Source organism: Platichthys flesus, chromosome 7 (genome assembly GCF_949316205.1).
Source record: "Platichthys flesus chromosome 7, fPlaFle2.1, whole genome shotgun sequence".
NCBI lineage: Eukaryota > Metazoa > Chordata > Actinopteri > Pleuronectiformes > Pleuronectidae > Platichthys > Platichthys flesus.
In genome coordinates this window covers 16,616,548-16,760,726 of record NC_084951.1, presented here as the reverse complement: position 1 = coordinate 16,760,726, position 144,179 = coordinate 16,616,548, and the positions used below count along the sequence as shown (strand labels likewise).

General features: G+C 41.9%; 3 protein-coding genes across 3 annotated transcripts; 2 read left to right on the top strand and 1 right to left on the bottom strand.

The window, feature by feature from the left end:
* Positions 1-5,939: 5,939 nt before the first annotated feature.
* On the top strand, positions 5,940-16,588 carry LOC133957256 (protein Wnt-2b-A). The gene is made up of 5 exons (XM_062392745.1): positions 5,940-6,553; positions 8,970-9,190; positions 12,694-12,971; positions 13,744-14,008; positions 15,254-16,588. The coding sequence occupies exons 1-5, from the start codon at positions 6,369-6,371 to the stop codon at positions 15,481-15,483; spliced, it is 1,179 nt and encodes a 392-aa protein (XP_062248729.1). The 5' UTR covers positions 5,940-6,368; the 3' UTR covers positions 15,484-16,588.
* Positions 16,589-34,298: 17,710 nt separating this feature from the next.
* LOC133956663 (rho-related GTP-binding protein RhoA-D) lies at positions 34,299-53,494 on the bottom strand. The gene is made up of 5 exons (XM_062391904.1): positions 53,355-53,494; positions 40,477-40,632; positions 37,509-37,629; positions 36,153-36,283; positions 34,299-36,053 (listed from the first exon to the last, which is right to left on the bottom strand). The coding sequence occupies exons 2-5, from the start codon at positions 40,630-40,632 to the stop codon at positions 35,880-35,882; spliced, it is 582 nt and encodes a 193-aa protein (XP_062247888.1). The 5' UTR covers positions 53,355-53,494; the 3' UTR covers positions 34,299-35,879.
* Positions 53,495-66,068: 12,574 nt separating this feature from the next.
* Positions 66,069-139,610, top strand: LOC133956274 (chemokine-like protein TAFA-3). Its single transcript, XM_062391188.1, has 5 exons — positions 66,069-66,594; positions 99,086-99,186; positions 128,897-129,046; positions 133,974-134,098; positions 137,828-139,610. The coding sequence occupies exons 2-5, from the start codon at positions 99,087-99,089 to the stop codon at positions 137,837-137,839; spliced, it is 387 nt and encodes a 128-aa protein (XP_062247172.1). The 5' UTR covers positions 66,069-66,594; position 99,086; the 3' UTR covers positions 137,840-139,610.
* Positions 139,611-144,179: the final 4,569 nt, after the last annotated feature.

Below are 144,179 nucleotides of genomic sequence, written 5' to 3'. Positions count from 1 at the left end.
CTATTAATGACTATTAAGGACAACTATTAAGGCTGACATGTTGTCTTCTGAACATACACATAGATGAGTTTAGAAAAGGAGAACACAAAGCATAAGAGAAGCGATCTCGAGAGAAGGGAGAGTGTTAATTGAAAGCGAATGTGTCTGTGCTGGCGGCTGGTCAGAGATGGGCCGGGGTCCCAGTTGGCTTCCACTTCAAAGGCCCGACCCGCCTGTCTCGAGCGCACCTGCAGCCGGTTAAACCCTGCTCTCATCACTCAGAGAGTGGAGGGACCTCTCCTACAACTTCGAGCCCTCACCACACAGCCTGTTGCCAAAGGGCCATAATGGCCCACACTCAAGAATTCAGCCTAAAACACCAGGTATCCTATACAGCTTTTACTGCAGAACTCAATGTCAGCCGCACGGTGTGAACACTCACAAAACATCCACAGCAGGGTCTCTGCAGCCTCAGCCGCAGGGTCTCTGCCACCTCCCATCACAGGTCACTCAGGACTCATAACCATCACAATATGGTATAAATTGAGGTTTTCATGGACCTATAGTTATAGGGATACATTTTAAATATATATATATATATATATAGATAAACAAATTTCACAGAGTCAATAAGAAGAGTCAATCTCAAATTATGTTTACTAATCTAGATGTATTCATATTATGTCTAATTCTAATTCTGTTTTGGCATAGAATAAACATTTGGCCAACATTCAATGTTCACTAATTGTGTTTCTTCTCTCTAAATAACATCATTTTCTGATTCTCATCCATGCAACACCAACAGGGAGGCTTCTGATTAATCACGTATTAATTTTGTGGTATGACAACAACCCAAATGAAGACCTTCTGTAACAAGAAGATCAAGGAGTCCTGGGGCAGATGGTCCGAGCCTCATGGAGCCCTGATCCCAACATCATCAAGTCAGTCTGGAGGAGACATTAGGGTTCTCCGATTTCTCCAAGATGCTTGGAACAACAAACCTGCCAAATACTGTGCACAAGTGTACTGAGGTGAGGTGGAGCTGGTTTAAAGGCAAAGGATGGTCACAGGTCACAGAAAATATTTATCTGAAGTTAACAGATAAAAAACAACTATGTGTGGCATTGCTTTTTTAAAGCATTGTTGCTTTGTGTGTGTAAAACATTTGCACACTATTGTCGACGTGGATTTTTCGCATCGTCAGAGGTTTAGTTCACTTTACCAAGAATGTGGTCAGTATCCCCTGACTGCACTTTATCTGAGTGTGATTTGGAGGATTGGATTCTCTCTGTATCTTGGGGCAATCACATTTTGTATATATTTTCACCTGTCTTGTTGTATTATTCATAACTGAGATGGATTTTACTGTCACGTCTGACCAAACAGAATCTGACATAATAGGCTGTTCTTAATTTTTCCCTGGATCTGTCGCAACTATCTCGGGGACCTCTGCGGGACTCCATTGGCCTGCACCAGTGCACCATAAAGAAGAGACATGTGAAAGTGTGGGGGGTCTAGACGACTAAACAAACACCAAAGTGGCTTAAGTCCTAATCCGGACCATGCACAGTCCTTTGTATATGTGCTACATACAGTAATCATTTAGAAACATGATGCACATGCAGACAAAACCAGTCTCAGCACATGGGACTGGCGCACAAATATCTCATTGGTACAACAGACAACAAGATTCCTTTGTTTTTACTTTCTGGACAAAATCTATATTTATTGTATAATATTGAAACTTTTAGTTAAGAGTTTAGTCCAAACCAAATGTGATGATAACAAGGACACAGCCTGACAAAAATAAATCCCAGTTTTTGCTTTCAGTTGGAAATACACTCACATGGGTGCCACACTAATAAACACATTCGTGTGCACACACAATTCTCACTTCCTGTGTTAATCTTAAAATAGATGGTTGAGTTTGTGTGGATCAGCTTTTTTGATCCCACTTTGGGAACGTGGGATGTAAAATAAATAATTAAAATTATTTATTTTACACTCAGCTACTGTATAAATGGAAAACACAAAGCTCCTGTTGAATTATGATCTGAGTCTTGCGTGGAAAAAGAGAGAAGAAGGATTCACTGTTTCCACTGATTCACTATGCTACCTCAGCTAGCCACCATGTGACCAGCTGCCCACGACCTGCAGCGAACGCCACGCAGACAGTTCCCTACTCAAACAGGAAACCACTCAGCGAGAACTCAGTTCCATTCTCAGAGGGAGCAAAAAAGATTAGCAGCATCCATAAATTACATTTTTATTTGGATTATTTATAAAAACATATTTTCACTCTGAAAACTGTAAATATAATCATTGAAATTAGGAGTGAAAGCAAGCATCTTAAAGTTGATCCTAAGCTACCCAGTCTCATATATAGATGACACGTCTGCTTGATCATATCTGTGACCGACCGTCTGTTATGTCTGTACTGCCTGTGGGGCACGGCATGTGTCTGAAATACATTGTCATGGAGACCATGATGTCCCTGTCACTCTTTGATGTCACCTAAATTGAACTCTTAGTCTGAGTGTGAGTCTACAAGTGTGTACATGTGCGTTTGTGTGTGTACTTGGTCCGAATGGGTCAACGTCCTCCTGCACTTTTACTAACCCCTATGAGTAATCACCACAACATCAATGTTTCAGCAGTTATGGATATGGGGGATTATTTTCCTGTCCGTGCAGACACAAACTTTCTATCGATGTGCGCTTGCCCTTCGTTGCTCCTTTGGGATCAGGGGACATCGGTGACATCGTCTCTGAAAACCAGCCAAATGTTTTCTGGAGTTCCTGTGCCGCTGTGTTTGTTCAAGGCAGCCCCTCTCTGTCAGCAGATCTAAATTTACAAAACAATAAATTACCACATATCTGGTTCTCTGGTTCTCACACCTGCACACACACAACGCGGCTGAAGGACTTGGTGTATTTTTAGGGTATGTGATGTTCTCTGACCTTTCATTAGCTGTGTTGATAATGCAACAGGATTTTCAGATACTTATTATTTAAACAGCCAGGCAGACCAGCTCTTTTTATCCTCACTACTACACAAATTATTACAGCATTAAATCCATTTCTAACTAGAGTGGCACAACAATTCTAAATAATAAAAGAAAAAAGGATGTGGCCTGTTCAACCAAATTATTTCTTTGTCATAGTTGAAAAACACTAAATCTTCTCTGTATCTGGACCAACATTTAATGTGATCCATCTCTCCACCAAGTTTGGCAATAACCAAGAATTTATTGTTGTAACAATAAGAACAAAACTTCCCGAACCCTGACACATTTTTCCTGAACTTGACTGAGTTTCTTTTGCGGTTAGGCCTGACCAATCCGTTACCGTAAGGTTGACACTTCATGAAACTGATTTATCACTCGCTCAAATGGGATTTTCAACAGTTTTTGAGGGAAGAGACAAAAAATGATGTCCTGCTAATATAGGGATGTCAGATCAGAAGACGCTTCCTTCTGCCCTATTTCCCATCTGCTTCAAGTAAGCAGATGGGAAATTGGGCCATTTTAGGTTGTTCTTTAAACTATTGATCATGATCAAATTTGTTGTAGTTTTGTTCCCACAATATGTTTGTTGTCATTTTCTTATTATGTAGGAGGTAGAGACATATTGTCCATATACACTTTATGGCATAAAAGGTTTGGTTGTTTAAGTTTGGACGACTTGGATGGCGGATGTTGAAACACAACAATCTTTCTCCCTGCCAACACCTGTCCTGTATCCTTGCACCCTTTCATGGACCTGCCCAGTGTCGCATTTGCCAGTTTGTGTCTCATAAATATGGGAACTTGGCCAGTCATGCAGGCAACAGGCTTTCCTCCCTACTCCAGCCTGCCAGAGGATGGGAATACACGCTGAGCTCATCCCTGGACGGTGACAGCTCACAACATAAGTCCCACTGGGGGCACATTACTGGGCCATTAGTCCAGCTCTTCCACCTTGAGCACGTGCCTCTGGATTGGCCTTCATTCAGCCAATCCCTTTTGTAACTTCAAGTTTCCTGTCAGAAATAATCCTGAGTGATTATAATGTATCAGCACAGAAATCAATTGGATTAGTCCAAAAAAATCTGCCTCTGTAAATCTCACCTTCATCCCTCCTTCACCCCGATGCAACCTCTAAACATAGCTTTGTCAGTATTTTTCCTCTGAGGAGATGGTTGCCAGATTGGACCCGGCACATCAGGGCAAGCTTTTTCTCTGTTTCTCACAAGAAGGCACTTGACTCTGTTATTGTTTATGAAGAGAAAGCCGGGGTCAAGTTCACAGGCTGGGAGACAGAAAGAGAGAGAGAGTCTGCTCCAGCTCCAGCCCTGCGAGAGAGAGCATAACTCAGCCGTGTTTGTGCTTCCCTAATTCCTTTTGATTTAGCAGCAAATTGTGAGCTGAGCTGCAGTGCACAAATATTCACCAGAGCTTAGCTTCTTTGCCTCACCTCGCGGCCTCTCACAAACCTGTACCCACTCTACTCTGTGTGTGTGTGTGTGTGTGTGTGTGTGTGTGTGTGTGTGTGTGTGTGTGTGTGTGTGTGTGTGTGTGTGTGTGTGTGTGTGTGTGTGTGCGCGCTTGTGTCTCACTCTGACAGCAGTCTGCCTGTCGAGCTCTAAGCAGAAATACAAATGTCTCTAAAAGGAGCTTAGCTTCAACAGCCGCTTTGGCATAAACACTAGAACTGTTTTCTCAAGCTTTCGATGAAATAACAGTTTGCGACAGCTATAGCTAATTCTAATAGTTTCAATTCCGACAGGGATTTTCCAGATTTGTTTACTTGTTTGTTAGTATTACTGGGTCAGCTGAATCAACTCTGGTATTTAAATCCAATATCACAAACTCCCCGAAGAGAAGGAGATTCTCAAAAGTAGTTTTGAACCTGTCAGGAGCCACTCAAGGACAAACAGAAACATCAGAGAATTGATAACAAATGTCAGCACACTGCCCAGCCTGCAGACAACCTGAAGACACGCAGACAAATGCGTGGGAGCAAAGGTAAGGATGGTCGCTCTCCAGGGACACTGTGTTAGTGTGTGTGTTAGTGTCTGCATGTGTGTGTGTTTGTGTGTGTGTGTGTGTGAGTGTGTGTGTATGAGTGTGCTTTATTCCAGCGCTGTCTCAGCACTCTGTCTCTTACACATGTGGTTCATATTTAAGCCATAGTGCTGTTCCACAGGACGATTTGGCTCTGTTCTCCCAGTCCCACATTCCCTGCTCTTTTCCTTTGACTTCCACTTCTGCTAAGCTTTGGGTGGTGTAATACTTTTAATACATGCTACATTTGCAGACATTACACATTTAAATCAATATTTGTTATTGATAATAACTTAAATTATGTAAAAGCTTTAAGCCTACTTAATTTGTCTTTTTATTGAAAAGAGTCCCTGTCACTTCGCAGGTTTGTATTAGGCTTTTAAAAAGGTGCCTGTGCGGGTGTGAGGAAGATGATGCATCAAATATCAAATCAATCATATCCAGTACATATGAAAGGGATTAAAATCCATTTTAATTGACAAAAACGATAGTTTTAGATAAAATACTGTTACACACAATATTTCTGTATGCTTATGAGGACATATTAAGAAGTGAAATGTTCTTAAGGTATGACTAAAAAAACAATTTTTGGTCTGATTTAATTATCCCCATTTTCCTGGGTTGTGAAAACTAAGGCGCAGTCATTCATGGGAATAATTTCTGTCTGTGTGGTTTAAGATGAACTCCTCATTTTACGCACGTCTCTCCATCCCATCCCTTTTTAATATCTCCTTCCAAACTCTGTAACCTCCGCATCTGCCCAATGGGCGAGAGGAGCTGACAGCGAGCCCTCCCTCATCTCTCCCCTCTCTCCCACCCTGTCTCTCTCGCTCTCAGCTCGGACTCTGTCCACTGATAAAGGAGAGGTCTGGTGCGAGCAGCATCCGACCCAGCGCGCAGTCATACAGACGACAGAACCGCAGTTCAGTCTCGCAGTTCAGCCTCGCAGCATCTGTACCGACCCCTGGCTCCAGCTTCCAGTCAGACCATTTCTCTTTTTTTCTGCCTCTGAACTGAGCACCAACCAAGGATACGTGTTCGGGGAGCTGAGTGGAGCTGGAGGAGTGAAAGCAACCGACACTTGTTGCTCGCCCCGTCAGGTAAACCTCCTGTCGGCAGCCTGAAGCGCGCAGTCTGGTGCGCACATGGCACAGAAAACGCGTCCCTCGCTCTCCTGACAGCCGCGCAACATGGAGACACACACTGGATAACGAGGCTTTTACTACACCGAACGCGCGATTCACCTGACTTCACATCAAACCTGATCTAAGTTGGGTCGTTTTGCTTCCGATTTCAGAATTTTTGGGAATTTTTTTTTTTTTTTTTTTTTTTTGAAGGACAAACCATGTTGGGTTTAAACAGGATTCTGAGCCTCCGGGCGACGCGGATTCGAAGCTATGGTTCGCCGGGCGTCAGACTCTCCTCCCGGGCTTCTTCCCGGTGCCAAACCCCCAGTGCCAGCTCCAGGATTTACTGTGCGTGCGTGTTGCTGCTGCTGCTGGTTACACCTCGGGTGGACTCTTCGTGGTGGTGAGTGTGCATCCCTCACACCTACAGGCCTGCCAGCCAGCAAGATTTAAAGAAGCTCAATCTGCAGCCTGTATTTTCTTCTGGAAGAAACGATTAAGAAAACACTCGTGAAGAAAGGGTGCGATAATTATAATAATAACTAGATTTACATTATGAGTCGAGTTGTAAAAGGAAAGTTAGAAAAATGCCACACAGTTTGAACATCCATCACTGATCTTAATCATTTGAAACGGAGCTGGGACTGCTGCCTGGCTCTAGAAACTTCAAGGATTCCATCTGCCAACGAATTTAAATTATGACGACTATTTTCAAATAACTCTTTTCCAAACACTAAAGCAAAAACCCGCTCCAATTAATTTTCCAGTAGCAGACGCACAAGGCCATTATGAGGGTTGAGGGTTTGTATAAGTTAATTTATTGTGGCAGACACAGTGGGAAGCCGACATTGCTTTTCTCATCAACTTCAGTTGCTTCAACTTTATTATGATTCTACTGCTTATGTTCGTTTTCTCTGGTAAACAACGCGTCTAAATTTAATTATTTATTTAAAGAGTTTCACAGGCTGATGATTTGTCATGACTGAGTCATTTTTCTATTTTTTGTCATTTTTATAGGGTAATGACTCCATTACTCTTACGTTTTTTGTTTCTGTCATCATTTAATTTAATTTTAATTGAGTAGTTCCTGGGAATAAAATGAAAACAACCCTAATTATAAGTTTGTGAAAACGCCTCTTTAGGATTGGTTTCCTCAAACGCATTATGCTGCGTGTCAGTTTGTTGGCCTGCCACATTCAGCAATAATAATACAGCGATAAATGTAATTTATGTCGGCGCTGTTGGCTGAACGCGTGTTCAGCTCAGCTGGAGCCTGCATTAGACAAGGCAGAGCAGTCATTAATTCACCAGGTACCACACGCACTCACACGGACGCACGCACGCACACACACACACAAACGCACACGAATGACTTCACCAAAATACTCCCAAACCAGCCATCTAGAGCATAGGTGAGGTGTGAAAAAAATATCTCATTGCCTGCGTAAAAACATACGTGGAAATGTCCATGTGTGTGCGTGTGTTTATAGGAGAGGTTTCTGTGTGTGGGCGGGTATGGGGGGTAAAGGAATGCCTAATAGTTTAGATTAAAAGCAGTTATGGGCCGTGTACTGGGAAGAGTGTGCGTAAAGGCGCTGGGTTCTGGCATTATTGGCTTTGGGGGGAGTTTGAAGTGTTTGAACTGTTTATCACATTTCTGTGCATGAACAGTAAGTGATGAAGTGGACGGACCAGGAGCTTTGACACCACCAGTTATTGAGAGGTGTACCAGCCATTTGTGAAAAGAAAAAAAAAGCCTACATAAATTAATATTAATCTTTTTTTTAATGCATACACATTTTATAGTTGTAGTAATGACAACCCACCGCCTTCATTATTTGTCTCCTACATGTCTTTTTCCTATGATGCACTGGTCGCAGGCCTTTACAGCAAGTTATTTTAGACCTGTGGATAATGATTTACTATCCAATAAAATCCACAAGTCCTCCTGACTTTCAGAAAGACACACGGAGAGAAAATGAAGTGTGAATTGCTGCCCTGCCTTCCCTTTGATGGGCACTCTGTTCGTATTCCTCCTCTCTAATCCCACTCTGGGGAGCAGAGAGCCTCCGGTCTCACTCCTCTTGCCCGGCCTCGTAAAACACGACCACACAGCTACACGCTCCCCTGACCTCCCCTCGCTGACCCGCCGAAGCCCGGCAGCCACTGAGCTGCAAAAAAAGTCTCGTGCCCGCACACAAATGTCACGACCAGGTTCAGAGTTTATTTTGGGTAAACTCAATGCAGCCTTTATCTTGATGGGATACTGTAAAAGTTTTATCAGGACACAGAGAAGGCTTGGGAGAAGCTTGCCTCAGCGGGGCTGTGAGTAAGATGAGAGTGATGAGGCAGAGGACAGAGAGGAGTAGAGGGAGTAAATGGGGTCTGAGTTTGACAGGGTTATTGGAGACCCATGACTTCTTGCTCTGATTTGTGACAACATGATTTCAACTCTCCTGTTGGGAAACGTCTCCACACACATACACATACAGGTCTTGTGGGGAGAGGTTAAGTGCTTATTTATTTGGAGAGCGGAGTAAATGGTTTCCACTCCCCTCCTACTCGCAAACCTTAAACTGTTAAGTGTAGTGAACTCTGACTCATAAAGGACTGTTAGTGCGGCTCTCCTTCATGCCACTCACCTTCCTTCAAGTGTGCATCCACATGTGTATTTATCCACCAAATGAGAGCACCTTTACTCCTACATTGCAATATCAATCACCGCACGGTATTACAGTCCAATTCAGGTAGAGCCCCTTGTGAGTATTGATTCACTTGAAAAACCGCCTTCAATTCTCTTGTGTTCTTTGCATCCTCAGGTACATCGGGGCACTCGGGGCCCGTGTGATCTGCGACAACATCCCGGGTTTGGTGAACAAGCAGCGGCAACTTTGCCAGCGCCACCCGGACATCATGCAGGCCATCGGCGAGGGCACCAAGGAGTGGATCAGAGAATGCCAGCACCAATTCAGACACCATCGCTGGAACTGCAGCACACTGGACCGCGACCACACCGTGTTTGGACGTGTCCTGCTACGGAGTAAGTCCATGAGTGTTTCTGCACTTGGGTATATGGAGACCGATCCCCATCTGCTGCATCTTCACTGCTCATTCTCACCCCGGATCTCCGCTCTGTCCTTCTCCCCTTTACTCTGTGATCGACCTTCCTCATACTCACATACGCTGGTGCTCCGTGTTTATAGTCACTAATGGACTGTTGTAATGCCTTATGCCTCGTCAATAAACACACAGGCTTCGAGACCTGGGCTTGTCATCGTTTTGTTTTTCCACTGCTGCCAGACCTCTCCGCTTTCTAACAGATGCATGTTAACATACACATGTTCCCCGTCTTCTAAACTAGTGCAGGCATAATTCCTCCTTATGAGCGGTGTTACGGTTGCATATCTGAATCTTGAACATTTAATAAATAACACAGGGTCGAGGGCTCTTGAGTATTAACGCTTCATAGCCAAGCTGCATTGGTGTCGAAAAGTCAACTGGGGATTTAGAATGAAAGATATGAAAAGGTACCTGTGTGGCATGCCATGTAACGCTTAAAGACATCTTTAGGATTGTGGTCTCGGATTATTCTTTTTCAGCTTTTATTGCATTTGAGCAAGGTCTGATCAGAAATGCTTTATTTAAAGTCCAATGTAGCAGAATGCTGATTGCTCAAAATAAGTCGTTGTCTGTACAAATGGAGAAAGATTCTGACAGCACTGACACTCCTTGGCTTGTTATTGTCCCTCGTCCAGCCATCCGAAGCATGTGTGGGGGCAAATGATGCATGGAAAAAAGTAGCAGATATGGAGATACGGGCTGTGTGTGTGTGTGGTGGTGGTGGAGAGGAATAAACAGTAATGTAGATGTAAATATTTAGAGAGATATTCTCACTGTCAGACAAACAGCGCCGGTTTGAATGATGACCCCGCAGTGCCCTCCTCCATCCTCCCCCACATGCACCCCTCAGCACCCACTGCCCCCATTCTCATTTCTCCTCACCCCGCGGATGAAACGGGACATTCCAGCGACTAGAGAACAACCAGGTTGGATCAGCTCCTCTGGTGCAGATAGGTTTGAGGAGTGAGCGCGTGCACTTTCAGATACATACGCACAAGTGCCCCACGTCACAATCCAGAAAGCTTGGCTATGTTATTTTGAAGTGCTGGTACTTGAGTATTTAGATGCCATGAAACATTCTCCTTCTACTCCACGTTTCATACAGTAAAACTGCTTCACTTATCTTGGTATGAATTCATTTACAGAACAGTTTTTGTTGCAACAATACCAGAGCATGAAATACTTACAGTATACAGACGTTCACCGAAAACAAATATCTGTCAGAGCATGTTTAGAAATAGAGACGGTTCAATAGATCTTAGAAACAAATGTAACCTACACCTTTTGTTAACAAGCAACTGCGAGCTAAGCTGATGTTCACACCGGCTGTCTGGGGAAAGCAGCCATGCAACTAGCAGCAAATATTAAGGCAGAGGTGCAGGTGTTAAAACAAACACAGGTCCTGTCTGACATCGAAATAAAAATTAGTCTTTACAGAGGACGCTGAGGCAGCTGCTGAAAACTGGTTTTACAGTTTATTTCCCGTGGTTCATGGTACAAGAAACCCAGCTATATTGTGTCCCATTGGCAAAATGATTGTGAATTGTCGTTATGACAATAGTACCAACAACTGATCGTCAGGCTCACCCACGTATGCCTGAATCCTCAGTGGATTGTTGTAAAGTCTCCAAAAAGGGTTGTTCAACAGCAGAGGAGGAACCTGTTAATCCTCTTCAAAGTACAGCCCTAACAAGGAGTTTTTAACTGTTTATGAGAGTGTTTTATTTTGATCTTGCTGCCTCTTTATAATCTCTTTATAACAGCAAATGAGAAAATCTGAAAGAAATTTGTCTTCAAGCTGGAGAAGCCAGAGTTTTTCAGAGCAAGGAGAGGAATCAGAAATGGGGAAGCGAGCTACGCTCAAGCTAGGCTAAAGACTAGGATAACCAACAGGATGGATGAGATCAGAATAAGAATTACGATACATTACCTCATCACTATACGTCCTGCAAACGGCTTGGTGTTATGGTGTGGTTGGATATTCCAAGCAAATTTTAGCCCCTATACATTGAATGTTTCATTTGCCCACAAAGGGGGAAACTATGGATTTCTCATACCTTTTATTATACCAATTTATATAATGATTATATTTGATCAGTTCTAAAACTGTTAGATCATCTTGACTGACAAATTAACTCATATATGATGTACCTTTCTTTTTACATGAATAGTTGGAGCATTTTGATCTTTGAAACCCCCCTTGTCGCGCGTTGGTGCATACGCCCAGAAATCGCTCTCTCAGTCTCCATTTGGAGCTGAGAAAGCCAGTGGTCTGAGAAGAGTTTGTAAAGTGATGCAGTCCCTGTTTCATGTTATATCATTACAGTAAAAACAATCAAAAGAGAGCTGCGGTGTCTCTGTGTTTTTTTGCTGCGTGCCCTGTCCTGTTTTCACTCATTCCAAAACAAATGCACATGCTGTTTTGACCGAGGTTTTTACAATTTACATTTCATTAGAAGTCATTATTAAGTAAGTCATTATTTATTCAAGATTCGATTAATGCGTTTCTTATGTCATTGAATTGGCTTGACTTGGAATGGCTGCATGTTCACCTGTAACATGTGGATCCATCATCTGGGGACCATGAATTTCCCCCAGCAAATTTCGCTGAAATGAAACCATTACTCTTTGTAATGGTCACTGATCGAAAGCTTTGATTCCAGATGGTCTGTCATGGATCCAGGAGGAGACCAGAAACATTGGGGGCCGTTAAATCTTCACCAAAGTCCCTGGCCGATTGTTGTTTAACTTTCTTGATCTGGAATGAAGTGCTTGACTGACAAACCACTTGCCAGACTTGGGCCATACGAGCATTGTGTTGACAATTAAGCCTTTTTGGACTTAGATTACAGAGGCACCAAGTGAAAACCACTTACGTCTGTTTGGTTGACGTAACCCTAATGCTCCTTGCTGCCACAATGCTTTTTGGGGCTCTTCACTACCCCAACAAAAGCAACTGTGACCAAACACTATGTCTAATTCTCTCTGTGTCTTGGCCACACAATAGATGAGTCATAATCTCAAGAACTTCAGAGGCCAGGGAAGAACAGATGAGCAGTGCAATGGTAGATAATGCTGTCATGACATCACCCTGGTGCTGATTAATGGGGTATCACTGTGTCTGTCTTTAAACAATTTATGTGAGCAGAGGAGAGCCCCGCAGCTTGAATTATTTCCATGATAATATTTAAACAGAGCTGTCCTATGAGCCTACTCCACATCCGCCCTGATACATCCCCGTCAGCTGCACCCTCACTGGCTCACCCCCAGGCCCGGTCATGGCATTACACTGTGTGTATCTGTGTATGCATGTTAACGTGTGAACAGCAAAGCGCTAAGACTTGAACTCTCAAAGGATCATAATGCCATGATATATTAAAACTCAGTTTCTTTTTTCCCCTCCTTTCTCTGTGTCTTTCTCAGGCAGCCGTGAGGCAGCCTTTGTCTACGCTATCTCCTCAGCAGGTGTGGTGTATGCGCTCACTCGCGCCTGCAGCCAGGGGGAACTGAAGACGTGTAACTGTGACCCGCACAAGCGAGGACGGGCTAGTGACGAGCGGGGAGAGTTTGACTGGGGCGGCTGTAGCGACAATATTAACTATGGGATCAAGTTTGCCAAAGCCTTCATAGATGCCAAAGAGAGGACGGTCCGAGACGCACGGGCACTCATGAACCTGCACAACAATCGCTGTGGCAGAATAGTAAGTGTACTGTTTCGGCAGCATCGATTCACCGTATGTCATATGCACATGTTTTGTTATGTTTTGTTGTTTTGTTATGTTTTGTTATGTTTTGTTATATCTGCATCTTTGGCAAAATGTACAGCTTAGCCGGTATTTAAGCTATGGTTGATATTCTGGAAAAGCAAGGGCAGGCTACGCTTTGGAGAAATGCCACAGATACATCCCGCCATAAGATTAAAATAAGGTCCAGAAACAAATTGCTAACCCTACCTGTAAAAAACATTCCTATTACCTAGATTCCACAAAATCTCTTCATGCAAATGGAGGATGAAAAGTTAGGTGACATTTTAACTTGTTGGAGGAAATCTTTTTTCCTAATAATGAAAACTAACCTTGCAGCTTTATTCACATTTTCACATATTCACACCCTCCTGGGATCCCGTCTCAGTGCGGGCAAAGTGTAAATGGGGAGTGAGCTTTCTGCTGCCACCTGAATGGAATAAAGAGGAATGGAATTTTATTTGGGGTGAACATTTTTGTTTCCAGAAATTGTGTCCCGATCATTCTGGATAATTAACTAGGGGCTAATTCATTGGAGGAAAGTGCGTAGAAAAGTGTGTAGATGTAGAGTAAAAGCAGAACGTCAAAAGTGGTTATCTAAAAACCTGGACAAATAAAACCATAACAAAAACTATCAGCAAGAATGGATACTACACAGGATGTGAAACATAAATCCATGTGATTTCTACGACAACATAAAGAAAATCCCAACTTCTCTCTATGTGTGAAGGCAGTGAAGCGATTCATGAAGCTGGAGTGCAAATGCCATGGAGTGAGTGGCTCCTGCACGCTGCGGACATGTTGGATGGCCATGTCAGACTTCAGGAAGACCGGCGACTACCTGAGGAGGAAATACAACGGGGCCATCGAGGTGACGATGAATCAGGACGGGACGGGCTTTGCTGTGGCAAACAAAGCCTTCCGGAAGGCCACCAAAAATGACCTGGTCTACTTTGAGAACTCACCGGATTATTGCCTGCAAGACAAAGCCGCAGGTAAGAGAGCAGTGACCGAAGAAGTAGAAGAAGAAGGTAGACCGGACAGGCAGTTTCTCATGGATGTTGATGGATTGCCCCGACTGTGTTATGTGTATGTTCATGCATGACCAGTGTGTGTGTGTGTGTGTGTGTGTGTGTGTGTGTGTGTGTGTGTGTGTGTAATGGTTGACACAGTAGGCCTCCCGTGTGATGTCTGTGGAAGCTAATATCCTTGTACCCTGAGGATATGGTCGTTCTGTGACCACCTGACCTCTGTCGGTTTCCATCAACACAACCACACAAATATGTACACACACATACAAAACCCGAGAGGTCAGAGAATGTCTTATTCAACTTTTACAAGATGCACCTAATCAGTAAAGACCGTCCCGATTGGCTGGTTGATGGATAAAAAGATGGATAAAAAGACTGTCGGACAAATGTTGGGTAACTTGACACCAACACCTCGATCATTTAGCTCTGTCCACTCGTCCCTATTTCCCTTTGTCCCCCTCACCCTTCATCCCTTCGTCCCATCGTCCATCCTCCCCCCTCTTTCTCACCTTCCCTGAGGAATCCACAGCCTAGGGACAGAAGCAGCTCATTTCAAAAAAGAAAAATCACTTCTTTCTGTCTGTCACAGCCTCTCTCGCTCTCTGTCTGTCTGAACTAAGCATAGCTGGAGGGCAGTGTGGGCCTCAGAGTGTGAGAGCCTGTCTGTCTGTCACGCTCCACTGTCCATTTAACCCTCACAGACACACATACACAATCACTCACACTCACACACACAGAGACACACACACACACACACACACACACACACACACACACACACACACACACAGAGGCTTCAAAGGGAGCAGTGGCTTGGGAAAGGCAGTGTAACTATAGGCCACTCTACCAACACGGCATAGTTGTGTGTGTGGGTCTGTTGTTCTACGGGCAGCTTGTTGTGATAGGTAGCCGTTCAAACGGGGAGCTTCTCATACCAAACACCAGCACTAATCTCTGTGGGGATGACATTCACATAAGACACAGACAACATGCCACTGCATTAGGTAATAGCCAGACTGCACAACAGAACGATGCACTAACACATCTGAGTTCCCTATTCAGGAGTAAAACCCAACTAGGAACCATTGACATTTGCAATAACATAAATTACCAAAAGTCCAACTATGTAAGCTAAAGTTTCTGACACTAGATCCCAAGCTTCCGTATACTTCAAGCTATCCTAACCAAAGTCTTTTGTGTTCTGTGCAGGTTCCCTGGGCACAGCTGGGCGAGTCTGCAACAAGACGTCACGCGGCACCGACGGCTGCGAGGTCATGTGCTGTGGACGGGGCTACGACACCACACGGGTCCAGCAGATCACCAAGTGCGAGTGCAAGTTCAAATGGTGCTGCGCTGTGGAGTGTAAGGACTGCGAGGAAGCCGTGGACATACACACGTGCAAGGCCCCCAAACGAGCCGAATGGTTGGACCAGACCTGAGGACACGCCCCCTAAGCCCCCCCATAATGCAGCACCATCCCTTTCCCCTTTGCAGGACATCCTGTGGAACATGGCATTCTGGGAAAGTTTGTCCGAAAGTGCTCCGCGTCTCCGCCCTCCCCTCTACCCACCTCGGTTCATCATTGCATGGCTTTTCTACTTGTCTCTGTGAAAGCACTAGAATTCAGTTCCCCATCAATATGAATTAATACCCATAATCCCTGTTTGTGAATGGCCTTGTGACTGACCCGCTGGGATCCGACGATGAACAGTGAAACCAGCAAACACTTTGGGGTTCAGGTGGATTGGGCTTCTATCAAAGATTCGGTCCAGGTGGCCTTTTTTCTAGTGTGGGGTTCTGAGCTAAAAATGGTTTGCTGCTTTAACAACGCTTTAAAAGACACATTTTTACATTAACTGAGCCTTCAAACATATCCAGTATTAATACAACAACATCATATACTCGCATAATTTTCTTAATTTTTTCTAGGGAAATACACTTTTATCCACCCAAACAAATTCTTTGTTGGACTTTGGGAAGTAGCTTGACAAGTGCACTTTGAGCAGCGGACATCTTGAGAGTAAGTTTGGCTCTGCGTTGTCAAACAGAAGTCCAGACAAGAGGACTGCTAGAGGACGAGGAGGAGATGGACACCAGATGAATAAACGGACGGATGCATTATTGGAACTTTGAATGCAACTGTAAAAAAGCAAAGGAAAAAAAACAACAAAAAACTAAAACAAAAAGAAAGTTGTTTAAAAGTGATTTATTTAAATTGTAAAGTGTTGTTTCATTTCACATCTGCGGATGGGACTGCACTACATTGGCTGACACGAGGAAAGAGAAGAGCACTCCCATTATTGTGATTATACAGCGTACTTTAGTTTTCAGTGTGTAAGACGACAAACTGCCGATGAGAAGACGAAGAAGGTGAAGAAAAAGGCCAAGAAGTAGAAGAAGAAAGCCTGGATGGTCATTCAGTAACACATAACCACCACATCAGACAGATTTAACTTCTCTGCTCTCCAGCTTGCTTGTATAACATTGTGTATATTGCCTTATCTAAACAGATGTTCATATGAAATATATGGTGCATTAGTATGACACTGGAATCTTTGTTTTTTGTTCAGATGGACAAAATGAAGAGTTTGAAGGGGAGAAAGAGACAAGATAGTTCCGACGGGGCAGAACTAATCGGTGCGAGCGAGTTCTGTTGGGCTGCTGTCATAACCTGCCATGTTATTCTCATGACACAAACGCACACGCCATCACATCTCCTCACCAGCATGAGCCGAGAGACACTGGGGCGGTAATAACACAAATCAAAACAAAGGCTGATTCAGTGTGGATCAGGGTGGGGTGTGTTATATCAGTCAAAGGGGAGGGAAGTGTTTGATTAAAGGCCCAACCTAAACCCCCAACCCTCGCTGGCCTCCTCCCACCCCTCGCTATGTGGAATTCCAGGTGGGTCCCGGGCTAATGACTAGATGGCTGTAATTGCCCTGGGCTGTTGATAGCTGGTGATTGGACATGGTCGTGCCACAGAGGACCTAGTGTGGGCTCCTGCTGGGACCACATTTAATCAAAGGCTTCTTGGCCGGCTTATCAAAGGGAATACTTTCCAGCAATCTTCTCTGCCTCAGCCCCCTCCGCTTCCCAGACTCCTGGTCCGGTTCAGTCTCTGTTATATTAGAGCCTAGAGGCTCCTGATAACACAAATTCAAAAGGGACAGTGCATCACAGAATAAAATCGAGAACGGCACTCAGTAGAGCGCATATCTTCTCCGCCAAGGCCCAACAGTCTCCTTCAATTCAATCCGGCTGCACCAAATTTCACCCACTCACAGATCTCAGTTCCCTTAATGTGGCTGATTTGTCATCAACATCTTGGAATCTTTTCATGAGAAATCAACCAAAATGTTGAAAAACACAATATTAAAGAGTATGAAATAACATTCCTAGATCTGCCCCCCTGCTACGGTGGGTTTTTCCCAGACACATATCGCATCCTTCCACCAAGTATTGTGGAAATCTCAGTTAACATATCTGCAAGACCACAAAATTATAAAGCTCTCTTTCATCGCCATTTACCATCTTTGAACACAGGTTCTAACACCGCTGTTGATATGTACTGACCGTTTGATCATCTCTCGCCCAGGCCTGCAGATACCTTCCTGCAGGAGGCTACTGATTCAATGGAAATAGACAAATTCAGACTTCTCTGACCTTTACTCAATCAGTACCCCCTAATATTTGTGATACTGCTTTAAAAGCAAAGTTTTTAATGGATTCATATTTGGCCATTCATGATTCATATATCAGTCCAACAACCTCATCTGCCACAAAACGAGTCCTCAACATCCTGGGATGGGTCTTTTAATAGCCATGAGGGGCCTGTATCGTCAGATAAGATAAGCTTTATTGTCCCTGAGGGTAATATTATCAAGTCATTCCAGTCATTGAGACTATTCTAGTGCCAGTGTCTTGTGGTTAGGGTTAGTCTATCTGTGTCCTGGATGCCAGGCTGAGAGCATTCCTGCAGAGTATGACAGGCAAACCACTCGTCTTCAGGCAGCACTGAGGGTGAGGAAGAGGAGAGGGAGACAGCACCGACTGTCATGAATCAGGGCCTTGTTTCCATGGCTCTATTGGTTATGATAATGTTGTATTTGTTGAATGCATTATTTTAATCCGGGAATATGGTGGCATTTAAAAAAAAGGTTAAGAAAATATAGCGGTTTTAAAGATTTATTTTAATGAATGGGGGAAGACATACGGCATATGGCCAGGTCGGAACAAAATCTGCAGCCACGGCAGGAGTCAATCCTCCGTTTGCGGAGTATACAATCAGAAATACTTTATTGATCCTAGAAGGTAATTGGTGTAGTATTTGAACAAAAGGAAAAACATCTTAGAGATAGCAGACCTCGTAGTATTACCATTCGAACTCTGTTATAATGCATCAGTCCACATTTTAGGCTCATTCAACCTGATGTACTTGCAGTAGTTGTGCTCAGTTTTCCAAAATGAAAGAAATGAAAATGGTGGGCGTTATTGAATCAACGGAAACAAAGGAAATTAAATTGTAAATGAAAGTAATAAACAATAAACCAGAATTATTCATTAATTGCACAAGGCCACAGAATCGGACCTGGACCAAATTACAGACACAAGTCAGTCCAAAATGTGGTCCTTAAATTGTTGCTTTTGAAAAGTAAAGGTTACCCAAACTGACTCACACATTGCTGCAGTATCTTTAGACTATGATTCACACAGGACACAAGGCCCAAGTGGATTTTTCTAACATTAGTTGTTCTCAACTGTGTCACCCCCTTTTTTTTTTACACTTAATCTATATCCCCCTCCCCCCCACCTCCCCCCCTTGTGTATCTTACTGAGAGTTATGTCGATTTATCAGCTTTATATCCAGGCTGTAATGCATGTCTATCTGAGCTCTGGTTACCGAATGACAATATCCCCAAGAATAGGATGAACTCCCCTCCACTTGCTCACACATGCAGGCAAGTACGCATACATGAATAAGTCCCAGAGGTCGATGGAGGTCGCAGAGGCTGATGGACAGAGCAGAGCCAACCACCTCGACTTAGGGAGACCCTTGGTCTTAAATCCAGCTGAGAGAGAAGGAGACAGTGAGACAGTGAGAAGAAGGACAGCTGGTCTAACGGATGGATGACGGGGAGACATGTATAGTGTTACTGAGAGACCTGGTGGGCATGTTTATCAGCAGATCTTAATCTGAGCAGAAAGAACCACGTTCCCCACAATTCATCATCATTAGCCGCCCCACCTGCCACATCTCCAAGACTGCCTCCCCCCCGCTGCTCAGATACAAGGTCTGGAGACCCCACCAACAAATGTCGGCAACATTCACCTTGGGGTGGTCTGGGTGTCAGCCATGCGATTTGTTTCGCACACATATTCACATGTACGTACCTGCAGGCTCGGATAGGACCCCCTCAGTACCCCCCAGGCTCACCCATCACCTGTCTGGTCAGACACTCAGCATGTTAGCGAGCCCGTCTACTCTGTCACTCAGTGTTCGTAACCAGAGAGTGCATGCAAACATACACGTTTTGTGTGTGTATGTGTGTGGTGGGATGAGTTAAGACCTCAGGGCCAGGAGGACCCAGGTCATTTTTGGGCAGGGGAGTCTGGCGAGGTTAGGGGTCATGAAGGTTTAGTCGTATCAAAAAGAGATTCTTCAGCACTATGAATGACCACCATCGATCTCTCTCCTGTTGACACCTCCTAAACATTTATATCATACTCATACAGCAAAGTTGCTCTCTGGCTCGCCAGCAAAGAGGTAAACTCAGAAAGAGCACCTGCTCTGTTACATTTAAACCTGGACTATAGTTGCTGACAGTGACCATTCATCTATTTGATCTCGCTCTCTGTCTGATAAGACAGCCACTGGGTATTAAGTGGCACCGTTTTGCCTGGGAATAGGTTTGGACTGGGAGGATGTGAGTGCGAGGGGCAGAATCTATTGGGTAGCTCAGAGGGAAATTTATTTGACCAGCCAGGACCCGAGAGGTATGCAGACAAAGACAAAGACGGAGAGAGAAGAGAAAGTACGGGTATGAATTGTAGCGTCTGTACTGAGGGGGAAAATAAAATTATTGGCCGACACCTACTGCAAAAAATGTTGACCCCTCACCTCTCCCAACCCATCTACCCACAACATTTTCTGTTAGCTAGAATGGCACTCAGCAGAGTGCATACCTCCGCGAAGGCCTCTTAAATTCAATCAAGCTGCACCTAATAGAAATCAGTTCCAATATCCAGGAATTATTCCCTCCCAAGGTTAAGGAAAGTTTCTGGATCCGCCGTTGTGGATCTCGCTTACAAACAAACATACATACAAACTGACCAACAAGCAAACAGACAGGGGTGAAAACAATAACCTCCAGATGTAATAAACTTCGTAGAATCTGTATAGTATCACTGCAACATCTGCACTTATCGAAATTGGATCGTCTAATTAAATCTGTGACAAAACGAATACAACTAGAAATTCCATTGGTGGAACAGCACTCACTCACCATTACAGACCCTCCCATGCAGGTTGACATCAATTAATTTTCCACAAGTACAAACCATGTGTCATGCGACACAGCTCAAATTTGTCAAGTATAATTTATCTGTGATATATTACTCAAAGAAGACAAGCTCAGTGATTGTCCGACGGAATATTCTTCAGACTGGACTCACAAGCATTCAGCATGAGGGTCAAAGGACAGAGTGCAGGGGCTTAGGCCCGAGTCTGAAATTTGGGGTCGGCGAATTCTTCCCCGTACAAGGTGTGGGCTGCAATGTGACGAGGTTTATACGTGCGTGTGACAGCGTGAGTGTGTTTATCTCCCTCCCTGTGTGGGAATTTATGGACACACCTCGCAAGGCACAAACAACAGTGACCTGGAAAAATAGTCCAAATTCCACCAACATACCAGGGAATCGCGGGGTTCGGGGCTGACAATACACACTGACACAGACAACGGGGGGGAAAAGAGGTGTGGGAAACTGGAGAGATACAGGGTCAGGGTCAGACTGTGTAGGCCTCACAGACATAGATACCAGTGAGTGATACCAGCTGACACACACTGATGCTAACACTAACAGTGATACCGCGGCTACCTGAGTGACATTGATAGATAGCGCTGAGCCATCCCAACCAAAACCGGGCTCATCCCAAATCAGGGTTGCACTGTCTAATTCCTCAAATTTCTGCCACTGTGATCAAAATGATTCGTATGTCAGTGACGTAGACGTAAAGAGTCTAAACATAAGGTGGTGAAATGGGTGAAGGGTGAACCCATCTAGCGCCTACCTGTACTCAGACGGGTTCACAACTGTGTGTTTATTGTTGCATTGAGAGGAGTAGATGTGTTTACCACAGCACTGGAGCCAACGTCCCACTCCCAGTCTCCCAGCCTCCTCACCTTTAGAAACACAAACCACGAAAGATACACATAAATTCACTTGTACAACCAATCCTAAACTCAGGCCACACAAACAAACACTCCATGCGGAATGCTGGAGACTCTTCTGTTTGTGTGTTGAGGTGCAGATTTCTCCCATGTTCACTTCTACTCTCATCTTCTGCGATCTAAATGCGTGTCCCCGTTATATCCGGATACATAATTATAGCAAAAGTGATAATAACACTTCATCTGTGTCTTTTTCACAGTCATTCTGCTGCATCACTGGGCTGGGCTTCACCTTCCACCAGCGCTGAGACACTTGATGGAGACCGAGGACACAGTACAGTAGCCTCAGTCGCTCAGTAAACAGTGGTAAACAGAGCGAGCGCCCGGGATGAAATGGAGGAATACCGCTCACAAAACATTTACACAGAGCTGCCACGGGAACAATATCATTTCAGTTTTACAATAAAGTGCTGGTGTAACAAAAACAACAGAAGGAAACTCATCGGTGTCTCTCCACCCGGTCAGCAAGACTTGTTTATGCTTCAGTCTCCCACCCTGGGTAAGGAGATAATTCAATCAAGTATAATAGAGCTTTCACACAGGCTTTATCCAGCGTTAATACAAACCCTAGAGGGACCAAATCTTGAGACTGACCTCATATGTCAAGTATTTTTATTCTATTTGAAGACAATAAATGAGATGTTTGACAGAGACTGTAAATATCGGCACTTTGTTATCATAGATTTGTTCTTTCATCACGATGTCTGAGACAAATTTCCACCAGGTACTTAACGTGACACACAAATTATTGTATTTATCGTTTTTTCTATATAAGTAGTAGTAATTTATGATTACTTATATTTTTATTTGAAATTCGACTCAATGCATCATAACAGGCAGTAAAGACCCTATGAAAGGATCAAAATGATGGAACACATAATTGAGTAAATAATGCAACTATCTTACAAACCAACGGCGGAGAAGAGAAACGCCTTGGGCATTGGTGTCTCAATGCCTGCAGGAATCGTGGTATTTTAATAATCCCCTCTGTCCGCCATAAAGGCTAAAACGCACCACACCTTGTTTTGGCAATATCATGCTGTGTCCACATCCTCCTACTGACAGTGTTTTGATTCACCGCAGACTGGAAAACTGCTCCTCTCGTGCAGAGTGTGGGAGCAGGCAGCAGCTTCACTGCACTAGGTGTTACAGCATAGATCACACATGGAACGCATGAATAGACATGAAAGGATACACACACACACGTGTGCACCGTACGTGCAAACGTACAGGTCCACCATGAACATGCAAACACATACAGGGTGAAAAACATCTATCGCTCTTACATTTTGAATGGTCTCACCAAAATGTATTTACTGAATGACCTGCAATCACATACAAACAGAAAGCTAGCTCATCAAGTCAAAATGTCATTCTCTTCATGATAGACAATTTACAGGAGGGGACGGAACGATGGACAGGATATAAGACGCATTGATAATGTTTTTCATCCATCACTTGAAAACAAATTGACCTCCGCAAGGTTATGATTTCATCCCTGTCTATTGGTTGGTTTGTTTTTCAGCAGGATTATGTAAAATCTACGGAGCAGATTTCTACGAAACTAGATTGAAGGACGGGACATGGGCCAAAAAATAATCCAATACATTTTGTGATGGATCCAAACTAATGGACGGATCCAGGATCATTTTTTCACTATCTTTAACATTACAAAATAGAGACTTCTTTGACATTTTCACTTCACTGCATAGATACATGACTGACATTTATTATTGTGTAATTTGGTGCAAATACAAAATCAAATCTAAACCTATTGGCCCGTTGTGCCTTGGAGAAGGTATACACTCTACTGTCATTCTAGTTTATTTATTTGATTGTTGTGTGTCTGTCAGCTGGTTTTACTCAACAACCACTACCTTGACTCCATAAAGTTTTGTGGGGGGGTTTCACGTGACCCAAAGAAGAACCCATTAAATGTTTGAGCAGATCCAGATAAATGGATGGATTACGGATTTTTTTACTGTTTTTTTCACATGGCGAAATAGGGCGTTAGCCTTGGCCCTTCTAGTGCCCTTCTAGTTGTACATTTGTGTATGAGTGTGTTAGGATTTTATTCTCTAGTCACAGGACTATAACGACGCTCACATCTTCACTATTGGCTTGGAGCTCTGGCTCTGTCAAGTGTTTGAACGGGGATAGTTTAGCGAAGGGTAAACAACAGTCCAATGTGTTTATCAGACACTAAAGCATGCACCAACTGCTGTTTATCTCACAGGGACCCAAGCCGCATACAACAACAACAACAGCACAAGCAACATGTAGTCTGATGGCACGCTGATAGGGGAGGTGATGGGGGGGGGGGGGGGGGGGGGGGGGAGGAATCTGAGAATATGGCCACCCGGCACGTAAATATCCCACCCCTGAAAAGTACTCTCTAACCCTGGAGTTTAGACTGAGGAAGGGAGGAGTGAGGGGGAGAGAGAGAGAGAGAGAAAGCTGTTTATGCTTGAAAGGCCTCCGACTCGTGGTAAACAAATCAATAAACATGACTCCACTTCACAACAATACACTGGTCCTGACAGAAAAAAACTGCTAAACACGCCCGGAAAGTCGCAGAAACAATTAAGTCTCATAACTATACATCTAAGGATCCTTTACATACAAAACACACAAAAATATCATCACTAGGACTGTCCGTCACAGTTTTATATGGCAAAGGTTGGTTTTGTTGCTCTTTCTGCCTTAAAAAACTGATTAGATCAATGAAGAGAAAGTTTTGTGGATGAATGTCAAAAAACATTATAAAATATGCATAAGAAATCAGTCCCATGGTGATTTACATGTGGATGGAAGCAACGCAAAAAATATAAATGCCAGCAGCTATACGTGTTGGGTCCTAGCCCGGACAAAAATAAATTTGATTCACCAATTTGCCCATTTGTCCTCACACAGAAACAGCAAGAGTCATCAGTAGACTTGGTCTGACGCACTCTGTGCACTGCAGTGTCTCTTAGCATTAAGTATTTAGGTTTGCTCATCTTCACTGTCAACACTGTTTGTGTGTCTCAGCCAAATGCTTACGTGTATCGTAATATTCTCTGGAATAGAATATTTAGTCTTACTTTTACATTACTCTTTCTTCACCACCCCAGAATTGGAAAAAAAGGAAGAAAATAAAGTTAGAAAGGTTTGACATTTTGGGAAACAAACTGATTTGCTTGCTTCCTGAGCATTAGATGATAAAATCAAGTCCACTCTTATGGAGTAATGCCTGTTAACTTAGCTTAGCATGAAGACTGGGCCTGTATTAATGTGACAAAATCTGCCTACAAGAATTTCTCTAGGTCACTAATCAATATATCATTATATTGATCATATGTTACATATTCCTTGGCTGGCCGCTCTTTGCATAGCCTCACTATGGTAAGTTGACTGTATTTATATAAAGCATTTCCAGTCTTTCACATCACGGAGCTTCTATATGTTTTTCTATCGCCTAGAATTCATACGCTTTGTGATGCAAAATGGAAAGCCGCCGACGCTCATGGATCATGGAAGACCCACACTTCCTCCTGAGTCACATCCGCCCATGTTGTCACAATGACAATAAGATTCCCTTGAAGCCGCTGTATTATTGTTCTGCTTTCGTATTTTGTAAAGATTGAACAAATGAGATTAAATAGAATGTGATGAGTTATTTAATCTTGTTTGTTTAATCTGTTGTACCACTTTTAGTGTGTGTGCTTGTGTGTGTGTGTGTGTGTGTATGTGTGTGTGTGTGTGTGTGTGAGATGGAGCTGGACACAGTTATATCATTACAATTATTTAATTCCTTTGGGCCCATGGAAAAGGACCTCACACATTGTTTAATTGACCTCCTATTAATGTTCTATGGTTGTCATAGTCAGTCAGTGTAGAATTATAATGTGTGCATGTTTGGGTCCGATCTATTACACATTAATAAATGTGTGACTGGCCATGGAGCAAGGAACAATCACAAAGTGAGGGGAAAGAATGGCTTTAAATCAGAAGAGGCAATTTTGTGTCAAGTGTGGTGCGACACCTCCTGCTTAGTCTGAGCAATATGAACATTAGCCAAAGCCAAATTTCACAATTCAACAGATTGTCCAGCAGCAGTTATTTAGCACTATTAAGAAGAAGATGGAAAATAGAAATTGTCCCGGAATTGTCAGTGTTTAGGCATTTTTTCAGTTTTTTTTTTTTTTTTGTCAAACTGCTTTAATTCTAACACCAACTATTCATCCATGTTCCTACAGCCCCCTCATGTTGGTGGTGAGGGTGTGGTCTTGTGCAGTGGCCCTGTCGTGTGCTTCCTTTGAAAATGAATATAATAAAAATCAGCATTACACCATTTCTAATCCAAATTGTGTGCGTGATTGCGTGTGTTTTCTAACCAAACAAACATACATGCTATCTTTTTATAACAAATCTTACTATGTTCAACGTTCCGAGTCACCTCCACAGTCTTTCCATGTACACTATGGCAACAACAGTGGTGCATCCTGGGATAGATGGCCCTCAATGAGAAAGAACATGGGCAGAAGGTCTAATACAATGAGCAATTTATTCTGTTTATTTTGGTCCCTATATTTCATTTCCATATAAAATTTGTTGCAAAACACTAAAGCAAAACACAAAAAGTGCAGGCTGGAGCAATAGCTTATTATACTAACTCTATATACACATAATATAAATTTGACCTTTGTTTTCTTAGACTAAGTCAATTCCCCTAAGTTCATATCTATTTAGAATGTGCACGGTCTGTCAAGTTTGGGTGCAAAATCGATATATTCAGGATATACCCATTATTTTATTGATGGTGCGCCTTTTCTGTGAGTGGCAGGATCTAAGTCAGTGGCATCGGTGTTTCTGTGGACATCATCACCCTCAGCTGTCCAGTCCCCACACACACCGGGTCATTACCTTGAGCATCATGCAGCACTCTGGCAGCTGTAAGGAGGATTTGGTGGTTGAGGGGGTCTGAGTGTGGGACTGAGCCCAGAGCAGAGAGGCCTCTCTGGTGTGAGGAGGGCAGGATGAGTGTGGCGCTCGGCCCTGTCTGGATCCCGGGGAGAGCGAAGCCGTGAGAAGCGAGGGCGGGAGATAAGTCCACTTCAGTAAACTCAGTGGGACACTTCAGTGCAGGCTCAGCTCTCATCCCTGCACTGACGGTCATGACAGAGAGGGACACGGCGACAGAGACGTTCAATGTGAAGAAGTTGGATCAGGGCTCTTCATTGGATTAAAGCCACATCCAGCTGACAAATGATTCACTTACAACTTTGTACTGTCACGTTTGCCCTGGGTGTCACCAAGTACTGGTGGCATAATGAAGAAACTGCTGTGGGGGCTAGTTCAATAATGGCAGTTAGTTTGTGTGTGTGTGTGTGTGTGTGTGTGGTGTGTTGTGTGTATGTGTGTGTGTTTGTGTGTGTGTGTGGCTACAGGCTACAAGTGCAGTGACAGAGACAGATTGGGTGTCTGAGAGGGACAGATAGCCTTAAAGCCAACCTCCACTCACTCATTGAGTGAGATAAAGAGCAACATTTGCACACAGACACACTCACGCACACACACTCCTCCACTGGCATCCGACCAATCGCGCTGAGAAATAGCTCAACCCTTAACACGGACAAATAGGTGCGGATAAGGATTGCGTTGGGTCCCGCACAAAACTGCAGATTCATCACAAATTTCAAACAAACAGATTAGAGGACGACTTGCGGTATTCAAATGGACTTATAGGATTTGTCCGTGTATACACTCGGCCGCGCTGTGTGAGACCCAGGAGGGTACATGAATGTGAGAGTGTGCGAGGGTGCCAGAGCAGTGACAGGCCATTCTTCTACAAACAGGTTTTCAACAAGCTCTTATCTCTCTTCTGCTCTCTCCTCATCCTTTCTCTTGTTTCTTCCTTCTCCTTTTCCTTTGATTACATTTCCATCACAAATAATCACCTGCTTTTTTGTACGCAGAACACGAGCAGTAGAACTGTCACAGCTAAGGTGAGCTCCTGTGGCAAAGCAGAGTTAGGTGTGTGTGTGTGTGTGTGTGTGTGTGTGTGGAGGGGTGGTCCTGTGTTTCCGGGTGACCTCGGTGGCCCAGGCTGCCCGTCTATTAGAGCAGGGGCTATTAGACCATCAGAAAGTGGGAGCATCCCCTCTCACCATGGTGATAAGATCAAGGCATTCCGACGGCCAGAGCAGTCATTACCCTGCTCTCCAGCCCATAATGTCCCTCCATTAAAACACCCTGTTGCCATGGAAATGCAGCTGTAGCCGTTTAAGTCATTTCTTGGCCCTGCTGTCTCTCTGGGTCACTGATGCAAGCACACACACACACACACACACACACACACACACACACACACACACACACACACACACACACACACACACACACACACACACACACACACACACACACACACACACACACACACACACACACACACACACACACACACACACACACACACACACACACACACACACACACACACACACACACAGAATGCATTGACATGTTGTCGGATAAATAGTTACACATGCACAGATATGTCAGGGGGGACTCTATCTCTCACACAGACACACACATACAGAAACAATCAAGCGCTGCTGTCTAACGATTCTGGCTCATGCGGGGTCATGGCCACCAGGACAGTGAGATGGTCACTGAGTCACTGTCAGCGTAGCAAGCCCAGATGGCAGAGTAAGACGACTGAGTCATCGAGCAGTCCGACGGAAATCAGCCTCAAACATAAACACGGACAGGCAGACAGGAGGCTGAAATAAACACATCAACAGACACATGCAGAGCACGAACACTGATGAGGGTAAACAAACACCTCTGGTTGTTTTGAAGATTTTGTGTCAAACAAACCCGACCCCCCTCCGTCCCTCTAATCCTTAATTTGGCCACTTCCAGACTTTCTTCCGAAATCATCAGTAGACACCTCCTACGCTCAGACACACATTCAAACACATACACACACACATAAACGCACACATACACATACACCCACTAAAAGTTACCCAATGCACTTGTGCTGCTTCCGAGAAAATATTGGATGAATCATACAACCCAACTAAAGTTAATGTAGTCTCTGCCTATTGCTCTTAGTAAATAAACCATTTGCATGCACCCATTAGCAGATTTCTGCAGACTTAATTTGATTATATTTCATGCACTGAAAATAAATAAAACTACAATTCTTGGTTTTAGATTTATTGTATAATGATTTAATTTCTGTTTTTAAAAGGTCTCTCAAATTTTCAGAGGGCTAATAATGATGCCTACAGTTTGCCCAAACCACCAAAAATTATATTTATATTAATGTAGCTCTCACATGTCATATTTTTTACTCAAATCTCTGTCAATCAACCCAATCAATTAATCAACTGATCACTTTGGATCTTATACAGTATAAATATATATCCAACTAAATCATCATCACCATCATTCTTCTCTCATCAGTTCTGCTCTCTGCTTGGTGTTTAATTTCAAATCGTAAAACACATCTAACAGACTTGTACAATAATTATATCAGCAACTAATCTCTTTATGAACAGGGAAAACTTGAAAAATGTCATAATTATATCCCACTAAAAATAACGATTTCTCAATAATGATGTTCCAGTCCTTGTGAGCAAACAGATAATTGAACAAACCACTGTATGAGGAATGAAAACACCAAATCCAATCCATTAAAAGTTCTGTGATGGAGCACATCTGAGGACAGAATAGACAAGTTCGGACTTCTATACTGCAGAGTTTACAAAAGGGGACATACTAACATTTGTTACAAATATAGAAACGATACCTCAGACAGCCACCAGTGTCTGAAAACGGATTGAGCAAAAGTAAGTCTGTGTTTCCCCCTAGTGGCAAGAGTTCAAATTCAAACCAGGAATGGCAAAGAGTGGTTCAAGTTAAGGCCCACAATGAATACCCTCATGAAACCACATTTAAATTCACTAGATCCGGATTTCTATTTAGATCTGCACTGAATTGCAGCCACTCTTAGAAATCAGTCCCCACATCGTAATCAGGGGTTGTTTACTTAAACAAAACTCCTTGAGAACCAGAGAATAGATGATTCAAGTGTTTTAGTAGGATGAGAAAGTAAACTGGAAATTAAAACTGAACGGCTGGAAGAAAACAACTATAAGAGCAAAGAAAGTGTGGGTTGTTAATATGTTTGATATTATGTATTTGTGCACTTTAATTGAGTATAAGGGGGAAATGTTTCATGTTGATTTGAGACTGTTTGAGCATTAAGTAAATCAATGATGATCTACTGACACCACAAACCAGCCAACAGACAGACAGGGGTGAGAGCATTACAGTTTAAAGAAGTACGATAGTGACCTCGTAGTTGGAAAAAGTTAAAGGCCTCATTATTTTGGTGATTAGCAGTTTGAAAGAGCTCAGGTAAAAACTGATCCACATTTTTATATTTAAAATCACACTTAACAACATTTAATGACTATATTTAAACATGTGTTAAACTTAAATTAAGTTAAACTAGTGAAGAAGCAGCCCTAGTTAAAACTCACTTTTAAACTACTTTATTAAGTTAGAAAACCCAAACAGACACGAGGAGAGCAAACTCCAGATATAAAGATATCGAACAGGGAACCTTCTTACACTAAAAACTGTTAAAATCAGGTTAGTGAAAACCGAATAACAGATTTCCAATCTGGATTTGAATCTTTTCCCTACGTTAACTTCTGCAAGTGAATATCGAATGTACAGGCACGTGCACAGACATTTTGGATGGCAGGTGCGGGGCACCAATCGCCAATTTGAATAAATAAATGAAAAACAGGCAAAAACAGACAAAACAAGGCAATACTGAATAACCAAATAATATGTTGATGTTAGGGTTAGTGATGTGATGGGCTCCTCTGGACCAGGTAGGGTTACTGATTCTCCCTCATCAGTTTCACAAGTTGATGGCCTGATCCAAGATAAAAGAGAGCTGCTACCCTGAGCTGCTTGCTGCAGTTCCCTGTCCTTGGCTTTTGGAGTCTCTCTTTTCTGGCCATCTGGTATATGAGACCGAGAGCTGTTGTGTTGCAGGTATGTCCTGCCCCTTTAAGGAAAGTTTGTAGTGTGTGACGTAGTGCACCTGGGTATTGTGGGAAAATACGCTAAAAGTCTGTTTATATAACGAGAAGTGACGGACCACCTAAAGGTGATGCGAGTGTTGCTCCTGCTGTATAGCGGAGAAATAAAGTGGCAGCATTCCAAGTAAAGAAACATTTCCTCCTCCTTATTCATGGAGCGGTCCGGACGGCTGGTTACCGGCCAGACAGCGAGCCAAGACAACCAGTGACTGGTGACCGGCTCCTGGTACAGGCGACATAGGAGACGTGACACATCCAATGTAAAACAATACATTAACGTCACACCATCATCCTCTTACCCCTGGGACGCATCTGAGGTAGAAGTGCTGCGAAAAGCGGTCCGCCTCCTTTCCTCGCCCATGTGCCGGGAAGAACCAGGAAGCGCCGCAGCCACACGCACACACACATAATCTCCTCTGGGGGGTTGGCGGCTACAGGCTTGCGTAGGTCCTTCACCTGTGAAGATCAGCATCATTTACCCCTGAACCACCGGGGAGAAATAATGATGATGATAAAATAAAATATGAAAAAAAAAAATCAAATTAAATATATATATATATATATATTTTTAATGAAATGAAATGAAATTGAATAAAATAAAAAATAAAACTGCGCGCGCACATTCTGCGCAGAAGTCCTTTGCGCACATCCTGCGCAGAAGCGAACTGCGCAGCAATTGCGCACGCAGTTTTTTTCTGTTTCTATATTTGATTAATTTAAATTTACATTGTGTAATATATTTAGCAATTAATAGGAGAAATTCTGCCAATTTTAAGAGTCCAGTATATTGCCAGCTAGAAGATGGGAAGAATGGGATTCGTAACCGGGTCTCTTTTGTTGGAGAGAGAACGCCTTGCCAACTAGGCCACACAGCCTGATGAATGGCACAAGGAATTAAGCAGACCAATAAGATTGACAAATTATCACTAAAAATACAGAGAAAATTTTTTCTACTTTACTACATATATTTGACAGCCTTACTTAAAAGTCACTTTTATATTTTTGGCTTTTAGCTACTGGATGATTTAACATACTTTACTAAACCTATTGTTAGAGAATAACCCAGTACTTTTCCAACTTTGTCTTCAGAAGCCTAACAAGAATCACACTCTGCTGTGATGTCCTGAGGCTGCCCCCTGCTGGCTGCTAGGTTCCTCTGCTGCTTTAGCTTGGTTTGTGCAGCTTGTGATTAACCAAAGTTGTCCATAAAAGAAAATCTTTAATATCTTTCAAGGGCAATTTGATGTACAACCAGCAATCATCAATTGATGACAGATAGAGTAATTTTTATTCTTAAATATTGATGAAAGCAGAAAAAATTGCGCTCCAGCAGAAGGGCACTTTTCTCATCCAGGGCAAAAGGGCCAGTGCTTGAGCACCACTAGGGGTCTATCTATGCACGTGCCTGCGAATGTATGAACAAGGGATCTATCAGTCACGTAAGAAGCTTCTTCAGGCTCGGCAGGAAGAGACAGAGAGAGAAGGTTAACATCACAGAGCCAGTTACCATGGTAATGGAGTCAGACTGAAAGTCATCACAGAGTTTCCTTCATCTCAGGGTTAACAAGCACCGTCATCTCACAGTGCTGCCTGAAACCGAACTGTGAGCTTCAGCTTGTGTTTGTTCAAAGACCTGAACCTAGAATCTGCAGCTATTTGATGTGTGTCTGGAGTTAAAAGACTGTGTTGTCTGTAGGAGTTTCCCTCAAGGAGCGCCTGATGAATGGTTTCTCTCAGTCCCAGAGGCACAGGGGCAGATTCAACCAGCGCTATGTCACCAAACTGCTGTGAAAGTCCTTCTGCAGATGGGAACACCTCCAGCACAGGGTAACTCCACATATAGAAACCAACACATATACTCCAAAAGAATCATAACTTAGTTATTCAAAATGTAATCTAGCCATCATTAAATCTAGAGCTGAGACCTTAGTCGATTTATCGATTGGTTGATGAACAAAAAATAAATCAGCAATTAATGATCTATTGATAGTTTTAGTCCTTTTCTGGTTCAAGCATCTCCAGTCTGGATTATCTGCTGCTTTTCTCTGTTTTATAGCAAGAACTACATTTATTTGTGTTTTAGACTATTTGAAGAACTCCTGTAGTTCTTATAATAAGTAATATAAAATTGTAAATAATTGTTAGTTGCAGTGTTGGCGATAAAAAGTCTAACACTGGGCCAAATACTAAGTCTAGACTTTTTTCCAACATGTGTACTTTGCTGTTTGCTGGAGTATCAATTCACTGGAGACGGTCAAAGTTCAATGCAGTGGAGATTATTCTTTCGCAAGAATAATTTTGTGAAAGATTTGTCCCGCCAGGAACAAATTGGGGGGGGGGGGGGGGGGGGGGGGTCCTTCATTCATCAATACGGATGGCGGTGCTGAAAGGCTTTGTGAATAAGCTGCTGCAGACTCACAACATAACTCGGCCCAAAGGAATCGGAATTATCATCGCCCCCTACAGGAGGGTTTAGACTTTTCACTTTGTTGTGTGTATGTTAAGGCTCCTTGCTTTCGTCCTGACACCTTAGTATTCTTCCTGTTTTTTCACTTTTGTGTCTGTCACATGTTAGAAACGAAGCCACTCGCTCGCGGTGAATCCTGCTGTGTCCTCACGTGGGCTCATCTGGATAGTATCTGGATTTATCCAGACTTCAGTGCATGTCTGAAAGGAGCAGGTGGGGCCATCTTATCTAAATGAGGCCCCCAAAACACATGAAAGTGCAGTGACTGACAACTGCTAGAAGTCGGAGTCTCCTGCCAACTCCTGATCATCACCTCTGCTTCAGCAGTGTTTGTCTCCCTCTGCTGAAGACTCCGGTCATGTGCATTGAGGGGGTGTGCAGGCAGCCACAAACGTGTATTTTTTTCTTTTTCAAAAGGGCTTTATTCATTGATGGGGAATGATCAGGAAATGGAGAAGATTTCAACAAACAAGATAAAAGGGGTTTTAGAAGGTAGAAAGCTTTAATTTCGTGTGAACCTGAAGCTGTTGTTTTTTTTGTTTCTCATATAGGTGAAGAAACCCCATGAGGCTCTGGAAGATGTTGGAAAAGACCACACATTTAGGGACACAAACGCACTGAAGGTAATAAAAGAATTCACTCTACAACCATGTGCAGACACACACAAAACTGTGTGTAATGATGACTAACAATCTGTGAACAGAAAGAGAGATCAAACTTCCAGCTCTGCTTCTTGTAGGGATTCATTTTGTACTTTGTTCAGCATAGTGCTTCACTTAATTCGTGAATTTTTTTTTTCTTTTACCCGTCGTCGCCGCTTTTCTTCACTTTCCTTTAATATTGTCCAGTTGGATCAGTCCTTTTGTTTTACTGTCTGATGTTTTCTAAATTAAAAAAGCTAAACAGCTCACTAGTTTCCAAACTTCTCTTCTACAACTGACTCAAACCAAAGCACCAGAAGATTTAGCTGATCCTAGTGTGTTGGTTCTTCTGTTAAACAGTAATAATGACACTTGGAAATGGAGAAGAATGCTGTCCATTTCCTTCCAGGAACACAGGAAAACATCACAATGTTATATTTTGTGGTGTTCTTGAATAATACATTTTCAATAATTGGACAGTAACATAACTTCACCTGTACACCCTTTTAACTCAGTTTGCTTTTGGACATATTGGGCACCAGTATCCAGTTATGAATCTAAAAGCATTTGCAAGTCAATCAGTGAAGGTTACATAGTATTTCAAAAATACTTTATTGACATGTTTGTCTCATCCAGTCATTCAACACATCCCACTCGTGTTGGTGAAGTGGCATCTCAATCTACATTCTCTCTTGAACTGTGGCGTTTGACAGTAGACACAGAGGCACTGTCCAGGAATTAGCCTGAGCCTGCAACTATGGATCTGAAAGAACTGGATAAAAGAAAGCTGGATCGTAGCTGTATCTCCTGGTGTGTGTTAAGGGTCTTTTCTGGGCAGGAAGAGATGTGGAATAAGGAGAACAGTGAAAACAACATGTCCTACAGGTTCATTCTAACTGCATCATAGGGCTTCCTGTATTGAGATGGTGGTTTAAATGATTATGTCGCTTACCTTTAAATGCACTAATGGTCATTGACTTACTTGTTGCTCACTTTCATCTCAATTCAGTTGCAATTTCCTGTTCAAATCAAGGATTTGTTTGTTAAATATCAAACTTTGATTTCAAATTTCAACTTAAAGCCCAAATATACACACTGTGTTATTAATGGTTTAATGATCTTTAAGGACAAAACAAGGGGAACATGTTGCGTGCTGCAAATGTGTATAACTTTATTTGTCCAATCTCATTTTGAGGAATATTTCTGTAGTGTTAAATAAAAGGATTTTTCCACATAATTTTTGGGCACAGAAAAGATTCATAAGCTGTGATTTATCAGATTTGTATTTTGTTTGCAGTGTGCAAGCACTCCTGAACACAGTGATGCATCATGAATGTGTTCTGGATCTGAAACTATGATACAGAGACTGTTTGGGTGTCGTGTCTGTCCGGGCAAGCGAGAACGTGACTGAGAGTATTGTGTCCATGACAATGCACCAATGTCTCCAGTGCCAATTTAAGCTGTCGCCACGGAAGATAGTGACAGACCAAGGTGCCGTCACCACCAACATTTCAGTTGGTGATTAATGCAGTAGTGAACCTGCTCTAAATTTAGTTTTATACGTTCGGAGCTGGGAAAACCGAGATCTGCTGACACAGCACTTGTTGGAATGGGACTTTCAGGGTGTAAAAGGAATAGTGGAACCACGAAGATGAAGAATCATGACAGAAGCTGTTGTATATGAGGTGACAGAGTGGTTTATGCAGGGTCAAGAGAAGTGGGAGTTCTGCCCTATTAAAGCAAAACTAAAACTGTCTGCTACTTGCAGCCGTGAGAGAACGAGTCGCGAACACGTGAGCTGCAGGACGCTTCTCTGTAAACAATCAATACACAGAGGCTGATGTATTTGTAAAGTATATGCACATTTAAATACAAACATACAATCATACATACGGGAGGAGGAGGCAGCTCCCTCTCACAAACAGGCTGGTGGAGGAAAACGACAAACACAACAGAAACTGAGAGCAGGTGAGTAGCGGAGGAAGTTGTTTTTAAAAAATGAACAAAAGAAAAAGCTGATTTGCTTTTAAACAGGTGTGTCAGTCTTTCATATTCGCCTGTGACTGTGATGTTAAGTAGAGTCCACGGAAGCCATTGATTTAAGGTTTCATTAACTTTGCTGTGTTGGGTTCAGGTGCTGATTGGCCAACAAACTCCTCCTCTTCACAGTAGCTGGCAGCCGCCCCTCTTCTTGCGCTTGCGGACCTGCAGCGCCGCTCTGGTGGCCATCTCAAACACCTCCCGCACGCCGTCCTTGGTCTTGGCGGAGCACTCCAGGTAGCCGAAGGCACTGATGCGGTTGGCCATGTCTCTGCCCTCTTCAGATTTGACCGGCTCCTGGAGGTTCAACGTTAAGAGGGTGGGTTAAATTCACCTCAGTGTGCGGACATTTAGCAAAGGAAACCAATATAAACAGAGACCCACACACACACACACCTGTTTCATCTTGGCCAGCTCCCGGCGTGTGTGTTCATCATTCCTCAGGTCTTTCTTGTTGCCCACAAGGATGATCGGGACGTTGGGACAAAAGTGTTTAACTTCAGGTGTCCATTTCTCCGGAATGTTCTCTATTGAAAAAATGAAAAACAACCAGTCACTGCGGAGTCGACTCTTTCCTTACAAGGACACAGTTTGAAGGAGAGCTGTGTCATTTCCCTTGTGACTGCACAGACATAAACATCGAGAGGTCACCAACCCCTGCGAGGTCTGCGAGCCAAAAACCCAGAGCTGTTTTCACTGGAAAGAGATGTTATGTCGTGATAACGTAGGAATACCATCTGTGGCCCTGCCCATAACAAAACACTGTGGGAGAAAACCAGGAAAATGTATTCATCGGATTGATTCGGGCAAACAGTACTCTGATCCAAGCCTCCAAAAAAGTCCTGTAAAATATGGAGCTTGCTGAGCAGCTGCGTTATATTCGTCTCTGTTTTGAGAACAGCTGCATGTAAACTTTAGAGTCTCTATTAAAGATGTATTGATGGATGGACAGATTGAGAATCAGCAGCACACGGGTTTGAAAATATTATTTTTACTTGATTGGAGATGATTTATTCAGAGCCCCGTAGCAGGGTTAACAGTCATCGATGACGTGTGAAATTAACTTATTTACGGACTCTAATTACTAAACCAGAACGGGAAGCATAGACTCAAGTCCCTGTAATGTTTGTGAGGTTGGCGGCAGCTGGGTTGATTACAAAACCAATAATTTAATCACACACATGAAGAAACACCATTTGAATAAGCAGTTTTTTTCCCACAGTTTAGATCAGTGCGTTCATGATGTCCCTGAAAAACAGGAAACTGAATTTAACAGAAGTTAGAAGAAGGAAAAAACCTAAAGAGAGTGACTTCCTGCACAGATCACTTCTCCTAGCGGTCGAATATTAAATGATTTAGTGAAGGACTTGTTGAAGTTAAAAGTACTTCTGTACGAACATAAATAAAAGAATGGGAGGATTTTCCAAACCATTCATTATCTGATTTCTGATACTCTGTCTCATTGCATTTTGTGGATTTATTCGTACATGAGCCTCATCTCATGCTCGTCATTTAAAATGCTTGAAAAATGTTATGCTGCGAGTTAATATAGGAAGCTGCTACTACACATTTAGTTTCTTTGGATGATCTGTATTTATGACTTTCATCGGTATTAATCAAGTTTACCCACATGAGTCATGATCCCAGGTTCTGCTTTGTGATATCAGCAAATGCTTCCACTTCTCATGAAGTAGAGTTGAGTTGTGCGTATCATTATTACTGTGATGTGTCACTGCATGTAACCCGCCTTACCTAAACTGTCGGGGCTGTCTATGGAGAAGCACATGAGGATAACGTCTGTGTCCGGGTAGGAGAGAGGCCTCAGTCGGTCGTAGTCTTCCTGACCTGCTGTATCCCACAACGCTAACTCCACCTGAGAGAGAAGAGGAGAAACAACCAGACACCTGATATAAGAGGGGGCTGGGACAGAGCAGCATCTCTGGAAACACCAGATTTATCAGTTACCAGGTAAAAAATCAGCTAGTATGAGCGTTTAAGAGACATGCGTTACAATATACTTCTGAGTGCCAGTATGAAAACTTCTGTTTTGCAGACTAAATGATTCAGAATAAGGCTTTGGCTGTCGTGAAATTTGTAGTTTGTAATTACTATAATTTGTTTATGTTAATAATCAATCCAATGTTAACATTGCAATAAATGTGTCCAATACATGTTCATATTTAACATAAACGTTTTGTTTGGTTCTCTTGTTTTCTTTTCTTTTCATTCATAGTTAATTATAACAAAGCGTCAAAATGTGAAATATCAAGCTGCAACATTTTTGGCAATGATTCCTAAGCCGTCGTTATCAAAGCCTGATGACAAAGAAATGAAATTGATCCATAACAGAATTTTTGTACTCTCTAATATCAGTGTTAGCCAAGACAAATCCATATTAGTCAAGCTCTAATAAATTCAGTCACATTATCAATACAAGGTAATGTGCTGACACTTTGACAGCAACAAAAACAGAATATGGTTAATATAAAATAAACCTTTACATCAGTTTATATGTATATTTACAATTTTTTGTCTCTCCCAGCGTGAAGCACATAGAGATTCTTCGAATGAAATGTGCTATATAAATAAAATTGCCATCGCCAAGAGGCAGATAAACTGGAAAGTCAAAAGAAAGCGAGGATTGGAAACTGTTGTTTTCTCCATCAAGCTTTAAACTTAACTCCCTAGAGGTAAACATGGCTCCCACAGCTTCTGTTGGGCTGTTAATCAAACTGTTAGCAGTCCCACAGAGCCTGACCTGCTCCACATTAAACAATGCCAAACAGAAGAAAAAACATTTGCTGCAGCTCAGCAAGTTGCCGCAATGAAACCACAAAGCACCATGTAGGCACATCTGATGCACAGTGGCCAAGAAATATCATTTTAATGCATGTATACATTTTTTTAATGCACATATCTCAACAAATTGACAGCGGTGTCTCGGCTTTAACTGTAATCTTAGACCCGTCTTATCCTCCTGCGCTCTGCTGATTTAATTCTCCAGTACCCTCCCTGCATTACCATCACAGCTGGAAAACTGTGCCTGCTGCTGCTGAGAAATGGGAAAATAAACCGTCTTAATCGTCCCCCAGAGAGCAGCTCCAGTATGTTAGCAGTTCATCTGGGCTCTTCTGACGTCTCACTATTCTCGTGTCTGGCCAAGTTCTGCATGTTGGCTGACGAGCTACTTATATTGGCGAGACTGGCAAACCACGGCACCATCTGACTTACAGCCTAACACAGGGAGGACATTTTCCACCGTATATGAGGCAGTGAGCCGAACCACATCTTCTGTGTGGGAAGGTGAGCAACACCATGACCAACTTCAGCTGTGCTGCTTTTCAGTTCTTTAACCACTAGGTGTCTCTCAGGAGTCAGCAGCATCTGCACTTTTATCACTTAGCTTCCTGTGTGGACTTCTCAGTACTTTGTCCTCAGGTCTTTGTAACTAAGGGCTGGGCAATAAAACAATTTCACAATAATATTTAGATCAATATAAATATAAATAAAGATCAATATATGTCAATATAGTGCTTTGAAGTGTTTGATCGCAATGAGGAGATACAAAACATTGATCCACCTCCGATTGTTTGTCATTATCTGCCTATAAACATAAGAAATACTAATGTGACATTTATTGTGATAAGTATCAATATCAATTGATATGAACAGTTTTATCGTGATATAATTCCTGGTCATGTTGCACAGCCCTTACTATAACTCCAACTGAACATGACCTAAGACAGATGACGTAAGGGTCAGCTGTGAGTTGACCAGTGACACTGTTGAAAACTGGTTACCACAGCTGAGAGGTTTGGAATCCAGTCAAATTAAACAGCCCAGCAGCCCAGCTGGCTGATACCAGATTATGCAGCTCAGGAAACAGGAACAGGAAATGGGACATTAGTCATGATGTATGAGGAGGGGGGTTCCCACACAGCACAGGATCCTTTTCCTGTTGTTGGCGGGAGCTCTGCTGCTTTATTAACAATGAGCTGAACCAAGGATTTATTAACAATGAACACTTGTCCACGTCAGTCTTGACGGCACGTGGTTCTCAAACAACAGAGCCAACAGGGTCACATTTTAATACTTCAGCAGCCGTTTTGGTGCGTCACATGAATCAGTTCCTCTGTTCTGAGGAGTAACTCTTCATATCAGTAGAGGAAGAGGAGCACAGATCCTTAAGTACAAATATAATGATGTTAAAAATACTCTGTTACAAGGAGTGAAATATCTCCTGACACTGTTCTTTTATTATATGACATTATTCTTTTAACTTCTTTCAAAAGGTAAAAAAAATAAACATGTTAGTTCGTGAGAGGATTAATGGGCGAGAAAACAAGGAGAAAAAAGATAAACCGATTTATGTTATTTTCGATCACACTTTTCTCTAATGTTTGCTTTTTGTGAATTGCTGGATGATTTGAACTGTTTGGGCCTCAAATAGTTAAATTCAATAATCTTGAGAAATTTAGAGGGCGGATCTGTTAAAATCACAAGACATCTGAAATGGGAGAGGCACCAATCAGACACAGCTTTATTTATTAGATCGAGAAGAGAAAAATGTATGGAAGACAGAAGAGCATCAGTTCAAATAAATACACTCAAGGACAGTGCAAGTTTATGTGCTTCAGTAAACGTATTCAGTTAACTACCACCATTACAGATTCTTCAGATCGCACCACAACAAATAAGTATAAATTGAAATATCAAGTACCTGCTTGCCATCCACTTCAATGTCAGCGATGTAGTTCTCAAACACAGTGGGGACGTACACCTCTGGGAACTGGTCCTTGCTGAAGACGATGAGAAGACAGGTCTTACCACAGGCACCATCCCCCACTATCACCAACTTCTTCCTGATGGCTGCCATCTACAAACAGAAAACATTTTAATTAGTTAATATGTCTGTGTGCATGAGGATGAACAAATCGTCTTTTCAAACATAGGAGGGAGGTAAGGAAAAAACCCAAACTAGAAACCTTGAAAACTAGGGAAGAAAAAAAAGAAGAGATGGTCACAGTCTGTTTTTGAGCCGCACCCTCTTCCCTTTCCTGGGCTACATCCTGAGTGAGAGGTGAAAAACAGTCGAGCTGGTCTGGAAACACAGTCGGAGGGAAGGGAACAGGAGGAGCGAGCTCAGTGCTCAACACGCTGCTGCACACGCGTGGCCTCGGTCACACCATCACATCAAAAACAATCCTTAACGTGTCTCTTATCCACCCATGTTGCAATGTGATTTATTGCTCTGACTGGGTTTGTCTGACACCTCTGTAATACACACATTTGTCTCCCTTTCTCTTTGCTTGTATTCCTGTAATATAAATAAATAAATAAATATATATATATGAGTGAAAGGCAGCTTGCCAGAGAAGTGTGGTCCTGCCACATATCGATCTCCCACAAGCAGACAATAATGGAGAGAAGGCAGTAGGTGATGAGACAATGTCCTGGCCGCCTGCCATCAGCCTCCACAGAACTCAGACTACCTGGACCACAGGCCTTCTATCCCCAAAGATCTAAACATCTTCAATCACATCCACATATGCAGAAATGTAAAAATTATTATTTAAAGTGGCTAAAATCTATATCTTTGTATTAAGACTGGCTATTTATGACCATTTCTACCGATAAAGGAATCATCAAAGAAACCATGACCACATGACTGCAGCTCCTCTCAGCCTCATAGCATCTCTGCTTGGTTTTTGGGCCCATGATTGAACTGTTTCCACTTGCTCGTTTCCACATGACATCATTTTCAGAAGGGTAGTCGCTTTCAGGAAAACGCTCTGAACCCCCAACTGAACAGTACCAGCTTAGCAACATCAGCATCTATTGTAGCTGGTGAACATAGTGGATCATGTTGTGGAGTCTGATTCTCCTCAGCAGATGGTGGAGACCAAAAACAAGTAAAAAACAAGGGAAACATCAGATGTGTAATCGCCAACCGGGCAGGAGCTAATCAAAATGAAGGCTTATGTTCTGTTTTGGTTAGATGTGTATAATTAATCAGGAAGAGAATAAGCTAAACCCATTTTAACATTTATTTAGTAAGTAAGTGTTTTCATAGCTTTTTTTTTCTCCTGCACAAAAGTGGCCAATAATCCAGTTAATGTGGTTTTGAGGAGACATTAAGGGAAATTATTTTTCCTGTTGAGTAATGATCAAAATTTAAGAAAGTATGATTGTATAATTAGAGTAATAAGTAAAGGTCAACAAGTCTATACGTGACTGATATCCCCAAAAGTCATTTTTGAGTATTTGTGTGTGTAAACATTTGTTTCGTCCAATAAAATCATCACAGAAAGTCAAATTATTCTCTCAGGCTCCTGGTGATTTGTCTACTCTGAACAAAAATGCTGTATTTAGGGAGAGTCTGAAGGATGAATTACACAGTACTTTGTCCAGCTTTGTTAAAAGAGACAACAGTGATAACTCCTAAGACCCAGGTGTCCCTGTGCGTTAAAGAATGAAATGTGGATCTATGAGCCTTCATTTGATTCTCTCTGCTTGTGCGGCTGCCGGTGATTTACCTTCACTCACTGCAGCAGCTACCGTTTTCAACACAACAATGAAAAGACGATTGTTCAGTTTGCTTTTTCTCCAACACATTAAATCAGGCCAGTGTGTTGTGAGTTTGTCTCTGAGAGCCACCTGTTCTCTGTGATAGCAGGCTGCTGTTACTCCATACATCATACTGTCAGTGCCAGAGGGAATACACACATGCACGCACGCACGCACGCACACTAACACGCACACACGACTGGTAGCTATGGCGCAGCCCCAAAAAGCTCCAGAAAATGGGAGTAGTCCTGCAGATTTTGTACCATGATGAAATAATGCAGGTTATTGCACTCACAGCTTGATGCCCACTGTGACAGTAGCAACACATGGTGCATAGTGGGAATAATGGCCCGTTTCCTTTGCATTAATGTCTCTGTGTGTATGTGTGTGTCTTTGTGTCAGTACAAGGACAAGACCAAGGACTCTATAAGGCAGCTTGTGATGTTCAGTTGCATTAAATGTGGCATGAGTACGACACTATTCACTTCAACACTAAAGCAATAGTCATATAAAATAAGTTTGTAAAATATTTACTCAAACTAATACATCATGTCTAGTACCTTTATAATGTTATAACCAATCTAACCTGCCTCATTTATACATCGGTTTTAAGCCTGAGACTTTCATGACCAAACCATGTCGATGTAAAAGAAGAAGCCTCAGCCCTTCATTTATTTCGTCTCCATGGTGTCTCCAGACTCAACGTTTAGGTGTAACTAAAAAGTACTAGGCAGTGTATATGTGAGAAGTTTTGAATTTCTTCAACCCAAGAACACAACAAGCCCCTGCTCCTCTTTTTCCTCAAGTCAGAAAACTAACAAACACATTAGCTGAAGGACAGATACAGTGTGAGTGAGGATTCATGAGAGCAGACACACAGGTTATACTGAGGTTAAACTATCTTGTGTTAATATTTTAAGTCAATACGCCCTCTGACTCATGGCCTTCAAGTTACTGTGACTACGATACAATTAAAATGTTATATCACTTAAGCTGTTTTCAGACATGAATACCTGTTTGTTTTTTACACAGGCACAACAAAGCGGGAGGTTCTCAGTAGAGACGCTTTCACAACAGCAACATCAAACGCATTATTCAGGAGGATGTGGAGCAGCTGGGTGCAGCAGGCAGAGGCAGAGGCAGGAAGTGATGTATCAATTGCATGGCAGAGTTCATGCGACTTTCTTGACAACACACAGATGCCGTTGTTGCCTCTTTTCGACACAAACTCTTTAGAAATCTTCAGCAGTGTCTTCTACGGGTATGACAATACTTTTTCACCAGGAGATATTGGTTTCTTTTAGCTTTTCTTTTCATTCTTGAGTCTGTTGCATGTTAGAAGCATCATCACTTGCTCGCAGTGACTCCAGCGGGGGATCACCTGCTGTGTTCACACATCAGATGCCTCTGAAAGTCGACAGACTTTGAACTAGGAGGTCAGGCGGAGTAAGTCCGAAGATAATGTTGAGCCTCTAACTTGGACGTTTGTGTACTCACATGCACCTCCTCTGGAGAAAATACAGAGGATCTGCGGAGTTCACTGCCTGTCTGAAAGCATTCATTGCTCTGCTATTTGCTGTGGTATTGTAACACTCTTCTTTGTGTTGCAAATCTATAATTAAGCGTGCCCTGGATTTATGTTGTGGTAAGTAGGCTTCTGTCGACATTTGGGAGAAATAATTTGAAGAGCAAAAAAAACTGTTAAAATACACTCATAAATAAATAAAATGAAGATTACCAACCGTGAGTAGAATTAAAATTGTACCACTCAGAATATAAAGAATGAATGTCCCCACAACGTCCCATGCGCGCACACACAGAGACAGGTTGTATTAGTGTGCAGCACTTTGAACGTTCACACGTGTCTCAGTACGATCGATCCTTCTTGTGTAATGTTTGTCCGTGTGTGTGACAAAGTACAAAGTTCTCATTCCTGGCACAAGCAGGCAGATGCTCACTTCTCCCTGACAGGGTTTGAGGCACACCGTCAGTAGTAACACATTAGCCAGTGTGTTTCATTAGACGAGGTGGGGGGCAGCAATAGCACAGAACAACTCTGACCTCCAGGCGATAAGATAAAGAATGAGACGTCTTTCCCTTCCTATTGTATCAAGTAGATTCAAACACATGTATCCGCAAACTCAGGTTATTTTACAAATATGTACAAACCCTAAAACGATTAATTAACGTCATGCAGGCCTGCACCAGTCCCATTCAAACTAAATCATATAGTACATCCCTGTGTTTTTACCTCAGTACTAGGGCTGAACGATTTGGGGAAATAATCTAATTGCGATTTTTCCCCCCAAAATTGTGATTGCGATTTAATATGCAATTTTTTTCTCCCAAAAAAAACATAATTAATGATTTAAATATGTCCAACACAATATTAGATACATTTACTGTACAATATTCTTTCCCACATTTTTATTTAACTGCTCATTACAGCAAGAAGAAAAACAAATCAGTGTGCATTTAAGTAATTTAATTAAAGTCATTGTAAGTATAAACACAAGGATTGCACATTCTTTTTTTATTGTAGGTGTCTTACTGCTCCCAAGTCAGTAACATTTCCAGTGTTGGGAAGTTTGAAAACGTATTCCGTTACAGAATACATGCCCAACCAATTTGAGTAACGTATTCTGAATACTTGGATTACTTCCACATTGAATTCATTTTGTTGGAAAGCGGCGTTGTTATAGTCAGTGGAGCAGCAGCAGTTTAAGCTCTGTGTCCGCGGATGCGGCGGGCCAGCTGGATGCACCTTGCGGATCAGCATCTCCGTAGATACCCGTTCATGTCCGGGTGGTCGTGCAGCGGTGTGGAGGCGCCGGGCCTCAGCAGAAACACCCCCATTCTGAACACCACCATCTCGCAGATGTGCATGTAGGTGACCGGGGGGCTCTGGAGCCCCGGAGCACGGTGTGCTTTTCAGGTCCGCCGCACCGCGGTCAGCAGCGGCATGAGCTCGCTCTGTGAGTCCGCCACGTCGGCCGAAGACTTTAGAACCCTGTAGGTGATGCAGGCTTGCTTCGCTATCTTCTGGATCAGAGGAGTTTTGTGGTCCCGCGGCACTCTTGCTGCGGGTGAGGACAGCAGCCCAGTGCCCTACTCTCTTTCGCACGCGGCGATTAGAAAATCGCGTTTTATCAAATCGCGATTTTATCGCAAATGCAATTAATCGTTCAGCCCTACTCAGTACCACGTCCAGAATGTTCTAATTTGACAGAAGGAACTCAAAGTGATATTATTACTTTGATATCAGACAAATCCAAAGTCGGAATGCAATCAAGTTCAAAAGATAAAAAACAGATAACCAAACAGTCAATCTACAAGATTCACTAATTAAAATGAGATTATATTGATAAGCACTTTGACATTCCCAAATAATAAAATAAAAATCACATACTGACCTAAATTTCACAGCATTCATTAAAAACATAACAATCATCACTTGTCTTAAGTCATGAGTGTTGTGTTGAACTTAAGTCAACACCAACAAGAGTGATGTTGACATAGTTCAACTTCAGTTCCTTCATTATTCTGAATGAAACACGTCTGGCAATAAGGAAGAGGTGCCAACAAAGGGGTCACACAGGGGTCATCCATCAGAAAATCATCACCTTTAAAATGAGTCACAGTTTTGCAGCTTTGTAGTTTCAGAATGTTTAGTGCACATTCACATACGGTTTAAAGTGGAATCCCACAGTGCATCCTGAAAAGCAGCATACAGATGACGATCAAAACACCATCATGCAATTAACTCGACACAAGTTGGCAGACAGACTAGAGGGGAGAGCACCAGAGGAGAATGGAAATTGTAAATTTTCATTTCCCATTCAATTTTTATTAAAAACTTAAAAGGCGTTTTGATGGCATGTAAAATAAACACAATCAAATGGTAAAACCGAAGATCTATATTACAGCTAAGAGAAAAGAAAAAAAAATGAGCTAGACTAGAATAAGACGGAGGGGGAGAATTAAGGTTACAGACAGAAACGCCTTTTTTTAAATATTTTTAAGAGTTGTACTATGTAGCAGACAAAATATCTTATATCTAATTATTTGTGAAAATGTTATCAGTATTATATGTATTTATTTAATTATTGACACTGGTGTAGGTACATTTATGTGACAGCAATGATGTAATCAACAGCAGACGTGATGACTCATATAGTATCCAAACATATTTTTTCATTTTGCAGATGAGCTCACTACATAGTCCTCTACGTAAAAACCCCTGAGAGAGTGAGCGGGGAGGAGAGAATGACACACACGCATCTTTCAACACCGGCGACCGTACATCTAAACACATGATGATAAATGCTTTTCACCTAGACAAACCACACAGGCATCTCAGCTGGGACAAACCCTGTTAAACATAAACTAACTGCTCATTAACTGGTGACGTTTGATCACAAATATTGACCAAGTGTCAGCAGAGTATTCGTATTGACACACTTATTGTTCGAAGCAGCAAAATGCATTCCACATGGTGATTAACAACGGGTCACTGAATGCTCACACACAACCCTGTCTGACATAAGCAGTGAGGAATGTCTCACGCACTTTCAAACCCCCTCACCCCTTTCCTCTAAACACACAAAATCCCTCCCCCCCACTGTCCAAATCCTGGCCAACCCTTCCTGCCACAAAAATATTCAAAACAGCTCGAACAACAGAAAATGACTCGTAAAGACTCTGAGATTTGCTGAATCTTAGTTTTCCTGTATTGAGTTGAAAAGGTTTTAGATGAAACGTGAAGGTCTGTCAGTCAAAACACGACCACTTGAGCCTTTGGAACATTCTCTGTTTATCTAGAAAATAGGCAGATTGACATTTAATGACAGTAATTGTTAGTTGAAGCCCTACAAAACAATTCTGATTTAGCATTCTGCTCCTGCCACACTCTTCTTCCTTGTGCCTACGTTACCCACAACACAACTCTCCTTCTAACAGTTCAGTCAGACTGTCAGGTGCAGTGTTATTATGCTCATAGAAGCTAATGCAGTCTCAAATAGCTGCTCTCAAGCAGAGATAAGGAGAAGGCTACACTGTTTTCTCTCATTTTCAAATGTGTAGTGTTCATCTCTGACTGACGCTGCCTCAGTATAGGGCTTGAGGAAATTTCTTTAACACAGAAGATCTTAGACAACTTGCTCGACACATGCTGCAGTAAAACCTGGGGAGGGACGCTGGTGTGTAAAAGTCAGTGAAGTTCCTCTTTTAAAGAAACCATTTAAGGAGGCGCAGGCTGTGCTTAACTTGTAACACGCACTGCTTTATACAATTTTAATGTACACCTACTTAAGACTAAGTGTGCACTATGGATCTATACAGTAGAGAGAGTTTAAAACATATATTATCAACCAGGGCTGCCCACAGCCAGAGATGAGTGTGAGACGTTATTCAACTGGTTTGAAAATGGATATATCTTTGGAGGGGCATCAGAAAATGATTTGAGTTACAGTGCTGAGAAAGAATGTTATGTCGACACTGTGATACATTACAGAAATGAACAGAACGAGCAGGCACATGTACATGACACGCTGCAATGATTCAGAATGTGTCGATACAACCAGCAAAGAGACTCTTCAAAAGACGTCAACGTGTATTAGGCAAATAGAGCATATAGAGCCAGAGGTCACATAGGAGGGCCGATCTCCGGATCCTGACCTGCAGCTGATTATTGAGAATTGTCGGGTTTTGACAGAGCGTTTCTTTTTTAACCAGTGCAGATTTTGTAGCCTTTAGGGCACTGGTTTAGTGGCCCGGGAAACTTAGACCAATCACAGACCAATAGAATGGTTTGTAAATCATCTAATGTGACTCCATTCAGCCACTCGAATCTGTGAATTAGCATTCCGACTCTCAAAAAGAGACAATGGGAGATGTGTGAAAGAAAAGTAAGAAAAGGAGCTTCACGTGGCGTTCTCCAAAATACATGGTTCAAATAATACGCCATGTTGAGGAATGACAGGAATATATAAACCATTACAATCTTGGATTACTTCTTCTTTTTATTTGTTAATATACTTATTCAAATAGAAATACAAAGTTTGAAGGGGGTCTTTGATTCTGCTCATCGGCTAATGTTTTGTTGACAATTAGGGTTTAACTCTAAACTTAATGTATCAAACACCGGAAATGGAGAAGCAGCTTTTGCCTGAGGCGTTAAGGGAGACATTCTGCAGAGGAGTTGAAGCCAAGGTCAAACTTGTAAAGGTTGAAATAAACTTGAGAGCAGAAGTGGCTGCTCCGGATCCAGGCCAGGGAGGCAGCTAAAGTCAGAGAACCTCGCTGGAGCTCAAAATAGGACTGAGCCATTGAGACTCCCCCAGCCCAATTTATCACAGCTCAGCTCAGAGCGAGGGAGAGGACGAAAGAGAGAAATATCACACAGAATTATCCCTTCATCCGCCTCCGAGCCTCCGCCTGCAGTGCGAAGAGAGAGGTCGGAAAGACGGAGGGAAGGAGAGAAAGAAAGAGAAGTGTGGTGGTCATAACTAGAGCACAAGCAACAATATGAAGACACTTTTAAAAACTCAACTGTCCTCTTTGATAAATATTCCATGAGTATGAAATAAATGAATGGAAGAATTAGTCATGGGGTGACTTGGGAACTGAGCTGATCAGGATATGTTTAGAAATGATGAATATATATCAAAGCTTTAGCCCAGTCTGCTGTTACAAAATTATAAAGTTTGCATATGCACACACCCTCAGCTGAAGCAGCTGATGTGATCCTCCTGTTTGTTACTCTTTCTCTCTAACCCATCCTCCTTCAGTCTGTTCTTCTCTCTCATTCCTCCTCTCATCCCTTCCTTCCTTCCTTCCTTCGCTCCCTCCCTCCCTGTGTTGCAGTGTGACATCACCATCAGGGAGCTAATGCTGCGTATCCTTTGGGTGCTGCTGCATTCCTCTTCGCCAACTCACGTGCACAGCACAAATGAAATCCCAGGCTGACACACACACACATGAAGGCGAGATGGATGACTTACAGACCCGAACACCAACACTGTTCCTCTCGTCCTCCAGTCCATCTGTGCCTCACAGATACAAGATGTCAAGCGTTCTGATGCTTGGGGATGAGGATCAACAGCATTTTAATCGAAATCCTGTTTAGTATTGAATCTAAATCTTTTCAAATCCCTTTATCATTTAATTCTTAATTATTTTAACGGTGACTTCAGAGATTCAAATAAGACAGAATCCACTAGATTGATGATTACTGTTTTGAAAATGATTTAATCATGATCTCCAATGACAGAATTTCCTGTTAAAATATATATCCGGGACTTAGTCATTATCAATTAATTTGCCAAATGATTTGCTAAAAACAGACGATGGTGACTTAAAAATGTCCTGTTTTGTCTTGGGAGGTAAAATGGGTCGTCCACTACCCACAACGCCAATGGTTTGATCCCTAGCTCCTCTAGTCTAATTGCTGACCTGTCCTTGAGCAAGATACTGAGCCACCCATGGGCCGTGATGGCTGTACAAGCAGTGAAAGTAGGGCGTGTCATAGAAAAAAATGTGTGATATGACTAGAAAAGCTCTATGTAACTACACTCTATTTATCATTGTCTGTCCAAAAGTCATAGAATCCAAAGATCTTCAGTTTACCGACATGTGCGGTAAAGATAAGAATCAGATTATTGTCCTTTAAGGGAGTTCCTGTAACAGCAAGCACTGACATTCACACAGAAAATTCTCCCACAGATTTGTTTTATTCCTCTGAGGATGTTCGAGTTCACCAGCTGCCTTTGAATGATACACCCCACAGCCTGTTCTCCATGCAGACGTGTTTGTCAGCCTCCCTCACATGACTAGAAAACAGTAACGAGGCTAAAATCAGCATTTTCCTTTGCTCTGTGTTAAAGAAAGTGCAGTCATTAGTTTTCAGAGTGACGCAGGCCCTCCTTGGAAACAACCGCTGATGGAAAGACTAAACTGAGACAGGATGCCAGTGAGCATTGTGTTTGAACACCTCTAGCCTAACAATGCACGACCCAGCAGCTGCGAACATGACTCAGAGCTGAGGATGGAAAAAAACTCCCAAACAATGCCTCTTCTGTCCATCCATGTTGGTTTGTACACGAGGACTTCCTTAGGCAAGAACCGGCAAGAAGTCAAACACTCGTAGTAGGCGAGTGTTGTGGAGCATGTCAAGAGGGACGATGTGAGGCACAACATCAGGGTGAAGTGGCCTCTGGCGATCCTGGCATATTCGGAGCTCCTGATCTATAATGGCTTTCCATGAAGGCTTTTGTGCTGAGCTATTCATCTGCCCTCCGAGGTGACCTCAATACAGCCAGAAGAAAGTAAAAGAGCTAATACGCAAGAGATGGAAGAGACGCTGCCATAACATCAATACTGGCACATCCTGCGTGCCCATTTTCATCTAAGGTTTTCCCGACAACTATTAGAGAATATTAAATGACTTTTTCAATTAAAACTACAATGACTCATGGTAGCAATGAGATCCCGTAAACTTTAAACTTCTGATACTCTTTAGCCACTTTTAGCTTCCACTTTGTGTTACAATCCCAATTTCATCATAAAAAAAAGACCATCACTAAGACTCAGAACTCAAAAATGTATTTTTACAAAGCGCAAGAACAGTTTTTTTGTCTCCATTCTTTGTGCAGCAGTGGATAACTTCTGTTGAAGAAATGTGAACCTGTCCTTTAAATGCCACGTTCAGTGTGTCACCAGGAAATTGTTTAACAGGTCTCACCCCTCTCCTGCCACATGTCATCAGTTCAGTAGATGACGGCCTAAACAAGCGACTCCTCTAAGTATAGCATCCTACTCTGAGTAAAATTGAAGCTATGATACCTAATAGATGTGTAGTTGTTTGGTAATTTCATCTCACTAAACCATGATGTAAGTAAAGTTATTGATTCATTCAACTACAGGCTGAGTGAAAACCAATGGAGTTTAGATTTGAATCTGTAAACTGAATATAGTCTTTTTAGACTGTTGGTCGGAGAAAACATGGAACATTTTACTCAATTTTCTGACATCAATTATTTTAAGTGCTACACTATTGTTACATTAGTGATAGTGTATTACAATACAAACTCATTTAATGTGTTGTTTATGAATCACATAGTCAGGAAACCTTGTTAAAACGATTCAATCTTTTCGACGAGAGATATTCTACTTAGCGAATTATGTTTTAGGGAAGATTCCTCTTTGTCAGCTAGTTTTCTTTTAGTCTCTTTTCATTATCTCAATATATACAACCCACGATGTGCAGTTTATCTTTATATAAAGTCCAGTAGTCCAACATGTAAATGTGCCAGATCTTTAGTCCCTGACAGAGTGCTGGTAGAAAAACAAAACTAACACTCACTTGTATAAAACACAGATACTTTCATTTTGACACTTTCATTTGTCTGGGTTTGGGAATTTCCACATCATTTCTTTCCACTGCACTGCCACTGATACATACGTATGCCACACCAGGTATCACTTTCACTTCTGTCCACTACCTGCAAACCGCTGAGACTTGTAGTGTCTCCTGGTTGTGCTGCTGAGCAATGCTGTCATTATGCAAACACTCATTTTCTATAATGAGTCACGCTGGGCTGGACCGATATGAGACGAGAGGCAGAGTTCACTCTGGACAGGTCACCAGTGTGTCACAGGGCCAGTGTAAAGAAAACCAACCAATCACATTTCTTTAAAGTCTCTGGTGGACATAGCTGCAATCTGCCTGTCTTTGAACCGTGGGAGAAAGTCAGGGTACCCGTAAACAACCCACACAAACACGGAGGGAGCCAAACCGGGATTTGAACCAGGGAACCTTCTTGCTGCGAGGCAACGCTGCATCACTGTGCTGTTTGTTGTCAAGATAAGAGGTTGATATAGATAATCATCAGAATAAACGTCACATAACTATTTATTTCAAGATTAAAGAGGCTGATTTGTGCTCCTGAGCGAAGGTTGTGATTCTAAGATTGAACCGCAAAACAATTTACAATTCTGAGGTAGAAGATTAAAATCAATCATGTGTTTACCTCCTCACTGTGTTTGAGGAGGTAAACACTTCTGTCTTGTTGCTATTCATGAAAATGATATTGCCACAACTACCGTTATTGTGTATTCACTCAACACATTAAGACAACTTTTCCTGCAAGAATGCAAACACACACACACAGACAAATCAGCAGGATATAAGACGTTTTTAAGAGTTATTCTCCGTTGTGTGTATGTGTGTGTGCGTGTGTGTGTGTGTCTGCCCTGCGACGTCGTGTGGGCACAAAAACACAGATTTGGAGTCGACGTGCGCAGGTTTCCCTTCGGCCTCGCGTCGCATTCTTCGCTGAGAGGAACGAGGGTCTGAGCTCGAGCGGCCGGGGCCCAGCACAACAAGGGTGTGGTGGCTCGCACAGAGGAATTTCCTCGGGTCACACAAACCTGGTTTTGACGCTGCTTCAGTCCAGAACATGGAGGACACACACTTCCTGACAGCACACACCGCAAGAGAAGAAGGAACTACTTCTACTTCCACTACTCGGCTACACACAAGTTGTTTTGATTTATTTTGTTTGATTTGTTTTTGGCTTTCGAATCCTTTAACGTCCAGATGGAAAACATCTCGAACCGACTCCTGTTCACCGGACAAACAGGTTCCCAGTGGAAAAGAGAAACTGTTTCCACGGCCTGGTCACAAGTGACGTGCTAATGAAACGACCTAATCTAGTGTGTGATAGGGAGACACAGGGTGTGTGTCTACGTGTGTGTGTCAGGGTAAGGGTTGTAAAGAACAATCCGGGTTGTGAGGCTCTTTCCTTCCTTCAGGTTTCTCACCAACAAACGTCGGTTAAAGAAAACTTCGAACTTCTAGAACAAGTAACAGGTTTGAACTCGCCATACTGCCGCCGGTCTCCGGGCTCGTTGACGTGTCCTGCTGTTAATACTTAATTACTTAATACTTTAAAACCTCAACCTCGCGTCGCGGGCTCGGGTCGCCGATCGGAAGTTTGACAGAATCGATTGAGGAGGAAACCGTCCTCTTACCTTGTTACAGGACCGAGCGTTCAGATGCGAAGCGGCTCCGTGTTTCCTGCTCCCGTGAAGCTGCTGAGTTTCAGAGTGAGAACCAACCGACGCTCACAGCACCGGGTTCCTCCCAGACTGCGGCGTTCAAGGGGCCTCGGGAACTCTCACATTCCCCCGTTGCTCCGAGGTTCCTGCTCTGATTGACAGGGCGAGAAAAAACATTTTTTCATATCAGTGGACGCCGATGATCGTCATAATAAGTGTCACGTTCATATTTATTTTAAGCTGAAAGACTACAGAGACTTTTGGCTACAGAGGGAAAGGGTGTGGTTTTTAAACCTGAAGTTAAACACTTGTTTTGTAAATCTGAGGTAGAACATTAAAACCAATTGTGTATTGTCCCTCCTTATGTATTGATAGTCTAAATATTGAACCTTTGATGAAATGATACTGCAATCATTATCATTATTATCTCCATCAAGGAGGTTTGCTTTTTGTCCGTGTCTGTTAGTCAACAGGATCCTGCAACGACTGTACGGTTCACCAAGAAACTGTAGGCATGCTGGATGGTTCAGGAAAGCACACATAGCATTTTGGTGCAGGTATTTCTATTTTTCACTTTCTCAGAGAGTAACTCATGGATCTTGAAGAAAATGAATCTGATTTGTCACTACTTGAACCAAAGCAAAACAATTTAATAATAAGAGTTTTCCTCTGGATATCAGCCATTAATTGTTTTATTTACATTCAGGTGGTTGATTTATAAGAAAGTAGGTCTTTCATCTTTTAATTTTAGGCAATACCATCAGACCTGTAGCAAACACTTTCACTACTGCTAATAAGAGTAACTGAGAAGCTCATCCATTCAATATAGGGTGTTTAAGGGTCCATATAGTATGTTCATTTACTTTATTATAATATAAGAAATTATTGTAATAGTAGGGGAATTATTGGTAAATAAGATACATGACAAAATATTGTAAGTCACTTTTCCATCTTACATATTTTTTAACCAATATTATCACAAACGAGGTGTTTAATGGTACTTTTATATTGAGAATGAAAGTGAATTGAACTTAAAGAGCTCAGCAGAAACTCTGTATTCCAAAAGCAAAGCCTCAGATGCCTACCACTCACTTCACTTGGAGCACTCAAGTTATAGTTGGAGACTTTACGACTGCACGTGAACGCAGCATAGTGTCTCTGCAGTTTGAGAATTCAGCACCTGCACGCCATTGGCTGAAAGGACTCAACCGTTAAAACGTCCCCGCCCCCTTACGGATGGTAAATTATGACGTCATTTATATTTAAAGAGGATGGCCTGTAGTTCTAATGTTTTTTTTAATTATCTTACTTCACAAACTAACTTTCAATGTTATTCAGGGGTTTTGTTATTGCTTTAGTTTGAACTCATTATCATCAACATTTAGTTATCTTTGTTGTTGTTGTGCACAGAAAATGACTTTGACCTGAGTGCCTCTCTCCCACAGTGCAACAGGAAATCACACAACAGGGATTTGAGCTCTCTAAAATGCCATCTCCTCAGCAGGGTTGTAAGTTCATTCCCCCTAAAGTGCTGCACAAAAACACGCTGCAGCTTCTGTGAAGGACCCACAGTGGTCTATTGTAAGAACTCACCATCATCGCAACACAGTTTGTATTATGTCAAATCAGAAAGTTGCACCCAAAGGAAACCTCCTAGAAGGCAAATCTACTGCGGTCAAGCCATCCTGTACTCTAAGAAGTCCAACAGTACAAGTCTCATGAAGAACCTCAGGCAAAAAAGATTCTCCTCCCTCATGGGAGACAGCAGAAGAGTCTCATTCTTGTTCTGTGGAGGGGATTTATTCATAATGAATTATGTTTAAATACTGTTATGTATCTCTATCACCAGGGGCATGTATGGTTTTCTATATGTTGAACAAACTGAGCTCTTTAAATAAAGATTTTAGGGACAAAACAGCTCCTCTAAACCTCAGGGCAGCGATACCGAAAACGTGTAATCAAGGGTGCACTCGAGAAACGACAGGCGACTGGTTCGACCGCAGTGCAGATCTCTGCTGCGTTGGTTTTCTTTCTCATGGGGTTAAACATATGTCACAACAAAGATGTGCTTGTTGAAAGAATGAACCCAAAAGTTTCCAAACAGAATGACTGTGTTTGGGACTCTGCGTCCTCGACAGCAATTTGGACAGTTAGGGCTATGGTTGTTTCAATGGTGAAAACCTGCTGAGTGTAGATTAAGATCTCGTGTGCAGAGACACTGCCCCAAAAACAGTGATGCTACTACTGCAGACAGTCTGAGGGGCTGATGGATGTTTACTGGAGAAAAAAAGCAGACACAACATAATCCTGCATACGACTTTAACAAACCCTCTATCACTGTCCCGGTATAAACCAGCAGTTTGACACTATGTACATCTGCATATTCTGGAAACTTAAACGGCTCATTCCCAGTGTTATATTTTACATATACACAGTATCCTCAGCACATTCCCGAAACGAAAAATAAATCCAATAAAAGACTTGTATCATCCCAGTGTATTCTCTCATCATGACAGCTGAGTATACAATAAAGGGCACAGTTGAGCTTTATTGTAGTAATTCACCAAAACTCCAACTCAAAATAGAGAACAAACACTGTGCACACTGCAGCATGTGCATGTCCCCAGTAGAAATTAGTGTTTGTCTGTATTCGGGCCAGGCCGACGCGTCGACATATGTTAAAGTGTGTTGCTCTGTGACTTTTTCTCACAGTTCATTCTAAGAAATATGTTTTTCGTGACGTCTCGTTCTGTACTTTCTCCCCCGTATGAGTCATAGAGGATCCCACTCGTCTCTCAGCCCTACCCAGCCAGAATCAGTCCACCCTCTGAGCCCAAATCCCACTGAGGGCGCTCAGGAAGTCGAAGTAGTTGAGTCGAGCTTGCGTTTTCTCTTTCTCCATCTGTATGAGTTGGTCCTTCTGTTGGACCTCATCTTCACACTTGGCTTTTACTGTAGTAAGACTGTTCACCGTCTTGTCCAGAGCAGCGTTTTCCTTGTGGAGAACCTCCAGCTCCTTTCTGCAGGTCTCTTCCACCTGACTCAGCTCCAGGTGGTGACCTGCCTGCAGTGCACCACACTGGGCCTTACAGCTCTTCAGCTCCTTCTCCTTCACACTGAGGGTGCCCCGGCATATGTAGGCGTAGGTTTGAACTTGCGTTTTCTCTTTCTCTCCATCTGTACGAGTTTGTCCTTTTGTCGGACCTCATCTTCAAGCTTGTTTTTCTCACTGGTCAGCCCTTTCCACATCTCCTTCAAAACAGCATTTCCCTCCTGGAGAACCTCCACCTTCTTTTTGCAGCTATTCATCTCCTTCTTCATCTTGTGTTCTGGTGTTCTGACAGCGTCAGGGACTATATATACATATCGATATGTATATATATATATACACATACTGTATATACACACAAGCCACTAAATTTCAATAGGGCCTCACGTCTGTCAGTGACGGTCAGTGCTCGGGTCCTAATAACAAATGCACACAATTTAACAGCAACACACTGTAACTAAATTAGTTTTTGATTGAAGACCATAATCTGTAATGGATGACTACCAATAATCTGTCAAGAGACGGTTATCATGAATCACTCAATAGAACAATGAGCCCTGAAATGAGCTTCATCTGCTCGACTCAGTACAGAGAGATCGTTCCAGTGGCCTCCAGGGGACAACTCGTCCACACCCATGCTGCTAGAAGTGAGCCAGACTTTGTCACAGTAACTTAGGAAGCTCAAAGCAAGTGGGTTGATGGAATAAAGTAAGAGTGTCAGGCAGGAGTTGTCATCAGGAAGACAGGTAGAAAGAGGAAAAGAAGCGCTGTTGCTTGATTTAGAGAGGGCGACTGGAAGAAAAAACACAACAAGCTTAAAATGAAATAAACAACAAGAAATGCAGCAGGCTGAATCAGCTCGTCCAGGAATAACTCTTATCCTTTCAATAACATCTCCAGTGTGTAGGGGTGGATAATTCCTAAAGTAAAAACTATCGAAATCTGATATTATATTTTTCAGAAAACAACATCTCATGAGCAGCTGAAGGGATATATTTAACTTTGCAAATGAATCAGAAAGAACAGGGCACAAAAGTTCATCAGCAGGTCAGGAGCAATGTGAGTCATAGAGATGCAGATTTATTATTACTCAAATATTGTGACCTTGTTTTGAGGTTGTAATCAAAGGATAAATAGAGCATGGACACAGTTTTATAGATCATGCTGCCATATCCTCGGCGTGTGTCAAATCAAACTGAAAAAGGATTAGTTGTTTGTCAACAAAATTGTAAAACCAGAACATTTTGCTCCAGATTCTATTTTATAAAGCCATGAAATGGCCACGTCCCACATAAGAGATTCTCAAAGTAAATTCTGAAATTTTACGATTTTCTTATTCATTTTAAATATATATATGAATATAGCTTTACAAAGCCTGGCGATGACTGACAAAATCGAATGTAATTCTGTGTGGTGGTCACACAAAACCTTCACCCTCAGGACGCAACATCAGAATATGATTAAAATCTCTGTTTGTCCTCTTTTCCTCACGCTGATCATTGTAGATTAGTGAAAACAAGGGAGACAATCTCAAAGCTGGAGTAAAACCATCGTATCCCCAGGAGATATCTATCATAAGAGATGAGTTAGACGAGATGTCCTCATGTTGCCTTGTACCTACAATACGGGAAACAGTGACATCTAGTGACGTTACACACTCAGTACATCCTGTACACGCATCAATGTCCGTAGCCTAAAATATCATCTTAAGAAGCTAGACGGATCTCAACACACAATTAATGATTAAGCAGTTTTAAATGAGACAAACAATATATGTTGAAATCTGTACGTTACAAATGAATGAAGATATCTAGATATTTTTAAAATACAGGATTAGAAGTCAAATATTTCAACACTAATGCTCCAATGATAAGTCCATTAGTCAATACAAAAATTCATATTGCAGTTTTTCAAAAGCAAGTATATTCAGATTTTCTCTGTCTTTAATTATAGTAAACTGATAATACATTTAATATAGTTTTGAACTATCCCTTTAATAGACGTAAAAGGAAACGCAGGTCTGACCACTAGAGGGTCCTCTAATCACACCATTGGTAAAATTTACCATCCCTCCTCTGTTTGTTTTTATTTTTTTGTGATTGCATTAAAATTCACTTTCTTCCTATGAGGTGTTTTATGAGGACTAATTTTACCAGCATTGGCAGCCCATGAACCATCCCTGCCTCCTGCTCATGCTCATTTACCCCATAGAGGATAAGTTTAGGATTTTTAAACTAGGCCAAAATCAAATAAAAAGAATCATATTTCACCACAAGATGACACCAACCTCGTTTCGCTCCTCCTACTCATGCTTGGAGCAGATTTTTCATCAAAATAGGGCTATTAGTGGCGGTAAATGTGGGCTCACTGGTTCTCTCCTCTCCAAAGCGTCTTTTATCTCGGCTCCCTCTGGTGTCTTTTTCCTCCGTAAGCTGGAGTCAGTTGAGTAAAAGACACTACGGGGAAAAGAGAAAGAATGAGTAGAAATTCCCCCTGCTGTCTCCCATATAAAACGCTCCCAGATCGCAGCCAATGGCCAGCATGGATTATCATTAATCATGCGTAGGTGTATCATCTAGGGGGGGAAGAAGAGGAGGTCAGAGGAAATAAGTGAGAGGAAAAGGGGGGAAGCAGGTGGGAGAGGAGGAGTGAGGCCCGGGTGAGATGGGTGAATGAATGCACTGTAGTCGCACTGGCAGCGTATACAAATGGACTGAATTGCTTTCAGTGTCCGTGCTTTGCACAGCGATGCCTCTATATGGGGTTGTATAGACACCCATTTGTATGGAGGGGACGTTGTCTCACTGTCAGGCAATTTAAACCTGTGTGAATGTGAATCCGGGCAGGGGCCGATTTCTTGTTCAGGCGGAGCCGTGTTCACGAGGAGTTTGACAAACAATTCTTGCGAGGCTTTGCAGGGATGAGCGAGCCATGTAACATAAAAAAAAAACAGGAAATGAGGAGACAGTCAAAGTTTTATCCCATTTTACGTGGGCCAGATATCCAGCTGTGCTGTTCAAATATGCAAAGCTACAGGCGTGCATGTGTGCTTGTGTTTGTGTCAGGCTCCCTAATCCTGCTTATGTACACTGAGCCACAGTGGAGCAGGGGGCTGGATACAGGGATGTGTTAAGGGCACAGTATCTGCAAGGACTTTTCAATGCAAGAGGAACAACGGTCTCTAAACCCTGAGAAGCTGTATGCTCTCCCTCCCTCCCTCTCCCTCTCTCTCTCATTCACCGTTGTACAGTATAAACCTGACAAATACATTTGCATGAAACTTTTCTTTCCCAGCCTCCAAATAGAGCCTTTTCTGCCTGATCCCATCCTGATAAGAACAAAAGCCGTTTATGAGATTTAGAGAAGGAGAGAGAGAGATAGAGAGAGAGAGAGAGAGAGAGAGAGAGAGAGAGAGAGAGAGAGAGAGAGACTAAGGCTTTGTGTGAGAGAGAGAATAAAATGGAAAAACCGAGAGCCAGAGAGGATTAAAGAAAGGAAGACAGAAGGAGTGAGAGATATTCCTGTCGCTGAACCCGGTAGCTTGGAACCGCCTAATCCCAGATTTTTATGGGTGTTGTTTTTCCTGAAAAGCTTTTGGATTATGAGTGGCTGTTGCATTATAACGCCTGTATCTCATTGTGCTCAGGAGATTATGAACGTGACCCTATGGCCCTGCTGCTCAGATGGGTTGATGGAGCTGGGAGGTCAAGACTGGAGGCGAAAGAAAGGAAGAAAGAGGGGAGACTCTTTTTTTATAGATACGGTTTTGAAAATGATATCAATGGCAGAACGGAAACAGAAAAGACAATTCTCTCTATCTTCCCCCAGTTAATTCTGACCCAGCGGTTTTCTTTCTTCCACTTTATTTGTCCTGAGTAAATATAAAGGCCCTGGGTGCCAAATTTCAACAAGTCACATTTGCACACTTTGCATTAGAATCTATCCTCACTTTTGCCACTGAATATTTTAAAACGAGATAGAAACGCGTCTTGTCGCAGCTTCTCTTGTTGCACGCAGAGAGAGTTCTCCAGCTGGTGTGCATATCATCCTTCACATGTGGGATAACTGACTCCCATTGACACGTGGATATCCGAAATAGGTTTGAGGAGCTTCACTGTCATCTACATGTGTGAAAAACAAAAACATATGTCATTAGTTTAAAATTTGACACTTTGTTAACACGAAGGAAATAAGCAGCCATTATGGTCAAAAGACCAACACTGACTCAGGTTTGGAGACGGGACACAAGCCTTGGTCTCTAGTCAAAACATCACAAATATACTCTGAAGTTCAGGCCTGAATGTAAACACCAAATAAAAACCTAAACAACCAGAGTGGATTTATTTTGTGTACAGAGGACGGACTGTTCCTGCAGAACTGTCCCTGTCGCAGGCCTGTTGTGTTACCGTTAGGGAACAGGCTGACAAGTAGGAAGAGGGCGTAAGGAAGTGACATTGTGAGAAGGGGAGAACAGAACATCGAGTGGTGACACGATTCTCCTCATTTTCTTAGCAACACAACGAGTGGCTCATTTGTTGTGTCTATCAAAGTCAACCTCATGTGAGGAAGCTGCTGTCCTGGCGGCTTTCAGGTATTGTTATATCTTCGATCAGGCTATTTACATCATCACCAATACCAGCACGAGCATTGCACTGTTATGAATAATTTAGTTTTCCAGGGGCCACACTGGAGACATGCAGAGATCCGAGACGTCATTAAAGCTGCACAAATCAACAGTCTTATCAGTCGAATAGTGTGAATGTTTTCGTAACATGTATCCGGGCTCCTTTTGAATTCCCCCGTGCTCTTTTACATGTTTTCCACCTCAAGCTTTTGACCCTTGAAACTCTAAAATGCTTCCCGAGGTTTTTTCAGTGCCAAACAGACAAAGGTGAAGACTAACTGGTGAACATGGTGGAGAATATAAGTAGAAAGTCAAATTTTTTCCTCAGGAGATGTCTGAGGCTATTTGGACCTACCACATGTTAGTGGACAAAATGTATTATATTCTGATAATATCAGAGCTTAAGATTAAATTATTTCTCACTTACACAAAAGCACTGTGTACCTAACTGCATGTGTGTCACAAAATGAGTCTGTCCATGTGAAAAAATAGTGAATATATCCTTCCACTTTTAGTGCAGTGTTACTGCCATGCACAGTAAATGTCAGTCAAACAGAAGGAAATTACTCGTACACTGAGAGCAGACCACTGCAAGGTATGTCTAGGATGTCTGTAATGTAATTTTAATGGAGCTAAAGTGTAGTGTAGTTCCTGATAATGAGAATCTCGTGCGTGGCTCGTCGAGCTTTCATGCTGCAATGTGCAGCCATCAATTAGCAATGAGGGCGGAGACCGGTCTTTCATGCCCGTCGTAGCTTTGAAGGAATTAGTCCGTTTGAACATTTACATCTTTTGGGTGAAAGAGCACGAGACGGGAACAGACAGAGAGAGCAGAGTCGGTCGGTTGCACCCTGCTGCTTTATCTGAGATGAAGTTTTCTCATCTCGCAGCTCAACGGTACAGCCTCTGATAAGTTATTTCGCTGGAAAGTTGCTTGACATGGTAACTCACATTATTCAGGCTTCTTCAGCAGTTTCACTCTTTGAAATAAAAGCTCAGATTTCTTGATTAAGGGAAACAACTTTTTTAGGGATCCCTGACTTTCCTCAAAGATACATGAAATTTGAAATAGACCTGTGTGTGTGTCTACTTTTCGTTCATACATGTACAAACAGCGGATACAGGGCCATGTCTCTTAGTACATTTCCTGAGGGAGTTATTAGTTGCGCATGGGGTCAGTGGGAATAATAAAAGACAACCCAGCCTGACGGACAGAGGAGACACACAGAAAGACAGGAGGGAGTGCACCAGTGAACATTAGCAAGGCAAGGGATAGTAAGAACAGAGGAGCTGCCATCCAAATGGATTAAACAACACGAAACAACAACAGTGACAGCTACACCTTCCAGCTGCTGTCTTTCATATGCTAATGCTGGTATTACTGCCTGCCAATGCAACACAGGAGACAATCAGCGTGTCTGTGTGTGTGTGTTTGTGTTGCTCATTCCTAATGAAGTGATGCGCTAAGCACTCTGTGCCACATGGTAGCGGTAACAAGAGTCATCTGGCAGGGTTTGGAAACACATGCACACGTGCCCGCATAACATTGTGTAATAAGCTTTCATCTTCACTTTGATGTTTTTACATGAAATGAAATGGAACACAATACTGCGCTGGACAAGTTTTTGTGACACCAATGTGAACAATCCAGTATTGTAAAAGGTGGCAGGCCAAGGGACATTTCATTATTTTTCTGAAAGGATAAGTCTGGTTATAATTTTCTCACTGGCAACAAATCCAACGAAAAGGGCAACACTACTAATGAAACAATCTCAGTAATGACTCCTGCCAGTGGAGCTACAGCCGATACAGGAGATTCCACGGAGATCCATTTGTTCTTTATGCAACCACTGTTAAACAAAACGTATCCAACAAATTAATTGAGCCACAGCATTGAACTGGATGACACGGCCCTACATACAACTGAACATGGTTTCTTCTGAGTCTGACAATCACATATTCGCTGTCCTGTTACCATTTGTACATGCACCAAAAACCACAGCTGAAATTAATCCCAAACAAAGGCGTTATTCACCCTTGTTTGAGTGACAGTTTCTCAAAACGAGAGTGCCCACGTATTGTATGAAATAGAAACATATACGTAAGTGTATCTATAATTTTTTTTTTGTAGATTTGCAACTTCAGAAGGAACCAGTTGACTTGGAAAGCCACAGACAGCCTGAGGAAGCTGTAACGTATTCAGAGTCTGACACACACACGGTTGGTTCTGATTTCATCAAAGGATTTGTTGGTAATTAACAAAAACATATGAAATATTAAGAGTCTTACTATTTATTTAGTCAACAAGCCTGAAAGTCAAAGCCAAAAAGGATGTGCTTCCTGTTATTCAGCTCTTTTGATCCTGATCCAGTTCCTTTTGATAGATTTTAATGTGAAAAGTTTTCATTTGTGGTTCTCAAGCAGACAAGTGAGAGAAACCTGAGGGTTCTCTGCCCAACAGGATAGAAAAGACAGACAATTGTTTGTTAATTTTAGACGTCTTTGATTTTGAAGAAAGTTGTGGGTTCAAACAGTTGTTTGTCTCTTTGTGGCGACATAATGATTCAATCCCTTCAATCCCCCCCCTTGCCCAATATCCCAGTGCCGCTCCAAAGGTGGAGCAGATAATGAATGGATAACTGGTTAAAAAGTCTGATTAATTTGATTATATATTTTAGAAATCACTGACATAAGAGGGGAAGGTCAATGGTAATGACATTTTCATTTATGATGAACTGGTACAATTTCAATGGGTCATAAGCCTAAAAGATTTGGATCCTCTTACTGGGCCATATTTGAATGTATTTATGTATGTATCAACTTATTAATTTTGTTTTCATGCTCTCCTTTACCTCTGTTACAAGAGGTTTATGGCTACGAATCAACTGTTCCAGAACCAGGTTACTGCTAGTACAGAACAGAAAGAATCACAGTGAGGATTACATGGCGGAGCTGCCATATGGTAGAATGTCTGCAATCATTAATTTCTCTTATTATACGCGGCCATATGGCAAACTGCTCATGTCTGTAAGGATTATCTCATGGTCCAGTAGCATTTGTCTCCATTCCAGCTGTTTTACTGAGCTGGTTTACCATTCACTTCAGTGATTGAAGGACGTGTATGACAATAAATGTGATTAAACTATTTTGAGCTGCTCTATTAATATGTCCACGAGGCTGTCCCTGTGTGCATGTGTGTGTGTGTGTGTGTGTGTGTGTGCACTACTGCTTGTCCACAGAACATCCTGGGCTGTCATGTGGTCTGTAAAGCTTGCCTCTCTGGGAATTGACTATCTATTCTCTTACAGGGATGCACCAAGGTCTGTGATTGGCACATGTTGAATTCATCTCGTGTCATTGGGAGGCCACCAACAGGAGCAAGTGAGAGGGTGTGTGTTTGTGTGTGTGTGTGTGTGTATGTACTGTATATGTGTGGGCGAGGATGTATGTGTGTAAATGCCACGGATCCCAATGGAATTAGGTTGATTTCCGATGGCTTTATAGCAGCCCTGGGACCTTGCATGCATGCGTGTTTCTGTTTGTTATCTTGCTGTCCACATGCTGAGTGTAACTCTGCTGCCAGTGCAGTGCACAAATCCCATGGTCGGGTTATCCATGATTCACCCATGTTACTTGAGAGAGAGGGAGAGAGCTAAGAACGAGGAGGTCGAGAGAGAGACAGAGAGGGAGAGAGAGAGAGAGAGAGAGAGAGAGAGAGAGAGAGAGTGCTTTGGTATATTAAGGAGATAATACAGAGGGATCACAAAATGAGGAATAAAAACACAGAGGTTGGCTCAAGGTAAAAACAGGAAATAGGAGCAGGAGAGGAGGAGTGCTGAAGGTTTGAGAGTGAGGATGGAAAAGAGGAGGAGAGAGATCAGTAATCGGAACTCTTTGACAGAGTAACAGATTAGCTCACTGGGTGAAATGATATATGACTGGCACCGGGCCTCCTCACATGCACACGCACACAATCACACCCCCACTATGGATCAATTACTCTGTCATCCATGTGTGCAACCATACATCATCCCCTCGATTACATCTTTCTCTCTCGCACACACACACACAGACACACACACACACACATACAGTGGTACTTCTGTGCTGACTCCTCTATCTACTCCACTAGAACTTCAGCTGTACTTTGTTTCATCGACTGTGTTTGTGGGTGTGGGTCGAGTGTTTTACGACCACGCTTCGCCACCACCTTAACACCTACTACTGTCCATATATTGATGCCACAGGGAAAAACTGCACACCTCACACACACACACACACACACACACACATGCACATACAGTCACACACACACACACAAACACACAAACATACACACACACACCAGAGCCAGTGGAGCTGCTTCTTTAAATGAACTGCCCTGGTCAGAGTGACCGAGTCTGGACAAAGTTATTTGTCTGTAAACTTCTTTGGACATTTCGGGTCATTTCATTCCCCCACCACAACCACCACCACCACCCTCCTCCACACACACCAACACAGGTCAACATGGTGCCGATCACCCTCTGCTCTTGTTGGAGTAGTCTACTGGGAAATGCCCATAGTTCAGCTAACGTGAGTTCAATCTAATTTGAACTTCAGACAGCCCGGGGAGAGGGAGCGAAGGAGCCAATATTGTTTTGTCCTTCATGAAGTGACACAAACATTTCAGACTCTCTGCAAGTCGAGCATCTAGGCCCCAGGAGAAGCACTGATGACGCAGTTAGAGCTGTGTGACTGTGTGTGTGGGGGTGTGTGTATTTTAGCTGCGAGGCATTAGACCATGCCTCTTTCTGTTTGTCAGCAATTCTGTCCCTGACCACGATGAATATCATGTGTCCAACAGGTTTTGTCGCAGCCCATATGGTCCTCCTCACATAAGTGGACGGCATAATTCACGTATATTGCATATACCTCTCTGCAAGCGGTTGTTTTCTCATGAAGCCGCTAGGGAGCGCTGCTCCACCTCTGACAGTGGAGCAGCGCGTCTCCGTGTCTTCCAGACGGCCAGACAGGAGCGCTACAACAGTCTCCCTGACTCCCCGAACGCACCGCACCTCTGTCCCGCCACACCGGCTACACTTTATCATCATATCCCCTCAAAGAGGACGGAGAGGAGGGCACCGGTGCACACCAGAAGCCTGACTGAGGGGGTTCAAGCTGGATGTTTCCTTCGCGTTGGTATGGCTCAATAAGTAAGTTTCCCGTCTCACCGGCTGCGCACTAGAGGAGGAGAGCAGCGGAACTTTCACGGGACCATTCCCTGCACCTTTTCGGGCAGTTCGCGCTTTTCTAGCCATAGGAGCAAATATCTGCCACCGGCTCCCCTTTCTCTCCAGACCGGAGGCTGCGGAAGTGGATGGTATGGTGTAACTTTTCCGCTCCAGCCGAACCTGAGCGGCCGGTGTGCAGAGAGGAGCCGTTTTATGGTGCTGGAGAGGGGGATGCGAGCCTCTCCTCCGTCTCGGATATCGGAGCGGCTATGAGGAGAGAGGTCAACCTGCTGGGCTAAAGAGAACAAGACCACACCACACCAACAGGTATGGATCCATGGATCTGAAATCCACGGTGCCTGCTGTGGTTTTAAGTAAATGGAAAGTGTCCTTGATGTAAAAAAAAAAGAAGTGACTGTCTACTGGTCGTGTCTTTGAAACCAATTTACGCACGGATTAGATTACACCTCATCCTCTCCTTTTAGGAGAAGAGATTCGATTTTCCGAAGGCTCTAGTTGTGCCCAAAAGACTGATCATGGTTAGTTCCATCAACCGGCTCGGTTTTGAGTTTTATCATCACGGTTGTGATTTTATAGCGAAGACAAATGATTGCGGTTATTCCATGTGTTGCCTTTCTCTATCATCTCTCTCTCTCTCTGACACACACACACACACACTCACACTCACACTCACACACGCACACACACACACACACGCACACACACACACACACACACATACACACACAAGCAGGTCTTGGATGTGCGCGTATTCGGGCATATGGCGCCGGGTTCAGTGCGCTATTTTAAGCAGAGCTGGTGTTTAGCAGCGGGAAACAGCTGTCTTAATTCTTGTAGACGATTCTATGAGCTGAGATATTTCCACTGGTTCTAAATGAACTACAACCTTGCCTTTATTTAAGAGAGAAAGTATATATAAGGGACCTCTATACTCCCCTTTGACGCGTGACGCACTATGATACTGGAAAACAGACGCACTCACTCAGCAGTGGTTTGTATTGACTTCACGCGGCAGGAAATAAAACGTGCACTCTTTTAACAGATTTAGAAAGAGAAGATGCGGAGAATCACATGCACCATTACACCAGAGCTGAGCGTCCTCTGCGCAGCGCCATGGATCACCTGATGATCTGGTGACAGTGATGGAAATAGTGCACCAGTTTCTTATGAGGCTCTGGTTCTGAGGCTGAGAGTGACTACTTTTAGGTATGGATATTTTTACATGCAACAGGTCACAGGATTGAAAACATATGACTGCTTCTGGTCTTTACATAACCAGGATCTGTTTGGAAACACAATTTTAATCCAACACAAAGATGATCATCCCTGCTTTAAGTATATTGCTCCAGCTGCCTCTTATTTCTCCCTCTCCCTCTATATTTCACAAAACCTCTTCACAGAACTTAGAGGAGGTGAGGCAGAGGAGTGGCGTGAGGAAGTTACAAAATAAGCTGACAGAGGACTGACAGTGAGACATGATTGACAGGAGAGGAAGATGCAGGGATGTGTGAAGAGTAGAGTGGGATATAAGGAAGATTGGATTACGATGGTGTTGGGGGGGAGGGGGGGGGGGGACTACATTCGAAGAAACAAATGTGTGGTCACTGATTACTTGCTCCCAGAATGGTTTTCAAATGTATTTTTAATGTGACCACAGGCTGATGAATACCAGCATGAAATGTTGCCTCACCAGTTTATTCGATAAATCCTTTTGGTCGTCTGCTCAGACAACTAATCACAGGTACACAGATGTGCGACAAAGAAAAGAAGAGAACGAAAGGAGCGATAGATAATCAGAGGATGGAAGTTAATGTGAGCAGGAGAAACCTGTGTTCAGAGTAATAAATCAAAAAATAGAATGTTTAAAACGCATTTGTGTAAGTATATCATTACAAATCGACTTTTGTGAAGTGTCATTTAGGAAACATTTGCACCCTCCCTCCAGCCACAGGCTGCACACACGCTCCAATAAATAAAGCAACAGTGAAGTTCTTCTCCTCATGGTTATTTCTTAACTATGAAATGCAGTGTTGGCTCAATCACATTATAGCTCTCTGGAAATGAGTCGATTTAACTGTGTGTCTGTGCACCTGTAATTCCATCTTTGTGAGGACATTGCTGGAGTTTGAGTTAGAGGCCTGGGTTCAGGTCACAGTATTGGTTAAGATTTTGGTTATGGGCTGCATTAAGAAGGGTATTCTCAAGCATAAAAGTATAAAGTCACGTGTGTTCACAATTTCTTAATGTTATGGGAATTCAGATTTTTTTTTCACAGTCACATTGTGGGGACTCATCTCTCATCAGGAGCAAAAAGCTGATCCCTATGGTCATTCCCTGTCTAATGATGTATGATCAACAAGTCCAACAACCTATAAATGGCAATGCAGGTCTTATATGACCCATTCGGGACTGTGGCATTCTGGACCATATAAACACCTGGTTGAGGTTATGGAACATGCATGACAGGAAATGAAGAGCATCCATTAGTATGTGATGATTAAGGTAAAGATGGCAGGTTAATAATGAAAGGGAGATGCAACAAAGATCATAGCTAATATCTTGATCACTATACTATAGGGACTCCCCATGAAAAGCACAGCAGGGGATAAAGCACTTCTCTGCAAACCAGGCGCATACTCAATTTACCAATTTATCAAACTCATCGTTACTTTAGGTGTTTTTCAGAAAGCGCTCCTTACAGTTACCTAGAGCTCAAGGTGACTTCATCAATTGTCTCAAGAACATGAAAAGCAGAGTCATACTCAAAAATACAGTAAGCTTTTATGTTTCCATACCTCACAACTTCCATATGTGTCCCTGTGCACCTTTAACACACACTCACCCCTTCCCTGCATTTCTCTCACACACTGCCTTTATCGCTTCTACCAATAAGCCCCCTGGGCCATGGGAGTAATGTCAAAGCTCCTGTCCAGAGAGGGGCGAACAGAGAGAGAGAGAGAGAACAACCAGCAGAAATAAAAAGTACAGTATGTGTCCTGCAGAAGGCGATCTCTTTTTCATTTGCCACCTCCTGTAGCTTTGCGTGATGAGAAGAGAACAAGAGCAAATGGAAAAAAGAATGAGAACGAGAGAGACACACACCTAGACATTGGAAGAGAAAGGGGAGAAACAGAAACAACGCTACAGGGGATAAATAAAAATAAATAAAAAGCATGTGTCCTATAAAAAGGGTTCTGTATTTCATTGTCCTTCTCCAGAAGCTGTGTGTGGTGTGCTGAGGCCCGGGGGGGGGGACGAGTAGCCACTCTAAATGTGTGTAACACACATAAAGAAATTGTTTCTGGGAGATCGGGCCCCGTAAATTCATTCCCAGCCGCCAGCCCCGTTCTTATCCCACCTCCCAAAGGTGAGCTATAACATCCAAACACATATATTTTTTAGATTCTCTCTCTCAACACACACACACACACAGGCACGCACACACACACACACGCACGCGCGCGCACAAACACACACACACAGACACAAATCTTTCAGCAGAACCTCGTCTTATTTATATGCAATCTTTGCTCGGAATGCGTGGATATATTGCACACACAATTTCACACACACACACACACACAGACACACACACATACATACACACACACACACACACATACACGACTTTGCTCCCAAATGGTTTTTGTGGGACAGTAACGGTCACAGCTACAAAAACATGGGTACCTGCTGTGGAACAGAGCAGCGGCAGATACTGCGCTCACAGCTCCAGGATTACCTTAGCCTGAACAAACTCCATTACTGCCTCTATTACCCGGGTATACACAGCCCGGGAAAAAGCACTTTGCAGAGCTGCTGTTTACCCAGCACCTCTGTGCCCCACACACTGTTTCCCTTGACTACAGAGCAAAGTCGGGTTGAAGAGAGAGGAGAAAGTTGCACGGGAGGAAAACCTGAAGTCAGCCTGTCAGGTATTCTCGTGGTCTTGCAGCATGGTGCAGAGACAACAAGAATAATGAATCAATTTGATTTTTATATGATATATGCCGAACGTTTTTATAACCAGTTTACAAGCAAATATATATTATATATATAAAAATGGCGAATATATACCTATATTGAATATAACACATGTAAATTTAGAAGTTTTGGACAAGTTGTCAAAGAAAATAAGCATGTTTTAAAACATTACACTTTTCTTATTTAGTATTATCCACTATATTTATAACTGAGTTATCTATCCCCTCATATATCAAACTAAAAGCACAAAAAAGTTCTGGTTACAGCCTCTAAAACGTTCTACATAATATAATGATAAAGGGCCTAACAGATAATTTAAGAGATTCTGCAGAACAATTTACAAGTTGATCTGAGGAATGAAAAAGTTGGATAAATGCTACAAAAATATAACCAGTTACATCCTTATAGCATTATTTTGAATGTTGTTTTAAACTGACGGTCCATAGGACATTTCAAAATATATTTTTTAGATTTCACACTTTACTGAGTACTGCTTTAGTTCCTTTATCAAACTAAAATGCCAAATATCCTCCAACTTTGATCATAATATAAATATTCTCCATTTGCAATTGTTAATTAATTGATGTGTTATGTTCAGTTATCAAGCATATTGTATTGCTTAAAAAGTGACATCGATTCTCCTGAGTTGTTGATTATACAAAACGATCTGTGATTCTGCCATTTCTCATTATCTTTGACATCGTGTACAAATAATTACTCAATTAACTGAGAATAATAAGCACTAGGTGATAGATAATAATCGTTCAGATCAGACACAGACATTGATGGCAGTGCTCTCCTTTGACTAATGACGGTATGTGATAGGGCAACGGTGAGTGATGCTCTGTGTGTGTGTGTGTTTATACACAAGTGATTGCCAAGGCCCTACAGTAGGTGATTGCAGCGCCAGCGATACAATGCTCATAGGCTTGTGCAAAACAGCAAGTGGACGTGAAGAAGGTTAATAAGGGAGAGCATGAGCAGGAGCGTGAGTGAGTGTGTGCTCCTGTGTGTGAAACTGCATCCTGAGAGAGTGTGCGTGTGTGTGTCCGAGGTGAGTGATGAACTGCCATGTATTTGAGTTGAGAGCCATCCATCACCCTCATCAGTGACTCTGGGGTCCTGTCGGTACATGTTTCCCTTCATTTACACTGTTAATGGCCATCTCTCTTCGCCAAACGTGCTGCCTCACTGTTGGTCTCACCTTAAATTAAAAATGTAAATTTTTCCTCAGCTAAGCAATCACACCATTGATAAAAATCACTTGGGCACAGAGGCCTATGCATCAGTAAGTGAATGGATCCCTGGTTGTAAAGCTGCAGCCGTTGAGTGCAGATCCCAACTGGTTTCAGCTAGAGTCAGTCTGCTGGTAAAAGCCATTAGATTCTGATGCGAGCTCTTGATCCCAGCTCATAGCTCAGCAGCAAAACATTTACAACAATGTTATCACATAATCAACATGTGTGTGGTTTTCAAAACATACTGTGATCATGTTGGGCAGTAACACATCTCTTAGTTAACACATTACCTAGTTACAGTAATTTGATTAGTTTTGTCAGTAATACACAGCATATTACATTATAATTTGAAATTGCATTACACTTACTAGTGTGTGTGTGTGTACCTCTATCAAAGAATGAGAAATATAAATTCTAAAAATGCTGAAATCTCATGCAGTACTCAAAAGTACTAATGAGTCTGTTCAGTTTGAAGATTCAGTGCTCCACTTCCTCCCACTTATCCAGAAATCAAGCTGTAGCGATTGGTGGACTAAAGCAAATGAACACTTGAACATGTGTATGATAGGAAATTTACCTGATGTTCACTTTGACTTTTATGTTTGGTTCATATCCCATCTGTTAACAAGGAGGAGGCGGGATTTATGAACTATATTCAGCTTCACTTTTTGGAAGCAGTCATATCATCCATCTTTACATACAGTCTGTGGCTCCGACTCTTGATGAAGCTAAGAACATTTGAACGCCCTTATTAACATCAGTACATCACAATTTGTTTCTGGGAAAGTGATGAGTCCTGTTTTGCTGGAAAGAAAATAGTTTGCCTCGTAAGCAGGTTCACTTACTAATAATTGACAGTATTTCAGAAAGATTTCATGTTGTAGTGTCATGGCGGCAGTATCATGGAAGCTAAATTCATGGTGGTGCAGGTGAATTCCCAGCGCTGTAGCCAACCTGATCGGACAGTCGGTAACTTATCAAGAAAGTAATTTAATTTGTTGATTTTTGCGCAGTTACAACTTCTGGTAATGAATGGTGTCCCTTTCAGCAGTGGTTATAAACGCACCCACACATCGAGGCTGTAGCTCTGGGGGCTCAGAGCTGACTCATTATGGCAAAGAGGAACCAGAACTCAGAGCTGCATACACACACACACACACATACACACACACAAACACACACATACACACACTCACACACACACACACCGAACACACACACAACCCTCCAGCTCTGGCAGCTTTCTTCATCAACAACAACTCCAAAGCTATCACTGTGGTCATTAGGCCAGCATAATCAGGCCTTGAATATGTGCGTGTCTGTGTGGGTGTGTTCTATCCCTGCTCTCCTGAGGCCTGTGTGTGTGACTCTTGCCTTGGTCATTCCTTCGGCAATGGTTAGGAGTAAATAACGGTCGAGAATAAATGATGTCTGAAAGGCTGTGACATGAGAACCGCGGAGACACTGATGAACTGAGCCACTGTTGACAGAGTGTAATGATGGTAATAAACTCACTCTCTCACTCCGCCTTCTCTTTCCTTTCATATATTTCTTTTGCCAGTGTGTAGCTCTGGGCCAGTCCTACTGGCTGCTTGTGTTTGTCTGTGTACGCCCTTTTATCTTGTAGTCTTTGATTATGTTCTTATAAGTGAAACCACTAGCTATTTTATGGCTGCCTCATTAGGCTGTCAGACAAGCCCACGGCACATCCAATTACATCTAATTATGCAATTATGAATTCAGTATGAAGCTTTATATACTGTGGATGTTTGCGCTGTAGCCCTTACGCAGGAGTAATTAGTGCAGTTTGTTTGTGCGTAGCTGTTGTGTATGTGAAGCTCACTAATGGCAATGATAATCAAGATGATGGAGAAATATGCATGCACAAACCCACACGTGTTTTATCACTCAATGTCAACATAGAACACCAATACGGGTAGGAATATTTTCCTTGATGAGGCTACAGACGATCAGTGCTGTAGAGATGACACTTTGTATTTAACTTTGTTCAAATGTGGTAAAAAATGAAATGTTCAAACTTTACCAGTTTAGTTTCCAAATGTCTATCTATAATCACAAAAGAATGTTTGAAGTGGTTTGCCTTGTCTGACTCCAGCAGAGTCCACACTCAGGGTCCACTTCAACCCAATAGGGTTCAACCCAATCTACAAGCCCATTGGCCAAGGTCTGATGACAAATAAGTCTTTGGGGTAACGGCCAATATTGTGGGGATTCTGGTCTCAACAGTGGATATCCAGGCCAAGACTCTGTCTTTTGTTTGCTGTACAAAGTCCTACCTGTTGCATTACATTTTACGTTTACGCATAAATCTTTCTCCCAACAAAACACAACCAGTAATACTTATGTTGGTGTTTTTGGTCAAGATGACTGTGGCAAGGAAAGTTGCAGACAGCCAGACACCAACCACTCGCTTTATCTATATCTTGTGCAAAAAAAAAAGAGCAAACATAAACATAAACATAAACTTAAATACAATACACAACCTATTTTTTTGACTAGCTCAGTTCAGCTCTATGGCTTAGTCACTCCAGTCTCTTCTCCATGCGTTTCTCTCTGCTGCCTTTAACCAGGTACAGCTACATCAGCTATCAGCTGCGCTCACTACCCCCCGGGTACAGCTGGAGGTGCTCCCTGAATACAGATATATTAAAAAGACAATGCATTTTGGTGGATGTGTTACGCATCTTTTCCTGTTAACCTGTTGGCAACCAAATCCTGCTCCAATGAGATTGTCAAACTAGAAACAGAAACCAGAACCTTCCCCCAAATCGTGTCCCTCGCCTACAGATTCTCCATACTCACATGCAGAAAGTGTTTATAAAGATTACTCTCAACGTGACCTTCTGCATGACTTCTGCCCCACCAGTAAACTAAGCCAAGCCGTGCAGACACAACTATGCAAAGCAGTGCCAACTGACACTAAACATTAGGAGAATTTGCACCATGGAAGTAATTTGGGCTCCGTTGTTGAGCTTTGTGCACTAACCTCAGACTCCAACTATAGAAGAGACTCACATTCTAGCAAAGAAATGAATAAATCTACACAACACACTCCACCCAACAGCTCAGCTCAGCTGCTTCATCTAACTGGATCCGTTAGGAAAAACCTTGGACATTATCTACATTTAAGTTAATCAGGCGTAAAGACTGAATGCTTCTGTTACAGCAGCACCAATAGTCCAGTGTTAAAGCAGCCTACAGTCTAGTGACTAGACTCTAGTCTCACTTGCCATCTTGCTGTTGACTGCTTCCCTTTCATCACTATGGTGCCACCTGGCTCTGGAAATGGATAATAGCTAATGTTGTAATAGCTCTGTGCCCTATGTGGCTACTGTACGACAGTTACCTGGAAACAGGAAGGAGCGAAATAAGGTTCAAGTTCAGTACTGCAGTGTGTCCCCTTGTACCAATACAACAAACATTACACCACACAACATAATATTGCATTTCTTCAAAGGGAAGAACAAAGTGGATAGAGGAGAGTAACCGCCAGTGTGAGAAAGACAGCCTCTGTTGTGTTAGGCCTTCAAGGGCTTTCAGCCAATCTCATATGAATCCCATTGTTTCACTGGTTTTAGGACACTTTCCCTGTCGCCCCTTTGATATCCATTCACTGGTGATAGTCAGGAGGATCCATCGCCTACTAGGAGGGAGGGAGAATTACAAAGATTTAAAGAAGAATAATCTTCATTTAGTAGGGAATATTTTCACCTTCGTCTGTTTGTTGATTTGTTTGTATTTTCATCAGGATTTTCAAAAAGTATTGAGCCGATTTGCACGAAATTTGGTGGAAAGATGGAGCATGGGCCAAAATATACATTTTGATGTATGTGTATAGCAAGTATAAATGAGGCAATTTCTTTCTTCCCATTTTTGGATCTTGATGTAAAAAATCATAGATTTATGGTATTCTAACTCTATGAGTTTGTATAATTTTATACTATTTAAGAGCAACACAGACATATATAGGTTTGTTTGGCATTGGCATAGGGGCACACTCTTCCAATTGCCATTTACATTTTCTGGCTCTGAATTTAGCTTTTTGGCTGCTAAACACATGTGCCCTCTACTGGCCAACACTCCATTTTTCAAGGCACACTGTAAACCCCTATTCAATATGACACTGTACAGTCACGCACTTTAAATTGCCACTTTGGCTTTGGCAATCAATTACTGCCCAGTCACACCTTGTTAAGAAGCTTGAGAGCAAAGGTCTGGTTCTTATCCGTACACTTCAACCCTATAACATTTCTATTTTTCTACAAGACCTGCTTCAACACCAGCACTTCAATGGATGGAGATAAAAAAAAGAACCACAGTGGAAGAGGGGAATGCTACAGTAGGTGGTGTGCTTCAGTGTGTCATGTTCCTCTACAGATCCTATTGAAGTAAGCAGGCGAGGCTGCTAGGCTCCCAGTGTGTGTGCGAGACAGCCCTGACAGTAATACAAGCAGCATCTGGCACCCCCTCCCAGGGATCACATCCCTAAGACGGTTTCTCTTACTAATCCCCTCCTAATATGACTAATATTATGACACTGCCATTAGCCACAGCATTTTGAGGGCACACACAGGGAGGAAACCACAGCCATGCACACGGCACGCAAACATATACCATATAGGAAGGATTTAAGTGTTAATCTGCATCATTTTCATATAAATTTAAACACTTTGCCGCTCAGTTTCCAACAACCGCAGTCTAGCTTTTACATTCGCTGAAAGTTATTCGTAAACATATCTGGTTGTGTCATTTCTGGAGAAATCCATTTTGTGGACAGATAACAATGCCCTTTATATTCCCACCAGCAGCCATGTTTACAGGACCTTGCTGCTCAGCCAGACTTAGTGTGTCAGTGCAGACAGGAAACAAGACTTATCAACCAATGGAGACAAGGAAGAATCAACATATGATTGTATCAACAGCAGGAAATCAAACAAGATCAATGCAGTGTTCACTTCGCACAAAGGACAATGTCACATCAGAAAATACCCACTTTATGATCCTAGCATCTCATTTCATTTCGTTTTTTGTGTGGTTAGAATGAAAAAAAATGCTCAGATGTTGGTGGATAACACATCACTCTTTCACCTCCAGCCAGGATAAGATTCAGGCTGTGTGGCAGAGACAGAGTGAGGCTCTGAATGCAGAACAAGAATTCTAATTTTAAAGCCATGAATTACCAAAAGGCTGCTTTCAATTTGATTGAATCCAGCTTTATTAGCATTCCGCCTGCCTTTACGTGATGAGGCTGAACCGGCCTTGTGTCCTCTCCCGGGCTGCAGCTGTGGCAGAGAGGAGCACAAAGAGGAGCTTAATTTGTGATGCCGATGGCTTTAGGGGTTTCGGTCACAAGGAATTAGATTGTTAATTACTTTTTTATCGATATGTTTTTTTTTATACATGTTTTCAACTCTTATCTAAGATCTGTAAGTACATGTACCAATACAACACTGTCAAAACACTCCATTATAGGTATACTTGTGCATGAGTAAGAGTACAGCAGTACTATTAGGGAAAGTATACTGCAGTTATGCAGTAAAATGTCTCAGATATCATTACACATGACTTAATTACCCTGTTAATACTGATGCAACAATATGTAAGCAACATTTGCAATTCTATTTGATTGAAGTGAGGCTGATCTCAACTACATGATATACTGTTATAAAGTTTAGTCCTGTGGTTCCCAATCTGTGGGTCAGGTCCCTCTAAAAGGCTACAAGAAAAATCTAAGGGGACGTGAGATGAAGAATGGGAGAGGAGAAGACTTAATCTGTATTTTACGGAAAAATATTTGATACTTATATTTGCATATTAGACATGCATGAAAAATCACAATTGTGATGATAAAGCATAAAGGTGGACAGTATTGTATTGTGATAGAGAGACGACCTTTATTCTTCTTGTATTTCCTTCAGTTGAGAAGTAAATAGGTGACGGTGTAAGTAGAGATTTCATCACATGTGTAGCAGGCTGGAGCCATTAGTCTTTATATATTCTGCTAAGAGGTGGTAACAAGGACTGGGGCGCTGTCCCTGGTGCTGACCACTTTCAAGAGCCACAGTCACAGAAAGAGCTGTCCATGGTACTGCAGGAATAGTGTGCAGTGGGTATGAGTGTGTGCTGGATTGTGGGTGAGTGTGTTTGTGAGTCTTTAAGAACAGATTTGACTTCACGGCGTGGGGAGATAGTTGTCTCAAGAATCTCCTTGACAAAGCATGGTCCTCTTCAACCCCAAAGGTGTTTGGAAAAGAGGAGCTAATGCAATGAGGCATGGTGTGGAGAAAACCCATTTGACGTGGGGTTGTTTGTTCATGGGGAGAGAGAGCGGGGGGGGGGGGCAACGGGTTACTAAGGAAGGAAGAACAACAAGAAAAAACAAAAAAAGGGATTCTTAAAAGTGGATAAACAAAAGATTTGAGAGGGAAGGGTTGTGCTGTATGTAGGTGTTGCAGTACAAATGACCTGCAGAATGCCTGTGAATCCGTTTTGTCGGGGAACTCAGTGTGTTCCTGCATGTCATCCAAATTCAATATCAACTTTAACACAGTCTGTTTAAATATTAAATGACTCCTCTACAACTTTCCCTCTCAAGGCATGTGCAATTGCTAGTGTAAGAGAGTGCATGTGTGAGTATACGTGCATGTGCGTGTTTTGCACCTTATTAATAGATAATAATCCTGACTGGACAGAGCTGTGCTAATGCACTTGTTGGTCAGCCCACTTTTAGTTGTTTCTCTGAGTCCGTCTGTTTCTCTGATTTTTACACTACGGTGAAGACTGAAATGGGAGTTGGGGATAGAGTTGATCTGAGGATCCTGTGTGTGCGTATGTGAGTGTGGGTGTGTTCTTGTGTACTTGTGTGTATGTGCAGGGTAAGCCTAGGGGTAAGCTTTGAGAGGTCTGAGCAGGGTGTGAGTGAGAAGGAGAGGACAGATTTGAGCAGTTATCTCTCCCTGCAGACCTCCTGTCCTGCCTGCTCCCCCCCCACACACACACACAGACACACACAAACACGCACAAAGATGTGCACCATTCCCATCTGTAATCATGTTTAGCATAGCTCCCTCACACACACACGCATCCAGTTTGAATGGACACACACATCCAACGAGAACAGAATGCCTGTGCGGACCAAAGTCTGCGGCCGCTCTGTATCTGTGATGCAGTAACAGCAAAATCCCTCAACTGTACCTCCTATTGCTCACCAGAAACAAGCCCTGAGCTGCTTGCAGACAGAACATTGCCCGGGATTGTGGGGTTGATGCTATTTTTACGGCTATTTTGTGGTGAGGAGCGTGCTGAAGGAAAGTCGAGCTCTCCTCGCTGCCAGATACTTTAATTAGAATGCGTGCAATTCTTGCTGTCTCACCTGCGTCGTCTTTGTTGCAGGAATGAATACACGTTAGGTAGATTCAGTTAAATGTGTAAATGAAGAGATGAACCGACTGGGAATGCAATTTGCTCTCGCTTTGCCTCTATTCGAGACACGCTTTGTCTCCCCCCCCCCCACACACACACACACAGGGAGGATCATCATGCAGCTGATATACTTCTATAAATGAACAAAAACTGGCTTACAAGCAAACGGGTGGATAAACAAATAAAAAAAACAGGTAAACCAGGGATGATCAGGAAGAAACAGATATGTTGGTGTAAACTCCTTACAGACAAAAAGTGACAACCAAAGAGACTTGAAAAACCCAGAAGATAAGTGGATTCAAACTAAAACAGGAAATAACTGCAGAGTCAAGTGGGAAGTCACAGAGATCCTGACACCTTCATTGAGTCAATGGCTGTGTGCATGATTGTTTGTGTGTTTGTGTGTTTATGTTTATATGTGCATGCCACAGAGTGATGCTATAGGAGAGGAAATCAATGCAGAAAATATAGTGGCAATTACCACAGCAGCATGCAAGAGAACCTAGTGGAACAAACTAACTAATACATGAATAAATAAGCACAGTGAAATGGAGATTCGCAGTGTGTGTGTGTGTGTGTGTGTGTGTGTGTGTGTGTTCTTGGACAGTCCTCTGCTGTGCCAGCCAATTAACGAAGTGTGTAAACTGAGCTCATTAAAGAAACACAGCTTTGGCCACACAATAACAACACACTTTCATTAAAAGCACACACACACACACAGTCTAGGTATCCAGTCAGACTCTATCCTATTTCAAGCAAAACCTTCTTTTCTTTTCTATTACTCAGCTCAGGTCTACTACAAAGTGTCCTATCTGCTTGTTTGTGGTGTCTGTTGTGTGTATGTCCTTTGTCTGTGTTTGTGTGTGTGTGAGAGAGAGTCTGTTTGGACAAGCTGTCAAAGATTGATTTAGAGTTTGCTGCTTTGAACCAACTGCCAAGCGCTGCCTCACTAACCCTGCGTGTTGAAAGAACATATTTTTTCAAGGTCCACACCTACTAACCATTCCTCTCTATTTCTCTGCGTCTCTGTCTGGCCTCCTCTTTCCATGACTCTCCGCCTCTCAGCTTCTTTTCTTATCTTACACTTATCTATTTCAGTGCGACTTCTCCATTTCTCCAACTATGCCCTTCTTTTCTTGAGTGAAGGATGAATGCGGCTCAAATGGGGGCTCTTCATTTGCTTCACTGGGTAATAACGTTTGCTGCTCAATGAGACAGAAAAAATAAACAGCCAGGAGGCTGAGGTGAAAATACTGTGCTCAATAACCATGATTCATGGAACAATATAGACTATTTTATGCCAGCACAAATGAAGAAAACAGAATATAGACCAAAAAACATGTAGTGTGTATCTTTTGAGTCAGTTATCAGATACATTTATCAAATATTTGCAGGTTTTGGCGATGGAGAAGTAAAGACTTATTATAACAGATTGCTTTTGCATTTGTCTCTGATTTAAGTGTTTTACAGTCACCAAATGAATATGAGGGTATCATATGAAGCGACTGTGAATGACACATGAGTCACTGACATAAAACCTGGTATGTTTCTCTTTTACAATTTATCACACTTTTGGAAAGCTTTGGAAAAACATTCACATTTTCGCAAAAATGTTCTTATTTCTATTTTTCTTTCTACATGTTTCTACGGATGCCATGTATTTAGATTAATCACTGTTCTGTATTTTATTCCCCAAAACCTTTTTGTACTTTACCATTTTCTAAGGTCTGATGGTTGTTAACTCTTCTGGGAAGTAAAATATTTTTTTTACAGGGAAAATATGAATAATAAATATAAATAATCAAATTAGTAATTAGTTGTAGTCATGGTTAATCTGCTCCTTGTGCACGTGTTTGTGTCAGTGGACGATGTGATCTATATTTGATTTGCAGTTGTTGTAACAGCAGCTCGACAGATGTAACCCAGTGGATGCATCCATTGTATTAGCGTGCTTGACTACATGCAACATTATTCATGTGTTCAGGTTGACTGGCATAATGAGAAGGGCTTACATACATATGTTGACACACATACACACATACACCGATACACACAGGAGCTGTAAGTTCATACAGAGGATTCCTTTTGTAAAATCTTTTGAAAACCAACATCTGTGTGTGGGGGTGTTGTGGAATGGGGTCAGATTGTGGGTCTGTGTGCACATCTTTGTTTTTTATTATTTTCTGTATGTGCGAAGGCTGATAATGTGCTGAGTGAAGGATTAGGAGGATAGGGAAATGAAGCTGCTGTGTCCAAATTTCATCACAGATTCGTTGGTTATGCAATGCGGTGCAGCCAGTTACACCTCTGTAAATTACTGCTGATACAAAGTGTGATTTTCCAACTTTTTTACACAACTGAGAGAAATATTTATGTTTCTTTACATCAGCATCTCTTTGAAGCTGTGCGCCAGAAATGGTCGACCTCGCACTCAATGCAGCGACATAGAACAATTCAGCAGTACACACATTTACAACAAAGGAGTGGACAGCCAAGCCAAAAAGCTAAGTCCTCATCCAACAGATGGTGGATTTAACTATAAGCTACATACTAAATTGCTGAAGGGGACTCTAAGAATTGTGTCATGTTGAAAAGCCTAACTGCAAACTGGTAATCAAAGACCCAAGAGCAAATCCTCCCCCAAGGCAAACGTTCACATATTCACATACACTTATGCAGCAGTATAGCCTGCGGGCCACCCATAGCTCCAACTGTACCCAGCATGCAGCAGGACCGATCAGAGAAATAGAGGAAATAATGTGCTCAAACAGTTTCCTCTAGGAGATGGACGTTTAAAAAGCATGCAAGGCCTACGTGCACTTATGTGCTCCATCCATCCATTTATTCATCCATCCATTTCCAGTTGAGCTCCTGTGGAAGCCTCTGCTACATGAGAGTGGGACTTGCCAGAATGGAGGGCTGCGGGGCTTGGTGCAGTGCCAGTAGAGCCAGGTGGTGGGAATCTGTTGGAGATTAAACCGCTCGGTGACCAGCTACCCACCTCACCCTGGCCCTGACAGACGTGGCACCCCTGGCTGTATGACCCACGTGCCAGGTGTCAGGGGTTCGGGTGGCAGGTCAAAGCCTGCCCTTATCTCCTTTTCCCTGGCTCCAGAGAGTTGTGAATGTGGGAGGTCGTTGCCCAATGATTAATACTTGCCATGATGGTTTCCATGAGTGAACTTTCCTGGTTTAACGTACATGAGGGGATGACATTAGACAATTCTGCAAAACCAGACATGGTAAATAAATAGGGTTAAGGAACAATTGGATTGAAGTAATAGCACAGTTCTCGTATGTATTAAGGTTAAAGAAAAATCTTTAAATGGTTTTGTATTTAGCGCTTTTCTAGTCTCGATGACCACTCAAAGCTCTTTACAGTACAGTTTACATTCACCCATTCACGGTGCATACAGTGCATCCATTAGCAACACTTTGTTGTTCTAAAGACCAGTGTGCAGGGTTAAGTGGCATCTAGCAGTGAGGCAGCAGGTTGCAACCAAATGACTACATATCGCTTTGTAAACGTCTTGAAGAATCTACAGTGGCCTTCAGAAAATGTAAAAATATAAAAGACCCTCTTTGGAGACAGTATTTGTTCATTCTGTTCTACCATAGAAACACAGCAATGAGAACAAAAGCATGGTGGACTCCAGTGTAGCTGTAAAGGGCACATTGTAAGGTAACCAAAAAAAACTGGAGCCAGGTTTCAGTGTCAGGTGATTATACAGTGAAAACATAATCATGAATATTATACACTTCTGCTGATAGATCTCTGAAATCACTGTCCTTTACATTTACTTCGACTGCAAGGAGGCAAACTCTGGTCTCTGGCATTAAAATGCGATCCCATCTCCAACATAGATTTCCATTATTTTTCAAGCACCAGCTACATCGGCACTTTGAGGAATACCTTTTCACTCTGTGATGAAGATGACAAGATCAATAACGCTCTCATATCTGTACAGACAGATTGGGCAAACATTCAGCCTATCCGTCACAGAGTATGAAAATCTACCATCACTCTTAAATCTGACATATTAACATGTCTTGTTGTTTCTCTGTAGAAAAACTGAAAGACAAGCTGTGTTTTCAGAGGGAATGATGATCCACTTTAAGCTTCACATATAAAAGAGATGTGTCTTTCGATTCAACTCCACAGGAATAATAGGATTTATTTTCTAAATTGTTGAAGTCATTATTTGGACAGTAGCTTGTAATAACACCACAAACTAATTCGGTTTTGTATGTTACTGACAATAGACATTGCTTCATGATAAAAAGCTTCATAGTAGCGGGACACTGTTTCTGAGCAGCTTTTGGCTTTCAAAAGTGCGTCTTCCCATCACTGAGTTGAAATAGCACAGCAGAATCATCCCAAATGTCTGCAATTCATAGGAACACTGGGGTGTTTATTTTCTCCAAGACACACAGTGTGGGGTGTGAATGTGTTTTAGGAAATAGAGTTAGGCAATCTATTCAGCCTACTGATGTTATTGTTCTGTGTTTCAGTACATCCACTCAAACCTGGGATAAAAACAGAATAGTCCAGTGAATACGCTGATAGTCAGAGAGTGTCGCACCATTTCGAGCTTTTCTTAATATCGTCTCAGGGGCACAAAGCTCTCTTGAGAAATATAGGAATCTGAGTGAGTGATCTTGAGAAGAAAGAAGAGGGAACCTACTTTGCTTTGTAACTAAAAGGTTTTTATTCTCCATTTTCCCCAGCGCTGTATCTCTCTCCCCTCTCGTCCGGTGTTGCAATTGCTCTTGTGCTCGGGATAAAATCTATGGAAGTCACTTGAGAGCTGCAGACCATTACACGCTCTGGTCTGGCTGTGTTAAAGGTCACGTATGAGAGGATCCCATACACTGGTCCGTGGTGTGTGTGTGTGTGTGTGTGTGTGTGTGTGTAAGTGTGTTAAATTGTACATCTGAATCGTCACATCCTGAACACAACAGTGTGAAATCAGGCATTATCAAGTCCTACGAATGGACATGCATGCATTGTGTATGGTTTTTTTTGGGGGGGGGGAAAGCACAACACAAATATCTCTCTCTCTCACACATACACACACACACACACAACAAACACACGTACACACAATGTGACACACAGCCTAGTACAAATTCCTCCTCGGTGCATGTATCAGTTTTTAAGCAGAATAACAGCCGGCTCTTGGGATTCTTTTCTCCGTGATCACTTAATTGTTTTGTCCGCTGTTGTTTGTGATGTAATCTTGTCAGTAAGATCACACCCTACAGCAAACTACAGCTGCTAGATAGTCAAGTGAGGGGGCAAGTGGAACACTATCATTAATTGGCACCACACCAAATATATTGTCGGATTCAAAAGCTTTGGCGCAATCGTATAACACAACACATGTGGAGTTAAAAAAATATATAACGTTCTCTTTAACCGTTGAACAGCCAAACCTCAAACCCTCGCAATCATGCTGGTAAACAGTGAGTGAACTAATCTTTGCCACAGTAGGGGTCACACTGGTATGAACTTTCTTGTTAAAGACGTGGCTGTGGCTCTTACTCTAAAGCAAAGGAAAGTTCCATCTAATTCATTGACCCTATCACCTGCCACATTCCAGCATGATTGAGCTTTGTTTACCTATCAACAGATCAATAACCCCCACAGATCATCCAGAAGAAAATTATATAGTTTGGCTATTTAGATTTGACGCATTTGAAATAACACAATTATAAGAGTCTTTTTTGATTTCTGTATTTAGGCTACTGTACATAGTTATGTTAAAATGTCACATATATGCAAATGAGTGACACAATCTAGCTACATCAGCAATACCCCTCAACTTATTATGCTTAAACTGGCATCTGTGTTCATCGAAATAACAGCCAGTAATGGAAACTCAAGAATTACAACCTTGAGCAGTGTTGTATCCACATTCAAAATACTGACTGCGGTTGGATAAACAATAATACACAAGTACGATCAAGGCAAAAGACTCCACGAGTTCATGTTGGTGATATTTTGGAGGGAGCAGCTTCACTCAATACCAGCAGATCCCCTGAGCATGCCATGTGTATTTTCACAACGGCCCATTCAGAAGTACAATCTAGCCTAAAAGGTGCACAATGGTCAAAAACCAAGAAAAACTCAATACATGTAAGTAACATGCTGTCTGCCGGAGGAAACAATCTGACACTAAACTATGCAGTGGATTTGGACATAAGGATTAACAGGACATAAGTATTAAAATTATTTTGTAATTGTCGGACTCGAGGACCGCTTTAAATGGAGATTTTTAAGGTTTTAGTTATATTTATATGCTGTACATTTTACCTGAATTATTTCTCTTTGAGAACGATCTGAAATACGTCACAGCTCAATATGCTGATGCAAATGTGTGTGTTTTCTTTCGTTGTGCCAGTCCTCAGTCAGATTCCACACAGTGCCAACATCCTGCGGGCTGAACAGTGGGTGGTAAAATTCAAACCCTCCTTTTCTACATCCCAGGATTCCCCATGTTAGGGATTCACTGAACCGAAAATGAGATTTCAAACAGCCAAGTTGTCGCCGCGTTTCCCTTTGTGTTTTTTTTAACCGACATCAGTGATGATGAGCAATTCTCTTTTTCATCTCTCTTCCGCGCCCCCCCCCCCCCCCCCCCCCTCCATTTCCATAACACACATCTGCACGCACCAGATAATTTTCAAAGGTTTCAGACCTGGCTTGAGCAAACGAACGTCTTCCGCCTCAGAGTGAAACAGCTTAGATGATTGACAAAGAAATGAGGTGTTTGAAGTCTGCCTCAAATTGAAGGCTGTTTGACACTGAGGCTCACAGCTGTAAGTCTTTGATGAAACATAACTGTGACCTGCAACAAAAGAGGAGAAATAACTAGTTGCTTCACTTACCACACATATCACACAATGCAGTGTACAACTATGACGCAAGGGTTTCTCTCAGTCTTGCGGAGCGAGACCATAGGCAGGAGGCTCTCGATGCTTTACACATGCTGGAAATTAATCCATGCCAATTTGATTAAAAGGATCCGAAAGGGAGTATTTGAGTAAGAGGGGTTGTGTATGGCAAACACGGAGATGAATAACATGAATACATTATGAATCGGGGGATTGACACATTTTTCGACTGTGATGTTGGAGAATTAAAGATTCATTTGTTCATCCAAGTAGCAAACGCAGAGGTGACAGCGCAGTCACGAATTAGGGGGCAGTCTGACTCATGCTAATGTATTCACAGGATGAAGATTACCTCAGATCACAGGTGTGTGTGTATGTGTGTGTGTGTGTGTGTGTGTGTGTTTATCAGAGCAGGAAGTGTATTGCATTGCTATTTCAATACATTTCTGTTGACATATTTTTTATTTGGGGTGGGGGGGTGCACTGTTTTATCATTTATGTGTGATATTTGCATACAAATGTGCGTGTGCTTGGGATCGCAACTTGTCAGTCTGAGTGCGTATGAGTGACACGCGTCAAACGTCTAAACAACGGCGAGGAGAAGCTGTCACAGGGAAGCAGGTAGAAGGGATGGAGGGATGCGGTACAGGTGGAGAGAGAGAAAGTTATAGGGAGAGAAATCCCAAGTGAGAAAGCAGCCTGTTCATTAGTAGCACAGGGGTGTGTGCGCGCGTGTGTGTGTGCGCGCGCGTGTGTGTGTGTGTGTACACCGAGCAGCAGGGTGCTAACTAGGGCACGTATCCCAGAATGAAGCAAAAGTCTTCTATCTAAGTAGTTCTTGTCACTTTTCTACCTCTGCATGAACCGCTCCGTGTGATGCATTCCTCACACATCTGCATGCAGACCTACCTCACCTTCTGCTGAAGGGCTACCTTTCTTTAATGTGAGTACACAGCCCATGTACTTTGTGTTATTACGCTACATCACTGGCTTGTCAATTAGACCGTTTCTTGTTAAAGTGTGTACACATGGGTGCTTCCATCTGCGGGATGAAGCTGCAGGGTGGAAAAGGCAAACTCAGGTATAGCCTGGCTGGCAGCCATTTTCTTTAGTCTTAACCCCCCCCCCCCCCTTTCCCCCGACAACCACCAGCAAGCCTCAAAATGTCAACCTCTTTACTTTGTATTTGCTGCAGCACTTTTCTTTCCGCCCTTTGTTTTAAATATTTCTAAGCCAACAATTGTTTTATCAATCCCCAGGCAGATTTCCCCTGCTGGTTCTGAGCAGAACTTCCAAAGAGAATCTCTTATATATATTCATAAGTCAGACACACAGTCTACCTCATATTTGTCTGAATTGCATTCAAGTTCCTGGCTGTGCTTTTTTCAGATTTGTGTCGTAAGGTGGGGGTTGAATTAGACTGAAGAAAGGGAACCACAGACAGGGAAACATAAGGATGACTCTGTGTGCTTGTGTGTGTCTGTTTATCCCTGATAGTGTGAGGGAGGGATGTGTTCCATATGAGGAGACCGGTTTTCTGTGATCACAACTCTGATAAGAATTGTGGGAAACCACACTCACAACAAGCCACCCTGGAATACCAACTAGAAATCCATGCACACTCTCCGGCTGTCTCTCTCTCTCACTCTGACACACATACAGACACACACATACACAAACACACACACCCTCTAAGAGGCATGCGCACATACACACGCGTGACTCGAATGCATATCCATGTTTACCCTTCCTCTGGATAGCTGTAGAATTTGAATAGGTGTCTTTTGTGTGGGTGTGCGTCTGTGGGTGCATGAGGCTCAACAGTATGAATTGCCATGACAGTGGAGGGAAATTTCTTCCCACATTAACAGGATGTTAAAAAAAAAGTGAATCTCAAACTTAGACCCATAAACACTCTGGCTCTTTATATTGAGGCCTATTTCAGATTCTACTGAACACATAACGATACAGAACAAAGTTTAAAGCTGTTATAATCCAAACTTTTATATCAACATTGTATCAGATGACAATTTGAAGACAATGTGACTCAACCTTAAATTAGCACCAAATCCGCTGCTTTCCTCGGCTTTACGGACCCTTTTATTGATGTTTCAGCTCATTCTGTTTTTGGTTTCATTTCGCTCTCAAAACGCTCACAGAGCTTTTTTCAGGAGCAGGCAGATGTTGTCAGTAAGGATCTTCTTATAAGCCATCCCAAGCAGCAGACCGACACAGTTTGCAGCCAACTTGTGAGCGTAACGCAGCATTTAGCAGCTGAAGAACCAGACATTTCCCTGAGGTGTTGTAGAGACCAAGAACAGAGATGAATGTTCGTAAACATCCGACTTAAACTTGAAACTTATTAAAAAGTTAACTTTTTAACTTGAATGTGACGATAATATGTGATGATAATATTATGTCTTAACAATTTACAACATTGCCCCCAGAAAATGTCTCTGCTAGTAGATAAAACATTAATCCGAAACAAAAGCTTTGACTTTGAATATGTGATAATTCTTGCGAGTAGACTGGCCCGTTTTCAAGTGCATCATGTTTGACTGATTTTTCTTTTTTTCTTCCTCTCCACGGACGAGACAGAGCTAAAAGAGACATAATTTCACCCACCCCGAAAAACAAAACTCTGTGTTTGGCCGTCTGTCTGCCTCGGATTCCTGCCAGCCCAGCTGCTGATCTGCCAGCCCAAGTGGCCTCACCTCTCCATTATCGTGTCTGATGGGGGGTGCGTGTGTAGAAGTCAATAACTCACCCTGATCTGTTGGCAATAATTTTGGGAATTTGAGTATTGTTGTGTATGAGTGTATGCATGATCCGACATCCGCTAGTGCTTGCTGGCAGTATAAAGAGATGCCTGCTGAGTTTAAGTTGCTACGACAGGGTGTATTATGGTTAAATGTTTTGATACTAACCTGCCTGTTCCCATATGAGCCTGAACAGATATGGCACAATTACGACAAAAGCACTATGCCCTCCATTGGCACACCTACAGTTAAACTATTCAAATACGATGTGCTACTTTTATCTCTCTGTTACTTAACAAGAAATGCTACTTGAGACAGTGGTTTATCGTGTTTGTGTGTGTATTCGTATGTGAGTGTGTGTGTGTGTGTGTGTGTGTAACCAGAGCCCATCTGTTGTCTATGCTGATATGGCAACTGCATCTGTGGGGAGCTGACTAGCACATTAGGACAGAACGCGCACACACATATACGTGCGCACACACACACACACACACACACACACACACACACACACACACACACACGCACATAACCTGCACATACTGGACAGCTAACAGTTCATTTGACACTGTAATTACAGCCAGTGATCACGGATCCATTAATCAGCCCTCTTCCTCAGGGCGTCGACTGACCTCCAACAATATCACCATCAGCGGAAGGGAGGGGGGTAAGCGAGAAGGGAAGAGAGAAGGGAAGAGAAGAGCAGGGGGGGAGGTGAATACAATTCACAGGTGAAATAAAAAAACAGGTTGCAAGCGAATATGGGGGAAAGTGAATGGGGAGTGAAATAGAGAATGGCAGGGTACATGTTCGTGGGCTTGCAGGTATGTCTGTGGGGACTCATTCATTCATGAGCATGTGTGTGTGTAGGTGTGTGTGTGTGTGTGTGTGTGACTGTGTGTGATGAATTCAGGCATTTCACCTTCCACCACAGTCTCTTGTGTTGACCTTACCTGCTGCTTCTCTGTTACATCATTAGAGTGACTTATACACCATTACTGTCCTGCTGCTGCTGCTATCTATGGCTACTGGTTGCTAACACACACACACACACACAGAGACACACAAACACACAGAGGTACACACCGAATCATGACAACCTGTATGAAACCAGCATGCATATGTTATGTGCATCAGGCTGTGTGTGAAATGGACAAGATATGACGAGAGATCTGCAAAAAGAAAGATAAGGTTGGTGCGATTCATGTGTTGTATTCTGTATGCTGTGTAGTGTCATCGGGACGTGTAGTGCACCCCCCCCCCCCCAGCTTAACTCTGTCATTAAATTTAATTGCTGTTGTCGTCTCAGTACAAGAGTTACACCACAACATGAAAACAAGCTACCTGCTGCAGTATTGTGGCTGATCAGTGATGGAAGTTGACAGCAACTCTTTTGTTTGAAAGTCCCAGGTGTATCTGAACGGCTCCAGACTTGTACAGAACAATTGTGCTTTTCTAATTTAGGAAAACCTAAATACAGACTTTGTGTCAGGTTCACACAGCAACCAAACTTTTCAGCGTCACAATTCATAATCCACGCAGTTACCAGCGAGTGTCATATTTATCTAACACTCCCCCTTCTTGTCATTGCCTCAGTAACTTGCAAACACAGAATATCAATTCGATATCACATTCAAAAACATGCATAATTAACAGATGCATTCCTAGGTGCTAGGTTTTTTGGGGACTAAAACTACTCTTGAGTGATGGTTTGTGTTCTTGTATGTGTGTGTATTTGTGTGTCAGTTGCAGCTTGATACACACAGGCCTACTGGGACCACCCAAGCAGATGATTCATTTTCCAAATTATGCATTTGGGGCAGAGAAATAGGTCTGAACCAGGGGATTTAGGAGAGTTACAGAATGAGACCAAAGAGGGTGGAAGATGTCCCGTTGTGATCTCTGCACTGTTCATCAGAAACTCATGAACTGTGTCTTAATCTGTCAGAGACGTCGAGACAAAGAAAGGGACAAGGAAAGGCAGAGTGAAGATGCACCACTTTCCCTTTGCTGTCTCTCAGACTCTTTTCCTGAACTTGGACACTCATCATTACCTCCTCTTATCGCCACACTTCACTTGTGTTAAGACGCTGTCTCTCTCTCCCCTGGCCAGACAATCTCTTTAAAATGGAAAAACACACAACAACAGGGAATGTGGAATGTTGACTCCTCTAATAATATGTTTATGTTGCTTCATCGCTCTTGCTGTCTTTCTTTCACCCACATTTTTTCTCTCCACAAACACTGTTACCAGCGGTGTTTACAGTTTTCCACTGACACACATGGATGAATCCAGTTATTCACGCTCAGACTGAAATTATCAAGGTTCCCAGCTCGCCGAAGTTACTTTTTTAACCAAACATGGTGTTTTTTTTTTCAAAGGACTGTTTCTGCTGTGTGCTTTCAAGTGTGTGTGTGTGTGTGTGTGTGTGTCTGTTTGTGGGTTGTCCTCTGTGGCAGTTGTTGGTTTCAGAGCGTTTGAGGATTGTCCTATCGGAGTCGACCTTCGTGTGTGGTCCTCATAGGAAATCTGAAGCTCCAGTGAGAAACACGAGAGGTTTCCTCTCAGCAGTGCTCCAGCAGCTAGTGCGTTTTGTGGATGGTTAAGGTATAAAACTGTAAAAGTGTAGTTCCCATGTTGCAAACTGTCACTGTGATGTCATAAGGAAAAACACTTTATGTATCTTGGAAAACAGTCTACAGAGAGAGGAGGCCGGGGTCAACCCCCCAAAAAAATATGTCTTGGGAATGATTTGACAGCGAGTCGAAAAGTGAACTGGCAGCTTCTGAGTTGTGGAAGATATTTTGAGCGGTTCGGTTGTTTTTTTCCACTTCTGCATCTAAAAGATTTATTTCGCTGCAGCTTTATTTAATAATGTGAAAGAACAAACTGCACGTTCATCAACTACAACTCAGTTTTGGCCAAATATGTATGTTCAAAATCATGTCCTGGGGATGGGGAGCAGGCGATCAGAAAATATTTCTGCTCAAAGACACAGAAAAATTACATCAAATCTGGGGCGGCAACTAATGATTGTTTTCACAATTGATCAATGACTCAGTTAATCAAGTTGTTTGGCCCAAGGTAACTTCTTTTCATGTCTTTCAAGTGCAAACATGTCTTTTGTTTCGACACTAAAACTCTGAAAAATAAATTTAATTTGAAATGGTCTAAATAGAGAAAACAGCAATTTCTTGTTGAGGCAGAGGGAGGACCTAAAAAGCTTGAAAAAGATGAACTGACGATACAAATTGTTACTACTTTGAATAACTCCTCCAACATACATGTGTGTAAGTGACCTTCAGTGCATCCGTGTCAGTCATGAAGACATTAATGAGTGAATGAGTGAGATGAAGCAGAAGAGAGAGAGAGAGAGAGAGAGAGAGAGAGACAGACAGTGGAAGATGGAAGGCGTGGAGAGACACAATCTAAATATACCAGCTGAGGGCGGTGGAGAGGAGAAAAGGTGCCGGGAGCTTTGAAAACCACACTGTGATGAAACATTAAGATGGGAGGCAGAGTTGAGAATAGAGCACAGAGATAGAGGGAGGGAGGGAGGAGTGGAAGGCAGATAGAGAGAGAGAGAAAAGGGGGAGAGAGAGAGAGAGAGAGAGAGAGAGAGAGAGAGAGAGAGAGAGAGAGAGAGAGAGAGAAGGGGCTTTTATTGCTGGTCACTTTCACCTGTCTCTCTGGGAGATGGACGGAGGAAATCAGACTCTTAAAGGGAGCTGGAGAAGTAGAGGCTGCATTCTTCCTCTTTTAGTGAGTCCATGAACAAGGGAATGGCTGCTCCCTCTTTTTTCAACCTCCTGTGTATTCACGGTTCTGGAGGTAGTTATCTTAAACTACAAGTGAGTTTGTAAAGTAGTTTCTTACGGCTTTTGTCTTATTGCTTGATCATCAACATTGTCAGTTTTTTGGGGAATGAAACTCTTCACTCTTGTTCTTACTCTGCAGAACAACCACTACATCTGTCTACCATTGCTCTTCTACATTTCCACTTTGCTCATCTAGTGATGTAATAACCCCAGATGGGAGGTGACAGAAAGTCAAAAAACCTGGACGGAAATTGAATTAGAGAAGCCATTTATTCTCCCTGGATTTATTTTTTTTCACCCATGCTCTCCCAGGCCTGACGCTGTCCTCTCTCTCTGACTGCACCAGGGACCACACCGCGGAGGCCATTTGCATTTTGCTTTAATATATTTCCTAAATTCCAAAGCTTCAAGAGATCCCTACTTTGCATTTGTTTATTTACTTCAAAGTGATTTTTTTCAGTTATTGCCCAAGAACCTTGCAAAAAAACTGAAGTGTAGTCAAAATGTGATAGATAAATATGAAAGTGTTGCACTGTGTATTCTATGGAGAGGGTGACTTTGATGTTATTTCTGCAGTGTTAAGCCAGCTTAAAGCAACGGTGTAGCTCCTGTAGGTGAGGGCCGGCTTTTCCATTTTCCTTTTATTGTCTGACGCTGTTGGACTTGTGGGTGATAGAAAAGCTCAGACAACATAAACGCGTTTACCACCTGGATCGGCACTGTAAGCAGACGCGCTCCTCTGCGGCATGTTGTTCCCATATGTGTGTGTCTTTGTGCTGGGTTGACCCGGGGATATTTTAGAGGGTGGCTGTGTCATGTGTGGACGATGGATGTGTAGTGACACCACGATTGTACCTTGCGGGGCACTGAGATCTGCAGGTTAACGCGGAGAGCGGCAGACAGACGCGGAGCAAGAGAGAGAGAGAGAGGGGAAATAGATGGAGTGTGACACCCTTGGGACACATCAAGCTTTAGGGAGACGTGGGGACACACATGTAGCAGCAGCAGCAGGCAAAAGCTGATTTGAGGGATTGGGGATGTCAAGTCTGTGATGTGCACTTTGCTAAAGTCATATAGTCCTGTGAACTAGTGAGAGCCAGATAAGAAGCTGAGGAATGGAGGAGGATGGGGCCCAAAGCTTCCATCTCTCCCAATTTCTCTCCCTGTTCCTCCACCTTACACACACTCTCACACACACACACAGTTGAGTTTCCACAATGCTTGTTAAATTGGGGGCCTAATTTGCAGCCGCTGGCTTTCTCCTCCACAGGTCACACGGAGTGAATTTATCCAAAAAGGCCAAACTGTGGATTTCATTAATAAAACACATACAAATGAACACTTACAGACACACACACTCACACACACACACACACACACATATGCACACAATCTTGGCAGGATCTGGGAGGCCTAATCATGCTGAAATATCCAGAGGTTGCAATTAGGTTCGGAGAGCCCCAGTCCTGAGTTTGGCCACAAAACAAACTGTTCAATTAGGTCACAAGAATACGTAGATTTCCTGTGATGAGTCATCGTATTATTGTGTTCTGCCCATTTGCATTCATCTTAATTGTGGGCATATGTCTTGTCTACAGTTCCATACAACTTAAGTACAGGTGTCACACAGACTCACAAACACACACACACACACACACACACACGCACACAAACAAACACACTGCAACTTTTCATGCCCTACTTCTGGTATGGCAGTGCCTCCTATTAGTAAATAGGAGGCCCTTTTCTCCGAACCAGCTGTGTTTGTGTGTGTGTATGTGTGTGTGTGCGTACTTGTGCCTTTGTATTTGAGTTGCTGGGATGTGTATGGAATGTGAGCTCCAGTCCTATCCAGCCTTGCAACGGATAAATAAGTATGAACGGTTGTGAATTCAACTTAAAACCGAGGACCAATCTTCCTCCGCCTTTGAGGCTGTGAAGCTGCTAATGTTAACGACAAAGCTAACATGCTAATGCTAACCAGATAATTTTACCGATATACATGCACCATCTTAGTTTAGCAACAAATTTGACAGCCCTCTCTCCACTAGCTGTCGAAACATTTCCCCCACAATTGCAAATGCAAGCCTCACAATGACCCTACAGGAAACATCAGCGGCTAAAAAAAGGAGAATACATTGTCTCTTAACCATGAATTTCAGAATAAAATTTGATGCCAGTTCATCCAAAGTGTAGGACTGAAGGACACTGTCAACCATAGAGCCCTGATGACATAACTTGGCTAAAAACAAATCCGAATAAGTCAGTTGAGTATTTTCCTTAGATCAAAGTACCCTGTTGGCAGAGTAGTGTGCAGCTCCAGTACAGTCAGATTCATAAATCAACCACTTCAGTTTCATCCACTGAGTGATGAGGAAAAAAGTAACACAGTGTAGGTTTAGCATATTAACCACCTTTTACATTAATTGAAAAAGTGATTTTCACTGCCACTGCTCTCTGCTAATTTTACTGACAAAACACCCAATGTCATAACTAAACAAAGAATTCCTGAACTCGTAGTTTCTGACAGGTTGTTCACATGCTCTCACCAACATTTGTCATCCACTTTTGACGTGTTTGAAATATCACTTCTCTGCCCTTGTTTCCTTCCCTCTCCTTCATCCTTGTACCATTATCTTATTCTTCACTTCCCCTCCATGCACTCATCTCATTACCTTTCATCTTTCCTTTCTATCATCTCTGTGTCCTTTCCCTTTTCTTTGTTTCCTCTTGATGATGGAGACATTATCCTCCATTTAATTTCGATATTATGACATGTGAGTATCCTGATGACCTAAGGTATGGTACTACTTCACTGAAACAGTCACTTCTTTGTGAAGTTCTCACAATGAATATATTACATTTATTTGATCAGTTAGTATATGTGAGGGAGAGGACCTGCATAAAGCTTGCAGGGAATCAATGATTTCACCACTATCTTGTGCAGATGGCCAAGTCACACTCAACACAGTGTGGCAAAATATAGTCAGACTTTTTTTCCAATAATTCCGGGAACAACTCATAGACAAGACATCTAGACAAGTCTCTTTACTATTAAAAAATTACTTAAACAAATCCTCCTTTTCAACTGGTCTTGGTGTAGTGACTTAAACAAACCAAATGAAATTATCAAATGTACTGCAGTTCATTTCACTTGAACCAGTGGGAGTAAAAACACCCTGAACATGGCCTTTATCAACGCTGCTTCAGAACAATTTATTCTCGTAAAAATCTCTCCACTGACGTTGACTTGGATTCATTTTCAATATTAAAAGAGAGCCACTTTCAGTTTCTCTGGACATGGGATAATTTGGTGAGGGTATATATCTTCTGGTATGGAAAATCACTTCACGCTAATTGCCACAGTAACTTATGTAGGCAGTACAGGCACCCCATTTTCCAAATGGTTGATATCTCAGAGAATGGAAACTCCATTGAATATTAATGTATTTCCACTACATTTTTCTCCTCTAACGTTGGGAGCTCAACCAGAGCTCATATGCCCGCGAGATGTCTGTCCGGCTTTAGCTAAGATGCATACAAACACACACGCCTACGCGCGCACGCACAAATACAGACTGGAGATATGGAGGGGAAGCTGATCAGCCGTGTGGAGGGCTCTCCAATGGGACTAATTAAAGTTATGGAACAGACTGCAGAACTCATCGGAGACCACCACTCTTTCTCTCCCTCCTCTCGCTCTTTGTTTGTCTTATACTCCTCTGTGTTTGCTTAATGAAAGCTGCATCATCCAGGGTCATGGGATGCAATGCTGCTTTCTTACCACAATCCATGCCGGTAAAGTGGATCAAAGATGTTAAGGAATTTGTGGGTGGAGCAGCTGCTGGAATCCTTCACAACACGTGTGTATACAGATGTTGGATCTGTCACAATCGGGTGTTAAAAAACATAGCCCACATTATCTAGCATGTTTGGTTTATCTGATATATAAAAGCGGCTGTTGTTTGTGACTTTGTACTAAAGGGTGTGTGTGTGTGTGTGTGTGTGTGTGTGTGTGTGTGTGTGTGTGTGTGTGTGTGTGTGTGTGTGACATGAATCACCATCAGCTGCTGATTTTGATACTGATGGAATATCAAGCTTTTTAGCTCCGATCGATCAGAACCCTGTGTTCCTGAGCAGTATCGCACACACACACACACACACACACACACCTGCCTACACTCCCCACCATCCCCTTGTGCTCCTTCTCTTTTTTTTGGCTCTTCTCTGAATCCATTTCGATGTCACACACACCCACAGAACCACCAGCCTTAATGAAGAGGCACTGCATCATCCCAAACACTGCTTTGTGTTTAAATGATGGGGAGAGGAAGTGGGCAGCATTTCCACTTTGTTTCCTAATTATTTACAACAAGCGGAGCATAGGTGAGGAGGAGGGCGAAGGGAGAGGATACAGGAAGAGGAGACGAAAGGAGACAATAAATCATATACATGTATGACTGTGTGTGTGTGTGTGTGTGTGTGTGTGTGTGTGTGTGTGTGTGTGTGTGTGTGTGTGTGTGTGTGTGCGTGCCTCCTAACCAGAGAAAGCCCTGGCTCAGCCTGTCTGGCTTTGCAGCTTCTCCCAGCTCTAGAAATAACAGGCAACATGACTCACACACCCTGCTCATGGCTAAACACACACAACCTCATGGCAAAAGTGCTCTCAAACATGCACACATGCACGCACATATATATGCACAAGTAAACACATCCTACTCAGACCTGACCAGGTTTGCATATAATATTGTGTGCAGTGAGCTAAAGTGCCCAAACCAAACCTAGAAAGTTTGGTTTGTTTAATGTTCATCATCACATCCACTGACTTCCATTCATTAACTCATTATACAGCCTAACCCTGCACCTCTCCATTACCATGAACAATTAATGCCTAACCCTGAGCTTGACTTAACCCCAATTTCCTTCTAACCCCTAACATTAACTAGGACCTGCATTATGTTTTGCCTATTTAATATTTGGCTTTGGTTTATGGAAAGGGCCCAAAAGAGGTACAAACTAAATTCTCACACCTACTTGCATTTAACCCTCAAATAGCCCTTTGAAAAATTGATGACTCACCAAAATGTCCTCTCTTCATATGCAGTACTTTGGGGTCTAGGCTCAACTTTGCTTACAAAACCAACTTTCTCCGGTGAAGAGAGAAACTTATAAGTGTTCAGAATATAAAGTGTTTCAAACACATCAGCCCTGTGCATCACTTGTAAACACTAACCACGTCTGAACGTAGAGAGGGAGACACAACAGAGCATCCGTATGTTTGTGGTGTGTTTACTTTGTCATTGTCTGCAACATCCACAGAAAAATATAATAAGACAATAACACTCATTATGAAACTATATTGCTTACTAATAATGAAACATAACTCATTTTTATTAGAAAGTTTCCATTATGTTTTTATTACAAAGATTATTGCTTTGTGAGTGTGTTCTCTGAAGCCAACCGGCAGAGCAAAGCTTTGTACTGCCTCGGTCTGGACAGAAATATTACTCACTCAACAGATGCCGTCTATTTGTAGCTATGAAAAATACATACACAGTAGTTAATCAATGGAAAGGCAGCGTTGTGTAGACTATTAACAGAAGTTGGATCATTTTCTTCTTTGAAGCTGTTTCCCTTTTGGCTGCCAAGACAGAGAATTAAACACCACTTTCCAAATTTACAAGCCACCGTAGTCCTCTCCTGCTCTTCATCGCTGCCATCCCTCTGTTTATTTCTCCTCGTCTTTACTTCTCTCCCGCTCTGCGTCTCTCACTGTCTCCCCTTCTGTTTGGATGTGTTTGCAGTAGACAATAATTTTGCCTGTGTAAATATATTTTTCTTTGGCAACGCAGAGAGGCACCGGGATGAGTCTGTGAATGCTGGTTGTGTCTATTTGTTCTACAGTTATCTTGGAAGGTTGTGTAAAGTTTCTGGCAGTGGTGTATATGGTTTATATATAAAAATGTGTATATTACCCCCCCCCCCGACCAACCACCCACCCATCAACCCCCTTAAAAGGGATATTAACCATCCGTGTGTGATATATCACGTTTACAAGAACATGAGGTCACTGTGACCTTGACCGTTTATCATCACAATCTGGTTATTTTATCTCTGAGTCTAAGTGATCATTTGTGCCAAATTTTAAAACATTCCATTGTGTTCTGAGCCGTTGTGTTTACAAGCACAAAACTATGAATTGTAAGGTTATAGTGACCTTGACCTTTGACCACCAATTTCTCACTAGTTAATCCAAATTAACTTTTGTAACAAATGTGAAGAAAGGATGTTGTGGCAATTGACGTTGTCACTGGGGTCCCCTCACAACAGCCAGAGACAAACCATATTTTTATTTATAACACTGAGCAAACAAAAATTCAAAACTCAATTTAAACATCTGGCGTCTCGGCTTTGCAGCTCAGCTCAGCTCAGTCTCTCTTCACGTCTCTTAGTGCGTCTCTTGTCTCTCTTCCATGTTTCTCCCCGTGGCAGCTCTCCTGCAGCCTTTTTAATCCAAGGAGAGTAGATTGGCCAGCTACTCTCATCCGTTCCAATCAATCAGCAGTTTAAAAAACATCATGCAGTGCACAGCACATTACAGTAATTTAGTTTAAGTTTGTTCTCTAATTGAGTATATGTGTTTCTGTTTCCTTCTGGCAGAATGCGGGAACGGGGCCCTTGCATTTGTGGAGTAGGTGTATGGAGTCTACTGCTGTCCCTCTGTCTGGCCTCCCTGACACATGCACACCGGAGCCACACAGGTAGGTACATGTATGTGTTAATGTCCTCTCATGTATGTGTGTACAATACATATTCCTGCGTGTCCTTCCACATTTCAGTGCAGCATTCACAGTATTGGATCTATCCCAGATTACCACTGCAGGCAGCCTGTGCAGCCAATTTCTTTTCACATGTTGTAAAGTTGGAGTGAATAGGCCGTGTGCGACCCGAGGGAATGCAGAGGTCGGATTCACAGTGAATTATGAGTCCACAGAGGCAGGTCGCCAGGAAGAACAAACACAAAAAATGTCTTTAATAAAAGGAAGAAGAATAAGAGTATTCCAACATAGAAAGGTTGTTTAAGTTCTGAGACTTTCACATCTTTGCAGTCCCATCAGGGTGGGGCGACAGTTTGAAATTGTCTGTACTTCACAGCACAGACAGCCAGCAGTGAGCCTTATGTGGCATAATCACTAGCATGATTGAGCCCTGTGGCCTCTTACTGGTTCACAGTTCATTTCTCATGTGAAGGTGGGGTATCTTTGCCTCTCTGGTTAACAATGATCACCTGAGTGAGACACTGAAAATTGTCATCCTCCAGAATTAAAGCCGTGAGGGAACAGTGTACCTGCTACATGCATATGAGAGTTATTTCAGTCCTGCTGTTCATTTAATAACCTACATGCGGTGGGTACATCCAGCTACATCCAACCTACCAACATGTGGTTTTCTTGTGTTAGTGCTATTTTGATGGCGGCAGTTTATGAAATGTTGAATTGAATTACATTATGAATCAGTTTCATAGGACAAATCAGGTCAGTAAAGGCGAAACCCATGTCGACACCAAGGCTAATAGGCTGTAAAGCTGTACTTTTAGCGAAATGAAAATATAGGGATAGCAACATGCTGATCTTTTATATTATAACAGGCTTATGGAAACTGACAAACCGACCAATAGTAAGTCGGTAGTATGTCTAAATAAACAGAAATATATCAAATATATAAAATATAGGAGGAGTTGGGCAGGGTCTTGGGGCTGATTCTCGGGGGGGGGGTAAACTGCCCATTCCCCAGTTCAGTGGGCTCGGGACTGGGTAGGAGAGGTTTACAGGCCCATGTTGAGGAGATTTACACTGATTTTCGACTTTGAAGCCTTTAATTGGGCTTGTAACCCACGTGGCATTGACCTTCCATTTCACTTCCGGCCTGTAATCACTATTTTCAAAATTCACTTCACTATAAGAAACAACAAAAACATTCTGTAGCTGCCAAAGTTGGAAGCTATAATGAAGATTGTAACTGTATGTCATTTATCATTGTTTTTATGGCATTGTCATGGAAGGGAAGATAATTTATTGGCGAGTGAACGTGTGCATATTTCTCACCCAAAACAAGTTCTTACTAACACTGCAGTATTTCACTGCATATCTGGCCTCGAGCTGTCCTAAATGAACAGCCAGATTGAATTGGGGAAGCCAGACCAGCACTAACACATTTCTGTGAAAATAGAACCAGCCTGGATCTGATCTTGGTCCTGAATGAGAGTTGTTAAGGTCGTGCTTTTTAGGTGAAGCAAAGGACTTTGTATTGAGTCTGTGTGTGTGTTAGCCAGAGCCAGTGGAGGTGTCATTAGATTACACACGTTATATCAGATAATGTGTTCATGTCAACGGGTGTGGATAAAATCAATCTGCTATTGATTCTTGAAAGCAGAACCTAAAGTGTTGATTGCATAGGCACCAAATGAACGCCAAGAGCTGTGCAGTCCTCCTCAGATGCACGACTCGTGTGACACTAAAGCTAAAGATCTTCGGTGCTCCACAGGTTTCAAAATCGAGCTAATGTTAAAGACAATTTATGGGGTGTGACTAACATGATAACAAAATATATCCGACAATTTTGTTTTATTTACAATGACAAGACACACCTGAGGATAAAACCAAGAAGTGACATTAGGGGATTTTGTGTTTGGTTTGACTACAAACGATAAGCAACGATGGCTAGAAAATGTTAAGCTCTGCCTTTGGCTTTCATGCCGACCTTGTGGCGTGCACCAGCTGCCCTTCATCTGAACCGGTTGCCTTTGTTTGTCATTGTTGTTACTGTATGTCTCACGTCACTGATGCCAAAGATATTTATACTGCAGTCAGTGTACTGTGCTGTGTGTCTCAATATCTGCTTTGTATGACTATTCCATAAGCAGATGACTGAAGGGGGAAATGATTGATGGTTTTTATCTTTGACGCTTTCAAAATATAGCAGTGTCTAAGACGGCCTGAAAAATTACCATAATGTTATCACTTTGTGGAGACTTTATATTGTTTTAAGTGAGTTCATGTATATCTACAGTAAACGACAGCTTTATGAGTGTGTGTGTGTGTGTGTGTGTGTGTGTGTGTGTAAGTTTGACTCTGCCGTTGTCTGGCTGCCAGACATTATCTCCTCCTCTCACAGAGCGTTTCTTGACAAGGCAAGGGCAAACATTTTCATAAATGGCAGGATGGTGAAAAGACATGGAGGAAGGGAAGACGTGCTTCCTTATTGTGGTGCATCACTGGGCTTTCAATGAAGTGCTGAGGTCTGCACAAAGCCATGGAAACACTGAAAGCATCGGGTGAGAGAGATGAGAAGAAAATTCAGCTTTGTGTCACTGAGGATTCCTTTGTAGTTATTTTATTATACCCTCCCCGAGGCCAACTCTGTCTCCTAAAAATCACATTAACACAGAACTTATATGCAAATATGTGCTGTAGCTGTAATGAAGACATGTAGTTCATTTCTTTTTTTTGGCAAATTGCAACAATGTTGAAACTAAGTTCATCAGTAAAATGATTTTAGACTGCATTTTAATAACCATTTGTAGGACCTCTACTCTAATGTTTCACAACCCACTATTTGGTTATGTTAAGGGAAGACCCTCGTTGTATACCACAGCAACTAAAATCATAATCTCTCCTGGATCTTAACCAGCATGTTGTTACTTTTACTCTGGCCCCTGCTGTGACAGTCGATGCTTTGTATGCCTGCTATAGCCCCAACTACTTCCTTGCAAATTTGGGGTTTGGCGCTTATTTCCATCTTTACTTGGGATCTCAGATTCAGGAGCCGATTAGAATTGTGGGGACCAAATGCTGGACCCCTGTTTGAGTAGAAAGGGAGCTTATACACCTAAGTCATAAGTTGGTCTGGACAGATGCCTCTGTCCAGACCAACTGGCCAAAACGTTGCTAAACTTAGAGAGGTGATCTTAGCTTGGATCAAAAGAACAACTGTTTGGATCGTTTGCAATGTGAACATTTTTATTTTTATAGCTTGGACATGCAGAGCATTTGCAGGAAGTTGAGAAAGCATTAAACAATTGGACTCACCTCTGATGATGTATAGGATGCTCATTCGGCTATTAGTAATAACATAATTATGTGAACAGGTTTATTTATTTTCTCCTTTCAAAAGAAACGAAAACTCAATCAATCAATCAGTCAAATTGCATTTGTCTAAAAACCACAGAGAAAGCCACATGCGTGGGATTTGAGTACATCAACAAAATAACAGTATTTATAACATTGATTAGAAGAGACAGTTTGTAACATAATGGAAAAATGTGCCAACAAAAGTATTGTACATGAGAGGCTTATTGTTTGTCAAGCAGTCTTGTTGTAATCATAGTCAACGATCAGCTGCCACCATGATCAGGATCCACCACCACAATCAAAACTCACAGGATCAAATGTAAAAAAATTAATAGAAGACATGGACCTTGGTTCAGACCATAATCCAGACTCTCAGGTTATGAAACCCTGTAAGACTCAGGACTTGGATTGTCCATTCAGTTGGTTCCATTCGGGTTTGAGTATGGCACTAAGGAATAATGCATTTGTTAATGACAAGATCCCACAAGGATAGGTGTACAAGGGTGTAAGTGTGTGTGTGTGTGTGTGTGTGTGTGTGTGTGTGTGTGTGTGTGTGTGTGTGTGTACGTGTGTGGACATGTGTAGCAAATGCGTGCTGCTGTTAATGGGTCATTGATTGTAGAGTAAGTTGTAATCAGGGAGTTATAGCGTTATCCAGTTGCAGGTTGTCTGAGTGGGAAAAAACAGACGAGTAATCAGATAATTACTGAATTCAATCCCTTAGGTCACTTCAAGGTTGAGGCGTTCATTCAGACACACACATATGCATGCACTAACACACACAAACACACACACATACACACACACACACAAACACAGGCAATTCAAGAAAAACTGATTATAATGGATTGAGGGGCTAAAGACATTCAGTTCTGAGTTAAACTTCTCTGTACTATGTAAATTAGGTTATACCAAAGATAATGAGTATGTGCATCTACATCATGAATATGAAGTTATAAAAATGTACATAAAAACTTTAGTTGTTTTTTAAAAAGTGATAGATGGCTGGCAGCTGTAAACACGAAGACACGAATGGTTGGACTCGATGAACATGCTGCTGTTTATGGGATGCGATGAGCCCTGGTTTCTGGCTCTGGTCGTCATGAAGTGAATTTCATTTAATTTGATCTATGACAGAAACAGACTGAAAACAGAAACTGATCTGAGCTCAGTTGGTGTTTGCTGACCAGGTGTTATCTCTTGTTACATGAGGTGAAGCTATGGGAGTTGACTGATCAGTGTGCACACTCTCCTTCAGCCAGCCAGCTGTCTGCTGCTATAAGCATGGGGTCATCTCCAGAAACACAAACAGCAGGAGAAAATATATTAGTGGTCAGACTGGTGGGCTCTGCCTGTGCTGAAACTAACTCACTCTGGACTTAGTAGAAGCATGTGGTAAAGACATGGGTACATGGGAAAACTTTTTTAAATAACCAAGAAATCATTAGAAGATAAGATGCTTTAAACATGATATAGTTCTCCTGCATCTTGCAGGGGGAAAAATGATACAAATTGTGACCCATTCCAAGGCTTGAAAAATATTTTATTATTCACCCTATCGCCTGGCACTAATGTGAGTGTGTGTGTGTGTATGTGTGTGTGTGTGTGTGTGTGTGTGTGTGTTTGTGTGTGTGCTGTTGCCACCAGTATGTGCTGACAAGACAGCTGTGGTGAGGAGAATAGTCAAGATGGCTAAGAAGTGGCAAAAGAAGTCTCAGCATGTGTGAGTGTGTCTGTTTGTGCGTGTGTGGGTCCGTGTGTGGTTCTGTGTGTGTGAACGTTTGTGTGTGCCTTCCTAGCTCCTGCTCACCTTCTATACTACCGATTTTTACTCTCTCTGGCCAGAACAGAGAAAAGCTGCCTCCCCTTTTCCGTTGCAGCCTCTCCATCTGTTAAATCATCCATCTTCCTGTCTTTTTCGGTTAGTCACATGCTTCACTATACACATCACAGCAGAACTGTGAGCAAATTACGAGCTTTAAACCAAGACCATCGAGCTCTAACTCTCTGAGTGGACTGCAGATCTCCTGCAATGAAGAGGTCTTATTTGCAGGCAAAGTCTCGGCCTTGGTGAAGTGTCTCAGTGGCTTTGCCAATAGTCTTGGAGAAACCGCTTGGCTTGGATTTTGAAGTTAAGCGGAACAGCGATTATGCTGATCACTTCACCACACACTGTCGAGTCATTGATTCTCAGTCCATACGCTGCAATCTCCATACATCGCCACTGATTACAAGCCCCTGAGAACTTAACTTGCTCTGAATGGCATTCTGTCTGCCGAAAAGGGGGAACGGAGAAGTAAGACAAAGACATATATGGATGCTGAGGTGCATGTGCTAAACTGCTCTCACACAAGCTCAGAGGGACATGTGCATCCAGTCAGGCACGCAGACAGGCCTGCAGTAAATGCACACACAAACACGCACACGCACACACACGCACACACACACACACAAACACACACTAACATGCATGCACACTCAAAGAGGCTCTCTAATGTGATGTGCAGAGACAGGCTGTCTGCCCTCCTTAGAGGCTGCTCCACAGTAAAGCTGCACTCCATGCTTGGTGTACAACATGGCTCCATATGGCTTGTGAAAAATTAAAGCGGAAAATTACAAACGTGAAAGTTTTCATGCTAAGAAACAAACCAGCTTTCCGTAACACTTTGAATTCACAGGTCAATGGATGGGGAGACGGCGTAGAACAAGCGACCGAATTAATGAAATTAGAAAATTATTATTCATTACAAGCAAGATTACAATTTATTGTCATTTAGTCATTCATTATGGATAGACCAAGATAGGTTCATATCATGCCTAATTTTACGTTGAATGCCAAGGTTCATTGCTAATGCAGACAAGCAGGGTGCCCTTTATAGAAGCAGAAAGTGGTGGTCTTGCTCGTCTGATTTACCGTCTGATTTAACGTGTAATTAATGTTACTTTTTATTTATAGTAACCACAGTCTTTCATAATATCTTATTTTAATATTTAAAAAAAGTGAAATAGTGGTAGGGAACAAGAACTATAAGAAAAAGTCTTTATTTCACTATGCCTCTAGGATGTATTGCAGCAAATGGATGAATTCAATAAACCCGATCAATACATTTACTTTCACAAAGGAAAGACCTGATCTGAGGGGGGCCCCAGATCAGCTAGATCCAAAAGGACTAGAGTCTAGTCACTAGACGATCATTAAGCCTGATCCTAAATGGATTTGTATTTATATAGCGCTTTTCTAGTCTCGATGACCACTCAAAGCGCTTTTACATTACAGTTTCACATTCACCCATTCACTAACATATTTACACAGTGAATCTACTTGCAGCACTTTTGTTATTCTATGGGGGGGCCATTCGGGGTTCAGCATCTTGCCCAAGGACACTTCGGCATGCAGATGGTTCAGACTGGGGATCGAACCGCCGACCTTCAGGTTGGAGGATGACCACTCTACCCCTCAGCCACAGCCGCCCTAAGTGCAGACGACCAGAATAGAAGGAACACAGACACTGTGAGCAGCCTAATTAACTAACAGTTAGTTTGATCAGTTAACAAGCAGATACTGTGTGAAAGGTCAGCAATATTAAAAAAATTTAAAATAATAGATTTAAGTCATAGAAACTAAAACGATTAATTTATAGGCTTCAAAGACAAATTCATATAATTTATACAAAGTGGACCCGTAATGACTTCTGCCCCGAGGTGCCCTGACGTGCTGCAAGATTTAGGTGATATCAAGCCAACATTAACTACGTTTAATGTAACATTTCCAAAACCATTAAGACAGCTGAGCAGTAAATACGAAATTACCATATTAAAAGGCAAGTTAAGTATGAAAACCCCAGCACGCCACCATGGGTTAAAGACAGTTTATATACCCGTGGTATGGAATTTGGAAAAGATGACACAAAAAGGGAGTTTTAACTTCTGAGCAGGTCAAAATATGTTGGAAAAAATTAACATTCAGCAGATTTTTGCTCATTGTTCGGATTAAAATACATCTTTTTTGATATTGATATTCACTGAAAATAGCATTTGCCCCATTACCTTAAAGCAACCAAGATACCTGTTAATTATGATCTATCCGTTTGCTCATCATTACGGTTGCTACATCGGCCCATGGCTGTCTCTGCCTCTTTTCTCTCCCTCGCTTGAATTGTTGCTGTTGACAAAATCCAAAGAACGACATTTACATATACTCACCTTCCCAATCAGCGTGTCCTTGGTAACGCACATGTTTTAACCATGAATTACTCTGTTATTGAGGTGCCAGGAGTGTATTTGTCAACTGGCAATAGGCACTCTGGCCTTTTGTAGTCTATCACAGGATAATCTTGTTTGACACATAATGCCGGTGAATGTCGTGTATATGTATAACCTTTAAGGACCAGCCATGTGCTGTGCATGAGATGGGCTCAGGATCAAAAGGTAGAGGTGTATTGTTGGCTTAGATCGACCGTGTCTTCATGCAACAGACATCTCAGTGTAATAGCATCGGAAAATAAAGCTGCCAACATTGAACCATTAAATTAAATAAAAACTTCTCTCAAATGTATCACAGGCCCGTTGTAGCCTGTCTATGTTTCTCTTGTTATCTAGGTGCATCTAAATTCTAATAATTTGAATTGGTACTTCGGTCTTCTCTGATTAGGTATCTGACAAATGTGGTCATAACTGTTATTAATATCATAACAGCAGAGAGCTGGTAATTAGATGGTGATGATTAGATGGTTGTATACAATAATAAACTATTAATGGGATCACAATCACAGTTTGAATAAGTAATGCAATAGGAAAGATGGTTCAGCTTGTCAGACATTTCACTTAAAGCAAATGTGTCAATCTTCATGGTGGAGCTGTGTTGGATCATCAAAGTCTGTAGAATTCATCCTCTGAGGGCCATGCATGTCTTTACATCCATACTAACATCCAAACATATGTACACATACGTACTGCTGAGGGCATTTGTGTTAATTGAATGATTTGTAGATGGGCCTGCGTCTGCGGTCGGTTAGTTTTAATTCAGTTTAACACTAAAGCCGATAAAAATGGTGATGGAACTTGTATTCTTAACATAACCACACAAACAGGGAGAATTCTTCAGAGATACCTGCAACCACCGCGTTATATTGACAAACATTTGATCCTTCAATTTTCCTCAAGTGAACAGATATGAGAAACCTGAGCAGAGAAATAGCACGATACACAGACATAAAGACTTGAACTCTCAAGGTGAAGAGAGGAAAAAAGAAGAAAAAAAACTTTACAGTCTGCGTCTGGGTGCTATGGTCACTGATTATGTGGTTGTACTAATTGGTGTAAATGGAGAGTTTCCTCTGGCTGCACAGAGAGATTACCTCATTGGGGCCCTCTCATTGCATTCATTAGTGCTAATCGTTACCTGTTAGCTCACCAGCCAACCCAGCATTGACCCAGCCTGGAACATCTCTATGGTTTCTTAAGCAGAACCAAAGCCCCTATCGACTCTCTGCCTTTGGTTAAGCCACTATGTGCAGCTGTGATGGTAGCAGATGAAGTGTGGATTAACATTATGGTAAGAGAGCTACAGGGAGATCTTATTAAAATATGAATCATTAATTGGACTTGATTGGAGTTTTTATAAGTCATAAAGTAATCTCATTTCAATTATATCCTTGTATCTGATGGTCTCTCGCCTCCGGCGCTCTGCGACCACTCTATTCCTCTCCTTTGCCCTTTGTTTCATATTCTCTCTTTCTTCCTCTTCCCAAGTTTTACTTTATGTCACAGCTATTAAACCAGGAAATTTCAATCAGGTAGCACAGCGTGAATTTCTGCAGGGGCAGAAGAGAAAGAGTGAACTTTTATTTAATGCAGCCGTTCTTTCTTTTCTCCTCTCCACCTCCATCTCGTTTCTCTTTTCTTTCGCAGCTGAACTCAACCTTGGCTCTTTATAGTTTATGATTCAATTTCCAATTTGTCCTCCAGAGGTATTTGCCTGGTGGGTGGCGCAGTGGTTTTTTTCGTATGTGTTTGTACAATATTCGCTTTTAGTATTCATAGGAACACAGTCTTACGCATACATGCATTTGAATTTCCAATTCTGTGTCTGCGATTCTTTTGGCTTTATTTTACATGAAAGTCACACTGAGAAGGGAATCGCCCTTTCAAGTAAGCTCTTGACAAGCAAGGAGAGATGTGCTGAAATATGTATAACCAATACATACCATTTTCTTTCATTAGAGCCAAGGAGTTTACTTTAGGACATGAAGGTTGTTGGTTAATCTCATGTTCTCAGACAAAAAATAACTACAAAATGTGTGTTCTACTAATTCTACCAACAAATACAAGTGTTCCCCTCTTTCTCTTTCATGGCCCTCTTTGTGTCTGTTTTTCAGGGTGAACATTTTGAAGGTCTCGACCTTACTATGTAAAGTGCCTTGAGATAATGAATATTATGATTTTGCTCGATACAAATAAAATTGAATTGTGCTGCATGAATGCTGTAGGCATGGGATCATTTTAATGCACCAAACTCTGGACATCGTCTTGAAGCTGATGTCAACTGATAAGTTGTCAGTCTAGTTCTAATATCCCTGTTTTTATTTGAATAAATAACCTCTTTTGATTAAAAAAAAACACACAATTATGAATGACTTCAAACATGATGAATTACTTCTGAGTTTCTTTTTTGTTGAATGTGCAGAAATTAGCACAATATTGACAGTCGTAGTCTTGATGCAAAAAAAGAAGAAGAAAGACATTTATTTTTAACTGTTCAGGGTGGTGAGGGTCTGGAGCCAATCCCATGATGCTTTGGTCAATAACTCCTTGTTTTTGGACAGTGGAAAGAAACCATAACACCAAGGAGCACTTTACAAAGACTATTAGCAGAGCTATATTCTTATTTGCGTAGTGAAGAATTAACACTGAAAAAACACGACTCCCTGAATGTTAGTCTATAATTTCAAACAGTCGAGCTCAGAGAACATCAAAGCGATTTGCTCGGCCTCCTCGGGGCCTATTTGCCCCCGTTTTCCCTCCCCTCTCATTCTCCATGTACACTGTTTATGATTTACACTCTCTGGAGACTCTGCAAATGACCAGATGTTTGGAAAGGAAACAAATGTGTTACCTTTTGAACCATAAGGATATTTCAGAAAGGCTTTCGGGAGAAGCAAGGCAGGAATTGATATTTTGTAACAAAACCCAGCAACAACCCTCACCACCTATTTTAGTTGCATGTCTATGGTTCCCTGGTGCTTGCCTGTCTTCTCTTGGCTGGGTCTGAAGTAGAATAACCTCTTTCCAGAGTTTTCCCAGTAGAGAAGGCACACTTGAAGCAATGTGAATAATGAATGCTACACACATATCCAAGGAGCTTCACATGTGTTGTTACCATCGTATGTTTGGTCTAAAAAGCTGTGGCCGTACATGTTTACGCTGTCGTTTCCCAAAACAATCCATTAAGCAGCAGACCCTCAGTCAAGTTTCCATTAGGTTCATGCAGAGATAATGGACCACCTGTTACAGTCTTTGTTGACAGCCTTTTATGGGATGTTTTGTTGTTTCATTGTGGAGCAGTCTTCTCGTTTTTCAGTTAAGGCTGATCCACAGAATATTTACTCCTTCCCAGTCAACACCCCCGATTGGGCGCCTGTGTTTTAGCTGAGAATTCCCAATCCTCAGCTGGTCCCTGGTTCCAGCCACCAATTACAAGCCTGACTGTACGATTGCTCAAGCTGATATAGAAGCAGTTTTATGAAATTGCCAGTTGTGGCTGTAATCAGAGCGGTGCAATTAGGCAGTGCGCTAATTTGGTGCGCTAATTTGTATTTTATTCAGCTACTGTAGTAACCTATTAGGCATTTGGTAGAACTAAATGGATTTCCATCTATTTGATTATGGGTTTTTGGCATCATGCACAGCCCTTTGACTCCATGTACACCTTGTATTAAAATATGTTTTCTATCCAGATTAAACTTTGACAGGATTATAACCTGATTATATTCACAACCGTCATCAACATCCAACTCGAGTGTCCACACTCAGATCTGATTAAGATCTGATTAGTCTGTCCAGCTCACATCACATTCTCCTCTTGTGGTTGCAGGTCCAAACTTACAGTCGACGACATGTAGAAAGGAAGAGTACAAGATGGCAGCCATCTCTGAAGCTGTGTTAATTTGTCTGCTTGGTCATGTTCACGATATGTTTGTGTCTCAAGTTATCTGATGACTGAGGGGAGGACTGCTTTGGGTTTAGTGGTTAATTTACCTGCTGCTGCCACATTGGAATAAATGTGTTGTCCCAATCTGTACTTCCATGTGGTTAAGCTGAGTTATATCTGATTTAAATCACATTTTAACGTCTGGTGTAAATTCTGTATTTGTTCCCCACATCAACTGACTGTCTTTCCTTTGTGTTTAACACCTAGATCAAGGGTTTGTGATTTATTTTTGTGGGTGTGTTAAAGAACTAGAATGTCACTTAGTAGAGCACATACTTCCGCCAAGGCCCAACATTCCCCTTATGAAACCACATTTAACTAGATCATTTACTGGATCTGGGTTTTTATATTTGGATCTGCACCAGCTCTACACATTCATAGATATCAATCCTTCTGTTTTTCATTTGTGTTTTGCGAAATCCTGCTAAAAAAAGAAAACAAATACAAAACATGACCTCCTTGGCTGAGGTAATAGATGAATTTGGTTGTCAGCCAACACTGGCAGTTGCAGCTGCCCTTATTCTTGAACACTTACAGGATTGTGCCACCATCAAGATTTACAATAGAGCCACCGATATGGGAGCAATTTGTTACACAGTAAAGATTAATCATGAACAAACCAGTTGGTGTTTGAATACTTTCACAAATATATGTTAAAGTGAAAAATGAAACGAGTTCGAGGACCTAATACACAACTCATAGGAAAACTGACATGAAAAATATGACTAGGGGATTTTTTGTTACTTGGTGAGGCATTGTGATTAAAAGTGCCTCTATTGTGGTCGGTTTCATACTATTGTTGATAAAGTAAACAGTTTCTATATGACTGAGCCATGGTGTGTGTGTGCACACTGTGGGGAGCAGCTTTAGTATTCGTGACGGCAGGTCAAGAGCCATGCACTGATGGATGGGATGCTCTTACTTTACTGATGTACTGTGATCAATGCTGATGCAACGAAAGAGTATTGGAGAGAGAGAGAGACAGAGAGACAGACAGAGAGGGAGAGAGAGGCAATGTGCTGCCTCTGCAAATCTCTCTCTCTCTCTCCCTCTCCGTCTCTCGCTTCCACTGTCTCCCTCTCTCTCTCCGTCTTTTTTGCATGAATCCTCTCCTCTCACGATGAGTTTCCCACTCTGTTGATCCTGCCAGTATTTGCATATGCTGCACTCTCACCAACATCCTCGCCTTAACCAACATGACAGTGTCTCCGCATGCAGCATATGCTGCAGAGGGCAACTTTCAACGGATTACTAGATTATAGATTAAGTACAGAAAGTTGAGTGTGTGGTTAAACGACTGCGTGTGTGTTTATGCACATCCCTTTTCTAGCTCAGGTCTTAAAAAAATGTACAGGATACAAACATCATGTTTGTCTAACTGTCCAGCCTGGCTTCTCATGTTGCCTAAATGTGGTTAAGAGGCTTTTATTTTTAGTCTTTTGCTGTTGTGAGTTAAATAAAACAGCAGTAATGCAGCTTCACTAATCCTCTCACACAAGTAATCCTAGCAGAACACCACTGTAAATACCCTGTGGGCTGCATTAAAGCACAAATCACTCAATCCCTCACTGTTTATTTTGGTGCAGATTAATAGAAATTCTCCCATTTTTTAATCTACATCCCCGGAAATAACTGGGCTTCCTTTTTCATATTTTCTGCGTGATGTTTGTGTATAAGGTTTTTTTTTTTATTCATTCTTTTATCAGTATTTTTGTTCTGAAGAAAGAGAGACTGCTTGCTTGAGATGGTGCATCGAGATTCAGTGGCAATGACACTGTAGATGCCAGTGATTGTTCGACTGTGTGTGAAGCATCATCGAAGAAGAGGATAATGATTCATATTTGCATTCCTACCAGAGTGATCATGACATCTTGATCTGATCTTCATGTCTCACCATATATACTGAGAGCCTCATCTCCATCGTTACCTAAAACAACACTGAACTAATGTATTAAAGCAAAGTGACTTTCTCCTTGACTCTTTGACATTTGAGCTCAAGTTGAGGTGTTTGCAAACTTTTAGACAAAAATGTAATTACGAGGACATTGCCAAGTAACAAGGTAACCTAATTAATCAGAAAATCTTAATAATGAAGGAGAACAGTTGCCGCTTTAATATTTCATCAAGTAGTTGTTCTTTTGGAATTTAAATTAGACGAACCACTTGAGACTACAAAAGAAAATCACTGTCAGGATTATGGGCTTTTGCTTTCAACCAAAAATCCTGAGGTGAGTTAACAGTAACGTAAATGTATGTGTAAATAAAAGGTTGTCAGGGAGAATATGCAGCCGAGTGCTGAACAGACAACAGAGATGCCGGAATCCTTGCTCAGAGCTTTTCCCTGAAGCTCCCGAGGCAGTGTGTGCAGAGTGTACTACATGTACCTTACTGTAAGTCTGTTAGGAAGAAAACTGAAGAACCTTTAAAATATGCATCAGATAAATAAGTGTTTTATATATAATTATGTATTTTTTATCTCAAAATGAAACTGCCACAGGCTTCCTTGATATCTCCCATGGCGGGTCTAAAGTGAATTATACATGACGCCTGAAGCAAATATTGCTTTGCTGCAACAACTTACTTTACTTTAACAAGAAGTAAAAATACGTTGGACTGTGCGTGTGAACTGAAGGGATATGCAAAAAAGGAAAGTCGTTTGGAAAACGTCCTGCTCCTTAAGAGGGCGGCACTCACATGGGTTAGTCTGTGGATACGAGCACTGTTAGGTGCAGGGCAGTGCTGTGCTGCAATTACACAATCATCCCACTGTGACCTTTAAATGTCCCATACACCCACACTGGTGTTTTCAAGTAGCCTGGCTAATTAGACCCCCAGACTCGAACAAGAATGATAAACATGTAATTTGTTCTGCCTTCACGGATGCAACAAGCTCATTGAAAAAGTGAAGGAATGGTCAACTCAAAGCAGTTTTATCATACCCACAAAAGGTATGATTCGTAGACTATATAAAAAGATAGCTGATACATCTCAACTTCCTCTCACTATCAAGAAATGAAGCCAAAATGTCCCGAATATGAAAGCTGCCCCCTTGCCCATTTGAAGCCAGGCTCTGCACAGTGTTAGAGAACGGAGCTGATACAGACCAATTGTAAGTCAGACTGTCAATCATTACATTTCATGATGTTTTTATCAAACAACAAACACGAATGACAGAAGTCATCTTTAAAAAAGCATATACTTGATATGGATGACGTTGACTTTTGAATTTCGACCTTGTCCCATCCACCAACGTGGAGGATGCAGGTTTATGAACTTTACGATTCTGCTTCACTTTTAGGGAGCAGTCATGTCGTCTGATGTTTGCAAATGTTTTTATGTTCATGAGAAGAGTCCATTTAATGCCCCCTCCTGTGGTTTTCATAGCCTTGGACATTGGAATCTTCTGAAAACTCATAGGTTATGACGTGATTGTTTTTTTAAATGACAGCAGCCATGGAAGGTAATTTTCCTTGGGATGTTAAATCAACATATTTAGATTGAAGCCATATGGAGTTTTGCTTGGAAATCTTATTTTATATACATATATATTGATATTCCTAACAACCTCAATTGTTCCTTCTGTCATTCAGCCTTAACATTTCTTGCATTAAATCCCCCATCTAATAGTTGGTTAAACTGTTATCCTCTTGGGCATGTAGGGGGCTCACATTATATCATTAATAGAGTCAATTTTGTCGTAAATTAGCAGCACAACGTGTTCTCCCCGATATATTGTTCCAACGATGGCAGGCGTACCAGACCTTGGTCGCACGTGTACCAATTATACTGGTACTGATGAACTGGACTTATAAAAATGTTTGTTTACATCCCAATACTTGTTTACACCAATGCTTGGTTAGGTTTAGGAAAAGATCATAGATTGGATTAAAGTATTTTCTTATTAAGATTACAGAATGTTTATTGTCATACAATTATTCAAGTGCGGTTAGGTTTGTGGAATGTTCACAGGTAAAAGAAACAACATGGACACGCGATACGAGCAAATATCTCCTGTCTGAAATTTCTTGTGTTTTGTTGGTCAGTCCATTCCGACCTCCACCTAACAAGGACTTTGTCACTAGTACGTCACCGGACTAACATCTTAGCGGCTATGATATTGACTACGGCCACTACGGCTTCTATAAAAATGTGGATGATAATGAGCTGCAATGATGTTTTTCTTTTACAAGAGGACACTCAAATTTAGAGGAGCTATCATGATGAAAGTTAAATGCTTCTGGACATCGATTACATCATAAACACTGAAGGACAAAAACTGTGAATGTTCTTTTTTTGGGGGATTGACACCTAAATAAAAATCATAGGTTAATGTAACCAGGCTAACAGTGAAACGTGAGTTGGATTTGTTTTAATCCAAAAGATGAAGTAAACTGACAAGAGACATGGCACTGAGCAAATGGCTCTACAGACAGTGTGATTTTAAAAGTCAAAGCAGAGAGACTCGGAGCCTGGGTTTATCCTGCTGTGTTCTAATAGATCAACTATTGTGGTTGTTCAATTTCCTTCCCACAGAGTCCTAACAGAGATTCATCATCTATCTGAAACAAAAAGTTGAGCTAAAAATATGGACGGTAATGAGCTGCAGCACAGATGACCTCTGTTTTATTTTCTTAACCAGAGGGAAGTCTCAATGAAGCAATTTAAAAGGAAACATCTGTGTGGCTATAATGGTAGATACATAATAAAGAGGTCCAACACTGATAGACAAAACAAAAACAAATATATTAGTGAAAAGGGACACAATTTTGCTTTATTTACTATGAACGCTAAAAAGTCAATGTAACAAGTGTGAACTGTCAACGGGTTTAAAAGTAGCAAAGATATATTTTAATCAAAAGCTGAACTGAAGTAGCAAGAGTAATGGCACTGAGCAAGTGGCTCTTCAGACACATTGTTTTCAGTGGGATTTTAAAAGTCGCAGCAGAAAGACTCAGAGCTTAGGTTTATCCTGCTGTGTACTAATAGCTCAACTATGGTGGTTCTTCAGTTTCCTTCCCACAGAGTCCTAACAGAGATTAATCATCCCTCCAAAACAACTCTCCACTTCTTCACTCCATTTACAGTCAGAACGGGCTGCGCCTTTTCTCCTCCTCCTCCCCCTCCTCCCCTCTTTCTCTCTCCTCTTTACAGCCTTCATCTACCCTCCCTCTCTCTTCTCATCTTTTCACCTCTGGCTCTGCTACCAGCCAGTTTCAGACGCACCAGGGTTTCCCTTTCATTCGGTAGTGAAGGATGGGATGAGAGACCGAGAGCGGCAAGAGAGGAGAGGAGTGGAAAGATGTAATGCTCTGTCCTGATGAATGCAGTTAGAGAGAAACTGCTGACACAATGGAGGAGAGGCTTAAAGGACAGATGAGCTTAGTGTACCAATCACAGAGCTAATCAGATCAACTGTCAATGTTCAGTGGCCATTGAAGGTGTTTAAACGATATGTATAAAACATCAACATCATATTTACCTGATAAATACCTTGTGTAATTATGTTCCAACGTCTTTTAGGGTAAATAGTTTTTGTTTCTACAGTCTGAAGAAAAATAATTAAAACTTGGAAGGTTCACATCTTCCATTTTGGTCTTCACCCCGGAATAAAATAATGGTACAAACTAACATAACACTCGGGACCAACAGAACAACATTTTATTTGACTGAAGTAGTCTCAAATCAGATCACACTTTTCTTGATTGTTTGCACTTTCGACCACTTGTAGGGAGTTGACACAGCCTCAACAATAGAAAAAGAAAAAGAAGGGGCTTGCGGATTGCTTGCAGACTTAAGCTCCGGTGACATAATGTATGGACAAGACGATGTTCATTTTGCTGGTATTAATAATAATAATAATAATACAAACAGATAATGATTATATTATATTCACAAAGAAATTAATGAAATGAGCAAGCACATTCGTTTTTTATGCCCCTTTTTCGAACAAATTAGTCGATACCGAAGTGTCAACACACCGACATCGGACACACCTACTTTAAAAATCAGTGAATCAAAAAAACAAAACGAATCACATGTAAACAAAATAACAAAGACATGAGCCTTGGTTCAGTCTTTCAGTTGTGATCACACCCTTAGATAAAAGATTAACTTTGATTCCTGTTTATTTGTAAAAAGGGGCTTACTAAGTTTCATTAATTAATGCCAGTGTCATCAAATGTCCAATCTTTACAAGACTATGTAAAAACTGAAGGTATAAATTGGCAGGGACCTGCTTACTCAATACCAGGGTTTAATGGTTGTTAAGGTGCTGGTTCAATACATTAGTTATTGTGGTTCTGCAGTTTCAGAGAAGCAAATGTGTGAGAGAAAAAGTAGTAGACAACTCCAAAACACCAGGAAAGGACAACATAATACAATATGGTCTCTGGGTTTTTTAATGAGTAATCCACGATGAATTTGTCAGTCTTAATGACAAACAAAGCACATTGGTACAATAGAGGAAGTTGGTTTAAGAGTAGTGGGCTGTGGGTTTTTCCACCAGAGGGTCTGATAAAGTCTGCACCTCTTCAGTTCAGTTCCATTTAAAATACTTGATTTGTCCCTCAAGGAGCAATTTGAGGGGAAAGTGAGTTTGCAAACAAAGTGCACCGTGACAATTATGTTAACACATAAAAACAATCTAAAATGAGAAATAGATGAAGTACACAAACATTTATAACAGTGGCAACACCACAAAGGCACATATTGTGTTCAAATAGAGCATTAATTGGTTTATACACAAGACAAACACACTGGTTCTAGTGCTGTGGTTGTTCACAAGTCTAATGGCTAGAAGAGTAAAAGCAGATTAGCTTGTATTTTTTTGCATGCTTGTACAATTGATTCCTGATGACATAAACTTTAAGTATTCATACAGGACATCTGTGGGGTCATTATTGTTTCTGTCTTTTTAAGGAATTGTTGAGTATTAGGCTGAAGGGATTTTGTGTTTTGCCTTTGACTCGAGAGATGAATTTGCAACCACCTTCTTGTCCTTTTAACAAACAAAAGAAAACCACCAATTAACTGGAAATGTTACCTCCAGTCAAAGAGAAACCAACCATTGTTCGGTTCTAGAAAACTGTATTTCACATACAGTGCAGTGCAAATGCTGCTGGGCCCTTTTTTTCAGGAATCGCATCAGACACAGTTCCCAAGGTTTTGCAGATCTTTATCTCACCTCTTTATCGCAGCTTCAGATTCTTGCCCTGTTCCCCCTTTTTCTAAATGATCACCTGAAGAACTTGTCTGCTTAGAAAGTGTCCAATCCCACCAGGGAAGGGTCACTGCAGAAACCATTCATGCATCACTGTCAAACAAGTTAGACAATTCTGAACTGATTGTGTGTTCCTGCTGCATGCAAATGTATTTCAGCTGAGCCAGTGAATCCATTGATCACAATGATACTGGGGGAGTGAGTTTATTTCGGTTTGAAATGTCACAGTTATGACATGGAGCCCTTTAAGAGATCAGACACACACGCTGTGTTCGGTAAGATTAGAATCTGACGTCAGGAAACTGAGGCAGCTCATTTCTTCATTCATCATTTATCATGTTCATCTGTAGGACCGACAAGCATGTGTCCACCAGTGCATTGTGTCTGTATACTTGTGGGTTACAATGAAAGGTGCATTTTCAATGATATTTTTCCCTGTGACGGTTTAAAATCCTCTCTAGTGTATCTTCATCCTTTATGCCAATGCTTATCAACAAGAAAATTATCTATTGGTTCAGCAGAGGACCCATTGATATTGACTCAAAAATTTGATAAACAAGCTCCAGAAGAGCTTTGAGCATCAGACATACATGGTCTGCAGATGACAGCAGCACTGAGTTGTGAGCTGTGCGCTAACTGGTCTTGTGTGGTGTAACATATGGGACCGTCCAGTCTTTCACAGAGAGTAAACAGGTTGATAGCACACCATTTATCTAGATCTGCGAAACGACACCTCAACAACGCCGTGACATACACAGCAACCATAACTCACACACGGGCACGCACAAACACACGGCAACCTGTTCAAGTGAAATACGCAGAGCTCGACGTTTACGAGAGTCCGTCCTTATTCCTCTGACAGGGAGAGAATTCAGACAGAATGAAATCCTCATCAACATGGCCGCTGTGCAATAGATCTCTCCTCTCAGTTTGCTGACTGACACAGCCAGAACTGGGGGTGGGGAGGGGTGGAGGTGTTTGGACTAAGCGCAATGATTGTGTTTCTGTCTCGATACCGGTTTGCCAGAGTGACGGGGGAAGAGGAGAAAGAGAGACCGAGGGAGAAAGAGACAGACACCACATATGGAAACAGGCTGGCACGGCTCTGAGCGGAACAATGCACATCAGAAACCGCTTCAGATTGGGAAAGAAGATGCAAACACTCCCCTGTACTGGACAGAAAGAGAGGGAGAGGGAGGGGAAGGCGGGAGCGAACGAGGGAGACAGCAATGCAGATGAGATAGGAGACGTGGACCCCCCCACCCAAAGGGCTTGCAGAAAGTCACCTCCACTCAGCGCTTAACATGGGTTTAAAACACGAGGGCCTCATGCACGCGCTGCCACGGGTTAATGGTTGACTGGTAATGCTTTGTTAATACGTCTGAGCATATTAACAATTTATACCCAATTCACCGCACTAATATCACGCCTGCAGCACAAATTAGTACAAACCGTCTGCAGTGGGGTGGTAGCGGCCGCGGTGGTCGGGTTAGTAATGTGTCAGGACACACCATGTGTCAGCAGGCCCGCTCTGTCGCATGAGCTAATATCTCATATGATGTAGCAGGACGGGGGCGGTGGAGCTGGGGCGGGTGGTGGTGGTGGTGGTGGGGGGGGGGAGCTGGTGTCTTAACAGTGAGGATGATTAGTGCAGAGCTGGGTTGATGGGTGGTTGCTGGTTAGTTAGTGGTGGTGGCGGGAGGCTGTTACACATGGAGTGGTTCATCAGGCGTCTCGTCACATCCTTATTGACTATTGATTAAGTGTCACTTTGTTAAGTTGGAAGGAAGCCAGTTGCACAACAGAACTGGAGGGGGGGGGGGGGGGGGGGCGACGCAATCCAATAGAAGTGTTTTGAGTATTCGATGAGGTGGAGGCTGCTTTTTGTGTCTGCTGCAGCCTGACTAAGTGTATCTAAATGGGTCGGGCGATTTCATTTTTTTTGTTTCGTTTTTTGGCAAGGCGCATCTGACAGGGATGATCCCCTCTGTGTGGACACCCACGGTATTTTGTTTTTCCCTTTCAAATCAAAATTCTGATGAGCCAGTTCCCAATGTTTCCTCCTCTCTTTTCCAATCTTTATTTATGTCACATCGGGAACAGGAACTGCCGCTGCGAGGAGACACTTTCCAATTGTGGTCACTCACTCTTTCAGTCACTCAGGGACACTGAGCTGATGGAGGCTGCGTGATAGGGCAAGTCTGTGCGTGGACGCTGTGTAGAGAGGCTGCAGTCTGCACTTTTGTGGCTGATGTTTTTTAATTTTTGATTCCACAGTATCTAGTTACTCCAGTTGTTAATTTTATTTATGTGATGTCAACAATGCTTTCCCCATTATAGCCTCAGAGGTTTTGCATTTGCGTAAAACATTTACTAAAGTGTAGTTTGCAGAAAATATTGTTTCAATTAGTAGATCAGACGAAAAGCATAATGTGATGTATATCTCCCAAAACTTGAGATTATTGCTCAGAACTGATCCACACAAGCTGAGCAGTTTCATCGTCTTTCCCTTTCATGTGTGAGAGGGGAAATGCTTCTCATCAACATACATGAGCATGGAAACGCAGGACAAGTGCAACACTAAAATGTATCAATTAAAAGCTAATAAATAGTCGCCTCCTGCAGTTGTCATGCACCTTCCGGTGATGATGACCGTTATGAAGAGTCGATGAGAAGAAGTTGTCAGCCTGCAGAAAGATTTCAGACATGTTGGAGAAGAGCAAAACTGGGCTGAGAAAACAAAAAAGACGCGTCTTCGTGCCTACCCTTTCTCTCCATGCTAATTTTCTTGGCATACGCTTAAGCAGAATTTTAATTTGCCCTGTGTTTACGAATCGTAACGAATGGCGCCATCTCAGAGGCCAATGTAATCTAATTATTAACAAAAATGCATGAACGTGAATGCACTGATGTGCACACATTTGCACAGAGAAACACACGTCGTAATCTAATTAACTTGGTAAGCGAACTGAACTCATTTTCCATTTCAGTATATGCTCTTTCTTAAAGAACCCTATGGGCCTTGGGGGAAGAAATGTGTACATTGTAAATATATAATTAAATAGTGCCTCTATATGTGTCATGAATTGACTCGGTATTCTGAAATTATCTCAATTACATAATATATATTGTGTCTTTTTAATTGAGCAACGGTTAAAACCTTTTTTAATACACAATCTAAAAATGCCAGGCAAGTACGTTGCATTGATTTAAAAAGCATTTATTAACATTGTACATGTCCATCAACTTATGTCTTTTGAGGAATTGCTCAATATAACTTGTGTATTATCGAGCATGACTGAGCGTTTCTTTCAATCAGAGCGTTGTGTGTAACCAGCAACTACAAAAAACAACCAAAACTACAGGTTGTGTTTATCTCCATTCATATACCATGGCAGTACAATAGTCAGACCTGACGAGGGCTTGTCAGCTCCTGATGCTGCGCTGCCAACACAGTCTCTTGGCATTGAAAGTGCAGCGACAGTGAGCGTTTTGTATTTTTTTATGTAAAGAAAAAAGAGGAGACTTGAACTTCACTGTTTGCAAACTGTCAACAGACTGTACAACGAGTACAGAATCCATTCATCGTCTACGCTGTCACTGCCACAGCAGCTGCCTTTGCTTCCATAGCAGTTATTTTAGGTGCTGGCTGCATTATTGGCTCAGCATTACTCAGGGACAATATCGAATGATGACGACTCCAAACATGCCGACTCATTCATTCTGATAAAAGCAGCTAACACAAGACATATGACTAAAACAATTATCTAACTTTCTTAAGTGTTGACACACACACACACACACATATACATACACACACACACACACACACACACACACACGTTCACAATAGGATCTCCATGTGGCTAACTGCCCGAATACAAAAGCAATATCCTGGTGTGCGTCTTTTTGTTTACCTTTAGGTATATTTTGATTATAAGGTTGTAGCTCTATAGGTTGAGATCAATCAAAGAGTATATTGTGTGTAAATGTGTGAGTCCTTAGTTTTATAGCTGTTTCATATGTGACGATGTCTCATGAGAACACAGGAATTTCGACCATGTAAACTTCAGTGCTTCGTCCAATAATTCAGAATGAAACGTGGTGTTTTTTTAACATTTTAACATCTTTGAGTAAATCATCCAGCTGGTAGGATAGAAGCATGATGCTTCGTGACAAAATGTCGACCAGAGTGTGTCCAGGGGCTGCCATTGGTTGTGGTTTTTGTAGTATAACAACAGAAGTACAAAATAGAAACTAATGGCCAACTTCTACGGACAATACCTGCTTTTTTTAAGATCCTCCACAAACAGACTGAGGAATAATTTTTATCCCAGAGCTGCGACCTCCATCGCACCCCCCGCCCAAACACACCAAAGACTCACACACTCTCAGTGAATGCCGAGTGCCCATACTACACACACCAAGGACTTTGACCAACGTTCACACGCATCACGTACTGTGATCAACACACACGCACATCCCACACACGCCCCACCCTCAGGGAAGAAGAAGAAACATTATTGTTGTTTTCACTCTATTTCTATATTTATTTCTACACTTCTATGTGGTAATATCTTGGAGAGAGAAGCCTCTTACAATTTCAGTGTACCTGATAATGGTGACAATGAGGACCTAGAATCTTCATGGCCAGTGTCCATCCTTCCATCCTTTCATGAAAATCCATGCAGAAACATACAAACAGACAAAGAAATGGACAAGTGAAGGGGCCGATGGATGTATGGTACAATATAATAATATAATAATGTTAAATAAAAGAAATACCGATTATATAAAGACTTACAGAGCCGAGTTCCATATAGAAACTGTTGTGTGTGTGTGTGATGCGTGTGTGTATGTTTGAGAGCGACAGAGAGAGAGACAGATCCCCTGTGGTCGGAATGACATTTAAAAGAAGTACCCCGCTGGGACCAAGAAAGCTATCTCAGCATTTCATGTGCATCGGAAAAAAAACACACACGCACACTCACAAATACACACACACACACACAAACACACAGGGCGGCTCGTGGTTGTTCTGATTTGGGGCAATCTGTCCCTCTGCTAGTCTGTCACTAAGTACATCATCCTTAGTAAATGGGGTTAACAGCCACTGCTGTGTTAAGAGAGGCAAGCGTAACAAGTACTCATGCTATGGAGAGAGATGAGAGGGGGTAGAGACACATCGACAAGGTGAGAGAAGAAGAACACATAATAGATAGTGTTAAAACTGTCTGATTTAGAGCCTGTGATTGAGGATAATGGTCTGCTACCCTGCTGAGTTTGCTGTGCAGAGCTAAGAGCAAGAGCGAGCAGAAGAGAAATGATGCGCTGGAGAAGCTGAGAGAGATTGAGAAAGGAGGGCTCATTTATGAAATAGTGGTAGGACGACGTGAGATAGATGAAGAAGATCGGAGAGGAGGAGAAACACGAAGGAGAAGGGAGGAGTAGAAATGGATGGATGGATAAAGTGTAGAAAAGAGATTGCAAGGAAGGAAGGAAACGCTAGAGATGAAATGTAAAAAGTGGTCCTTTTTTAAAATAAGGCTTTGTTTTTTATCCTTCACGCACACTAAACACACACTATGAGGCAAAGATTTGATAGCTGTAAAGGTTGAAACATTGCTGTATTCACGGTCACTTTTTATCGTAGCAGAGCATATACAAATGCCCAGATAGTTTAAAATTGAATTAGTGTACATTTGTGAGTGTCCTCCTGTTTATATTGTGTGTCGAGAATAATGCTTGATTTGGAGGCATATTTATTAGAGTTTATAGAAGTCACAAGCTCCCCCCCGCCGCCCGGGTGGAAAGCCCTGAACAGCAAAACAACTCAACTGATTTATAAAATTAGATATTGCTAGATATTTATTATGTCCTTTTATTGTGGACTGATTTATCGATGTGATGTTCAAGTCACCTTCACTGGAGCAGCATATGGTGATTTACTTTGGTAACCACAGTGATCCACCCCTGTTTACAGTGAGCCATGCTTCGTGATACCAAAAAAAAACAGAGTTAAGCCCCTACAAGCAGCTGGACAACTCACTAATCTGTTTGTGTTAAAGGCCCCTGGTGGGTATTTGGGATCAGTTAACAGCAACTATCTGCTCCGCATGAAGCTCAGACATAAAGGACAGCACATCCTGACTAGCGAATGATGCCAGGAACAAATCAACTTTTTCCACATCCTCTTCAGGGTCCATGTTTTCTATCTTTGCTCGTGTTTTGACATCAATCACTCCCAATGTGAAGTGCCCCTCCACCATCCTGCAGTGGTGATTTTAAACCATGTCAGAAAATAACAGTTTGAAATGATGAGCTATCCCCAGGAGCTTTTCATTATACCCTCCACTTTGCCATTGAAAGATTTGCAGACATAAATATCCCAAAGGTAAATTCAGAAAATGTTCAACACATTTAAAACAAACACACTTGTTTTGAGTGTTGAAAAAGAGCAACGAGTTGAACGAGATACAAATAAATACGGTATATACTGTATAAAATAATTTTGAGAGGTGACAGTGATCACCACCCTAGTTTCCCTCTTATTAAAGATAATTAAAGGTGGAAACCGTCATTTGATCAGTCAGTCAGTTATTACCACATCCAAACCCCAGGCAGTAATGACTACCACATTTTGTGAAAAACCATGAATAGCAGCAATCAAAGAATTATGGTAATAAGACAAATTTGGTCAGTGGTGCCTCTGCGCACAGTTTTCCATTTCTTAATTTTTTGCTGTCTGAGGAGCTACGGTACAGAGTCAGTGATACTAAAATCATAAACGCAAGCTGACAGCAGCAGTGGTTTAAAAGTTGTCAAATTAACTTGTCAGCGCACAAGCTCCAACAGGCAACAGTTCAGCTGCAAATTAGAGTCCTGCGTAAAACAGAGCAAGACAGTCTGCTGCAGATATCTACATATCAAAAATAATCACTCAACCATCCTGTCATATGGCTCCAGCTCATATTTATCTCACCATGTGGCGCAGACTGAGGGTATTTACAGCCCCCTATTAACATTAATATGTGCAATCAAGCCTTAATGAAGTTTTACATTCCCCCAGTAAAAATCTCACCCCTGCCTCCTCATTACTCTTCTGCTCCCGCTCAGCTCAGTGCACTGCCGCTGTTAGTAATGCTGAGTCAATTACTACTGCAGGTGCTGAGCCTAAAAATGGGCTAGGGGGTGTGTGTATGTCAGTGGGGGTTGGGATTAGGTGCTGTGTTTGTTGATTTTCCTGAGCTGTGGATCTGCCAACAGGGTTGTCAGGCTAATTTTAAAAGAAAGCAAGTCAATTAGGTTGGTGCAAAGAGGCAGAGAGGGCAAACAGGAGATAACCTTTTATCATTAAACAAAAGTAAAGCGCTTAATTCTACGATTTGCATTTTGACCCATGACACGAGTTCTGCTAATGAAGGTAAATGTCAAATGTTCACCTTTATTTACACTTTTTCACTGTCACATTAAATGAATTGGCTCTTTTACTATTTTGTCGGTGTGCGGCTTTATCTGACCACTCACACCTGACACCATTCTTTAAATAGCTTGGTTTCAAAAACACAAACCCTCTAAAGGCTTATTTTTGCTACCATTACCCATGAAAAAAGAAATGCACTTTCCACATACTTCTATGCTTCCATGTAGAGCTTTAGCGATTCCCAAACCGAAATCCCGGTCCAAACGTCTTCGGTTTTGGTTCACGATTCACGAGAATGGAACTGCTGACTTCAGGCTCTACTCTAAGCAAATTAAATTTTTTCCTTGGGGAAAATAGACGTACACAGCAAGTGTCCTATATAAAGTTAAATTACATTTTTGTGTAAAGGAGCACATTAGGTGGTCCGAGACTATAACAATTTTTGGAGTGAAAGAAACCACAGACATGACCAAGTCCACTGTAGTAATACAATAGATTTTGAAATACAATAACTGGCAGAATAAGCATTAATGAACAAAACTCCTTTCTATACATCTAGAGTATTATAGATACTTGCGTGCCTGAAGTTTTCAGAGTTTTACTTAAAACACCAACAAATGTGCACAATAATCACATAACATCGGACCCTAAAAGTAAATCCCTCAGAAGGTCCTTCATCACCAAAAGGACATAGTATGGAGGATATAGACCTGTAATAGTTAATATTCTCCTTTGTTAGTTTAAAAAATTTATTAAATTACATAACTCTAAATGATATGGAAGAAATGTGGGGTTTTTGGGGCCATTAGGGGTCTCAGACCCAGAAGCAGTTGCTCGCTTTGCCCGATTTACAACTCAACTTTTGCAACAGCATCAGCAAAATAAATTTGTTTATCCTCTGGGGAGGATGAAAAAACAGAGAAAACTTCATGGAAAACCAACCCTTATTTAAAAACAAATTTTAAAAATTAGGCAAACTAACTACTAAACTAATTTGTTTTGCGTACCACCATGATCATTAATCCCACAGTTGGTGCTTGGGTAAAGATCATGCAGCAACCAAAATGGACTCAGATCCTTTGGGAAATAATATCAATGTGTCTTGAGTGTGTCAAATCCCAGAAAAGATCGAGGGAGTCCTTGCAAGCCTTACGTTTTCTCCTCTGGAGACTATTAATGTCCACAACTAATTTCACAGCATAGCATCCAGTAAATACAGAACTGTAATGGGTCACCTTTGGACCGGAGGCTGGTCCCAAAGGAAAACCTCTGGTGTTGCCAAACTGTGAAGTGTGTTCTTTTGATTTCATTCGCTTGTAACAATAAAATTACACAATAACAAGATTTTTTTTAATTTTGGGCCTGATTGTGACACTGAATCTTTTCCCACAAATGTTGTCAATCTGTCCAGAGTTTTCTTGCGTTGGACTGATGGATGAACATGTGATCAGATCAGTCAGTCAACATTATTTGGCCCCACTGCTAACAGAGAAAAAAAACATAAATCAGAAGATATAAAAGTACGATGAGGGACAGATACACAGTGGATCAGAAACTACAATGGGCTTTTCATTGAGATATTAATTGGACTGGGTTCTGCTGGATTGCTGCTTTGTCTTTTCCTCATTAATGGAGCAACTCAAGATCTTTTCAAATCTCTGTTTTGCCTCCTTAGCATATTCATACCGGGCTTTCAAGCCAGCTTGTCTCACTTTTAAATACTCTTCACGCAGAGCCAATTCATTGTTTGGCGCTTTAGTTGTCATTGCCATGCAGTGTGCACCCTTTGTTGTATTGTGGGTGGATTCTTTTGTAATGGAAATGACAGTAACTTCCAACAACTGCGTGAAAAGCCAAAACACACAGATTAGACTTTGGCTTTGACAAACCTAAACATACATGAAGCCTTCAAAAACATACACAACGCACAGATTCAAGCATATCTGAACAAGCTTACATGGACAAATACACATTTGATGAAATACATGAAGATTGTCAAACATAGGCTTACACACGTTCACACACACTGTATCCTTGCAGACTATGATCCTGACGGGCTTATTGTTTGTCCTTGACATTTTCATGTATTTGATAAAAGGCTGGTATGAAAGGGCCATGTGTTGACATCACAAGTCTTCAAAAGTAGAGTGATTTCTTTGTTCCCTCTCGGCTGACTCAGGGGACTTCTGTGCCTAGGGTGGACTTGTTAATTAACCACAAGGCTGTTTGCTTGAAGTCTGTGTGTAAAGAGGCACACACAAAGTGGTAGCCAAAGAAGAAGTGAAGTAGCCTCCCACATCTATCCTTCATTAGCGCTGCAGCCAATACTCACTTGTTATTGTATATGTAGAATCAGGTCAGTTTTAATACAAACATTCTCACATTCTCTCTTTCAATTACAAATTTGTGTCGAGCAGCAAAGCCAAGAGACTTGTAACCTTGAGTAGCTGTGGTTCAGCTGTCCAGTAAAAAGAGACTTCTAAATTCTCAATATCTGTGTCTGTTAACCCAAATATGTAATTTTACATATACATATATGTACATAATTATCTTTGAATATATCAAAATATGAGTAAAGCATTACAATGCATAAATGATTCATTTGCCAGTTCTGGTTTTATAAGTACTTGGTCGTTGTATGGCCTGGCTCAGGTTAAACCGAAAGAAAAACAAATACCTACAGAGAGTGAACGTCATAGAATGACCTACCTAGTTTCACAGTGGTAACTGAAAATAACAGAAAAAAGGAAATCTAGCAACAATCAGCATTTACTACATTTAAATAGTTAGAAACTAAACGGATATTACTTCTACATCCACTTAACCACTTTGAAAATATAAGCAAGAAGCTATTGTGCTGTTTTGGAGCGGCAAAAATCAAGGGATTTCCGGCAAAAGAAACATTTTGGTTTCATCTTGGTGGAAATACTTGAAGGACAGGGTATCGGATCTGTACATAGATTTGCATACTCACTGACGCCCAATTCTGGTATCGGCATCTTAAAATCTCTAGTCTTACAAAATTGCAGCAACCTGCTAAAATCTGATTGGGCTTCATTGTTTAGTGAGACATCATGCTCATACTGACATTTAAGGGGTGGTATTTTTGCCCCAGCCTTTTAACAGTGGCAGTCCTCTTCCAACAACGTGTATCGATGCATCAATCTGATCTACGATTGTGTATTTGTGTGTGTTTTTCTGGCTCTGGCACAGGTAGAGCACATCCTCACTCTCAATCCCATTTGCAAATGTCTGATTATTTTCTCAACTGTGTAAACATCTGTCAATTAGCACAACACAGCTTTCTGAATCACGACAAAATAATGAGTGATTAAGAAGTTTAGGGAGAGAGCTTATCTAATAACAACAGGTCTGTCTGTATCTCTTACCGATGCTTGAAACCAATTATACATGTTTGATTGAAAACTAAAGCAGAGTGTACAAAGAGTGCCGGTGTATTAAACTGTCTGTGTGTCTCTCTCTTTCACAGTGCATGTGAAGGCAGGGACGTGTGAGGTGATCGCTGCCCACCGCTGCTGCAACAAAAACAAGATTGAGGAGAGATCTCAGACTGTCAAATGTTCCTGTTTCCCTGGACAGGTCGCCGGCACGACTCGGGCCATGCCCTCCTGTGTTGATGGTATGTATCACTGGCTGCACAGTCCCACAGTGTGTGGTGTTATTAATGTGCTTACAATGATCAGTTATTTTCCCTGACTTAAAAGAGTGCACTGTTAATTAAGGCAGAATGTGAAGCTGCAACATAAATCATCAGATGTGATGGTACCACACACCTCAGTGCTGGTGTAAGTAGGCCATGTGTGCTGAAAAAGCCCACATGGCAAGCCGGTGACACTCGGGCAAGATGATTAAGGATCGAGTTAGATCGAGTTAGCGTTTAATGCTTCTACCTTTTGCCCCAACTCCTAATTTGTACTTACAGGGAGGTGGCTCTACACAGTGTTAAGGAAAATACTCAAATCATGAGGTTCCACTGACTAATCAGTATCCAGTACACATTTGCCTATGTTTACAATTTATTATAAATTACCTGGGGTGTCTGATCGGTGGTTGAAATTGAAATAGAGGAAGTTATGTATAATAGCAACAATTGTATCGTTAAAATGTAAAAATACTTGGTCATGGCAGAATTCGATTGTTTCGGATTGGCTTTGATTCACACAGTATTGCAGTGTATTGTATTCTTCCAACTTTTTGCTCTGTCAAAAGAGACTTATTTACGCTAGACACGTTTACAGAAATGGACGGAGCCTTCTCTGTGTTCATTTCCTCCATAGTTGTGCATGTCTTCTGAAAGCTATCAGATACAAATGGTACAGACGAAACAGAGCAGTACCAGCGGAACTCGTTAGGGGGCAGTGTAGACAGTGATTCAAGGAGAAACTTTTTTTTTTCATTGAAATTGCAGGCGTCTATATGATGTTACTTCACCTGAGCAAAGTGACAAACAGCTGCGTTTCCTTTCGTTTGAGAGGTACAATATCACAACCTCCTACACAGTTGCCATATTTGTTTTCTCGACTCTGCGCTAACCTCTAGTGCAGGTATTGGCAAAAAACTATACAAACGTAAAGTATGCATAGTATGTGCAGTGGCGAATACATCGTTTGAAAAAGACTTATCTCTGTTCCTACATAAAAGCAGCATAAATGAGTCTTAATTCTGCTGATACGCTCCTTCCACCACCCCAACCTCCTGTTTACGATAACTGCTGCTGGTCCTGGTGTAATATCTAATTCTTTATAGGGGCTGGGGAGGTAAGTTCTCCCAGCACAGACCCCATTACTGTTTGTATTCTTTGAGGGTTCATTGGAAGAGCAAAGCCATTTGCTGCAAATGGCCAATTCCTTCACTTAAGTGTCACTTACTGAAATATAATTGTTTCTCAGTGGCCTGTCCTTATACAGTAATGTTCACAAATGGGAGTTCCTTTATTGAAATACTGTATATTATTGTACTATACAACATACGTTAATCAATTTAATCCATGTTAATAGTGTGTGCTTCTCTTTACTGAAGATTTAACCTTACGGTTTTCCTCAGGTCAAATTTCACCTGTTTCCAAATCTATTAATTTCTAACTAAGGTTTCTTTCATTCCAATGAAAACAACAGATGGATCCATACGCTCTTTCCTTATAGAATCGATATTCACATACACATACTCTCGGGTCAAATTTGACCTGGTGCTGCAATTCGCACTATTGTGCTTTCTAGCAGATGAATTTTGACAGGAAGACAACGGGTGTCATGTGCGACCATTAAAACATAAACAATTAATGTATGTTCTTCTGATCATGAGTATAGTCAAATAATCTATAACTTTATCTATTCAAAAATCAGGTATATATTCATCTAAACTATATCTATTGACCATACGTTCCAAATTGAAATGTAAACAGACTATGTCACAATTAATTTATGTTTTTCCAACAAGCAAACCAGCCCGTGTCAGACAGGATGACAATACAAGGGTTAAATATAAATTGATGATTGAAGTCAACTTTGAAAAATACAGCGAAGACATGATGACAGAACATATTTCTCTGTTGGTGGCCAACATACAGTGGGTGTCGTTGTACCAACACTGACTATTCATAAAACAAAAACAGACATACTGGAGCAGTGCGCCGTCTGTCGCTGTGTTTCTCTCCAACACTGTTTCCTGCTGCTAACTTCAGGAGCTTGATTAATTATAAATGCAGCCGCAGTCCATTATACTTTTGTGACAAATTCCGATGAGTTACAAAGATGATGGATGGCACAATGTTTTATTGCACCCACAAGCAATTTTAAAGTAATGAAATGCCTACTCTGGCCGTAACCCAAATAAATTGTAAAGATCCAAAGCAGTGAAAAGTTGCTTCACCATTCAGCAAATAACTGTGTATTTGAGACTTCAGTCAATGTTATGATAGGATGAAACTCTGCCAACTTGATTCATGATAACAAACATAATCTACAGAAAGTGTTCTCTTTCTGGAGCTGCTTTGTTGACAATGAAAGAAAGGTTGACTCTGTATACCCACATGTTTATTTGGCTTTGTTTTTCAACAGTGCTGACAATTCAAAGCTACAGAATTTACCCATCCACCCGGAAAATCCCCCTGGCTACTGTTTCTGTGTACACAAAATCAGCATTGTGCAGCCCCTGCAGCTATGACGAGTGGTGCTTGATGAAATCACAGACTGCAGTCTCTGCAGCCCTGTTGTTTCATGCTTTTGGGTGGAATCCTGTTCAAATTGGTCTTCATTTGAAATGAATGCGACATACTCGCACCACACAACCCTGACTTCTAGGTTTGAGACGGGGGAAAGATAAGAAAGTCAACTTTGAGTAGATATTAAAAAATCACAGTTAACTTGCACACACTGACACAAATATAACTCAGAAAACACAGTAAAGAGATGTGCCAATGATTCTCTTAGCTCTTCCACAGAATTACTACATGTTTATGGTTTAATGTGAGTTTATTAGAGATGTTACGACACAGATTACAGCATCAGAAATGCCTCTGATACTGCCGAAAAATGCTGAGCCAGGCATTGGAGAGTATGTGAATCTATTTAACAATCCAATACGTGATTAAAGTACATTAATTTCCCCCAGATATAACTTCAATTTTCTTTTCCTACAAATCAATTCTTCTTCACCGTTCACAGATGTTGCCGTGCACTGCCACAGGCGAGTACTGTTTTCAGAGTGGCAAAGAAGATGACGTGATTTTCAGTCGTGTAGCATTAGCCAAAGCTATTTCAAATGTTAGCAATTTGGTAACATTTCATGCTGTCAAGTGAAACAGCAACAGTTACCCGATGTCAGACTTCAGTTTTCAGCAATTTACAAAATTCTTGCCTTGGAATTGGTATTGGGAAAGAAGACTAAATAGTATTGAAACATCTCTCAAGTTTATTGTTTATCACATTGTTTAATTAGTTAATTATTTGTTGTGTGTGGCAATATTCAAATATAAGACACTCGGACAGTACATACCTCAGCCAAACCTTACACCATATCTCATCATGCTATCCCTAGCTGCTTTTAAAATGTTCTTCTTTAGGTCATGTCCCAACCCTATACAAGATTCCATGGAAAGTTGTTGTATGATCCTGCTAACTAACAATCAAATGCAGATGATAGCATGACCTCCATGGTGGAGGTTATAACACTGAAGTGTTCATGTCTGTCATTTGAAAAAGGGATATTAATCATGGAAATCATTAATGTTTTGCTGGCAACATATCAACATACACTGAGCTGTCTGACAGACCACGTGGTGATGACTTGATGAAGGTCCGTGTATGGCTCTGTACACTTACAATTTAATATGACTAACACACCTTTCATACTTTTGATTTATTACTTTTGAAATACTTCCTGAGAAATTACTGCTGTTGAGTTTGACCGTGCAGAGACTGCTACTAATCCTGTGGGAATTGTGTCACTGGTTAAATGGCTGTTTATTTATTAAGTGTTTCATTACTAAGTTGGAGTGACAGTATCTTAAATGCTTACATGCTACAAATCCAATTACCATCTCACTGACTGTAAAAAAACCACAGAGTCTTTGGAGTAGCCGAAAGGAAACGAAATTCAAAATTTATATTTTTTGTATACATGTATATGCACACATCTTCTACCATCTTCTACTGCGATGGGTGTTTTTTTTTTGTGATAATTATCATTTTATAGTTTCTGTTTTTTTTTTTATATTTGCATGTAGATCACAGCATATCTGAAATGTCTCTTTTATGTGTTGGCCCCAGCTTTGCTAATTTTGGTTGAACAGAAAATGTAAATGAATCGTGAACCCGATCTTGACAGTTAGATCTATACAGTATGAAATGTTTTTCAGTAACATGAAGGTATTCTGGATTTTAAGATTGGGCATTTTGAGACCAACAATTTTACAAAAACAATTATTTAGATTTATTATTATATATACTTAATATTTTGAAAAGATGGTTCTAATATTGTTGATTTTAATGATGAATCTTAAGACTTTGGTGAATAAAGACTGTCATGCTTTTGCACTACGGGCCCCCAAACTCTGGAATGACTTATCAGCTGAAAGTAGGCATGCTATATTCTACCTAACTTTAAATCTCTCTTTAAAATGCAAACAAAGAAGCGCTTTACATTTTTCTACTGTGGGAAAGCTGGTGACATAATCAAACAAAGTGCAACACAGTGCAATGGTAACAGAAGTGAATTAATGATGACACAAATGAATCGTGTGACTTTAACTTCTGAAAACATGATGAAAACATCTGATGTGAGACTTTGATGTTCCTCAAATAAACACATGAAAACAAAAACGTCAGATTTGTTGACATGAAGTTTGACTGTTGTTCTTCTAATTACATCATCTTAAGATCCAACCCCTAATATTAGCATAATGGTACTGGATGGGAACACAAATTAGTGCACTTATATTTTGTGTGGAAAATCTATTTCAAATTTGCACTTTTGGATGGAAATTTAGCAAAGGAAAGCTTAATGTCAAAATTACAGCTCTATCTCTATCTCTCTCTCTCTTCCTCTAGCCTCCATTGTAATCCAGAAGTGGTGGTGTCAGATGCATCCATGTATGGACAGTGAGGAGTGCAAGGTTCTTCCCGACCTCACAGGATGGAGCTGCAGCACAGGCAACAAAGTCAAGACCACAAAGGTCGGTGTGCACATCATCTTTCTTTCTTTTATATTTATATATCCCTCTGTTCTATCTTGCACAAATTCTTCCCATCCCTCATATACATATATATATATATATATATACACACGCAAACGCACACACACGCACACACGGTCAGAAACCACAAAGTGACCCACTTCCAGGTATCTCCTGTTATATACATCTGTCCTCTCACCTCTTATTGGTTTCTACCCTCATTTGTTTCTCCTTTGCACTCCCTATCACTCTTTTTCTCACCCAATTTCTCTCTTTACTTTCTCTCCCCGCCCCATCTTGGATCTAACTTCAAACATTCTCTGAAGAAAAATAAGGCCAGGAACAGGAACAAGGCACACACACACACAACACACACACATACACACACACACACATTGAGGGAGAGAGAACATCACACTTCCCTTCATTCCCACTTGCCCTGCTTCCCTGGGTTTGACTGGCATGCCATCTGACTCGATGCAAAAACAACTCACCACGTTGGAAACACTAGAGTGGGAATTGTCCTTGGATAGTTTTTATGCTCCCATTCGCCCGTAACACTGTATGTGTAGTTTGTGCATGTTCATTTCATTTCTCCACATTTTTTCCGGCACTCTCCAATCGTCTGTGTCTATGTGTGTGTGTAAGTGTGTAGGTGTGTAGGTGTGGATGTACATCATGAATGGTTCCTGCTCAGTCTCCGTCCTGCGTCGGCACCTGTTGGCGTCCCCTCGGTGGCTTGATCCCGAGCAGCCTGTGAACTGTCTGTCACAGGAGGGGGAATATCTGTGCGAGACTCACCTCTTGTGGCTGTGTGCTTCTGTTTCTAAGCTCCATCCTTCTCCCTGCCTTCTCACCTTCCATTATTCATGGCCGGGCGCAGACCTTTGTTTTTTGCCTAAATAATTAATCGTAGGCGTGGTCGGAAGAGAGAGAGAGAGTGCATCTTCTTGGGTTAAAAGAGAGGGATGAGAAAAGCTTTAAACTCACGTGGTCTCCTGTCTATTTACCGCTGTCTCTTTCGCTAAAACACTATTCTTTATCACCTATGGCTGATAAAGAATTCCTTCTCTTCGTTTTCCTCTACTCACCTCTCACCCAGCAGAGTGGATTCTCGCCCCTCAAGTTACACTCTCTCCTCCTTTCCTTCTCAACAGCAACTCCTCCTATTCTCACCCTCAAAGACTTTCTCTGTCGTGCTGGGCCCCAGCTCAAATTGTGTTAAGTTGCTCATGAGTGTAACTGAACTTCTTCAAGTTATAGCTCTCATTACAGAGGAATGCAAAAAGAAAAAAGAGACGAGCAGAAAAAGGCGGGATGGACTTAGAGTAGGTAATAGCCATAATTAAAGAAAGAGGGTAATCAAGCATGAGGATGATGTAATTTATGAATATGTGAATGCTGTTAAGAGGCTGCGGATTGTATCAGACCTGTTACATTTAGTCATAAAGTGTGCATTTATGATTTCCTGCACATGATCAAAGTAAACCAGTAGGAGCCAGGCATCGTTTTATCACTGATTCTGTCGTAGCTTGAAAGAGCACAAATATTTGCTGTCTCTTGCATTCAGGTCTTTGATCAATGATCTGCGTGTGCTTGTTTGTGTGTGTGTGTGTGTGTGTGTGAGTGTGTGTACACACTATTTGAGTGTGTTAGCTGATGTGTTTGCCTGATGATGAAAAGAGTCATGTTTTTTTCCTCCTCTGATGTGGTACGCTGAGGTCAAGATGAGCAGGCATCCAGATCAATAGCATCGAACGTTCTCTTATAGTCCCATTACGACCCGCTCGTAAATTGAAACTGACGATGAGGTGAGAGGGAAAGAGGATGAGAGAGAGAGAATGGGAGAGCGAGACACACACTAACACACACACACACACATACATACGAAGAGCAGCAGAAGAAAGAGGCAGGTGGAGATGGATGAGAAAGAAAACAACAAGTAACAAGTAGAAAGCGGAGAAGAAAGGTTGAAGGCAGAGGTGTTAAAAGAATAACACTTTAAAAACCCAAATGCTGGAACAGGTCAGCTGATGAAGAGCTTACTTTTATACACAGCACACAGAGCAGGCGAGACCACAAAAGAGGGTTTGGCTCTCTCTGCCCTTCCCTCCATTTCTGGCTGGGAGCAAACAAGAGGAGGAGAGGAGGAGGGCAGAGGGAGGAGAGAGGGAAGGGATAGAAGACAGCTCGATCAATGCCAAATAATATCATATGGATGAGCAGACAGACACGGCTGGGCTGCCAGGCCACTGAGCTGTCATACACAGGAAAGCAAGGGTGTGTATGTGTGTGTGCGTGTATGTGTGTGTGTCTGTCTGTGTAAAGACCTGCAGTCATCTACACATATTAACCAACAAATGACAAGTCGATGTCAGTCGCACATGTAATTTACTTCCTATGCAGTTCGCTCACATCGACACTAAACAGATGTGGCAGTCTGCAAACAACGTAAACCTCTTGAGGCAATATTCTGAAGGCACTTTGATCCTTTATGAAACAATACAAACTGTAAAAACCTAGAAAATGCTGTTTAAAATCATTAATGAAATGTCTAGATCATTCATTTCAAAAGATAGATGTCATAGTCTGTGAGATGTAGGAGAGAGGGGGGGGGGCTCTGCCTTGTGGCCAGAACAGCAGCCATTAGTGTGGATAGTCAAATAAACAGGAAATGTGTCACTTGTGGGCCCATGGAGATGACATCTAAACACTGCTTCTGTGCTCTTGTAAATTGATATCTAACTACCTAAATCCACCTTCTAATTGGGCACAAAACCGCCACTTGCAGGCATATTAGAACAGACAAGCCGACAAACACCTGAAGGGATTTTGAAGTAGCACCTTCAAGCATATAGCAGGCACAGAGACTTAGCATTGTGCGCGCACAGTGAACTGGCATGACAATAAACGCCTGCAGACTCTTTGATCAGCCACAGGAGTAGATGCCTGAAGGCGGTGGGAGCGGGGCCAGGAAGGGTGGCCCGGAGCCTATTGAGAGCAGATACAGTAGAGGAGCTGCCAGCTCGGAGGAAACGCTCCTCTGATCTCCCTCAGTGATGGCTGGCCTACACACTTTGTTAGCTGGCACCTGGGCTGGACAAAAAGCTCACTCCCTCAAGAGGAACATACAGGAGAGACTGCATGTTTTGGAGGCCTAAGAGGGAAAGGTCACAGAGAAACACAATGACAGCTAGAGAGAGAGAGGCATGCAGGAAAACTGAAAAGCTGTCATGGAGAGTCTGGCCTATTACATACCCAAGCACTGGCAGTTATACAGCAATTTGTGTCTGTTCGGTCGTTGCCTGGTAGAAAAAGTCTCCAAAACCAAAAGTGAGTGTGCGAGCAAGAAATTGGAAAGAGGGGCCGACGAGATAAAGAGGCCATGTGATTAGAGCAGCCGTGTTGACAAAAAATGACATGGCAGCGAGAGTGAGGTGTCGTGGGCTTACTTCCATGATTCAAGCTGTGTCTCGTTTAGTCTCTCGCCAGAAGAGAAAGAGGTTGTGCTAGCCACGTTGTCGTTGCTCCACCAGCAAGAACCATTTCAGATAATTTCCCAAACAGTGGGCCGCGCGGATCCACAGCGCATTATTCAAAACCTCCAGTTGACATGTACAAGCAGAACCGGCCTCATACTCTGCTCTGTGACCTTTACCGTCACAAGCTGTATCCTCACTTCTATTCTGGGCTATTTTAAGTGACCTACTTCTCTTCTCCCCATTTCAGGTGACCCGATAGTCTCACCCGTCTCAAAACAAGAAGGAGAAAATGGGGGTGGAGATACTGACACAGCACAATGGACCAGTGGTGAGGAAACACACTCTGATGGACTTCAATGAGGAACCAGTCATTGTTTCATTTTGCTGAGGATAACCCAAGAAATGGCGCCTGAAGAGACAGGACTCTAACACTGGCTGCCGTCACCTTTAACACAACTGAGTGTCCTTGATCTGTAAATGCAGAGGACTACATTACCCACAATCCTTTACTGCAACTACAAACTTCAACAAAGTGAACTATGACCTAACCACACACTGGATTAGATGACAAAAAAACGACTTTCTTTACGGCAACCTGTAGTCTTCATCTCTCTTCTATGGCTTAGTTGTGTTCCATATGCATACTGGGAATGAATAGAGAGGATCTGGTTTTTAGACCTCTACCCTGTATACTAGAAAAATAAGGGGGTGGTTCCAGAATGGCGGTGTCATTTAATCTAGTTGACATATTTAAATTGATTTGTGCCACACATAAACTTGATGCTGTCAAATTGTTTCTCAGACCTGAAACTGAACCTTTTTCTTTTTCCGACTTAACCTCCATGGACATGTTTTACCTTGAATCGTTTGTGGCTCACCACACGCCATTTTTTAAAATGGGGGAGACAGTTTAGCAGTCGTCTATTTTCTTTTGTTTTTTTGACAAAGGAATAAAATATCCTTTCAGGGGTGAGGTTAGACTAATACCAAGTAGATGTTACGGTATATTGAAACATGTAAACGTGTAAAAATGGTTCATGGATTAAATGGGGTTAAAGATAAATTTATGCTCTAATGGTTTTAATATCTGTGTTTTTAAACGCCTGTTAACCGCTATTGAGTACATGTGTCAGTATTATACGAAATGAATAAAACCTTTCAAAGGAAAAGAGATGTCTCTCAATTTTGCCTCAGCCTCACAAAATTTTCTTTTGTGAAGATTCAGGTTGAATTAAGGGTTGTTTTGTAAGTGCTCCCCACTCCACTCATAGTGCATCACACATACTGTGCATAAAACTGAAATTAATAAATCCAAAGGAGTGCATCATTGCACAAATTGTGTGTGGTAATTCATTTCTAAAGAAACATTGAAGCAGATTGAAACTTAATAGAATCAAACACTGGTGAAATGTCCGTAAATGTCATCAACAACTGTATTTCTTTCCCGTTATTTTTCAATTTCTTTTCTTATCTTGACATTAAAAATATGTTTTTTTTCCCCTGCTTCTGACAAACTGCATTGCAGACTGTTTGTCATAGAGAGAAAATATGAAATACTGCACTTCCCTGGGCGTCTTCTGCGATGTGTGACATGTCATTAATTAGCTGGTTAGAGTTCAGAGAATAGCATTTACTGAGCTCCGTGTAGTGCTCAACAATCCAAGCAGTATTACAGGAGGAACACGCACACTTGGCTGGATTTTACACCACAGCAATCCCAAACATGCGAGGAAGAAAGAAAGGATATTTGTATGCAGCACATTTCAGCCAGGACTGAGAAAACAAACTGCGCTGGTAAACATGATTGATTGCAGGATGTTGTTTCTCTATATTTCTGGGATTTTGTGCAGCTCGATCAACAGGTGAGTTTTTTCCACAGTGATTGTATATCGGCAGAGATTCTATGTTTGCTTAACCTGATGCACCGGTTACACTGAACCATCCGGGAAGGCTTTGTTGTTAACTGTTATGCGCATTCAAAAAAAAGATTTGGCAGATGATTGGATAAACCGTCTGACTATTACTGTCTATCACAGGAGCCAATCTGGAGAAGAGGGGGGAAATAAAACACATTTTCTACCGAGGAAAGACTTCAGTGTCGTTCTTTGTTCGTTCAATGAAAACACACACTGCAGTTTTAATAAAACTGATGCTGTGGAAGCACCAATGCTGACGTCAGAGTGAATTTCATTCTGTGGGAAACACTGTTTCAACAGTTCAATGTCATGTTTGCCTGGTTATTGATCACAATGATGATAAATTGTGTTGCTACTGTGACAGGAATGCACTACATCCTGAAACACCTCGACTCCCCAGGGACCTACGCAAGGATGCTGTTCTTGGACTTCAGCTCTGCGTTCAACACCATCATCCCAGAAGTCCTCCTCACCAAACTCATCCAGCTCACTGTGCCTGCCTCCACCCGTCAGTGGATCACAAACTTCCTGATAGACAGGAAGCAGCAGGTGAGGCTGGGTGAAATAACATCCAGCACCCGGTCAGTCAGCACTGGTGCATCTCAGGGATGCATGCTCTCCCCACTGCTCTTCTCCCTCTACACCAACGACTGCACCTCAGGAGACCCATCGGTTAAAATCCTCAAATTTGCAGACGACACATCAGTCATCGGCCTCATCCAGGATAATGATGAGTCTGCATATAGGCGGGAGGTCGAACAGCTGGTCCTGTGGTGCGGTCGAAACAACCTAGAGCTGAACACGCTTAAAACCGTGGAGATGACAGTGGACTTCAGGAGGAGCCCTCCAGCACTGCACCCCCTCACCATACTAAACAATACTGTGTTGGCTGTGGAATCATTCAGGTTTCTGGGATCCACAATCTCCCGGAACCTGAAGTGGGAACCCAACATCAATAAAATCTTCAAGAAGGCCCAGCAGAGGTTGTACTTCCTGCGCCAGCTTAGGAAGCACAACCTGCCTCAGGAGCTGCTGATCCTGTTTTACACTGCAGTCATCGAGTCTGTTCTGTGCACATCCATAACTGTCTGGTTTGGATCAGCCACCGAATTGGATAAGAACAGACTCCAACGGACAGTCAGGTCTGCAGGAAAGATCATCGGTGCCAACCTGCCCACCATCCAGGACCTGTACACATCCAGAGTCAGGAAACGGGCAGGAAAGATCACTGCAGACCCCTCCCACCCTGGACACAACCTTTTCCAACTCCTCCCCTCTGGTAGGCGCTACAGATCGCTGTTCACCAAAACCACCAGACACAAAAACAGTTTCTTCCCCCTCGCCGTCTCACTACTGAACAGTCAACCCACTCTGGCACTGTGCAATAACTCCGGATCCTTAAAATAACCACTGTACAGTTACTCCCGGAATTATATTATATTTTATATAATATACATTATAATTATATTTAACTATGTTTACTTATTTCACTCTCACTGGACAATTGTAATATGCACACCTGCACTTCTTTTCTTAGACCGTCGCACTGTTCGGACTGTTTGTATTGTTTTGTTTTGTTATGTTTGTTTTTGTGATGTGTATTCTGTGTAAGCACCTGAGAGCCACTTTACCGAGTCAAATTCCCTGTTTGTGAAAACTTACTTGGCCAATAAACCTTCTGATCTGATTCTGATAATCACAAATATCTGAAATTAAAGTAACTTTGATTAAATTTGTTACTACTGAATTATGTAAAATAAACAATTAGTTTCCTTCAATCCTGACCAAACAGAGGTATTTTTTGGGGAAATATTTCATATTTGAAGCTTATTGGATTAAATTAAACTGAACTGGATTCATTATCCAAGTAGAATTACTGCTGCTGTAATTGTGTTCCAGAATCATATGAGGTCAACGTTGTGTTGACCTTTGATCTTCAATAGACAAAATCTAGTCAGTTTCTCTGTGAGTCCAAGGGAATGTTTGGACCAAATTTAAAGAAATTCCCTCAAGATGTTCCTTGAATATCATGGATTTTGTACTTCATGGACCAGAGCAGCCTCATGTCATGACTTGTTATTCTGGTGTGTCCTGATATGGTTATATCCTTTTCAACCTGATGTCTAAAACTCTATGGGTTTAGTTGTTGGATGTAGTGAGCTTCAGTAAAACCAGATGAAGAATTACACGTTTAAAAAAAAAAATCCCATTAGTATTGGCCTACAAGCCTCTCATTAGTTATTCAACTTGGTACATCAACTAAATATGTTTCCTTGTCACAACTAATTTCCTCACATCCACTTCAACTGGACCCAGTAGCGCTGCGCAGGAAACCTAATACAAATGCTACGACAGTCCCACGGCTGTCAATCACTGAGAACAATGGATCACCGAAGAATGATCACGGGAACATGACATGTGCAGACAATGATGTTCTGCACTCTACTCTCCAATCAGATTATAAACATATATAGGCTCTATATATCCTGTCCATTTCTGGTTTTACCATTCCTACTGTGCGTGTAAGGCTTCAGCTTTGACAGGCAGATGAGAATTTCCACTCAGTCACAACCGAGGAGAGCAGAGTATTGTCATATGCAGTATTACAGGAAGATGAGGTAAATGTAGGTTTAAATATAGATCCATTCCTGGACAGTACAGTAATCTGAAAGATGAAATCCAAACAGGGGTTGTGCTTTACTGTAAACATGCAATGGCCAATGTTGGATGTTGATAGTGAGTGGCAGGATGTCCCTGTTGAAGTGATGATGAAGGAGGTGACACACGTGGGCTCAGGCTGAGAGATGCAAACGTATGTCGGGTTTGAGGCTATGACGCACACAAACACACACAAACACACACACACGGACACACACACACACACACACTTAATTGTCTTTCTCACCCCTTTGAAGCTTTGGGATTAAACAAGGATGGTCTTTTCTGTTGTTTTCTCTAAAGAGGAGGTGAAGTGAAACTAAAATGTTAGAAAGTATTATTTTTGTCTTGTTCACTGGTTGTCAGATAATACTGTGGCAAATAAAAGGCCAAGGAAAAATTGTGTATTCAGACTGTAAACTTCATGTTAGCAGTATTGTGTGAATTCGACATATTTAAAATACTTAACTCACTTTGAGTAATCCACAATAATACCTCACAAATTACATTTAACGGCAGATATTCTGTAATGTGTAGTTGAATGCATTTTAAAGCTCAACATTGCACAAACACACACACAAACACACATACAAATCTGTGTTGTGTTGCATTAAAGCTGCCTTCCTCTAAAACGCTTTTCTGATTTGGCTAATCTCCTCAGAGGCCACAGCCTTCCACTGAGTCTGTGTTTGATTCTGTGTGTGTGTGTGTGTGTGGGTGGGTGTGGGTGTGGGTGTGTGTGTGTGTGTGTGTGTGTGTGTGTGTGTGTGTGTGTGTGTGTGGGTGTGTGGGTGTGGGTGTGTGTGTGTGTGTGTTTCATGGCATGGGCTATTCCTGAGCCACAATGCGTCGTCAGTGCATGTCATTAAAAGATTACAGAGAATAAACCCACATACAGATTCTCACACATACACTCATGGGAGGCGAGAACGAGGGGCAGAGCACAGAAGAGACTGCTATAATTACGCAGAGAGAAATGTGTATAAGGGTTTTAACATCGGGATATGACAGCCTCAATTTCTGAGCATACTTGTTAACTGCTCGCAAGGTGTTTCTCAAGCTGTGCGTGAATCCAATCACGAGTCAACCATGTGAGGCTTGTTGAGACGCTTCCACAGCACCTCTGATACCGAGCCAGCCTCGTTCCCCTGTAGTTACACAAAGCACTAAACACTGGTTCTGGTACAGTGTCAGGTGTAGCTCCAACGCTCTCCTCATATCTGTCTGCCAGGACGAATCTTCAACACTGATGCTGAGCATTGATCTCGTCATCTGTGACCATGCTCTGAGTATCACGACGACGCAGAGATTAGTCCGTGTGCTGTCCGCTTAGCGCTGGCGACAAAATGGTTGCTGCTAACAAACAGATGTCAGAGCAGATGTTATAGAAGACCTTAACAATGACACAGGCTCCAATAGATGCTGACACATCCCTACCAGGACAGCGGCAGGAGGAGGGGACACACTAGGAGGAGAATGACCATGTCTGCATGTTTCCCAGACGTGTCATGAGTTCAGAACTGGCAAGGTCGGTTCCAGAAGTGGAAAAATCGCATTCAAAATATCTTTGTCATTGGGATCAGCACAGATACATTTTTAGTCCAGCCCTGGAACACTCAAAAGTAGGCTTGTTTCGTCCATTACCCATAAGCCCAAACTTGTGACTCGTAACATAAGGATAAACATATACAAAGGCTGTAAAAGAACACAGAATGGTTAGGAAGGATACCACACAAGAGCGACTACACAGGTACATTTTCAGATTTTGAATTAATTTGATTCCATAACCTGTCTTCACATACACTAATGGACAGAAAGCTTCCAAAATACATATTAAAGGTGTTTATTTTATGACATTTAATCTATTTATGTGTGTAAATGTATCATAAATTCACGAAAGGTTTTCGGTCTAATATTACACACACTACAATGATCATTGTCTGAAACAGGTCAATAATTTATAGGATTATTTCATTTAAAATAATTCACAATATCATTTAATCTTTATTCCAGTTAACCTTACAC

Excerpts from the sequence above, each read along its gene's own strand:
- LOC133957256 (XM_062392745.1), top strand. The coding sequence starts at position 6,369 with ATGTTGGGTTTAAACAGGATTCTGAGCCTCCGGGCGACGCGGATTCGA. Across the intron at positions 6,554-8,969 it reads CGGGTGGACTCTTCGTGGTG|GTACATCGGGGCACTCGGGG; the intron begins GTGAGTGTGCAT and ends TTGCATCCTCAG. Across the intron at positions 12,972-13,743 it reads ACAATCGCTGTGGCAGAATA|GCAGTGAAGCGATTCATGAA; the intron begins GTAAGTGTACTG and ends CTATGTGTGAAG.
- LOC133956663 (XM_062391904.1), bottom strand. The coding sequence starts at position 40,632 with ATGGCAGCCATCAGGAAGAAGTTGGTGATAGTGGGGGATGGTGCCTGT. Across the intron at positions 36,284-37,508 it reads AGACAGCCCCGACAGTTTAG|AGAACATTCCGGAGAAATGG; the intron begins GTAAGGCGGGTT and ends TTTTTTCAATAG. Across the intron at positions 36,054-36,152 it reads AGCTGGCCAAGATGAAACAG|GAGCCGGTCAAATCTGAAGA; the intron begins GTGTGTGTGTGT and ends TTGAACCTCCAG.
- LOC133956274 (XM_062391188.1), top strand. The coding sequence starts at position 99,087 with ATGCGGGAACGGGGCCCTTGCATTTGTGGAGTAGGTGTATGGAGTCTA. Across the intron at positions 99,187-128,896 it reads TGCACACCGGAGCCACACAG|TGCATGTGAAGGCAGGGACG; the intron begins GTAGGTACATGT and ends TCTCTTTCACAG. Across the intron at positions 129,047-133,973 it reads CATGCCCTCCTGTGTTGATG|CCTCCATTGTAATCCAGAAG; the intron begins GTATGTATCACT and ends CTCTTCCTCTAG.